The 144,179-nt window shown below is 36.2% G+C and overlaps 4 protein-coding genes and 1 pseudogene across 4 annotated transcripts; all 5 read left to right on the forward strand.

Moving 5' to 3' along the window:
- Positions 1-21,621: 21,621 nt before the first annotated feature.
- On the forward strand, positions 21,622-22,554 carry LOC100667884 (olfactory receptor 4C16-like). Its single transcript, XM_003412227.3, has one exon. The coding sequence runs from the start codon at positions 21,622-21,624 to the stop codon at positions 22,552-22,554; it is 933 nt and encodes a 310-aa protein (XP_003412275.2).
- An 11,670-nt stretch (positions 22,555-34,224) lies between these two features.
- LOC100668176 (olfactory receptor 4C16-like) lies at positions 34,225-35,001 on the forward strand. The gene has a single exon (XM_023550599.2). The coding sequence runs from the start codon at positions 34,225-34,227 to the stop codon at positions 34,999-35,001; it is 777 nt and encodes a 258-aa protein (XP_023406367.1).
- A 31,854-nt stretch (positions 35,002-66,855) lies between these two features.
- On the forward strand, positions 66,856-68,804 carry LOC100673584 (olfactory receptor 4A16-like; annotated as a pseudogene).
- Positions 68,805-93,703: 24,899 nt separating this feature from the next.
- LOC100673875 (olfactory receptor 4A5-like) lies at positions 93,704-95,000 on the forward strand. The gene has a single exon (XM_003412066.3). The coding sequence runs from the start codon at positions 94,014-94,016 to the stop codon at positions 94,998-95,000; it is 987 nt and encodes a 328-aa protein (XP_003412114.2). The 5' UTR covers positions 93,704-94,013.
- Positions 95,001-129,334: 34,334 nt separating this feature from the next.
- On the forward strand, positions 129,335-140,744 carry LOC100674158 (olfactory receptor 4A47-like). Its single transcript, XM_064289167.1, has 3 exons — positions 129,335-129,528; positions 129,564-129,949; positions 139,251-140,744. The coding sequence occupies exons 1-3, from the start codon at positions 129,335-129,337 to the stop codon at positions 139,655-139,657; spliced, it is 987 nt and encodes a 328-aa protein (XP_064145237.1). The 3' UTR covers positions 139,658-140,744.
- The last annotated feature ends 3,435 nt before the right edge of the window (positions 140,745-144,179 follow it).

The following is a 144,179-nucleotide window of genomic DNA, read 5'->3' on the forward strand; positions in this document are numbered from 1 at the left end:
TAATAAAAGTTAGTAGTTGTTCTGTTTTACTGATAAAGAAATATAAAAATTCAGCTTATTCCTAAATGAAGACCTTCAATTTAAAATTTAAGTATTACTCTCTAAATATCACAATTTTTTAAGAAAAAGAATACATTAATACTTCTTTTTTTTTTTTTACCCTTAATCTAAGATGAGAAAGAATAATATCTAGGGAAGGAAAGAGAGAAATGGCCTTGAGAACTAAGAAAAAAAGAGAGAGAAGAAGAAAATAAATGGAAAGAGAGTAGGAAACACACATACACACTCACAGGGGAGAGCTAGAGCTAAAGAGGAGAGAGAGAACACTGCAAGAGAAAAATATTGAAATGAAATTGGAAAAAAAAAATCAGACAATCTCCTAGTAACTATTTCCAGATACATTATCTACTTCTTTTTTGGAAACCTATGCATATTATTTTATTTACAAATTTTCATTTCTAAGATGGAGACCAACTGACTTACTTAAATTTTTCCTCTCAGAGTAAAAAGTAGATCAAGCAAAATAATTTGATCTCACTCCAGTTAGAACTTAAGTATGAACTGAAGTTCATGACTCAAATTCCAGAGAATAAACATTGCTAACAGAAAAAGCACACAGGTTTTGAGTGTGAATTACTGACATACTTTAAAAGCAAGAGATACAAACATATTAATATGTAATTAATTCAATTAAGATTCATCATAATTTGAAAGTGATTTCTATGCCACAATTCTATGCAACAATTAAGACCTAAGTATTAAGTACTCAATCAAAAGATAAAGTTGACCCTTAGAATTCAGTTTTTACAATTCGTCAAAAGTGGAAAGTTATATAAATAAAGACTCTAATCATTTCAAGTCTAACCCAAGATCTTATCCCACCTGAGATTCATTCACATAAAGCAACTTCTCCAGAGAGTCTAAGAACCAGGTGAAATGATTCCAGAGTATATTTTCTTACTGTGGAAGTAAGCTGCCCAAGATATAAGTGGAAAAACATCATCCGGTCATTAAATGCTAGTCAAATCTGTCAAACTAGGATTTCTATTGCTTTTAAAGAGAGATTTAAAGCAGAAGTTGTAGGTGTCTATGAGCCTAACGAAGAAGTATACATTCTGTTTTACCAAGGGACTTATTTATATCCTCTCCAATTAAGGTTTGCTGAAGAGGTAGCCAAGCAGAGAATTTACTGAATCGTTCCGGTCCCTTTTTGAATCCCAGTGGATTGTATATTGAGATCACAGTAGAAATTGTCTTTGTTCAGTTTCAAAGAAGATACATCATGGATACAATGTTTTCCTTTGGGTTAAAAGAGGCCAAAGGGCCTATCTGAACAGCTGTGACAAGGCACAGACTTACATCATTCAGCTGTAGCCTTCTGAGGCTATTTCCCCACTGACAGAAAGGCTAATCCCTAACCCAGTGAATTCCCATTCACCCACTTTAATAATAGGTGTGCTCAGGGGAAGAATATCACTAAGGTCAGGCCAACATGCAGAAACCTAGATCACAGTATTAACCATTTAGTCATTTGTTCATGCACTGTGATGTGTACCTCAAGTACAGAACGGCCACAGCTTGAAATAGTCAGAATATAGCAACAGGAAGGAACCTGAGGCCTATCCCACCTCTGGGTTCCATCTCCCACACAGAAGTGATATCTGTCCCTGGGAGGTCACTTTTATGGTCAGAAAATTTGTACTAAGGCAGAAAAAAATATTTATTTATTTTTTGAAATTTATTAAGAAGTGGCATTTTCAATTAATACCGTTTTACCATTTTTGGAGAAATGGGTTATAGTTTTCATTCTTTCTCCGCCCTATAAAATGATTTCATTTGCATTAACTTTTTTTTTAATCTTCAACACCCTCTCGGGTAATCAGAGTTAGGATGATTATCTCAATTTTCAGAATCCATTTTTTTTTTTTTTAATCCTCGTAGATTATCCACAGGCTTATTTTTGCTCCCAAATCATTTTTACTAATTGTCTGATATTAACTCATCAGATATGGGGTCTCAAGTTACCCTATGGTCACGAGAGCCATTTAGATATAGGTTAGAATCAACTTCTCTTGGTGGGGAAAGATGGGGAGAGAGTAATATGAGTCTCGATAGTCAATTCTTACAAATTCTAACTCAGTCGTTAAGTTAGTGGCTATTCAAATATGCATCTACTCCCTCTCTATTGCACTGTTGTTGTTAGGCACTGTTGACTCGGTTCTGCCTCACAGTGAACAGAAAGAAACACAGGTCAGTCCTGTATCATTCTCAAAGTGCTTTCTATATTTGAGCCCACTGTTGCAGCCACTGTGTCAGTCCAACTTATTGAAGGTCTTTCTCTTTTTTGCTGACCCTCTGCTTTACCAAGTATGGTGTTCTCCGGTGACTGGTCCCTCCTAATAACATGTCCTAAGTACATAAGACAAAGTCTCACCATCTCACTTCTAAGGAGCATTCTGGCTACACTTCGTCTGAGACAGGTTTGTTTGTTCTTCTGGAAGCCCATGGTGTTTTTAATATTCTTCACCAACATGATAATTTAAAGGCATCATTTCTTCTTTGGTCTTCCTTATTCATTTTCAAGCCCCATGATGCTATTCTGTTTTATTTCCTTTATCACATTTGTCATTATGTGAAATTATATCTTTCATTTAGCTTTAACTTGCTTTTTATTTATTTGCACCTAACTAGAATATAATCAGTAAAAAAAATTGACTTTTCTGTGTTTCTGGTTTTCAGTTTGAATCCCTGGGATGCACAAATGGTTAAGTGCTAGGCTACTAGTCGAAAGGTTGACTGTTTGAACCCGTCCAAGAGGCTCCTCAGAAGACAGATCCAGTGATCTGCTTGTGAAAGATCATAGCCTTGAAAACTGTATGGAACAGTTTTACTCTGTATATACAGGGTCAACATGAGTTGAAACTGACTTGACGACAACTAACAACAACAGGAGCGGTACAGTATGTAGAATTTGAAAGATAATAGACATTTGTTAAAAAAAAATAATAAATGCACATGCTGTTTTTGTCGATAGGTCCATGGAGTTGGTTCCAACTCATAGTGACCCTACGTACAACAAAGCGAAACACTGCCTGTGCCTGCATCGCCCTCACAATCATTGCTGTGCTTGAGCCCATTGCTGTAGCCACTGCGTCAGTCCATTTCACTGAGGCTCTTCCTCTTTTTTGCTGACACTCTACTTTACCAAGAATGATGTCCTTCTCCAGGGACTGATCCCTTCTGATAACATGTCCAAAGAAAGTGAGATGAAGTCTCTTCATCCTTGCTTCTAAGAAACATTCTGGCTGTACTTCTTCCAAGACAGATTTTTTCATTCTTTTGGCAGTCCGTGGTATATTCAGTATTCTTCGCCAACACCATAATTCAAAGTTGTCAATTCTTCTTTGATCTTCAACCTATTTGATCAAACAGTCCTTTTTCTTAATAACGTGATTAATATTCCAGAGTACATAATATGGGAAAAGTTACTTTGAAGAGCCAGTATTTATTCAAGGAAGCTATTCTCATACCATAACCCATTGCCGTTGAGTTGATTCCGGCTCATATCGGACAGAGGATATACTTAGCCAACCACTGGGCGTGACTTGAGTCTTAAAGTTTTCTATTGACCTGTGTGCCATATCATCTCAAATTTTACCATTTGCTATTTATTCTTTTGAGTTGATTGCTATTCTATCAATTGTACTTCTTTTCCAAAAATAAGTAATATATTTACTTTGGTGGAAATAAAATCGTTAAATTGTATTTTCCCTTTCACAAGAGGAAATAAGTGAAGATGGGTTACCTGCAAAGATGAGAGTCAACTGAAGTTTAATGGGAAGAAAACTTCCCAGATATGATACAGGAATAACCAAAGGTTACTTTTATAATATGATCCACGGTCATCCCTGCATTTTGTCATTTTAGAATCATGTAAAGGATCAAAATAGCATTGTGGAAAGAGTCCGGACACTGCCCCAAAGACTTGGCAATCCAGTTAACCTCAAATGGCCTCATTTTGCTCATAAGCCAAATGAAGTTAAACTGCCTGGGTGGAGCAAACAGTTAAGTGTTTAGCTGAAAGATTGGTGGTTTGAGTCCACTCAGAGCTGCCTCAGAAGAAAGGCCTGAGGACCTACTTCTGAAAGGTCATAGCGATTCGGAGCTGCTGTGGAGCGCCGTTCTGCTCGGACACACATGGGGCTGGAATGGACTCGACAGCAACTGGTTTTTTGTTTTTTTTAAGATGGGGTTAGTAATTACGTCATGATGTAAGAATTATTAGCTAAAGTTTGTAAAATATCTTCCCAAGTGTCTGGTTCATAGTTAACGTTCAACAAAATTTAGTTAATCCCCTCATTTAAATGACACCAAATTGGCATTTCTTAATTAAATATGAAGCTTAACCCATACTGTCAAGTAAGCGAGGCATATACTATCTTTCTTTTTTCCCCTTCCCTTTGGAATAATTTCTTTATAAAGTACAAGAAGTTATCTGACGCAGTTGTTACCCGTGAGTAGCTCCACGAGGTAAGTAGAAAGGGAAATGTGGTTCCTTAAGAGCATTCCCAAGCTATCAAGAATTTCCTCCTGAGGCTGTCAAATTGACTTACATTTTCTTCAAGAGTCTTGTCCTTTCCAGATTTGCTGTTGCCAGTTTATTTTCTTGTGTCTCATTCATAATTGTTTTAGCACCTCTTTACTGAGCTCTTGGTGTCTTTCACTCGGACTCCCATTTATTGGCTTTGATATTGTTCTTTAGATGTTCTTTTAATTCTGTTTCATGCCCTGGATTAAATGTGACATATTATCAGTACTGACCCTTGACTTGCCCTTGTCAATATTCCAAGTTCCTAGGCAGGATATGTCATCAGAAGATTAAAAGAGGCCCCGACCTTTTAATCTTTATCTGCTACAAAGTCTAATTGTCAGTAATAATTGGAACTTTTGTCATTTTTTAGTTCAGTTGCTGTTGTTGTCAGGTGCTGTCGAGTCAGTTCCAACTCATAGCAAGCCTATGCACAACAGAACGAAACACTGCCCAGTCCTGCGCCATGGTCACAATTATTGCTATTCTTGAGCCCACTGTTGCAGCCACTGTGTCAATCCATCTCGTTGAGGGTCTTCATTTTTTTTCCTGACCCTCTGCTTTACCAAAAATTATGTCCTTCTCCAGGGACCGATTCCTCCTGATAATATGTTGAAAGTATGCAAGATGTAATCTTGTCATCTTTGCTTCTAAAAAGCATTCTATTTGTACTTCCTCCAAGACAGATTTGTTCATTCTTTTGGCAGTCCATGGTATATTCAATATTCTTCACCAACACCACAATTCAAAGGCAGCAATTCTTCTTCAGTCTTCCTTATTCATTGTCCAGCATTCACATCAGGGGCATCTTAGTCCTCAAGGTGACATCTTTGCTTTGGAACACTTTATAGAGATCTCTTGCAGCCGATTTGCCCAAGGCAATGTGTATTTTGATGTCTTGACTGCTGCTTCCAGTAGTTCAATTAGGGACCATAATATTCTTAGATATCTAAGGGGAGATTTGAACACACAGTTAGGTGTATGTTAGTGTGGAGGTAGGTAGCATGGTCTGGAATACAGATATAAATTTTTGAGTATTCAGCATTTGAATAACCTTTAAGACTATGGGATTGGATGCATTTACTGAAGCAGTATGTATTGACAGAGGAAAAATTTAGGATCAATGACTGAGCCCTTGTGCACTCTACAGCCTTAAACAGTGAAGTAAAAAAGGCAGAATTCACAAAGCAGAATGAGGAGTGACATGTGAAGTAGAAGGAAAGCCAAGAAAATGTGCGATAACGGAAACCGAGTGAATAAAGTATATCAAGGAAGTAAAAGTGATCGGCTCTTTCCAATATTTCTGATAGATGTAGTAAAATGATGGTCAAGACCTGACCATGGGATTTAGCAAAGTGGAGGTCCTTGGCAATATTGACAAGAAAGCTTTGTTAAGGTGGAGCTGTGGGGAAAGTCTTCCGGGAGTTGGCTTAAGATGGACTGAATAGAAAGGAATTAGTAACAGAAAGTAAGAAAACCAGTTCAATGCATTTCACTAAGAAGAAGAAATAAATGGAAAAGTTGTTGGCAGAGAAGCAAGGTTAAGAGAATGGAACCTTTAAGATGGGGAAAATAAAGAGATGGCTTTATGGTGATGTTATGATGGGGTAGGGTACGACAGCTGCTAAGGAGGTAGTGGGGAGAAATATCGGACAATTACTGTTGAGTAGACAAGGAGAAATGTGCACAAGTAGGAGGTTTTGACTTCAGATAGTAGCAAGGATAGTTTACAGAAGAGCAGAGTTCTGTGGTAACAGGCAGGGAGGAAAAGTATGTGGTTACAGATGCTGGACAGTAGGCAGAGAGAATGGTGTGAGTTTGCAGAAATTCTCTGTTTTAAGTTTCCTCTGTGAAATAGAAAATATGATCACTGGTTGAGACTGAAGAAAAGGAAGGATGTACTGGGGTTTTGAAGAGAGAGGAAAAGGTGTGAAATAATCTTTTAGGCCAGAGGGAGAATAAATGGACTGATGGCATGTAGTATGATATATTGGTAGCATCAAGGGCCCATTAGACCTTCACACTCATGAGTCTAAAATGACACTCACAAGCTGTATCACAGCTTGGTTAAAAATTCTCACAATCCATTAACATTTTCTGAAGAAACAGGCAAATCTGCAAAATCCTCTAGTTGTAGATTACATTTTGAAGCAGCAGCATTTTGGCCTAATATTTGACTTGACCGCCACCTTGTGGGAAGAGAGTATAAAGATTAGGTTGGTTAGGTTACAGGGCTACAGAGATTACCATATACCATATACCAGGTTGTCCTAACCTGAGCAGGGATTAGGGTGGGTGGTTTGTTCCTGTACCTGTTTAGGAAATGGTTCTGAGTATTGATTTTTCTCTGAGTGTTTATTACTGTTGTTTTTTTAGCTGCTATCGAGTTGACCCTTCACTCATGGTGACCCCATGCATAACAGAACAAAACACTGCCAGGTCACGTGCCATTCCCATGATTGGTTTTGGGCCAGACAGAGGTGATCCACAGAGTCTTCACTGGCTGATTGCATAAATAGACAACCAGGACTTTGTTCCTGCACACTTACTACAGCACTGGCTTCATTTTCGTCCCATAGCAGTGCCAAATTTCCAATCATCTTGTTTTAAAATGTGTTATCAACTCCTATTGTAACAAGTTCTTGGCTTTTCCTTTCAGGTTTAGAGTCTGTGTCACTTTATTTTTATCTGAAAGTTCTGGAAGTGTGCTTCAGTTCCAAGTTCTGTTCATGGTCTGTTAATGTCACCCTTTTCAAACAAATTACAAACCATTTGAACCTGGTAGCAAGGCAGATGCCAAGGCTGTTGCTGCTGCTTCAGGAGCAGATCTCCAGAGCATCATCTCTTCCTGATTTTATCTCAAAGATTTGTTTCACACTCTTCCTATGATTAACAGGCTTCCTGCTCTTTATTGTACCTATAATTGTAAATGTGGTTCCAATCAGTTTTTATGGGACAGAATGTTAAATCACTCTTCTTAAACAGTTTCAGTTTTCACCTAGGGCATGTGACAGTTCCAGGACCATGGAGCTGGCTCCTTAGCCTCTGCTCTTTGAAGGATGATTTCCAATCTCAGAGGCCAGGACAGGCATCCAAGCTGATAGACATATATTCAAAGCAGAACTATTACAGTATAGATTTATTTCTTAAAATCAACTGTTTTTTTTTTCTAAAGATAAGGATGTTTTTTGATAAATTTCTGATATTTCTCATAGTCTTTGAGGCTTTTAAAATTAAAATAAACTCAGCCTGGCCTGGGGCTAGTTTATGGGGCCAGCGCATGTAACTTCCAGAGCATGTAGAAGGAGGAGTTGGGAATACACCATTGAGTGGACATTTAAATATATATTTTTAGTAATTGGTACATGGAAATAAGTTAATTCAGGTCATAAATTAAGTTTATATTAAGACAGCCAGTTGGTTTTGTTACCTTTGACAGCTGAGGCAGAAGTAGAAGTGGCCAAATATATATTCAGTGGCATTTGCTTCCATTCCTCAAACCAATAGACTCTGAGCTTAGAGTTTCCAAAGCCAATATCAAAATGACCACGAACAGACTGATGGTGACTTCAAATTCCACCAAGTCCACCCTAAACTGGGAGCACATTTCATTGAGGATTCCCATGACCTAGTGGGAGAAGCACTTATCTTCATGTGCCTAGAAGTGTGGTTCTGTACATGGTGTACCCCACAAAACTGATTCTAAATATCACCCATGATGGATTCACTTAATCCCATACCACTGATATGACAGCAGCCTCCTATATAGTCCAGTGTGCTAGCACCTTTCTTCTGATGCCAGAGAGCAAGAATAGAAATCTTGGCCATTGCTAGTTCTTCAGTCTCATTACAGTGGCTGGAAACCCTCGGTCAGTTTCTACTGTAGCATGCCCTGATGGGAAGTAATCCAAGGAGATAATTTTGGATACCATTTCAGTGGGTACCAGAACTGGTACCTAAAGGATCCACCATCCCCAAATGGCTCCATGAAGAGCTTATTTTTCTTCCCTCCAAATACTGTGCATTTTTAACTTGACCCAGTATTTGCTTCCTAACTTTTTTTTTTTCCCTTCTCTTCCTTCTTCGTACTTTATCCTGGAAAACTTTCTTCGATATCTCAGGGGAAGAGTTCATCCAGACCCCTTCCAGTGGTCATCATCCTCTACAAGCATCCAAATTGTCTCAGTTTCTTACAGCAGTTCTAACAGAAATAGCACAAGTGGGTGGCTTTAAAGAACAGGAATTTATTTTCTTACAGTTTAGGAGGCTAGAAGTCTGAACTCAGGTTATGGCTGTGAGGCAAGGTCCTTATATCTCAATTTCAGCCTCTAGTAGCCAGCAATCCTTTTAGTTCCTGGGCTTGTAGATTCAACTGCCTCTGTTGTCCAATAGCTTCTGTTTTCCCCCTGTGTCGGTATGTATCTCTGTGTCTGTGCTGCTCTTTATATAACTCGGAAGTGATTAGGTTTAGGACCCACCCTACACTGTATGGCCTGGACCACCCTACACTGGTATGACCTCAGATGGTTATCTGATTACATCATATTGGTTTGTATTTTGAATGGTGATTACATTAAGGAAAGTGATTACATTACATTACATGTGATTATATCTTATTAGATTACATGCACAGGTACAGGGGTTAGGGTCCTAATGCACATTTTGGGGGGTACAATTCAATCCATAACATAAATCAGACAAAAAGTAAAAATATTATTAAATAATATATTTCACTTATCTTAAGGGTGTTTTGTCCATGTTCATGTTCGTGTACCCACATGCATGCACAGTTAAATGTTACAGAGCACTGTTAGCCTTAACAGGTAATGTATTAATTAATCTGAAACAAGAAGAAATAGAAAAAAAAAAAAAAAAAGGATTTCCTTTGCTAGCAATGAGGTGCCAGTTAAAAAGGAAAAATGAAGGAAGGAAAATATTTGCAATTTCATTTTGCTGGCCCCTGAAATGATTTTCTGTCAGCTGTACTTATGACTCTCATGTTTGTATTCCGATTTTGGAGAAAAGGTTAGTATTATAATTATTGATATTATGGGAATGTCAATCTGGTTAATGTTTGATATTAGAAATAAATCCAAAGTGATAATAAAATAAAACATTTAAGGGTATATTCTAGTTACATCTAGAATCATCACCAATATTTGAAAATGAATATTCATATAGTGACAATAAATCAGAAGGCCATGAGTAATTTGTGATGCTATCATTATGTGGAAACCCTGGTGGCACGGTGGTTAAGTGCTACGGCTGCTAACCAAGAGGCCGGCAGTTCAAATCCAGGTGCTCCTTGGAAACTCTATGGGGCAGTTTTACTCTGTCCTATAGGGTCGCTATGAGTCAGAATCAACTTGAAGGCAATGGGTTTTATCATTATGTAGACTGGATATCATTGTAACCTACGTAGTCATATCTCTGAAGGTCAGAGGTGTCCAAAATGACACTGAAGTAGGCATTCAGCTCTTTGATCTTTCAAATGTGAAAGTCTAAGGTGATAAATGATGTTGACTGAATACCAAGACTGAAGCTGAACTTTAGAGCATTCCTATTAGAAATTTCTACAAGGAACTCAAGTTTGGTAAACAATTGTCTACAAATTTAAAACGTTACCTGAAGTCATATATAGATATATAGATAGAGATAGAGATGTAGATAGAGATGTAGATATAGATATATATGTACGCATACAATGAAAATTTCAAAGGAATCACAAGTCTCGAGTGCGAGGTTGAGCTCTGCCCATGCTCTGGATGACAGGAAGGGGAGAAGAGTGATCTCAGGAAGATGCTATGTGTGAAGGCGGAGAGTTGGCATGAACTCAGAGATGGGAAGAAAGGCCGGTGGCCTGAATCACAGTTCTTGACTGGTCAGGCCACTGGATATAGAAACATCACACACAGCAGCTGATGTAATGTCTTCAGAGAAACTTTTACTATGTTGGATAATGGGGAACCGCTAGTAGGAGTCATTTTCAGTAGCTCAATAGCAGGATTCAGCTCTGAAGTTCTCGCTAAGAAAGCGTAGCTGCTAGAAGTTATCGCTGGGGTGTTGATAAGTAACAGTGCCTGTTAGTGGGGAGACAGTTTTGGCACCAAACATTCTGAATAATTAAGGCATTGCATCAGCCTGGGAGACCAAGGGACCATTTGGGAAGAAGACATTGACCACAGTTTGCTGCGTGCCTCAGGGAGTGCACTTTTGTTTTCCTCCTGCTTCTTGTGCCAGATGCAATTCTAGGGAATCTGTAAGTAGGGCTGATGAAAAGAATACATCATTATCATTGCTTTAATTTAGCTCATGACCTCAGGAAATTACACCCCAGAGAAATACTTGGCATCTGCATATCAACATTTACAAACCAAGTAATAAATCGTATTGGGTGCAGTAGAATGCAGGTAAATCTCTTTGACCATGTAGTCTTTCTGAGCTTTTCACTTTAAGGAATTTCTTATAGGCTAAAGCACCTGCAGACAGAATCTTCCATTCAGAGGTCACAGGTCTACTTAAGATTCAAGGTCCTGGACATTCATCTATTTCTTGAGCTGTAGGAAATCAATGAAGGTGTTAAGATATATCTTACAACCATTTTCCAAACTGGGAACTTTCTCCTACTTGACTAGATTTTTGAGCCCAGGCTATATTCTAGGAATCAAACAACTGTGTTATATCATGCACAATTCTAAGATTTCTTCATTATCTTGCCTTTCCTGACCTCTAAACTCCTCTTTAATTATTTGCTTCAAAAAGTTCTCGAATAAAGTAGGTATGAATATAGGTATAATGGTAGATGAAAAAATCTCTGTAAGTATTCTTCTGACTAATAAAAAATAATCAAATACCCCAAAACCAACTTTTAAGACCATATATCTTAATAATATTTAATAAATAAGGAGAAATCTTTCTGCCATTTCTCTTTTACATAGGACACCACTCTAAGTGTTCTAGAAATTGTATTCTAAATACAACACAGACTAAGTGGCTAGGAACTGATATTTCTAGACAGGCATTAAAAATATATAAATTTAGGCTGTTTGTGGATTACAGATTATACATGTTCCTGATTAAAACAAAAGAATAGAGTATTTTGCTTAATCCTTTCCTCATAATGTGGAGGTTTTTAGGGATGTTCACAAATATTCAGTCTTATTTTTCTTTGACACATGGTTAGGTGACATTTCCTACGCTCCTTGGGAAAATGTATGATATTACCTTAGAAATTTGAATATTGGAACATCCTTAGTTCCTCAGAGGAAGATCAAGGTTCAGTTCCCAAAGGAAGGAAAATGGACTCTGATAAGGCATAAGCAATCAGAGCCCACTAAGACAGTTTGTGCAATTCATTTTTAACATCCTTGTAAAGCAGGCAGGAGGTATCTGGAAGCATGTTTAGATATTGTGCAGCAAGATAGCTGATATTCACCAAAGGATAAATGTGGCCATTTCTTATTGACACCATACTGCACACTGCTTCATAAAAGACATCATACTGTATTATGGAGGCAACCTGTCATTTTCAATGTTCCATTTGATACTGTCTCCCAGTAGTTTTTAATTGCTGTTAAGTCACATCAGTGAAAAGGGGTCCCAGAGGAGTACTTGTGTCCCACACCCTGACCTCACTTCTGTTTGCCATTCTTTTCAATTAGTGGTCTTAGTGTAAGTTCAGAGAGAATTTCTTCTACCGATTTCATTTACAATTACATAGGTAATTTTTCAGAAAAGGTAATAATAAGTTATTACTTATTTTTCATTTTTTTCATTTGCTTTATTCATTCAATTACTGAACAATTGATTATTAAATGCATGCTATAAACTATCATTTATTAAGTACATACTATATTAGATTTGGAAACCCTGGAGGCTTGGTAGTTAAGTTCTATGGCTGCTAACAAAAAGGTCAGCAGTTCAAATCCACCAGGCTCTCCTTGAAAACTCTATGGGGCAGTTCTCCTCTGTCCTATAGGGTCACTAGGATTCAGAATTCACTTGATGGCAATGGGTTGGTTGCTATTAGATATGGTAGCAAACAAGAGAGTCACGATCCCTATCTTCATCCCGCGCTTACAGTTCAGTTGTTGTCGTGCGCCATTGAGTCAGTTCCAACTCATAAAGATTGTATAGGGCAGAGTAGAACTGCTCCATAGGGTGTCCAAGGAGAGGCTGGTGGATTCAAACTGCCAACCTTTTGGTTAGCAGCCATGCTCTTAACCACTACACTACCAGGGCTCCTCTACAGTTCAGTAGAAACTACTAAGTTTGAGGAATAAAAGTGGAATTATTTCCTAGCTTCTAGTCCTTTCTCCTATTTTACATTTCTTTCCTACTTTACATTTCTTTAGTCACTGAACAGTTTAATCAAGGTTTGCATGTATATGGGTTTCAGACGCTAGTGCTCAGGTGGCCTACTTATGCAGAAAACTCACTCATTCCTTCCTAAAACTACACTGCTTTGGGTTCCATATCACTACTCTTTTATGATTTTGCTCATGATTCTTTGAACATGTTTCTTGAGTCCCTTCTGGGATTCTTCTTTATTTCTTCCAGTCTTTTAAATGTTAGTGTAACCCTACATTTTGTTGTTAGCCCACTTATCCAAACTTTCCACTTGTTTTCCTTGGGTGACCTCATCTACTCTCATGATTTCAACTATCATACACAAGTAAAGATTCCAAAATCTAGTTCTACAGTCCTGACTTGAATTTCATACTTAAAAAAAAAAAATACAAGTGTCTACTGAACATTTTCACATGCATATGCTATGGGTACCTGAATTTCAACCTATCTCCATTTTTTTACTGTTAATTCTAACTCCCCAACCTGACATACCATCACTTAACCATTAGCTACGTCTTTCATCATCAGCGCTTTCTAATACGCCCTGATTCCCAATTCAGGAGTGTATGGAAAATGAGTGGAAAGGAGACAAACCATGGAAGAAAATAGTCATTGGTATAGATTTCAATATTGAGTTTTCTAAATGTGCAACCTGGGCAAGCTATTTCTGTGAATTTCAGTTTTCTCTCACATAAAATGTCATTGCAAATACGTAACTCATGGAATAACAAAGTAAATTAAGCATATATGTATAATTTATGTAAAGGGATAAACACAGTGTCTAGTATATAAAAGGCTGTTGTTAGTTGCCATCTGCTCCGACTAATAGCAACCATATGCACAACAGAATGAAACGCTGCCTGGTCCTGCACCATCTTCATAATCATTGTTATGCTCAAGCACATTGTTGTGGCCACCATCCCAATCCATCTTGTTGAGCGTCTTCTTTTTTGCTGCCTTTCTACTTTACCAAGCATGATTTCCTTCTCCAGGGACTGATCACTCCTGATAACATGTCCAAAGTATGTGAGATGAAGTCTCCTCATCCTTGCTTCTAAGGAGCATTCTAGCTCTACTTCTTCCAAGGCAGATTTGTTCATTCTTTGGCGGTCCATGACATATCTAATATTCTTTGCGAACACCATAATTTAAAGGAGCCAATTCTTCTTAGGTCTTCCTTATTCATTGCCCAGCTTTCTCATGGCTATTAAGCAATTGAAAACACAGTGGCTTGGGTCAGGTGCACCCTAGCCTTCAAGGTGACATCTTTGCTTTTAACACTTTAAAGAGGTCTTTTGCATCAGATTTGCCCAATGCAATGCATTGTTTGATTTCTTGACTGCTCTTCCATGGGTGTTGATTGTGGATCCAAGTAAAATGAAATCCTTGACAACTTCAACCCTTTCTGCTTTTATCATGATGTTGCTTATTGGTCCAATTGTGAAAATTTTTGTTTTATGTTGAGGTATAATCCACACTGAAGGCTTTATTCTTCATCAGTAAGTGCTTCAAGTCCTCTTCATTTTCAGCAAGCAAGGTTGTATCATCTGCATATTGCATCTTGCTAATGAGTCATCCCTCTATCCTAATGCTGCTTTCCTCTTCATATAGCCGAAGTTCTCGGATTATTTGCTCAGCATACAGATTTAATAAGTATGGTGAAAGGGTACAACCCAGATGCACAACTTTCTTCACTTTAAACCACGCAGTATCCCCTTCTTCTGTTCGAGTGACTGCCTCTTGATCTATGCACAGGTTCCTCATGAGCAAAATTGAGTGTCCTAGAATTCCCACTATTCAATAAATATTTGATGAAGTAAAATTATTTCAGTAAAACAGTATTCTCGATTAAATGACTTTTTACTAAGGTGAATTAGTAGAACAAATGGAAAATAATTAGATAAATCTAAGGTATCTATTAGGTTGTGAATAATTATGTATAAATAACTATAATAACTATAACAATAACTATATAATAATTATAGCTATAGCTATGGTTATAACTATAACTATAGCTATAACTGTAACTAGTATAACTGTAAAACTATAACTATATATATATATATATATTTATATATATATACACCAATGAAAACCCAAACCTGTTGCCACCAAGTCCATTCCAACTCATAGTGACCTTACAGGACAGAGTAGAACTACCTCATAGTGTTTTCAAGGAGCAGCCAGTGGATTTGAACTGCCAACCTTTTGGTTAGCAGCTTGAGCTCTTAACCACTGTGCCACCAGGGCTCTCTCTCTCTATATATATATATATAGTTATTATATTTATATATAATTATCTCCTTAGACCCCTTGCTGTAACTCTGGTTCCTTGGTGGAGGATGTTTATAGCTCACAGCATAGAATCTCTGGTTTCAGAATGCCACAATGACTTCCTTAAATTCTCCTTACAAATAAATTGTAACAGCCAGACAAATCTATCTCCTAATGCATGAAGGGGAGCCCTGGTGGCCAGTGGTTAAGAGCTCAGCTGCTGACCAAAAGGTCCACAGTTCAAATCCACCAGCTGCTTCTTGGAAACCCTATGGGGCAGTTCTAGTCTGTTCAATAGTGTTGCTATGTGTTGGAATCAACTAGATGGCAATGGGTTTTACTGCAGTGAAGAGCAATTAGGGCACAGGGTGGAACAGGAATTCTTTTACCAATGATGTCATTTTTTTCTTTTCCCTGTTTTCTACACAACTTTCATCACCACTTGTCTTTTTTCTTTTATTCTCTGGTACCTTTGACCTGCCTGAGGCAACTAACAAACTTTTGTTTTTTTCTTTTTTTTCTGGTTTCTGAGTATGAGGTGGTTAATTTGCTCTTGTGGCTCAATGATTAAGCACTGGGCTGCTAATTCAAAGTTTGTTGGTTAGGATCCACCAATCACCCACTCTGTGGGAGAAAAGACCTAGCAATCTGCTCTCCTAAAGATTACAACCTTGGAAACCCTATGAGGGCAGTTCTACTCTGTCCTATAGGATCTCTGTGAATCAGAATCAACTGGATGGCACCCAACAACAACTTGCTATTCTTATAGGCTAAATAGATAAACAAAAAGTTAAGCCTAGTACAACACCTGAGATGTTTCTGACTAGCACAGGAAGGAAAACTTTAGGGAATAATACTTTCTAGAATGATAATAACTTACATCATTATGTCTTAAAATATTCCCTCTAGAATGCAGAGAGCTTTTCTTCCCCCAGTATTCTATGAGAATGGTTATTTAAAAAAGGGATAGACAGACTTGATAGTAACTTAAACAGTCTACTAACAGGTAAGTAAATGATTATTTCCATCTTTTTCAACTCAGAAAGACATCATTACAGAGTAATTCAGCAAGATATTCTAATAGACTTCCTTATGTTTTGTCACTATACTGCTGCCACATCCTCTGAGAAAAGAACAAGGAAAAAAATTAACAACTCAGTGTTTGTAAAAGTTTACCATTAACTTAGGAAACAAACAGAACGAAATATACATTTGGGTAAGACAATTTATCTTTTGAATTCAACAAATATTTCATGAGCATCTGGTATGTGAAAAGCCATCATTGCTGTGTGAGGGGAGATGGATGAAGCCCAGGGCTATTGCTTCTTGAGATGATAGAGCATATAAAAGTTCACAAACGCTTCTGTTGTAAGGTAGCAATGAAGCTGTAGCAAAGAGCTTCGAGTACTGGAAAGTTAGAAGAGGTTATGTCTGATGAGAAATTAGATAAAAAGTTAATGGACGTGATGACCTTGACATAGTTTCTGGAGAATGCCAGATTTTCCACCTCCAGGTGAGTACATTAAATAGAATATTGAATATCACAGTAGAGAATAATTACTCCTTGCATGTTTCCAAAATGAAAGAAAGAATATAATTTGCAGTTGACACTCTTCTGAGGTTTATTTTGAAAAGTTGAGGAATGACATCTCAGAGAAACTTCAGAGCAAATATGATGATAAGGAGGCTAAAAACTATATAATTACTTTGAAGAATAGTATGCCCTATATGTGGAAGAGTAGTTCCTGAAAATATTTTGGGTAAATATCATCCCTTTTACTCAATATTTGTCCCTATCCGACCTACTTCCTTTCTACACCTTGTTCCCATTGTGCCTCTGTAATACTCCTGCTTCTCTGATAAAATTCAGTAAGAGGAACAATCAAATATTAATGTTATTATGTTTGGGGCAACCAGACATTGGAAGCATAAACCAAAACCAAACCTACTGCCGTCAAGTTGATTCCGACTCATAGCGACCCTATAGGACAGAGTAGAACTGTCCCATGTGGTTTCCAAGGAGCACCTGGTAGATTTGAACGGCCGATATTTTGGTTAGCAGCTGTAGCTCTTAACCACTACCCTACTAGGGTTTCCAATGGAAGCATAGGTCATGTATATTGAATTTTATGGCAACCTTTGGTCCTCAAGTCAAAATGTTCCGAAGGTATCTCTTTACCAGATATCAGAAGTCAAGGGATTCACTTACATAGAGTGAGGAGCTCAAAAAGGTAGACTATACCTTCTCTTAAACTGGACTTTTGAGAGCCAAAGAATCATGGGACAACCTGCTAGCCTTCTCTCACACACATGGGCTGACATAAGTTAGAAGCAACTCATCGACATCTAACAACAAGGGTCAAGTATTCATATAAAAAAAAAAAATCCTTAAGGTTTCATCTTCATGGATGTCAGTGTCTTATATGGCAGTGTGGTGCAGTGTAAAGTGCATTATCTTCTACTACAGATTATAGAGCTGATTCACTAACCCATATAACTGTAACCCATTGTCATCGAGTCGATTTCAATTCATAGGGACAAGTTACTTAAAATCTATCTCTTTATCCCCCAGTTTAAAAAATTCGGAGTATATTTGTCTTTTTCCATACTACATATGATAGAAAGAAAGTCCCATTAAATGAATGGTGTGAATATATTTCATAATCAGAATTCTCATTGCCTTTGAGTCAATTTCAACTCATAGTGACCCTATAGGACAGAGTAGAACTGCCTATAGGGTTTCCAAGGCTGTAATCTTTACAGAAGCAGACTACTACATCTTTCTCCCAAGGAGCAGCTGGTGGGTTCCAACCACCGAACTTTTTGTTATCAGCCAAGTGTTTTAACCACTGCACCACCAGGGCTCCTTGTAATCAGAATAGCATTATAGTATTAGTAATTAGTAATATGTATTAGTACATTTTACGAGGTAGGGGATGTTCAGTTCAAAAGCATTTACTGAGCACCTACGTTGTATAAGGTGTTTGATTCGAAACAGTAGAAAATAAATTCTGAGAGTTCATAGTTTTCCAAGAATCTTATTTGAGGAAGGAAGCTAAAACAATTCCATACATATAAGTGTATTGTAAGTGAAAATATGTAAAATTATAAGAAATGTTATAAAGAAAGCTTGTAGAAAGTAGGAGAGAGAATTTCCTTCATCACAAGACAAGCATTGAAGGCTGCCTAAAGGAGGTTCCTCTGTAGTCGGGTCAAGAAATTTTGAAAAGGATGAAGCAGTTGGATAGCAAAAGGAGGAAAAGAAATAGCAAGATGGGTTTTGAGAACTTCATCCCTGTTCATTTCTAATCTCTGGCTTTTACATCATTTCTATTATGAAGCTCTCACCTGATACACTTACTAATCCTTACTCCCATGCTCCCGTTGCATGATGAATATATCCTTATTAGACACAGAATTCAATGAATATTTGTCAATTTGGGAACTATATTCATGCTTTTCTAGATCATAATATTTCGTAGATTAAAATTCCTTTGTTCAAAAAAAATATGTGTACTTGAGGTCATGTTTCTAAAGGATATTAACAAATATATGATTAAAGTAGTCTGGTTTGTCTGGAATATGAATGGGTAGAAATGAGCTTTAAGACTGCAGATCCCCAATACCTGTGGCTGTAATCCCATCTGTGAATGGGTTTTCTCTGATATGTTAATGAGACTGTATTAGTGTAGGGTGTGTTTTAAGTTAATTTCGTTTGATATATAAAAGAGATTAAACAAGCAAGTGGGCAAGGAGAGATCAGGGAAGATACATGCCATACAACATGAAGATCGCCAAGGAACCAAGACAAGGACCTTCCCCCAGAGCCCATAAGAGAATAAACTTCCTCTAGAGCTGGGACCTTGATTTCAAACTTCTAGCCTCCTAAGCATGAGAAAATAAATTTATTTTCTTTAAATCCACCTAGGTGTGGTATTTCTGTTATAGCAGCACTAAATAATTAAGACAGAACTCAAAATTATAAACAAGTTAATAAAAAGTATTTATGATTCATAATTTAACTTAAGGACTTCTGTTAAAATACATGTAGAAAATTAACTTGTTTCAGAAATGGGTAACCTAATGAGATTGATAATATACAAACCCAAAACACCACTCTCAAAGGAGTGACCAAAATCACAGACTATTGAAGATGAATGAGACTTTTCTATCATCTTACCTTCAACACCTACGGTGTTCTCAAATACAAATATTTTATGATGTATCATTCATTTAAAAACGAATAATGAAGAGAATGAACTTACCGTAATGGTTAAGATACCGAGAGTCAGGCTTCTTATAGTTTATCCTTGCCCAGAATCACATAGTCCAAAGAAAATTATGTTTTATTCTGGCCACTCCAAAGTGAGTAACTTTATCAGGAAATTTTGCAAAGGTAGGTTTTACTTTGGAGGAAGATAAGATTTATTTGAAAGCTGTTGAGGAAAAGAGAATTTACAATGGAAGAAGAAAGCTAGTCTACTTGACTAACCCAGTCTGGATTTTGGCCAACTCATAACTCTCTAGACAATGTATTGGAGGTACGGACGTGACTTGGGAAGAACACAATAAGATAATTCAGTCTTCTATATTATATTTAAATACATAATACGTATGTCTTTATCTGCATATGGCATCCCTTCTAAAGTCATAGTGATGAGAAAGATGCAAAAAAAAAAAAAGTTTTGTTCTTGAAAGTGAAGACTTTGATTATTTCTGTCTAAATTTGTAAAAGAAGTCTTCATTGAAAGATGTTATAATTCAAATTTCAATAATTATCATTAAATTTGTTAGGACAGAAAACAAATTTAATAAAAAGTCAGTTACTGATTATCCACAATTGCTCTTCTAACCACATTGCCCTCCCTTTTCTGCTTCTCTGCTCTGTTCTAGGAAGATGGGGTTTTCAACTACCAGGATAATACAAACTTTATAGGGAATTACAGTCACGCTTTGATACTGCAACAAACTGCCTGGTGTGTCTGGTAACAACCCCCACTCCTACTGCCCCAGATCTAAAATGCTTAAGCTAAAAACCAGAAGCATGAACTATTAAGCAATCATCACACCTCTTTAATTTGGAAATGTAAGCTCAGGGGCTTTAAGTGCTCTAAGAGGTGCTTTTCAGCTTTTCAGAGATTGGAGGAAGAAAAATAGAAATGGGAATATATGAGATATTACCAATTGTCAAAGAACTTTCATTTGTGCTTATAAGCAAATGTCAAGTACCAAACATCATTAAGGTGTTTGAAGGTAAAAAATAGATTATTTGGAAGTTAATGGAGCACTGGTGGCACAGTGGTTAAGAGCTCAGCTGCTAACCCAAAGGTCAGAAGTTTGAATCCACCAGCCACTCCTTGGAAACCCTACAGGGGCTGTTCTACTCTATTCTAAAGGGTCGCTAAGAGTGGGAATCGAATCAATGGCAATAGGTTTGGTTTTGGTTTAATAAGTATTATAGGACTACTATGAGTCAGAAGCAACTTGAATACAATGGGGTAAATGAATGTTTCTTACTCATTTTTTCAAGCTGGGATATCTGGGAAAGAGTGTTCAGTAAATAGCTGGGCCATATATATTTTTTGGTCCCTGAGAGGAGCAAACAGTTTGCACTTTACTGTGAACATAGAGGTTGGTAGTTCAAACCCACCCAGCACATCCATGGAAGAAAGGCCCGGTGATCTGTTTATGTAAAAATTATAGGCAAGAAAACGCTAGAGTAGTTCTACTCTGTGACACATGGGGTCTCCATGAGATGGAATTGAGTTGATGGCAACAATTTTTTTTTGGCTTATTGCATATTTATAAGTAATATACATTATATAAGAATGCATCGCTAATATGGAATGCCTACATCTATGTATAAATAAGACATTATAAGAATGGGAATAGTGTGTGACTTTATGTGCATAATATTAAACTCAAAAGAGAAGACAGATATATCCTAAATGCTGGGTGAGAAACAATCCAATCCATGGGCCCCAGGGTCTATCGAATAAAAAAAAAAAAATAAGTAAACAAGTTGGAACCATATATCCTGGTTTTGTATCCCTCAAGTAAAACAAATTAATAAGAGCAGAAACGTATTAAAGCTAACAAGAAGTTTCATTTAAAGAGTGATTTAAGAAAGTATCTTTTATAAGCTTATTTGAGATTTAAAATTGTCCTATGAAGAGGTCATTATAAATTGAGAGACAAAGAGGTGAAGTGACTCATTAAGAAAAAAGAGCTAGAATGTCCCTGATGAGGGATAGTTTTGCTCAAAGTATCTGTAACATTGCATAGCACCACAAATTAAATTGCTTAAAATATTTCACACTGTTGCATAACACCATACATTAATTCCTGTATCATTTATTTTTTTCAGATGAAACATTTCACTCCTGTACCTTCTCCTCATTCAGGAAATCATGCGGCTGAACAATACTGTGACTGAGTTCATTCTGCTTGGGTTGACACAAGATCTTGTTAAAAAGAAAATAGCATTTGCCTTTTTCTTCCTTTTCTATTTAGGAACATTGTTGGGTAATTTGTTGATTATCATCACCATCAAGACCAGCCGGGCACTTGAGAGTCCAATGTACTTCTTCCTTTTCTACTTATCCTTATCTGATACCTGCTTCTCTACCTCCATAGCCCCTAGAATGATTGTGGATGCCCTTCTGAAGAATAATACTATCTCTTTTAGTGAGTGCATGATCCAAGTCTTTTCATTCCATTTCTTTGGCTGCCTGGAGATCTTCGTCCTTATCCTCATGGCCGTTGACCGCTATGTGGCCATCTGTAAGCCCCTGCATTACATAAGCCTCATGAGCCGGCAAGTCTGCAGTGTGTTGGTAGCTATAGCCTGGGTAGGGGCCTGTGTGCATTCTTTAGTTCAGATTTTTCTGACCTTGAGTTTACCTTTCTGTGGTCCCAATGTGATTGATCACTATTTCTGTGACTTGCAACCCTTGTTGAAACTTGCCTGTGCAGACACCTATGTAATCAACCTACTACTGGTGTCCAATAGTGGGGCCATTTGCACAGTGAGTTTTGTAATGCTGATGTTCTCCTATGTTATAATCTTGCATTCTCTGAGAAACCACAGTGCTGAAGGGAGGAAAAAAGCCCTTTCCACTTGCATTTCCCATATCATTGTAGTCATTTTGTTCTTTGGTCCTTGTATATTTATATATACACGCCCAGCAACCACCTTCCCCATGGATAAGATGATAGCTGTGTTTTATACAATTGGAACACCTTTTGTTAACCCTCTGATTTATACACTGAGAAATTCTGAGGTTAAAAATGCCATGAGGAAGCTATGGAGCAAGAAACTGATCTCAGATGATCAAAGATGAATGAAAGTTACAAATGCTTCCTAATATCTTGAATTAGCCTAGAGGAATTCAACAGGAAATAGCATATTCTTATTTTGGATTTAATGCTTTCCTGTCTTTAGGAAAATAGGCAATATGAACACATACAGTGGTTAGTGTTGACTCAATTTCATGTTGAGGGAGAGACCACACCAGGTACAAACAGGTGTGTAAGGCCCATTGCCTTAGATTTTTCAGAATGGTGTCTCTGCCTCCATTGGATGCCTATAACCACTTGTAATTTTGATCTGGTGTTTTCTGTGTTCTTCATGTTGATTTGTGGTGTTGCTGGACTATTAAATAAAGGTTGGCGGTTGGACCCCAGCAAGCATTGCTACAGAGTACAGGGCCTGGTGATTCCACTTCTGTAAATATTACACCCAAAAAACCATATGGGAGTTGCCATGAGTTGGAATCACCTCAACGACAATGGATTTGTTTGCTGTTTTTATTGTGATTACAGTTAGGCTCTGTATTCTTAAATTCCCAAACTGGTAGCTTTTGTTTTCAAAACTGAATGTGATAATCCAGAGAAGGAATTTGGGGCTTTGAAACAGAAATACGTGCATCACAGATAGAAAATTTTAGTGAGTTCTCAATACAAATCAGAGAAGAGAATAAACTGAGTAGAGAGGGCCGAATGTTTATATGAAATGTATGTTTCTGCAATGGGGATAGTACCAACTTTTGTCACTACCCATCTGACAGCATAGTCTTTATTTACATGATCATTTAAATCCAATTTCAATTTCATTTCCTTTTGTCTTTTATCTGTACAGAAAATTTGACACGAATATTTTTGTTCACTTGAGACTTCTAAATTCTACTTTTGTACTAAATTATATTAAAGTTTTCAAATTTGTATCAATTTTATTGTACCAACTTTAGCATTTCTCTGGCTTGATAAAATGAACATCTATTTTTCTGTGTGGACATGGAAAGCTGTAGATTCCAAGAGGAACTATAGGGACATATATACATCACTTTTTTTTTTTTTAGAGCCTATGAATTTCAAGGTGAAATCTATCCCATGTAGTTTATCACTGATTAGAGAAGCTACAGTTTGATTCTCCTATTGAAAGTTTTTCATAGTAGCAGTTTCCAGTTGGAAGAGTTTTGGTGATGTCTTCTTCTATTTCAAGAAAAGGAAAAGAGAAAAAAGGAGTGTGTATCCAGTGTAGTTGTCTACCCAGAAACACACCATCTAATCTATCTCCTGGACATGTACTCAATATAGAGCCCCTGCTACCACTGTGACCAAGTCTCCTGCAGAAAGAAATTGTGCTCTAGATCAGAGTCAGAATTTTATAATAAAAATGGCAGAACTGCAAAGAAGACTGAAGGTTCAGCCTCAACATACTTCCTTTGTTGAAACCAGTGTCCTGATAGAAAAATAATGGGACTCTCAGAACTAAAACAGGGAAATGTTTGTGCAGAAGGGTGACAAACCTGAACCCCCAAATTATCTGGATCCTCTGAGCTGGTTCCCCCATGCAAGGGAACAAAAGTCTTCCGTGACTTGATTCTATGTGATTACATCACCTGATCCACTTGTTGTGCAATAATAATTGTTCTTTTCCAAAACCTCCTCCTATATCCCTTGTTACTTCTAAAACACTAACCAGGAGCAAGTCTCAGGAAAGGTAAAGAAGTGAAATACAACCCTCACTCTTTTAGAAATGATATACATGAGGTAATTACAGTACCTAGCTAATATGTATGAAGAGAAACGGGGAAACACTTTACTATGGCAGTTAATCTTTAAGGTGTTAGCATAGGAGGACAGAATATAAGTCTGGAGGTTGAAAATTTTTAACATGAAGGCACTCACCAATGATTTGCAATCTGATGTTTTGGCAAGGACATCTGGAGCTGACTTTTTAAAGTATATGCCTTAAGGTATTGTATTGTTTTTCTACTGCTGCTGTAACAAATTGCCACAAACATAGTGCTTAAAACACCCCAAATTTATTATCTTAAGTTCCCTAGGTTGAAAATAGGTCTCAATGGACTAAAATCAAGGTGTAAGTGTGGTTGCATTTCTTTTGGAGGCTCTAGGCTTTTCCAGAATCTAGAGGCCACCCTCAATGAGATGGATTGACACAATGGCTACAATAATGGGTTCAAACATAACATCAATTGTGACGATGTCGCAGGACTGGGCAGTGTTTCCTTCTGTTGTACATAGGGTCACTATGAATATGAACTGATTCGATGGCACCTAACAACAACAATAACTTATTATATAGTTCTCTACGCATTTACTAGTAAGTGTTCATCTCCTATGTGCTCCTCACCATGAAAAAATAGTGGAAGCAATTAGTTGTTTTACTTCTTGCATGTCATGATAAGATTACAGTTGGTATTTTGGAGATAATGAATCAGGTACTGAGTTTCAGTCAGACCTATTTAGTGATTAAAAATAATATGCTGATCATTATACTTTGTAAAATGATTTTAATCATAAGACCCTCATGTACTTGGGGGAAGCTAGAAAGTACCTCAGGATGCTGGGAGTACTAGTGTGTCCTCTTTTATGTTCTCTGAGTTTTTGCATGATTTTCCTCTTTTCTTTTATCTTACTTTTTTACTCTCTACTGTCTTTATGTTCTCTTTTTTCTCAAAATATCTGCTTGTATGTGCCTTTGGTTTTCAAGACAAAGGATCTCCTTCTATGCATTCTATAAGCTTTCCCCTCCTCCCTCCAACTTGTCAGGTTACCTAGTCAGAATTCCAGAGAGGGAATTTGAATAAGTTTGCTCTTATAATTGAGTAGAGTAGGCTAAATTTAAGTCATTGGTCATTTTATGGAGTATCTGCCCTAGGTCAGCATCTGTCCCTGGTACAAACCACTGTGATGAGAAGGGAGGAGGAAAAGGGTAATGGAACCCAAAATGTGACAAACCAGAACGTTTGTTTAACATTGACTCTTAACAGCCAAACATTCTAAAAATATTTCATTAGTTAATAAAAAAAATTCCCCACATGTTTGTCAGTTTGTGGTAATGTTGTAGCTTTCTTGTTGCTGTGAGGCTGGAAGCTATGCCACAGGTATTCAAATATGACTAGGGTCATGCTTGGTGGACAGGTTTCAGCTAAGGTTGTGGATAAAGGCAAACTTAAAAGGTCCTGGCAGCCTACTTCTGAAAAAAAGAATAGCCAATGAAACCTTATGAATAGCAGCAGAACGTTGTCTGATATTGTGCCAGAAAATTAGCTCTCAGGCTTGAATCCACTCAAAATATGGCTGGGGAAGAGCTGATACCTTAAAGGAGAGTACACCTTAATAACCTGGAGGAACTCAGACTTCCAGGACCTTCATTTGCTTATGTGGCACAACTCACAATGAGAAGAAACAGCTGCAATCATCCACTAATAATAGGAACATGAAATGTACGAAGTATGAATGGAGCACTTAAACGTGGATCCTAGTCATTAGTGAGCTGAAATGGACTGATATTGGCCATTTTGACACAGACAATCCTATGGCCTACTATGCCAGAACGACAAATTGAAGAGGAATGGCGTTGCATTCATCATCAAAAAGAACACTTCAAGATACATCCTGAAGTACGATGTTGTCAGTAATAGAATAAGATCCATATACACACAAGGGAGACCAGTTAATATAACTATTATTCGAATTTATGCACCTACCAATAATGTCTAAAATGAAGAAATTGAAGATTTTTACCAAGATCTGCAGTCTGAAATTGATCTAACATGCAATAAGGATGCATTGATAATTACTGGCAATTATAATGGGAAAGTTGGAAACAAAGGAGAAGGATCAGTAGTTGGAAAAAATGGCCTTGGTGACAGAAACGATGCCGGAGATCATATGATAGAATTTTGCAAGACCAATGACTTCTTCACTGCAAATGCATTTTTTTCACCAACATAAGGAGCAACTATACACGTGGACCTTGCAGTAATCAAATTGACTACATCTGTGGAAACAGACAATGGAAAAGCTCAATATCACCAGTCAGACCAATGCCAAGGGTTGGCTTTGGAACAGACCGTCAAGTGCTCATACTATAAGTTTAAGCTGAAGCTGAAGAAATTTAGAACAATTTCAAAAGAACCAATGTAAGACCTTGAGTATATTCCACTCGAATTTAGAGACTATCTCTAGAATAGATTTGAGGCATTAAACACTAATGACCAAAGACCAGATGAGTTGTAGCATGATATAAGAAAATCATACATGAAGAAATCAAGAGACCCTTAAAAAGAGAGGAAAAAAAGAAAAGACCAAAATGGATGTCAGAAGAGACTCTGAAACTTGTTTTTGAATGTGGTTAAAGAGAACAGGGGAAATGATGAAGTAAAAAAGTTGAAAAGAAGATTTCAAAGGAGAGAAGGAGAAGACAGAGTAAAATACCATGAAGACATGTGCAAAGACCTGGAGTTAGAAAACCAAAAGGGAAGAACATGCTCTGCATTTCTCAAGCTGAAAGATCTGAAGATAAAATTCAATTCTTGAGTTGCAATATTGAAGGATTCTATGGGCAAAATACTGAACAACACAAGAATCATCAAGATGAGATGGAAGAATACACAGAGTCCCTGTACTGAAAAGAGTTGGTCGACTTTCAAACATTTCATGAGGTAGCATATGATCAAGAACCAATAGTACTGAAGGAAAAAGTTAAAGCTACACTGAAAACATTGTGGAAAAACAAAGCACCAGGAATGAAGGAGTACCAATTGAGATGCTCAACAAATGGATGCAGCACTGGGAGTGCCCACTCATCTATGCCAAGGAAATTGGAAGAGAGCTACTTGGTAAAGAGACTGAAAGAAATCCATATTTATGCCTATTCCAAAGAAAGGTGATGCAAATGATTGCAGAAATTATAGAACAATATAATTAATATTAGCAAAACCCATTGCTTTCAAGCTAAATCTGACACATAGGGACCCAATAGGACAAGTGAGAACTGCCCCATGGGGTTTCCAAGGAGCGGCTGAAGGACTCAAGCTGCTGACCTTCAGTTAACAGCCTTAGCTCTTAACCACTGAGTGACTCACCCAAAAAACCACGCAAGTTAAATTTTGCTGAGGATCATTCAAAAGCAGTTGCAGCAGTACACGGACGTGGAACTGCCAGAAATTCAAGCCAAATTCAGAAGAGGACATGGAACGAGAAATATCATTGCTCATGTCAAATGGATCCTAGGTAAAGCAGAGTATACCGGAAAGAGGTTTACCTGTGTTTTATTAACTATGCAAAGGCATCCGATTCTGTGGATCATAGCCAATTATGGATAATATTACAAAGATTGGGAATTCCAGAACACTTAATTGTGCTCATGGGGAAATTGTACATCGAGCAAGAGGCAGTTGTTGGAACAGAAAAAAGGAATACTGCATGGTTTGAAGTCAGGAGAAATGTACGGTCAGGACTGTATCCTTTAACCATCCTTATTCAATCTGAATGCTGAGCAAAGTATCCTAGAAACTGGGCTATGTGAAGAAGAACAGGGCATCAGGTATAGAGAAAGACTCATTAACAACCTGCTCATTAGTTATGCAGGTGACACAACCTTGCTTGCTGAAAGTGAAGAGGACTTGAAGCACTTATTAAAAAAAAAAAAACTGATGAAGATCAAAGACTATAGCCTTCAGTATGAATTACACATTGACATCAGGAAAATGAAAATCCTCACAACTGGACCAAAAAGCAATATAATGATAAATGGAGAAAAGATTGAAGTCGTCAAGAATTTTGTTTTACTTGCATACACAAAGAACACCCATGGAAGCAGCAGTCAAGAAATCAAAAGACAGATTGCATTGTGCAAATCTACTGCAAAAAAACACTTTAAAGAGTTAAAAAGCAAAGCTGTCACTTTAAGGACTAAGGTATGCCTGATTAAACCATATTGTTTTCAATTGCCTCTAATGCAGGAGAAAGCTAGACGATGAAAAAGACTGAAGAAGACTTGATGCCTTTCAATTGTGGAGTTGGTCAAAATATTAAATATGCCATGGATGGCCAGAAGAATGAAAACATCATCTTGGAAGCAGCACAACCAGAATGCTCCTTTGAAAGGAAGGATGAAGAGACTTCATCTCACATACTTTGGATATGTTATCAGGAGGGACCAGTCCCTGGAGAAGTACATCATGTTTGGTAGAGTAGAGGGTCAGAGAAAAAGAGGACGCCCCTCAACAAGATGATTGACACCATGGTACAACAATCGGCTTAAACCTAACAAGATTGTGAGGATGGTGCAGGAGCGGGCAGTGTTTTGTTCTGCCGTACATGGGATCTCTATGAGTCAGATCTGACTTGAAGGCACCTAACAACAAATAACAAATAACAACAGCAATCAAAAAATTTACCTAGTCATGTCATGTTTGCTAAGCTCAATGTGTTCCCACTGAGTTTCAATATTCTTTTTCTAAAATCTTAACAATTTTCTCTATTGAGTTGATACCTCTCAGAATAGGGATCTTCTAGATCCAGATTTTAAAAAAAAAAAATTTATATTAACCCTCAGGATTGAGAAAAATAATTTGAAATTTTCCTTCCACCTTAAATATGCATATTTTTCCTAAAATAGGTGTTATTGTGCTGTGACATATATCATTCAATTTGTTGTAGTGAGCTGCTGCCCAGTGAGCCCCCACACACACTGGATGGAACGCTGCCTGGTCCTGTGCCATCCCCATGAGGGCTGACAGACTGTATCATTGCGACCCACAGGGTTCCACTGGCTGATTTTCAGAAGTAGATCACCAGGCCTTTCTTCCTAGTCCATATTAAGCTGAATGATTCCCTGACATCTGTTCAGTATCATAGCAATATACAAGCCTCCACTGAGAAATGAGCGGTGGCTCTGCATAGGTATGTTGGCCAGAAATCAAACCAGTATCTCCCACATGGAAGGTGAGAATTCTACTACTCAATCACGAATGTCTACCCTTACACCCACCAGGATGTCTATGATAAAAAAAAAAAAAAAGTGCATTTAATTTTTTGATCTTATTTGCATTAGAAAAGCAGAATATCTACAATAAAAATAAGTTATCGGCCTTGAATGTAAACAGGAAAAGACAATAAATTTAATGAGTGCTTTAGGGTTTATTCCCTGCACAGAATGAAATAAGGTTTTTTTTTTTTTTATTTCTTGGTCATTTGTCTTAAAACCTATGGTAATTATTTGAAATTATATATTTGGTGCAATTTAAAAGAATTTTAAAAAAGCACATTTAAAACTAAGAGAATAAAGAAGTTAAATAACAACAAACAGAGCTAATTTTTCCTAGTCTTGTCCAAGACCTACCATAGGGAATACCGGTGGGCTTGCACTCAGCTTCCTCAAGTGCCTTTAAATGCTGCTCCTAATGCTTTCAGCACAGCTTCTCCAGGAGTCCCTAGACCCCATGCACTTAGAGAACTGGCCCTCGCTGCTCACTGCTGTACTGAAGCAAGGAAAGCAAGAGCAAAATGCTCAGCTGCCTCTCACATTTTCCTGCAGTTTTGTAACATAGTTCTCATTCTCATTATGACTAAACAGTTTTTTGATATATTTATTTTAAATATAATTTCAACTCTAAACATCAAGTATGAAGATTATTCCACTGTTATTTTTTTCAAAGAGATGTATTTATTATTTTGATAGAGAATTGCTGTTTTTCCTGTATGCTGTCATGAGTTCAGAAACTCAAGGACATTCCTTCAAATATTGATTGGAATTGACAGATAACACGTACATGAGTTCCTTCCCTTTCTTTCCCTTCCATTCCCTTTCCTTTTCTTCTCTCCTCTTCTCATCTTTCCTTTCTTTTTTGGCATACCTGAATCCATTTAAAGCTGTCTCTTTGAATATCTGTAGAATCTACTCTTAAAACAATATTTTACCATGAACACACAGAAAATATAACTGATTTTTAAGTATATTTTATAATCTTTAGGTTCTAATTTTGGTCACAGTTTGGAATTTTTATTAGTTTACAAGTCAAAGTAAAGAGAACTGTTCTAATGGAAAACTGACCATGGGAATGCTGTCTTGAAATTCTGGCTCCTAACTTGGGGGCTGTTTGTTGCTGGGACAAGTGGATAAGGGAAACTGTGGAAGGCTTTTTACTCTACTTCAAATAGAAGAGCAACGCTAAAAAGCTCTGTATATTTGAAAACATTATCAAATGATTGAATATTAAAAGCAATAAGCAGAAAAATAATAATGACCAAAATATTAATTGATAATTTTGATTAATTAATAATCTATTTAGTAAAGTACTTGATTAATATAGATTGATTTTTAGTCGCTGGAAGATTTCACGAAGACTGTACTTCCTCATTTACGAATGAGGAAATAGATGCCAATAGAGCGATCATAATAGTACCTACATACCTACCTACCTACCTATGTGGTTGTTGTTGCTGTTAGGGTCCATGAAGCCTGTTCCTACTCATAACCACCCTATGTACAACAGAAGGATACACTGGTTTCTTTATCTCAAATATCTCCCTGTAGTGTAATAGGGGCCAGAAATGTACCTGGCTAGTTATATTTACATTTTATATGAACCTCAAATTCAAATAGTGAAAGTTCATGGAATGTAATGGGTAGAGAATAGCATCTGTATATACATTTACTAAAGAAATAGAGGAAACAACACAATAACTAAGAAAGAAAAAGTTATGTAAAATTTCACTGTTGGATTGTGGTTTTGTTTTATTTTGTGTAATTTCTTTCATCATATAATGCATTCTCCTTAAGCCATATTAAAATTAATAAATTTTTTAATAACTTTAGTTACAGAAGTTATAACATAGTCTCCCAATAGAGGAATCACAATGTTTATAAATCTAAAATTCCCTTTGGCCATTACGTCTTTTCTTCCCCAGAGGTAAAGATTTCCTTCTACATCTTTTTCAATGGATTTTTAAGCACACAGGTACACATAGAAACTGTCTAGCATTCTATATTTTTTTGTTTTAACATAAAACATACAACGATTATTTTTGTGCAATTTATTAATTTTTAAAGTCATCAATATATTTCAGTGACTTATCCATGTTAGTTGCTCGTATAGATGCAATATTTAAACTTCTGCCTAATTTTCAGTAGGAAGGACATATTTCACGTTATCTGCATACTAATAGCGTTAGGTATTTAAATCATTTCCAGTAAACCCAATTCTTAGCAAGGCTGCAACGTACAGCCTTTTGAATTTTTTTTAGGATAATTCACTAGATTTCATGCCGATTTCCTAAATCATCAGCAAAATATGATGTGGTCTGCTTTTTACAAAACTTAAGAGTATTTCATTTTTAATTGGTATTTCCCTGATTTTAATGAGATTGAGTATTTTTATATATGCTCGTTGGCCAGTTATAATGTTCGTGTGTGTATTGCTCATTCAAACACCTTGCTCTTTTGTAAAATTATGTGGTGATGGTTGTTGTATGTTCTTGAGTCAATTCTGACTCATAGCGGTCCTTTGTGCCTGAGTAGAACTGCTCCATTGGGTTTCTTAGACGAAATCTTTATGGGAGCAGGCCTTAAAGTCTTTTCTCTGCAGAGCTGTCGCGTGGGTTTGAAACACAAACCACTAGGTTAGCAGCCGAGGATTTAACCAATGCGCCTACAGGGCTCCTTAAAATTGGGTTACTAATCTTTATGTTTTTGATTTGTAGGAGTTATAAATATTTAATCCTATTCTACCACTTTTTAAAATTCTTTGTTCATAGTGAGTTTTGTTATATGGCAGTTTAATGTATTATACTTTTTCTTTATGAATTTGCTACCCTAAAATATAGTTATTCTTCTAATATTATTTTCTAGTTTGATCTGACACATTTGTATCTTCCACCAGTCTGGAATATACAGTTTTTTGAATAATGAAGTAGTTTTTTTTTTTTTTTTCAGATTGAGATTCAGATTCCTAACATCAGTTAGTGAAAGGTCCATTATTTCACGTTAATACGAAATGTCAACTTAAACATAGAAAATTTTTCCTGTATTTATACTTGTGTTTATTGACCATCGGATTCCACACCAGCCGCCTGGTGTGCCTGGTGATACCCCGACTCCTACTGCCCCGGATCTGAAATGTTTAAGCAAAAAACCTCTATTGTGAAGCATGAACTATCAAGCAATCATGTTCCCCTTGTGGTTTGGAAATATAAACTCAGGGACTTTGAGTGCTGTAAGAGGTGCTTTTCAGCTTTTCAGACACTGGAAGAAAAAAATAGAAATGGAGGTATTTGAGATGCTGTATTCCAAAAACCACTGCCATTGAGTCAATTCCAACTCATAGTGACCTTATAGGATAGAGGAGAACTGGCCCATAGGGTATCCAAGGCTGTAAGTCTTTATGGAAGCAGACTGCCTCAGCTTTCCCCTATGGAGTGGTTGGTAGGTTTGAAACACCAAACTTTTGGTTAGAAGAGGAGTCCTTTAACCATGTACCACCAAGGCATCTAGATATCTCATTACAAATTATCAGAGATTATTCATTTATGTTTATTACAATATGTCAAGTACTAAACATCATTCAGGTGTTTGAGGTAAAAGTAGATTATTTAGAAGGTAGTAAGTGTTTATAGGGTTGCTTTATGTTCAGAACTGGCTCCACAGCAATGGGCTAAATAAGTTTTTCTTTCTCCCTTTTTCAAGGTGGAATATCTGGAAATGAGTGTTCAGTAATTTTGGGGTCATATATTTTTTTGGTCCCCCGGTGGTGTAAATGGTTTGCACTCAACTAGTAACCTAAAGATACACGGTTCAAACCCACTCACCACCACCACAGGAGAAAATCCTAGTAATCTGTTTCTGTAAAAAATTACATCCAAAAAAGCCCTATGGAGCAGCCCTGCTCTGTAACACACGTGGTCTCCATGAGTAGAATCGACTTGTCAGCAATGATTTTGTTTGTTTATTGTATATTTATTAGTAATATACATTTATATAAGTATGCATCACTAATATGTAATACATAAATATATGTAGAAATAAGACATTATTTATGTGGACAGGATTAGTGTGTGACTTTATAACATTAAAATCAAGAAGAATGACAAATATCCCAAATGCAGCCTGAAAAAATGGCCATGCAAAACATGGGTCCCAAGGTGTATTGAATGTGAAAAAAAAATTAGGTAAATAATACATTGGAATCATATATCCCTAATTTTTACTAATCAAATAAATCAAATTAATAAGAGCAGGAACATGTCAAAGTTAACAAGGAGTTGCATTTTAAGAGTGATTTGGGAAAGTATCCTTCATAAGCTGATTTGAGATTTAAAATGACCCTATGAAGAGGTCATTAAAAATTGAGGAACAAAGAGGTGAAGTGACTCTTTAAGAAACAACAGCTAGAATGTCCCTGATGAGGGATATTTATTTTTGCTCAAAATATCACATAACATCACACAGTACCACAAATTAATTTGCTTAAAATATTTCACACTGTTGCATAGCACCATACATTAATTCCTGTATTTTTTGTTTTTTTTTTCAGATAAACCATTTCATACTTGTACCTTCTCCTCATTCACAAAATCATGCTGCTGAATAATAATGTGACTGAGTTCATTCTGCTTGGGCTGACACAAGATCCTGTTAAAAGGAAAATAGTGTTTATCTTTTTCTTGCTTTTCTACTTAGGGACGTTTTGGGTAACTCAATGATTACTGTTACCATCAAGACCAGCCAGGCACTTGAGAGTCCAATGTACTTCTTCCTTTTCTACTTATCTTTATCTGATACCTGCTTCTCTACTTCCATAGCCCCTAAAATGACTGTGGATGCCTTTCTGAAGAATAACAACATCTCTTTCAGTGAGTGCATGATCCAAGTCTTTTCATTTCATTTCTTTGGCTGCCTGGCAATCTTGATCCTTATTCTCATGTCCGTTGACCTCTATGTGACCATCTGTAAGCCCCTGCACTACATGAGCATCATGAACGAGCGGGTCTGCAGTGTGTCGGTAGCTATAGCCTGGGTAGAGGCCTGTGTGCATTCTTCAGTTCAGATTTTTCTGACTTTGAGTTTGCCTTTCTGTGGTCCCAATGTGACTGATCACTATTTTTGTGACTTGCAACCCCTGTTGAAACTTGCCTGTACAGACACCTATATGACCAATCTGCTACTGGTGTCCAATAGTGGGGCCATTTGTATAGTGAGTTTTGTAATGCTGATGTTCTCCTATGTTATCATTTTGTATTCTCTGAGAAACCACAGTGCTGAAGGAAGGAAAAAGGCTCTTTCCACCTGCATCTCCCATATCATTGTAGTCATTTTGTTCTTTGTTCCTTGTATATTTATATACACACGCCCCGCAACCACCTTCCCCATGGATAAAATGATAACTGTGTTTTATACATTTGGAACACCTTTGCTTAACCCTCTGATTTATACACTGAGAAATGCTGAGGTGAAAAATGCCATGAGGAAGCTATGAAGCAAGAAACAGATTTCAGAAGACCAAAGATAAATGGAAATTTCAAATACTTCTTCATAGTTTGCATTGACCTACCATAATTCAACGAAGCATATTATCTTCTTATTGTGGAAAAAGCGCTACTTCCTTCAGGAAAATGGGTAGTATAAACACACACACTGGTTAGTGTTGAGTCAATTTATGTAGAGGAAGAGACAAAAGCAGGTACAAACAGGTATGTCAGGCCAATTGCTTTTTATTTTTACTTTTGTCTCTCTACCTCTCTTGGATAACTAGAACCACTTGCAGTTTTGATCTGGTGTTTTTCTGTTCTTCTTCATGTTGATTTCTGGTGTCACTCCACCATTAATTTAAAGGTTTACCTTCAAATACACTCAATAGCACTACAGAAGAAAGGCCTGGTAATCACTTTCATAAAGAGAACAGCCAAAAAACCCTATGGAAAAATTCTCCTCAGTAACACATGAGGTTGACATGAGTAGTATCAACTTCGTGATTATGGATTTTGTTGTTGTTGCTGTTGGTTTGTTGTTTTTTATTATGATTTCAGTTAGCCATGCTCTTGGGAACAGGGACGCGCTTTCCTCAGCCACACTCTTGGGTTGGTTCTCATCCCCTAACTTGTTCAGGGTGTGACCCCTCCTGCAATCAGATTCTGGTACATACACTAATCACCCTGTCCCTCTAAGGCTGTAGGACAGAGCCTGTGCCACACACTTGATGATTAGCAACCTGGAAGCCTGAGCTGAATTCATACAAGAAAAGCGAATGCATTCCTAGTCTGATACACCTGATAACACCTCTAGCCAACTGGGGACAGGACATCAGAACTCCAAAGGCAAAAATAATCAAGCTAGCTCACTCAAGTAACCCATTTGGGTATATCAAAACAAAGCAAAGCAAGAACCTATGACACAGTAAGCAAGCATAAACTAATACAATAACTTACAGATGGCTCGGAGACAGCAGTCAATATCAAGTCACATAAAGAAACAGACCATGATCACCTCAACAAGCTCTCAAAGCAAAGAATCCAGGGATCTTCTAGGTGAAAAAGTATTCCTGGAACTACTAGATACAGAAAACAAAACATTAATATACAGAACCCTTCAAGACATCAGTAAGGAATTGAGGCAATATGCAGAGCAAGCCAAGGACACACAGATAAAGCAATTGAAGAAATAAGAGATTATTCAGGAACATAATGGAAAATTTAATAAACTAGAAAAATCCATGGACAGACACCAATCAGAAATTCGGGAAGATTAGCAATAAAATTACAGAATTAGACAACTCAATAGAAAGTCAGAGGAGCAGAATTGAGCAAGTAGAAGCCAGAATTTCTGAACTCGAAGATAAATAAATTGGCGTTAATACATTTGAAGAAAAATTAGATAAAAGAACTAAAAAAATGAAGGAATCGTAAGAATCATGTGGGACTCTATCAAGAGAAATAACCTAAGAGTGATTGCAGTACCAGAACAGGGAGGCATAACAGAAAATATAGAGAGAATTGTTGAAGATTTGTTGGCAGACAACCTCCCTTATAACATGAAAGATGAGAAGATATCTATCCAAGATGCTCATCAAACTCCACATAAGGTAGATCTTAAGAAAAAGTCACCAAGACATACTATAATCAAACTTGCCAAAACCAAAGATAAAGAGAGAATTATAAGAGCAGCTAACCCAACTAGGGATAGACAAAAAGTCACCTTTCAAGGAAGAACCAATAAGAATAAGCTCGGAGGCGGTGCCAAGATGGCAGAATAGACAGATGCTTCCAGCGAGCTCTCTTTACAACAAAGACCTGAAAAAACAAGTGAAACGAGTATATTTGTGACAAGCTGGGAGCTCTAAGAATCAAAGGCAAGCTTAGACAACAAACCGAGGGGTAGGGGAAGGAAGAGACCGTTCAGAAATGGACAGGAGTTACCAGAACTGAATCATGGTGAGCCCTTAGGCACCATTCCCGGAGCTGCCGTGGTGGTGGGATCAGGCTTGTCCTAGCATTTGGCCTCAGTTTCCTCAGGGAGAAGCAGCCAGCCACACAGCCCACTCACGGCTCTGGAACCTGAGGAGAATGGGACTCTCGGCAAAAGCTAAGTACTTGCATAAATTTTGCATGTCCCCCCACCCCCATGCTGGCTTCATCAGCTGAATCCCTTGGCCTAAGATAGACCCTGGTTTGCACCTAGAACCATCCTCCTGGCCTTGTGGAAGGAAAAAATTTGCAATTGGGGGGGAAAAGATAATTTGCTAGCTCTATTAACCGGGGGAGCTCAGGACAGAAGCGGCTCCTGTCCAGGCATAAACCATCCATGAACCTTGAGCACCTTTCCCTTCTGCATGGACCTGTGTGGGCCTACTTCAGGAGAATAGGCCCTTGCTGGCAAACTCCAACCATTTCAGGTGTGTGGTGGAGAGGTAGGTGTTTGATGTTAGACATTGCTTTGCCTATTAAAAAAGGTCCTCACCTACCCACATCAGGGACCTAAGGACTGGTAGCTCCACTCAAGTCACCTAGCCACCTGAGACAGGGGTCCAAAGATAACTGGTACCTCCCAGTCCTTACAACCAAAAACTTTGGGTGCCCATTGTCCCTCTGCAGAACCCACCCAGCAGCACGCTTTAGGGAATAGAGACGTGTTTTCCTAGAGACACTTGGGGGTTGGTTCTCAGCCCCCTGCTTTGTTCAAAGCGTGACACCCCCTGCTGCAATCAGATACCAGTATGTACACCTATTATCACTGCCCCTCTAAGACTGTAGGACAGAGTCTGTACCACACACTTCATGATCAGCTACCTGGAAACCTGGGAGCTGAATTCATATGAGAAAACTGAATGGACTCCTAGACTGACATACCTCATAAGAGATTTAGCCAGGTGGGGACAGGACACCAGAGCTGCAAAGGCGAAAATAATCAGGTTAGCTCACTCAAGCAACCCATAGGGGTATACCAAAACAAAACAAAGCAAGCAGCTATGACACAGTCAGCAAGCACAAACTAATACAATAACTTATAGATGGCTCAGACACAACAGTCAATATCAAGTCATATAAAGAAACAGACCACGATCACCTCAACAGGCTCTCAAAACAAAGAATCCAGGTATCTTCTAGATGAAAGTGCATTCCTGGAATTACCAGATGCAGAATACAAAAGTTTAATATACAGAACCCTTCAAGACATCAGGAAGGAAATGAGGCAATATGCAGAACAAGCCAAGGAACACACAGATAAAGCAACTGAAGAAATTAGAAAGATTATTCAGGAACATAATGAAAAGTTTAATAAGCTGGAAAAATCCATAGACAAACAGCAATCAGAAATTAACAATAAAATTACAGAATTAGATAACTCAATAGAAAGTCAGAGGAGCAGAACTGAGCAAGTAGAACCTAGAATTTCTGAACTCGAAGATAAAACACTTGGCACTGATATACTTCAAGAAAAATCAGATAAAAGAATTAAAAAAAAATGAAGAAACCTTTAGAATCATGTGGGACTCTGTCAAGAGAAATAACCTACTAGTGATTGGAGTATCAGAGCAGGGAGGGATAACAGAAAATACGGAGAAAATTGTTGAAGATTTGTTGGCAGAAAACTTCCCTGATTTGTGAAAGACGAGAAGATATCTATCCAAGATGCTCATCGAACTCCACATAAAGAAAGTCACCAAGACATATTATAATCAAACTTGCCAAAACCAAAGATAAAGAGAGAATTATAAAAGCCCAATCCAGAAAAACCCAGTGCCGTCGAGTCGATTCTGACTCATAGCAACCCTACAGGACAGAGTAGAACGGCCCCATAGAGTTCCAAGGAGCGCCTGGCAGATTCGAACTGCTGGCCCTATGGTTAGCAGCCATAGCACTTAACCACTATGCCACCAGGGTTTCCAATTATAAGAGCAGTGAGGGATAAACAAAAAGGCACTTACAAAGGAGAGCCAATAAGAATAAGCTCAGACTACTTGGCAGAAACCATGCAGGCAAGAAGGCAATGGGATGACATATTTAAAAAATTGAAAGAAAAAAAATACCCTGCCAAGAATCATATATCAGTCAAAACTGTCTCTTAAATATGAAGGTGAAATTAACACATTTCCAGATAAATACAAGTTGAGGAAATTCATAAAAACCAAACCAAAACTACAAGAAATACTAAAGGGAGTTCTTTTGTTAGAAAATCAATAATATCAGATATCAACCCAAGACTAGAACACTGGGCAGAGCAACCAGAAGTCAACCCAGACAGGGAATCCAAAAAAAAAAGCAAGATTATATAAAAAAAAAAATCCTAAAACGAGGTAAAACCGATGTTATTATATAAAAGAAGACAACATTAAAATAATAAAGACGGACTAAGAAATGTAACCATACACTTTCCATGTGGAGAGGAATATACAGTGCTACAAAGAAAAAAAAGTTAGTTTTAAATTTAGAAAAATAGGGGTAAATAATAAGGTGACCACAAAGGAGACAATCTATCCTACCTATCAAAACAAAATGCAAGGGAAAAATAGAGACTCAGCAGAAACAAAATCAACAGCAACAAATATGAGGAAAGGACAATATATAAAGAAAATCTACTCAGCACATAAAATCAAGTGGAAAAAAAAACTGTCAACAACACACAAAAAAGACATCAAAATGATAGCACTAAATTCGTACCTATCCATAATTACCCTGAAAGTAAATGGACTAAATGCACCAATAAAGAGACATAGAGTGGCAGAATGGATTAAAAAACAAGATCCATTTATATGCTGCCTACAAGAGACACACCTTAAGACTTAGAGACACAAACAAATTAACTCAGAGGATGGAAAAAAACATATCAAGCAAACAACAATCAAAAAAGAGCAGGAGTGGCAATATTAATTTCTGACAAAATAGACTTTAAAGTTAAATCCATCAGAAAGGATAAGGAAGGACACTATATAATGATTAAAGGGACAACGCACCAAGGTGATATAACCATACTAAATATTTATGCACCCAATGACAGGGCTGCAAGATACATAAAACAAACTCCATCGGCATTGGAAAGTGAGATAAACAGCTCCACAATAATAGGAGACTTCAAAACACCACTTTCGGTGAAGGACAGGACATCCAGAAAGAAGCTCAATAAAAACACGGAAGATCTAAATGGCACAATCAACCAACTTGACCTTGCAGACATAAGCAGAACACTCCACCCAACAGCAACCAACTATACTTTCTTTACTAGTGCACATGGAATATTCTCTAGAATAGATCACATATTAGGTCATAAAGCGAGCCTTAGCAGAATCCAAAACACTGAAATATTACAAAGCATCTTCTCTGACCATAAGGCCATGAAAGTGGAAATCACTAACAGGAAAGGCAGGAAAAAGAAATCAAACACTTGGAAACTGAACAATACCCTGCTCAAAAAAGACTGTATTATAGAAGACATTAAGGATGGAATAAAGAAATTCATAGAATGCAATGAGAATGAAAACACTTCCTATCAGAACCTTTGGGATACAGCAAAAGCGGTGCTCAGAGGCCAATTTATATCAATAAATGCACATATCCAAAAAGAAGAAATGGCCCAAATCAGAGAATTATCCCTACAACTTGAACAAATAGAAAGAGAGCAACAAAAGAAACCCCCAGACACCAGAAGAAAACAAATAATAAAAATTAGAGCTGAACTAAATGAAGTGGAAAAAAAAAAAAAACACAATTGAAAGAATTAACAGGACTAAAAGCTGGTTTTTTGAAAAAATCAACAAAATTGATAAACCACTGGCCAAACTAACAATAGAAAAACAGGAGAGGAAGCAAATAACCTGAATAAGAAATGAGATGGGCAATATTACAACAGGCCAAACTGAAATTAAAAGACTCTTACCAGATTACTATGAAAAAGTATAACAAATTTGGAAACCTAGAAGAAATGGATGATTTCCTAGAAACGCACTACCTACCTAAACTAACACAAACAGAGGTAGAACAACTAAATAGACCCATAACAAAAGAAGAGCTTGAAAAGGTAATCAAGAAACTCTAACAAAAAAAAGCCCTGGTCCAGACGGCTTCACTGCAGAGTTCTACCAAACTTTCAGAGACGAGTTAACACCACTACTACTAAAGGTATTTCAGAGCATAGAAAAGGATGGAATGCTACCAAATTCATTCTATGAAGCCACCGTATCCCTGATACCAAAACCAGGTAAAGACACCACAAGAAAAGAAAATTATAGACCTATATATCCCTCATGAATATAGATGCAAAAATCCTCAACAAAATTCTAGCTAATAGAATTCAACAACATATCAAAAAATAATTCACCATGACCAAGTGGGATTCATACCAGGTATGCAGGAATGGTTCAACATTAGAAAAACAATTAATGTAATCTACCACATAAATAAAACAAAAGACAAGAATCACATGATTTTATCAATTGATGCAGAAAAGGCATTTGACAAAGCTCAACACTCATTCATGATAAAAACTCTCAGCAAAATAGGAATAGAAGGAAAATTCCTCAACATAATAAAGGGCATTTATACAAAGCCAACACCCAGCATCACCCTAAATGGAGAGAGCCTGAAAGCACTCCCATTGAGATCGGGAACCTGACAAGGATGCCCTTTATCACCACTCTTATTCAACATTGTGCTGAAAGTCCTAGCCAGAACAATTAGGCTAGATAAAGAAATAAAGGGCATCCAGATTGGCAAGGAAGAAGTAAAAGTATCTCTATTCGCAGATGACATGATCTTGTACACAGAAAACCCTAAGGAATCCTCCAGAAAATTACTGAAATTAATAGTTCAGCAGAGTTTAGGGATACAACCTACAAAAATCAGTTGGATTCCTCTATACCAACAAAAAGAACATCGAAGAGGAAATCACCAACCCCCAAGAAGATAATACACTTAGAAATAAATTTTACCAGAGATGTAAAATACTTATACAAAGAAAACTACAGTACACTTCTGCAAGAAACCAAAAGAGACTTACAAAAGTGGAAGAATATACCTTGCTCGTGGATAGGAAGGCTTAACATTATAAAAATGTCTATTCTACCAAAAGCGAACTATACATTTAATGCAATTCCGATCCAAATCCCAATGACATTCTTTAAGGACATGGAGAAACAAATCACCAACTTCATGTGGAAGCGAAAGAGGCCCTGGATAAAAAAAGCATTGCTGAAAAACAAGAACAAAGTGAGAGGCCTTACTTTACCTGATTTTAGAACCTATTATACTGCCACAGTAGTCAAAACAGCCTGGAACTGGTACAGTAACAGATACATGGACCAGTGGAACAGAATTGATAATCCAGACATAAATCCATCTACATATGAGCAGTTGATATTTGACAAAGGCCACAAAACAGTTAAATGGGAAAAAGACAGTCTTTTTAACAAATAATACGAAAAGCTGGACTATATGAAGAAGAACAGGTCATCAGGATTGGAGGAAGACTCATTAACAACCTGTGTTATGCAGATGACACAACCTTGCTTGCTGAAAGTGAAGATGATCTGAAGCACTTACTAATGAAGATCAAAGACCACAGCCTTCAGTATGGATTACACCTCAACATAAAGAAAACCAAAATCCTCACAACTGGACCAATGAGCAACATCAGGATGAATGGAGAAAAGATTGAAGTTGACAATGAATTCATTTTACTTGGATCCACAATCAACAGCCATGGAAGCAGCAGTCAAGAGATCAAAAGACGCATTGCATTGGGCAAATCTTTTGCAAGGGAACTCTTCAAAGTGTTGAAGAGCAAAGACGTCACCCTGAAGACTAAGGTGGGCCTGACCCGAGCCATAGTATTTTCAATTACATCATATGCATGTGAAAGCTGGACAGTGAATAAGTTGACACTTTTGAATTGTGGTGTTGGCGAAGAATATTGAATACACCACGGACTGCCAAAAGAATGAACAAATCTGTCTTAGAAAAAGTGCAGCCAGAATGCTCCTTAGAGGCAAGGATGGCGAAACTGCGTCTTACATACTTTGGACATGTTGTCAGGAGGCATCAGTCCCTGGAGAAGGACATCATGCTTGGCAGAGTACAGGGTCAGTGGAAAAGAGGAAGACCCTCAACAAGGTGGATTTACACAGTGGCTACAACGATGAGATCAAGCATAACGATTGTAAGGATGGCGCAGGACTGGGCAGTGTTTCATTCTGTTGTGCATAGGGTCGCTATGAGTCAGAACCAACTCGATGGCACCTAACAACAACAACAAATGCTCATCCAAAGATTTCACCAAAAGAGTAAAAAGACTACCTACAGACTGGGAAAATGTTTTTAGCTATGACATTTCTGATCAGTGCCTGATCTCTAAAATCTACGTGATACTGCAAAAACTCAACTGGAAAAAGACAAATAACCCAACTAAAAAATGAGCAAAAGATATGAAAAGACGCTTCACTAAAGAAGACATTCAGGTAGCTAACAGATAAATGAGGAAATGTTCACGATCATTAGCCATTAGAGAAATGCAGAGCAAAGCTACAATGAGATTTCATCTCACTCCAACAAGGCTGGCATTAATTCAAAAAACAAAATAATAAATGTTGGAGAGGCTGTGGAGAGATTGGAACACTTATACACTGCTGGTGGGAATGTAAAATGGTACAACCACTTTGGAAATAGATTTGGTGCTTCCTTAAACAGCTGGAAATAGAACTACCATGCGATTCAGCAATCCAAACTGAAAGCTGTGGTCTTTGATCTTCATTAGTAAGTGCTTCAAATCCTCTTCACTTTCAGCAAACAAGGTTGTGTCATCTGCATAATGCAGGTTGTTAATGAGTCTTCCTCCAGTCCTGAGGCCCGTTCTTCTTCATATAGTCCAGCTTCTCAGATTATTTGCTCAGCATACAGATTGAATAGAGATGTTGAAAGAATACACCCTCACGCACACCTTTCCTGACTTTTAACCAACCAGTATCCCCTTGTTCTGTCCAAACAACCCCCTCTTGATCTATGTAAAGGTTCTTCATGAGCCCAATTAAGTATTCTGGAATTCCCATTCTTCCCAGTGTTATCCATAGTTTGTTATGATCCACACAGTTGAATGCCTTTGCATAGTCAATAAAACACAGGTAAACATCCTTCTGGTATTCTCTGCTTTCAAGAAGGATCCATCTGACATCAACAATATTTCTGGTTCCACATACTCTTCTGAAACCGGCCTGAATTTCTGGCTGTTCCCTGTGGATATACTGCTGCAGCCATTTTTGAATGATCTTCAGCAAAATTTTATTTGTGTGTGATATTAATGATATTGTTCTATAATTTCCACATTCAGTTGCACCACCTTTCTTGGGAATAGGCATAAATATGGATCTCTCCCAGTCACTTGGCCACGAAGCTGTATTCCATATTTCTTGGCATAGACGAGTGAGCACTTCCAGCGCTGCATCTGTTTGTTGAAACATCTCAATTGATATTCCATCAATTCCTGGAGCTTTGTTTTTCACCAGTGCCTTCAGAGCAGCTTGGACTTCTTCCTTCAGTACCATTGGTTCCTGATCATATGCCACCTCTTGAAATGGTTGAACATCGACTAATTCATTTTGGTATAATGACTCTGTGTATTCCTTCCATCTTCTTTTGAGGCTTCCCACATCATTTAATATTTTCCCCATGGAATCCTTCACTATTGCAACTCAAGGCTTGAATTTTTCCCTCAGTTCTTTCAGCTTGAGAAACATCAAGCTTGTTCTTCCCTTTTGGTTTTCCGTTTCCAGCTCTTTGCACATGTCATTATAATACTTTACATTGTCTTCTTGAGCCACCCTTTGAAATCTTCTGTTCAGTTCTTTTATTTCATCATTTGTTCCTTTTGCTTTAGCTGTTTGACCTAATACAAGGCATATAAAGTATACAAAACATTGTTAAGAATGCAGAGGAAAAGCTAGATAACTGGGAGCTCCTGAAAATCAAATACCTATGCTCATCCAAAGACTTCACCAAAAGAGTAAAAAGACTACCTACAGACTGGGAAAAAGTTTTTAGCTATGACATTTACAATCAGCGCCTGATCTCTAAAATCTACTTGATACAGCAAAAACTCAACTACAAAAAGAAAAATAACCCAATTTAAAAATGGGCAAAAGATATGAACAGAAACTTCACTAAAGAAGACATTCAGGTAGCTAACAGATACATGAGAAAATGCTTATGGTCATTAGCCATTAGAGAAATGCAAATCAAAACAAAAATGATATTTCATCTCACTGCAACATGGCTGGCGTTAATCCAAAAACACAAAATAATAAATGTTGGGGAGACTGTGGAGAGATTAGAACACTTATACACTGCTGGTGGGAATGTAAAATGGTACAACCACTTTGGAAATCGATTTGGCACTTCCTTAAAAAGCTGGAAATAGAACTACCATATGACCCAGCAATCCCACTTCTCGGAATATATTGTAGAGAAATAAGAGCCTTTATACAAACAGATATATGCACACTCATGTTTATTGCCACACTGTTTACAATAACAAAATTTTGGAATCAACCAAGGTGCCCATCAATGGATGAATGGATAAATAAATTATGGTGTATTCACACAATGGAATACAATGCATCTATTAAAAACAGTGAGGAATCGGTAAAACACTTCATAACATGGAGGAACCCGGAAGGCATTATGCAGAGTGAAATCAGTCAGTTGCAAAAGGACAAATATTGTATAAGACCACTATTATAAGAACTTGAGAAATAGTTTAAACTGAGAAGAACACATTCTTTTTTGGTTACGAGAAGGGGGAGGGAGGGAGGGTGGGAGAGGGGTATTCACTAATTAGATGGTAGATAAAAACTACTTTAGGTGACAGGAAAAACAACACACAATACAGGCGAGGTCAGCACAGCTGGATTAAACCAAAAGCAAAGAAGTTTCCTGAATAAACTGAATGCTTCGAAGGCCAGCGTTGCAGGGGCAGGGGTCTAGGGACCATGGTTTCAGGGGACATCTAAGTCAATTGGTGTAATAAAATCTATTAAGAAAACATTCTGCATCCCACTTTGAAGACTGGTGTCTGGGTCTTAAATGCTAGCTAGTGGCCATCTCAGATGCATCGATGAGTCTCAATCCACCTGGATGAAAGGAGAATGAAGAACACCAAAGACACAAGGTAATTACTAGCCCAAGAGACAGAAAAGGCCACATGAGCCAGAGACTACATCATCCTGAGACCAGAAGAAGTACAGGGTCCCCGGCTATAACCGATGAATGCCCTGACAGGGAATACAGCAGAGAACCCCTGAGGGAGCAGGAGAGCAGTGGGATGCAGACCCCAAATTCTCATAAGACCAGACTTAATGATCTGGCTGAGACTGGAAGGACCCCGGTGGCCACGGTCCCCAGACCTTCTGTTGGCCCAGGACAGGAATCTTTCCCGAAGCCAACTCTTCAGACATGGATTGGACTGGACAATGGGTTGGAGAGGGATGCTGGTGAGGAGTGAGCTTCTAGGATCAGGTGGACGCTTGAGACTATGTTTGCATCTCCTGCCTGGAGGGGAGATGAGATGGTAGAGGGGGTTAGAAGCTGGCAAAATGGACACAAAAAGAGAGAGTGGAGGGAGGCAGCGGGCTGTCTCAGGGGAGAGTAATTGGGAGTATGTAGCAAGGTGTATATAAATTTTTGTGTGAGAATCTGACTTGATTTGTAAAATTTCACTTAAAGCACAATAAAAATTAGAAAATAAATAAAAATAAAATTAAGCTCACAGGGTAATTTTGTTTTTCTGAGTACATACCAAAACAGGACTTAGAAAAAATTTTTTTTTCTTTTAAAAAGAGAAAAAACCAATTACTTTGGCAAATTTTGTATCATTCAAATTAATGAGAAAACAATTTGGCCGATACTTAGAACAAATTTTTAAGGGCAAAAGTATGGTTTTAAAATTTTACTGTTCATTATTCTATTAGCACAACAGCTACTTTGAAGCTCCACTATGCATTTTGTGCTTAAGATTACTTCTGCTCCTCTGTTCAGTGTCTGTGCGTTTGCAATTCTGCATATTTTAGTGGGACATGATGTTGTGTTTGGTTTGAGACACCATCAGTGAACAAGTTTGATAGAAGGGATGTGGTTGATGAAGAAAACTCATAAGAGTTCTTGATTAGAGGACAGATAGTACTCTTTCACTTTGGATTTGAAAATAATATTAATCTGAGTTATAAACATATTTATATTTTTCTCATTAGTTATTATGTGCATTTTTTGTGATTCTTAAAAGATTAGATAGAGCTTCGGATTTTATCTCCATGAAATTGAAGATATGGAAAGAAATGTGTTATTTTGCATAAGCAGCACTTTCCCTAAAAGTTGTATTAAACTTAAAGGCTTTTATTATGTAGAGACTTAGTAATGATTTGTTTGGTACAAACAAAATTTTGTTTTTTCAATTTTATGTTAAAAAAAAAAGTTTTCTCAGCCTACCGCACATCCAGGAACATCCCAAAATCAGAAAGCAGAAAGAATTTTCTCAGTGTAGTATGGAGCATTATCTATGCTTAGCAAGAGTTTGCTTTTCCAACTAAAAGATAGACTTTAGAACTTTTCTTATTTTTAAATTTTAGTGAGTAATTTTTCATGTATACCCAGCAACATATGCAATTATTTATAAATCTTGTAGTCTTTTACCTGGATTATCAATATCATTGAAACTACCTGATTGTACTTCTCTGATGCCATTTTTCCACATCTTCTCAAAATTAATCCCAATCCTAATTTTTTAATCATAGTTTAATTATGTCTGTATGTATCCTTAAAGTACATTGCTTAGATTTTGTTATTCCAGTAATTTCGTTATGGAATATTTGGTGTTGTCTATGTGTAGGACCATATCATCTGCAAATAGAGAGAGTTTTACCAATTCGTCTTCAATTTGGATGCCATTATTTCTTTTTCTTCTCTTATTGCTCTAGCTAGGACTTCCAGTACAATGTTAAATAGGAGTGGCGATAAAAAGCCTCCTTGTCTTGTTCATGTTCTCAGGGGGAATGCTTTCAGCCTCTCTCCATTGAGAATGATGTTGGCTTTTGGTTTTGCATAGATGCCCTTTATTATGTTGAGGAATTTCTCTACTATCCCTATTTTATTGAGAGTTTTTATCAGGAATAAGTATTGAGCTTTATCAAATGTCAGCTGTAACGTCATGTGGTTTTTTCTTTTGTTCTACTTATATGATGGATTACGTTGATTGATTTTCTAATGTTGAACCATACCTGGTATAAATCTTACATGGTAGTGGTGTATTACTTTTTTAATATGATGCTGAATACTTTTGGCTAGAATTTTGCTGTGCATTTTTGCTTTTATGGTCATGAGAGATATTTTATGTACTTTTATTTTTTAAGTTTGTGTGTTTTCCTGGCTTTAGTATCAGGGTTATACTGGCTTTATAGAATGAATTTGGGAGATTTCCTTCATTTCTATGCTTTGAAATAATTTGAATAGTACTGGTGTGATCTCTTCTCTGAATGTTTGGTAGAATTCTCCACTGAAGCCATCGAGGCCAGGGCTTTTTTTGTTGGGAGTTTTTATTTTTTATTTTTTTACCCCATTTAATCTCTTCTCTTGTTATTCATTTTTTATATTTTCTGTCTCAGTTTTTGTAAGTTTAGGTAGGTAGTGTGTTTCTAGAAATTTGTCCATTTCCTCTAGTTTCTCAAATTTGTTGGAGTACAATTTTTCATAGTATTCTATTGTGATCTTCTTTGTTTTAGTTAGGTCTATTGTAATGTCTCTTTTCTCATCTTATTTGTGTCATTTGCTTCCTCTCCTGTTTTTCTTCTGTCAGCTTGTACAATGCTTTGCTGGATTTTTTGACCTTTTCAAAGAATGAAGTTTTGGTGTTGTTGATTCTTTTTTCTTTTTTTCCCTGATATTTCATTTATTTCTGCTGTAATCTTTATTACTTCCTTTTTCCGGTTGCCCCTGACTTCTTTTTGCTGTTCTCTATTCGTTCAATTCATAGAGCTAACATTTTTATTTTTGTGTGCTCTTCTATTTTGATGTGTACATTTATTGCTATAAATTGACCTCTGAACACTGCCTTTGCTGTGTCTCAAAGGGTTCTATATGATATGTTTACATTCTCATTTGATTCTAGGAATTTTTTGATTCCCTCTTAGATTTCTTCTATTAGCCAGTGTTTTTTAAGGCAGATATTATTCAACCTTCATGTACTTGACTTTTTTCCATTGCTCTTTTCTTGTTGATTTCTACTTTTATGGTGTTGTGATTAGAGAGAATGTTTTGTATTATTTTAATGGTATGGATTTTTTTGAGGGTTGTTGTGTGCCTAAAATGTGGCCTATTTTGGAAAATGTTTCATGTGCATTGGAAAAAATGCACATTTTGCTGCTGCTTGGTGAAGTGTTCTGTATATGTCTATGAGGTAAAGTTGGGTGATCATGGCCTTTAGATCTTCTGTGTTTTTGCTGTGTTTCTTTCTAGATGTTCTGCCCACTATTGAGTGATGAGTTGAAGTCTACTACTATTATTGTGGAACTCAGCATTTCTCTTTTCTGTGCTTGTAGAGTTGGTTTTATGTATTTTGGAACCCTGTCATTGAGTGTATAGATATTTATTAAGGTTATGTGTTCTTGGTTGATTGTCATTTTGATCATTATATAATGCCCTCCTTTGTCTTTATGATCAATTTTGCTTTAAAGTCTATTTCATATGAGAGTAATATTGCTACACCTACTCTTTTTTGGTTACTCTTTGCTTGATATATATATTTTTTTCTTTTAATTTTTAGTATGGTTTTGACTTTGTGCCAGTGATATGTCTTTTGGAGACAGCATGTAGGTGAATTTTTTTTTAATCCATTCTGCCACTCTCTGTCTCTTTATGAGTGCATTTAAGCCATTAACATTCAGTGCGATTATCTATAGATACCCAACCCCAGCACTGTCGAGTCGATTCCGACTCATATCGACAGTATAAGACAGAGTAGAACTGCCCCATACAGTTTGCAAGGAGGGCCTGGCAGATTTGAACTGCTGACCCTTTAGTTAGCAGCCATAACACTTAACCACTATGCCACCAGGGTTTCATAGGTATGAGTTTCTTGCCGTCTTGTTGTGCTTTTCTTTTGTGGTACTGACGTTTTCGTTGTTCCTCTTACTTTCCTGTGCTGAGTTCCTTTTGTTTGTGGATTTTCTTTTCTTTTCTTTAATTATCATAGGTTCTGTTTTAATGAGTCTTTATGTGTTTCTTCTTTTTTATTAGCATGGTCAGGTTTGTTAACTTTCTTTGTGGTTTCTTTGAAATTTACCCTTAACTTCCTAAGTCTGAATCAGTCATTTGTTACTTGATATTGCCTTGAATTCCTTTCCATCTGAAAGTTCTATATCTATCCCATTTAGTCTCCATTTTTATTGTTTTGACATTGTCATCATTTACTAATAGGCATTCCTGTTTTCCTTTCTATGTCTTTAGCCTTGTTTTAATATTGAGAGTCCTATATCTACGTGGGTATCTGGCTGGTGCTGACCTATGTCCTACAGTCCGGTTGTTGTCTGATGTTGCTGGTTCTCTAACAGATAGCCTCCCTTTAACGTTTCTTGTAAGTTAGGTTTGGTTTTTTAGAATTCCCTTAATTTCTGTTTATCTGGATATGTACTAATTTTGCAATCACATTGTAGAGTTTGCAGGATATATTCTTGGTTGGCAGTTTTATCAGTTCAAGGTTTTATATATGTCATCCCATCACCTTCTTGCCTGAACTGTTTTTGCCAAGTCATCAGAGTTTAATCTTATCGTTCCTGTTTGTAAGTGACTTTTTGTTTTTCTAGTGCTGCTTTCAGGATTCTTTCTGTCTTTGGGTTTGGCAAGTGCGATTATGATATATTGTGGTTACATTCTTTTGGAGTCCACCCTATATGGGGTCCTTTGATCATATTGAATGGTCAGTTTTTCGTCTTTCATGATATTTTGAAAGTTTTCTGTCAGCAAATCTTCAACAATCTTCTCTGTCTTTTCCACTTTCTCCCCTGTTCTGAAACTCCAATCACGTGCAAATATTTGCTCGTTTCCCTTAAAATTCTTAATTTTTCTTCATTTTCTTCACTATTTTTTCCTCAAAGTGGTGTCCATATATTTGTCTTCAATGTTGCTGATTCTGTCTTCCATTGTTTCAAATATGCTTCTAAAGCCTTCTATAGAGTTGTCTATTTCTGAACTTTTGGCATCTTTCTGATTTCTAGTTGCCTTTTTTCACATAGTTTCTAATTGTTTATGTATAGTGATGTGTTGTTCTTGTATTATTTTCCTGAATTCTTCTTTATTTTTTTGTTTGTTTTCCTTGATTTTGGTTGTGTTTTTGTGGATTTCATCTGTTCTTTTTCCATGATTTAGTGTATTTTTTACCTTTTTTTTTTCCTGTGTTTTTCTTGATCCCTTTCCTAATGTCTTGGAGAGCTCTAAATATTAGTATTTTGAATCATCAGGTAGTTCCACTGTCTTTTCTTCTAACAGAAGTTTATCTGATTCTTTATTTTCCCCACTTGCTGGAGCCAGCTTGTCCTGCTGTCTCTGAGTCATTCAGTTCTTATTTTCTTTATTTATTGATTGTATATTTTTTATTTCATCCTATTTTTGTCTTTTCTTTTGATGTCAGTGTGGGTAGATTCTTGCACACCTTGTCTGGCGTGCAGGGCAGCAGCAGTCAGGGTGAGTCCACTTCTTTCTACACTGATTTGATGAGGTGGGTGAAGGTGGACTGTGTGGGTGCTATTTCCTTTGGATGTTGGTCCAGAGGTGTGGGAGCATTCACAGCTCCTCACCACATGCATGGGGGTGTCAGACAGGGTGTGGTACAAGATTACTTCCCACCATTCAGCAGTTAGTTGGGTAGTGGGAGAGGACATGCAATGCGAATCTGGGGTGGAGGTGGGCCTGAGTGTCAAGGATGCTCTAGCCTTGGCTTCTGGGTTGGGGCCCAAGCAAAAGGAGGTAAGTAGCATGTGGGGCAGAAGGGTGAGGTGTGGAAAACCTTGTATTTCTGGTTACCAAGTGTTCTATATCCTGTAGTGAGCTCTGTGAAGTTGCTTTCCCATCTTCCCTGTTTTGGGTCATTGCTGGCTGTGCTTCAAGATGGCAACAGTGTTCATATTCATTGACAGGGGACCTCCCTTCATGTCTTTCCTGGCTCTCTGTTTTCTGTCAATATCTTCTTTCATTCAGTATTTGACGTAGTTCCTTACCCCTTCATTTGATGGTAAAAGTTCCAGGATTGACGTTTGTATCTGTTTTACTTAATTTTGGGGGTCTTTGCTACAGGGAGATGGGATGGTGGTTCTGTCTATAGCATCATGTTGGCTGGATTCACATGGTTCGTTTTGTAATATGGATATCCAGTTGTTTAAATACCCATTCCTTATAAGTGTTTTTCTTCCCTATTGAATTTAATGAAACTTTTTGAATATATATGAGCATATACTGTGGTTTTATTTCTAGACTCTGTGGTCAATTTTGTTCCATTATTTGTCTAACTGAAGAAGTATAAGAGAGTATTAATTACATTTGTTTTGTAGTAAATTCTAAAATCATGTAGTGTTATTCTACCACTTTTATTTTCAAGATTATTTTAGCTGTAGGACCTTTTCATTTTAATATATATTTTACAATCTCTTTGCTCATTTCTACTGTTCCTATTAAGCATTGATGCATAACCAACTACCCTAAAACATGGTGGCTTAAAAAAAACATATTTTTTTTTGTATCTCTCATTTTTAGGGGGTTAGAAATTTAGGCAGACCTTGACTGATCGATTTTGCTCCATATGGCATGGAGTTAGTTCAGTGTTTGATATTCTGCTAATGGCCGTACTTTCAGTGGGACCAAGATGACTTCACTCAGATGAATGGTGCCCTGGCAGGAATGTCTTGAAGACTGGGTTCTGCTGGATCCCTCTTCTTCTCCATGTAGACCTATGTACAGAAGATTTCTCCAGCGAACTTGTTAGACTCCTAAAATGGCTACTCATGGCTCTCAGAGGGAGAAGGCAGAAACGGCCAGGCTAGGTAAGGTCTATCCCCCCAAATGGCTCAACATTCTGTCATATTCTAGTGATCAAATCAGCCACAGACTTGTCTAGATTGATAAGGGTGAAGAAATTGACACCATATCTTTGGGCTGTGTTAATACAACATGAAGAAAAGCATAGGATAGAAGATATTGTGTCCACCTTTAGAAATACAATTTATACCGGTTTACGTATGGTCACAATAACACACATACTCACACAGGCAAGGTACATTCATCCTCTTCATCAACATCTTGTCCCATCATGGCATCAGCTTGAAGTTCAGGGCCTCAATTTCTAAATCCATATCAGGTATGGATGAGGCTCCTTAGGTACAACTCATTTCATACAGCTCCTAAATTATTGTTTCCCTATATTTAAAGCTATATGAACTGGAGTCATTCTCTTTTCCACATACACAATATACAATGGCAGGGAATGCAAGATAACCAAAATACACACTACTTTTCAAAAGAGTGGAAAGTGAAAGTCTATGTTGCTTCCTGTAGTCAATGAAATTACATCAATTTATTTCAAACATTAAGCCTAGCTTTAATTCTTAAAATAAAGCCTACTTTGTCATGTTAGATTTTTAAAATATATGGCTGTATTTGAATTGCTAAATAATAGTTGAGACATTTTGAGGGTATGTTGATGATTTTTTACAAAATCTTGTAACATTCTTTTTCATCTTTGCTTAAGAGTTATGCTGTGTGTAGAAATCAGTTTGAAAGTATTTTAATTTTCTCTTGTTCCAAAAGTACTTTTTAAAGAAATGCTGAGTAGAATGCATTGATAAAGCTATATATGAATGGATTTTTTTTTGGTGGAGGGGAGAGTAGGGAAGATATGTCTTATTTAAAGTATTGATTAAGTTAACAGGTATTATGTTATTCTGATTTTTAATTTTGTGTGTGTCTGTTCCAAAAGTAGTGTTATCCAAAGGTTTCCTCCACTTCTCAGTTGGCAAAAATATTGGCATTACATTTGTTTATAATATCCTTTTATTATCCTTTTGGAATGTACAGAATCTGCAGCGATGGCCCATTTTTCTCTACCAAATCTGGCAGTTCGTTTTTTCTCTTATTTTTTAAATTCCTTTTACTAGACACATCCATTTCATTAGTCTTATCAAAAACCAACTCCTAGTTTTAAATATTTTCTCTATTTTTTAATTAATTTCTATAGAAATGATTTCTCTTTTATATTTACTGTTTCGATTCTACCATATACTCCAGGTTTATTTTGTTCTTTCTAGCTTCTTGAGATAGAAGCTAGTTGATTTTTTTTATAATCGTTCCTATTTTCTAATATTTGCAATTCAAGCTATACATTTCTTTCTAAGCACTATCTATGATGCATCTAATAAATTTTGGTATTTTTCATTATACTATTATACAGAATATTTTCTAGTTTTCATTGTGATTTCCTCTTTAATCCACAGCTTATTAAGAAGTGTCTTGTTTAATTTGTAAATAGTTGGGGAGTGTATAGTTTTTAATCAAATTTCCTAGTTGAATGTTATTATTATGAGACATATATCTGTAAGATATAAGTCCTCTGAAATGTATTGTAACTTGTTTTGTACTAGAATATTGCCTATTTTGGTGAATGTTCCATGATGACTTTGTGATAAATAGAATAGTCACACATTTCTTTTCTCTTTTCTATTGCCATACCATTACCTTACTTTTGTCTTTAATGGTTTAATATAAAACTTTAGATTCAGATAATCATTACCTAGCATTTTATTCTACAAAGTATAACTTGTCCTTTTGCAATTATTATAGGAATTTTGGGTTCAGTTTTATAATCAGATTTAATGTTAAGAGATAATTGTACACATATTCCACTTGCAGTATAAGTTGCTGTGAAGTTTTTTTTTATCATTTCCTTAAAATGAATTCCAAAATGGAATTTATATCTATAATTCTATTCCAATCTAAAAATGTTTATTTCTATAAATTTCTTCACCATGGAATATAGGAAATTGTCAATTTAAGCACACTTTCATGCATATTGGCTAATAAAATTGTATGAAATATTTTTAAAAATTGAAGCTAGGTGTTCTGACTTGTAAATAGACACACTTATGTGATTTTTTGACAATAGGGATTGATTACACAGGGAAGTCAGATAGTGGGGGAATCATCGATGTCTGTAATGAATTTCATTTCTGTAAAGACAAAGCAGCCTGAAGGAGAACTGGGACATGCCACAGAATCCTTCAGCATACATTTTGAAGTGTGATTAAGATGATTTGGGGGCTGTTAGTAACAAAGATCTAAAAGAACTGTGACATTAACAAGGTAGAGTTTTGATTTTTTGTCTTAAAAGAGATACAGAGTAGGTTGATTGAATTTAGTCCCAAATGCTTATGGACACTGAATTCTTCTACTCAGTAATTATTAACTCTTGGCTTCCATGTTATTTATTTATTTATTTTTAATTTCTTTATTTTGGAGAAAGTATACTGAGCCAAAGATACATCATTTTAACAATTTCTACATGTACAATTCAGTCACCCTGGTTAAATTTTTCAAATTGTGCTACCATTCTTGCTAGTTTCCTTTTCCACATTATTCCACCACAATTATCTTAAACAAACTGCCCTCTAAGTTTCCCATCCAATGTTTTGAGTCACCATTTGTAAATTTGATCTAACATAGATAATTCTTTAAAAGAGCACAATGCTCCAAGCAGAGGTAATTTACTAATGAAAATAATTTATTTTTTGGTTGACAGAAGACCTCAGGTGATATTTTTGGTTTAAGGTTTAAAGTTTAAAGATTATCTCCGGGAAAAAGTTTCTTGTGCTCACTCATATAAGTTGAGTTTTTCTACATCAACAGTGAACACGCTCAAAAGAAAACAAAGGAAAAAAAATTCCCTTTTAGGATAGCATCTAGAAGGATAAAATTCTTAGGAATAATTTTAGCAGAGAAGTGAAAGAATTCTACACAGAAAACTGTAAAAGAGTACTAAAAGAAATTAAAGATAACCTAAATAAATGGAAGGACGTTTCATGCTCATCGATTGGAAAACTCAATATTGTCAAGATGTCAATACTACCTAAAGCAATTAATAAACTCAAGGAAATCCCCCTCAAAATTCCAACAGCCTTCTCTACAGAAACGGAAAAAAATCAATTTCCAAATGTGTATGGAACTGCCAAGGGCTCCAAACAGCCTAAGCAACCTTGAAAAAACAACAGAAGAGGAGGACTCTCACCTCCCAATCTCTTGATTTCTATTCTTGTGGTGTGACCAAGGTCACAGGATGGCTGTTGGAGCTCTGGACAACTTGTCTGAGATCTAGAGAAACATCAAAGAGGAAGAGTAAAAGGGAGTTTGGGTTCTAGTTGAATCATCTCACTTCCTGCATGTCTCACTGAATGACTTAACTTGTATCTTATATAAATCTTATAGGCCACCTTAATTTTCAAAGGATGCTGGGAAATTTAATTTTTTTTATATCTGGGACTATTGCTTTCCCTGGATATATAAGGTCTAACACTAAGGTAAAGGGGGGGGTGGCAGAAATATAAAGAAGGCTATCAGAACTCTACAATTTCTACAAATTTTCTTTCTTTTTATGCCCATTTCCAAGTGATAGAATTTCCTCCTCCCACAGGAACAGAGTTCCTTGAAACTTTGTGTAAAAAGAAACAGTTGGTAATGTTTTCCTCAGAAAGCACTGTGTGATAAGACTTAGAATTCCTAGATTTTCAAGGTATTCCCTTAATTTTTTTTTTTTTTTAATGTTCAATATAGATTTTACCAATTTGCCTGTCTGTAACTCTTTCTGTGACTAACTTAAGACTCTTACTGCTAATGTGATATATTAGTTTTCTAGGGCTGCCATAACAAAATTCTGCAAAGTAGGTGGCTTTAAACAACAGAAAGTTAGTCTCAGTTCTGGATCCACAGGTTCGGCATCATGATGTCAACTGGGTTGATTACTTCTGAGGCTTTGATGGAGATCTGTTCTACTCCTCTCTCCTACCTTCTAGTAGTTCCAAGAAATCCTGAGTTGCTACAGCAGCATCACATGGCATCCTCCATCTGTCTCTCTTTGTCTCTGTGTGTCTTCTCTTTTATAAGAGCACCAGTGTGACCCACCCTACTCCAGTAAAATCTCATATTAATCTGATTGATAACATCTTCATAGATCCTATTTATAAACAGTCAAATTCACAAGTACAGGGCTTGGACTTCAACATATGTTTGTGAGGGACACAACTCAATCCATAAGAGGTGAGAACCCTGCTTTACATGCATTTGAATTAAGCTTTCAATGATTTGTTCTGAAATTAACTTTTTGGTCCAGTGGGAATAGTTCAGATGTCATCTGCAAAGATATAACTTAAAATTACACATTCAACAGGTTTGCCTATTTTGAAGGTCATAATTTAAAAAAGAGAATTGTTACACATCCAAATTCTTTCCATTCTGGAGTCTTCCCTTTGGATGGTTTGACCTCAGGTTATACTTTCGTGATTTTTCTCCCCTGAGTACCTGGTCCTGTAAATCCTGTTCTATGTGGGTAATTATTCTTGTAGCATCTCTGGAGATGCAGAACCTACTCTCAAAATTATGATTAAGGTCCCAATGAGTTTAATGATGGAAGAGTAACCCTTTGAGATGCATCACTGAAATGACTCAGCAATTTTTTTTGTATTTCAAATGTAAATAAAAGGTCCAAAGACTCTTAGGTCACCACAGAGAGTGCTTATCTATCTGAGTATTTACATGACTGTTTCAGGAACTGAGATGTTGGACTCAAAGTGTAACAAAATATGAAAATAAAATTATTCTCCATCCTTCATGTAAACCAAAGTTTAACTATGGAAGAAATCAGGCCAGTATAACAGATTGAGAATCAAAATGTTGCAAAGGCTATTTCACTTCTAAACCACAAAATGCAAAATATTCTTCTAAACTATTCACAGTTCTCTCTCCCACAAAATTTACTTTGTATTTATTTATTTTTAACATCATACCACTGAAATCCACTGCCATCCAGTCAGTTCCAGGGAGGCTGCATGTAACTTACGTCATCATGACTGGGCATGATGAGAAACATTTATTAGGATGCTTCCTATGATTTTTTTGAAAATATATTTTTAAGAGTTTCATTTCCTGGGAAAATATACATACTTTTTTGGTGTAGAATAATTCTGTTGAGTCTATGGATTTATGTTGCATGTGATGACTTATGCTGCAGCTAGTGCCAGAAATTTATTTTAGTTAATAGAAGATTCTCTCATGTCTCTTTCTTAAATAAATCTAATCCTTTTTCACAATTAATAGTGTTCATGCTGATTTCAGAATAATACATTTTGAAATATGACATAAAATTGCTTCACTCCACCCCATACAGATTAAAAAAAATATTAGAATTTTATATTTTTATTTTTGTATCTGCAAGATCTTTTAAATATGTAGTTTTCCATATATTGGTTAGCATGCTAAGGTTTAGAGAAAGAATGCTTCAGAATTCTAAATTAATCATAAGGAAGCTAAACATACAAAAAGAATGTGAACGAACAAGGCAGATAGGCAGAAAAATGATTCAACCTTGCTCTTTTTTTCCCAATTGGGAAATCATCTCCTCAAGTGGAGCAGCTTTGTTTGGTGTTGTATTTTCATAAAAATGATGCATTCATCTTCCAATGTCTTTTAAAATATCTGGTGAAGCCTTTCTTATATTTCAATATCCCATCTCTTTCTTGTTCATAGTGTTTCACAGTCTTCTGAAAGATCCTAAACAAAAAAAAAAAAAAAAACCTACCTGCTGCCAATTTTGACTCATAGTAAGCCCATAGGACAGGGTAGAATTGCCCCATAGGGTTTCCAAGGAGTGCCTCGTGAAATCAAACTGCCTACCTTTTGGTTAGCAGCTTTAGCTCTTAAACTCTATGCCACCAGGGTTTCCAAAAGGACCTAGACCCTGCTTTCACATGGAAAATTAGCAAAACCCATAATCAATGATCTTCAAGTATACGCTCCAGAATTCGACACTGGATTACTTTGCATGATTTCATTGTCAAAAAAGATACTGACCTTTCATGCTGTTTCCATTCTCACATCTCTTCTTACAGGAAAGCAGATTATTCAGTAGTAAAGTGATTGGAATGTATTGTTTTATGTCACAGAGGCCTCATTCATTACGTTTTAGTGAACGTATCTTTTTTGAATCAGGCTTAAAATATTATCTGCCTCTATTATAGTAGGAAACTTGTGGCCAAACACACTCGCGGTCCCTGCCTCCCCTATTCAGGCTTATTTTATGATGGCCTAATGTGATGATGTGATGATAGGGATTGGATCCATTTCACTGTAAAGCACACTGTATGCATGACTTTGTATCCTGGTATTTATCTCCAGTATTATTCCATGGCTATTTCTTATACCACCTCAGTCCTTCCTAACACTATTCGTCAAATGATACCAAACATTTGTTTGGTCTGAGTTAACATAACTACACCCTCCACTTTTCGTTATTCAGTCGATTTTCAAATTTGCATAGTTATATCAAGTGATGAGACAAAAATTCTAGTTAATTATCTATTTATGTTCACAATTTATAAGTTACCTGAAGATGGAAAAGTTAATTATTTTTGTGCTCTCTCTTTCTTGTGCAATGTGTGGGATATAGAATTCACCTCAGAAACTTTGTAAATTATTTATATTTTTGAATTCTGAATCTATTGGAATCAGAATTTTTAGTGATGAATTTTGATGAACTCTTCATGTATTAAATGTATGTACCAGTTTCCCTTGATATTTGCTACAAATGTTTATGTTACCATGTTTTTCATATTATGAGTGTTTTTATATACAGATGTTCTATTTAAAAATTCTTTTACTTTTTGAATTCTTCATTTACTTATACTTGGAGAATTCCATTCTCTTTCATTGACTTTATACATTTTAATCTTTTTTTTGTTTTGCTTTGTTTTGTAAGTAACTCTCTAAATAATTCTGTTTTCAACCCATCTAGAATTTATTTTTATTTGTGGTGAGAGAATATCTATACCTATTTTCTCCAAACTGGTAAAATATTCTGCCAGCATAGCCTATTAATTATTTTAAGTACAAATTTAACGTTTTTCCTGTTAATATGTTGTTTTATACATATTTAAAAGAATTAATCTTGTCTTCTACTTTTTTTTTGTTTATTTCTCTGCCACTAAAACACACCCTTTCAGTAATCAAATATTTTTAATGTTATTTATACCTGTTCCCCACCCCCCCCCAAAAGAAACCAAATCCATTGCCATCGAGTTTATTCTGACTCCTAGCTACTCTATAGGACAGAGCAGGACTGCTCCATAGAGTTTCCAAGGAGCAGCTGGTCGATTCAAAATACTGACTCTTGGGTTAGCAGCTGAGCTCCTTGAATACTACTCCACACCCTTCTATTTAAGAACTCTCTTTTGAAAGCAAAGAATTTTTTTTTTCATGAAGTTAGCATTGCATTCATATCACTAAGCAAATATCACTAAGCAACAGAAATGGAAATCTTGCCAGAGGTTTCATTTGTTCTGAAAATTATGCTTATGCATATGATATACTTCCCCTGAGCCACATCCTTGGTGATACATCGGTACATACAATTTTGTTTTTATTAAGGAGTTTTGTTATGCTGCTCAGTCTTTTAATGGATGACCCTCTGACATCAAGCATGATGTAAAGGGCACTCATGGTGTCATTTCCTTGTGTCCTTATGAAACCCAATGACCTTACACTAGTTGTCCTTCAAATAGCATGCATGTTACCTGTGTATCAGGGAATTTTTGATTCCCACCTCGTAGTGTTCATCACTGGGTGGCAGTATTAGGCTTCCGCCAGTGTCCCTGTGTGCAAATGTTCGTATAACAGACATTTCCAAAGTTATCTGAGCACTAGGATTATGGCTTTCTAATGCAAAAGCTGTACAAAGAAGAAGAATGGATACATCTGAATTGTGGTGTTAGCAAAGGATATTTAACATACTATGAACTGCCCAAAGATTGTAATGAATTAACTTACTCTGAGTATGACCATGTCTAAATTTTATCTCACAGAATTGTGATAGTATGCTAAGTCAATCCTTGAAGAGAAATGTAAATATATATTTCACTTCTTTCCACATATAACTATGCCTAACATTTCTCTGATTCTAAAAGTTCATTTGGAAGCAGAACAATATGGAAATTGCAGTTAAATTTTGAAAGAGTAATGAACTGTTGTTGATAATAAGACAGATTATAATGTAAAAATTAAAATCAAGTGATACTGCTCAAAAACACACTCAGACACAGAAACTAACCTAAATTCATATATGCAGTTAAGGTCAGGGTGTTTCAGTTAGGATGCTTTTGGTTGCAAATGACAGAAAACTCAACTAAAAACTTTTGAACTATAAATATCATTATTAATTGGTCATCGTAACTATAAACTTCAAGGTTATGGCAAGCTTCAGGGTTAGTTGATAAAGTGTATCAATTTTGTGTAAAGGAGCCATACACGCAAGTAAAATTTAGCTTACTCTAAGTTAATGTTCCAGTTTGAAGTCCTAGTCAAGATGAGTCTTGGTCCAACTGAGAGCAAAGTGATTAAGACACATCCTCTTGGATCAAGAGTTAAACCTTCATGTTATGACTATTTATGAAAGCAATTGATGATTGTGTTTGAGAAATAGATCTTTATGCCTCCAGCTGACCTAGATTCAGGCTTAGATCAACAACATCTACTCCAGCCCAGAACTGCAGAACTGTGATTATCTGCAGGTTCAAGAAATGGAAGGTAAATTTCAGTAACTTTCCTAGTGCCAATGATCTCTGCCCTCTGAGCCATAGGGTTTATTGGGTATAATCCCTCTAACAGTCAGAGTAAGGCCTTCCTTTGCTAAGAACATGGTTAGTCAAGAGAATGTGGGGCTTGTTCGCCCTTCATTTTGGGATAAATATTATCTACTTTATCTAAATATTTATTAGTATAAAACTCATAATTTATTATTCACTTTTAGAATTTTCTCTTCACGTTACAGACTTTTCTCATACTTGCTTGTCTGCTACTTTTTCTTGGCAAGACTCAAGCCTTTTTCCTCTAGGGATTGTCTAGGGAAGAAAACTGTCCAGGAGAGGTAACTTCATTTGAATTTCTTCCAAATATTTAACAAATTTATAATGAACTTGCATTGTCTTTCATTTAAAACAGTGATGATGTAAAAAGCCACACACTGTGTCTGCACATATAAATGGAAGAATTATTTCCTAAGAGAATGACCCAGAAGATTTCTAAAACTTCAAATTCCTGTCCAGGCAGGAGACTCTCTTTCGTTGGCATTTAATCCTGTAGATGGTTTCTTGTCATATTTTCTCTTGGTACGTATCTCTCATTGCTTGTAGGAATCTGAAAAGTCATAATTTTCTGGAGTGAGGTTGGAGAGATGTAGGGGCATTCTTCTAATGAGGAAAGAAATGGTCTTTAATATGCTTTTTGAATGACTGAATTGCTGAAATGTTCTGTTCCTATCTGTGAGAAGCTCTGTCATTGGTTTTTCCAGGAAGTTAAATCCCAGCCTTTACCTTGTTAAGTATAGAATTAATGAGGAGGGAGACATGAGTATGACCCTAAATCCTCAGTCAAGAACTTTTGTTTGCTTCATCATAAATGATCAAAAAAAGAAAAATTCAAATAACTAATTTCAGTGATTTTTCCTTTTTTCTTTTTTTGTGTCACTAAATAATAGGCTTTGCCAGGTTAATTTCCATTTTTTTTTTGCCCAGTTTTTACATAGTCATGCAAACATAGCATCTTCATTGTTCTTCTAGCACATTTTCCCAACAGGTGAGAACGTTCAACTTTTTCCTGTTACTTTTAAATGTCTTCGTGTTCCAGGCATCCACATATACACTTCTACAGCTATCTGAAAAAAAATGATATGATGGGCAGCTTGTGTGGAAGTGTGAAGAGTGCAACAACTTGGAACTATTTCTGGGCCCACTGATCAGAAGTACATTGCCGTGTGTTCTGTGACTTAAGATAAATACATGAGGTATCTACAATTACTCTCAATGAAAGAAGCCCTGATTTTTCAGGACTAAGGACAAGAACCAAGAGGTGAGATTTTGAAACATCTGACAGAAGGACACTCATTAAAAATTTTACATGATATACAGAAATAGAGCCAGTTTGCTAAAAATATTTCATTAGATTAATTCCTAATTGGTAAAATTAAACAAGAGAAACACAGAAATTAACCAGAACCTACACAGTCTATTTCGCTTTAGTATTTTATCAGATAGACGTTTACTGTCTGTTTGCCAGATAACAAAAGAAGCATGCTGTGCATTACAGGAAGTCAGTAAGTTTGTAACCTTGGCTCGTAGGATATGCGATATGTTAATAAAGATTTATAATTAATTTAGACGTATTTAAGTCAAAAAAAAAATTTTTTAATGTTTTTAGTGCCTTTGAGTCAAGTGGATTCTAACTCATAGCGACCCTGAAGGACAGAGTAGAGCTGCCCCATAGAGTTTCCAGGGAGCAGCTGGTGGATTCAAAGGGCCGACCTTTTGGGTAACAGCCATACCCTTAACCACTGCACCACCCAGGCTCTGTATTTGAACTAGAAAGTTTAAAACTGTGTATTATATCAAGTGTGTCAGGGTGTAAAAAAAAATGTTATGTCTGGAAGTTTGATATGTGCTCTTAAGTATGAATATTTTAAATTATGACAACAACCTTTATATACATATATATATACACGATACATACATATGTATATCTTTTTGTATATCTACAAAATTATGACAACCATAATGAGGTATACATATATATATACCTTTTTTTATTTATTCAAAAAGAAACTGGTAATGAGGAAGTACCTTGCCTACTGCCACTTAGACATATGAAACTGTAATTGTAATGTAATATAGAGGTTATTTTTGTTACTATGACATTTAAATTTCTATTTGTAAAAAGCCATGTTCTTATAAAAATTAAAAGATTTTTTTTTTCTAGAAAGGTGTAAACTTAGTGGTTTAAGTGGACAGCCTAGTAATTATTTTAGTCTTTATAGTATCAAATCTTTGAGGACTTAGACTATAGTGGATACTTTACATACTGGTTGTTTTACATGGAAATAATTTAGCTGGCCAATAGAATATTTATTTCAGTGAAATCCAGCAGTGATTATTAATAACATTAAGAGCACTAGGCCTTGCAAAAAAAAATTAGTTAAAAAGCAATTAGATATAAACTATCTTTACCATTATATTCTTCAACAGTTGTGCCTTTATTAATCTACAGCTTCAAAAATGATAGAACTCTTGAATCACCCAGACATATAGAGTGCTCATTACAGCTGGTTTCTAAAAGAAAGCTCAAATTTCTTCTGAACAGGTTCTTTCCCCTCAAGCAAATCAATAAAATGAAATCAGCTCGTCTACGTTTGAGGAGTAGTAATTCAGCAATTTTTTGTAAGAATGAATAACCCTAAAAATCGTGTTTCTATCTATATACGTCTGTTCTCTCTTATTTGAGTTTGTCTTTAACCATCAATGCTAGGGCCTCTGGGGGATCAATGTTCTTGTGTTTTTTTGGTTTTTTTTCATTTGAATTTTCTTTTCTTTTGCCTGTTTTCCTTCCTTTCCTTTCTCTTTCCTTCTCTCCTCTCCTCCCATCTTCTCTCTTCTGCTCTTCTTTTTTTTTCTGTTTTACTCTCATCTCCCTATTCCCCTTCCTTTCCTTTCCTTTTTTATTCTTTATTTTCTAGGATGGACTCTGTGTTTATTTGTAATGGTTTCCCAAGAAGCCTCCTAAGTTCAGGGTCTCAGAGGTTGACCTTCCAACACTCTTTCACTAGAAGAAGTCTTTCTGAAGATTTCTTAAGAAAGCTATCCTCACTTAACACATTAACATGCCCATTACCTGTGTATATTAATTTCTTAAATATAATTTCTCTGCTTCCTGATTTAATTCTTCATTTCTTTCATTTTCTACTGTTTAATTCTCCATCTGATGCATGGGTACAAGTTTTTCCTTTTTTTCTGCTTAACTTTTATCAATATACATACTGTGACAAACAGGTAGATATTATGACACATATTCAACAAAATAGATAATTCTTATAACGTACAGTTTTATTCTATGTCCAAAAATGTGTATCTCTGTGTTATAGATATATAATATTCTTTTTATAAGTAATATTCTTAATGTGAAAAAGATCCAGATGATTTGTTCTGATCAAATGTCTGTAAAGAAACATTCAAGAACAATAATAAAAAGCTATTGTTTATTGATTCTTTATCAGGATCCAGCAGCACTCTAGGCACTTTACATGTGAAAACACACACACACAAATTTCAGAGATACTTACGATTGGTTTCCCCATTTTACAAATTATGAAACTGACACACAAAGAGGTTTATGAAGTTGCACAAGGTCACAGATACAGCAAGCGGTGAAGGTGGAATTTAAACACAGACAGTGTTGCCCCAGAGTACGCATTATTCGTCACTGTGCTGTGCGCTCTTTCCAAGGGTGTCCTGGGCCTTAAACAAGCGCACATTGAGTGAGAAAGCTAACCGTTATTTCGTCACTGGAATCATCCAATTCCAACACTGACTAGCATTTTTTAAAGCAACATTGATGAGCTTGGAGATTGTTGTTTAGTTACAAATATATAAATAGAAATATCCAGCAGAATAAAATAAAATGGGATTTCACTGATAGTATCATAGACAGTTGGACTGGAAAGGATTCTAAGATCATCTAGTTCAATCCTTTATTTTCCAACGAGTAAACTGAGACAGATTTGAGACTAAATATAGAAAATAACTAAAACTCATACCTTCTTACACTGATTTTGGATTTTTACTTTGTGTGTGTTCCTTTTCGGAATCTGGATATTAAAGTTCTAATTCTGACCACTCTCAGTGCCTAAGAAGTATTATATATAAATCCCTCTTCATTGTCCTCTACCTCTCTTTACAGCATCTATTTTCTCCCCCATGGCTACCCAGCTCACATGCAATGGGTTTGAAAAATTCTGGCTGCTAAGGTACTATCTGTTAATTGATATGTGTCAGTTAACTTCAGTTCAAAAATGTTTGCTGAAAATATAGATCATATTGTAAGGGTACTCACCACAAATACTACCAACTCAAAGTACTGATTGTATTTCAGTAGAGTATAAAACTATGTTAAGAGTTGTGGGATAAGAAAAGGAAAATGGAAGGCATTACACACCCTCAAAAAGAGACAATCTATGTCCAAATAATTGCTACAGGTAATAAATCTACTAAAAATTTTTGTAGTTATCAGACACATTTCAAAGCCCAGCCCCTTCAAACTTAATGAGATTCATGAAGACTGAAAAACATCTGAGGCAGGAAGGACCAAATTTCTAATAGTTCAATATCATAATATTTAGTGAGATATTCATGAAGAGGGGTTATTTTTGGTGGTATGTAGATCATATAGTAAGGGACTCACCACAAATATTACCAACTCTGAGTACTGATTCTATGTCAGTTTATTTGTTTACAGTTTATCTTTGTCACTAGAGAATGTTTCTTGAAAGCAGAAATCCTTTCCCTCTTTGTCATTGCTGATCTCTGTGCCAAGAACTGTCATGTTTTATAAAAGGAGTATTAAATGAATGAAAGACTGTTGGACCTCTGACTTATCTTCTCTACAGAAGGTCCACTAAGATTTAGAAGTAGAGCCTCTTATTCATAGGCCCAATCCAGTCGTCTGGGAGGAAGTAGAATTGTTAATGGAAGACATACTGAGATCTTTGAAAGAGAAACTCAGTAGATATTTCTAAATTTTTATTATGAATAAGCCACTGTACAAGATTAATAGTGAAGAAGAGCTCCATGACCTAATGGACATATTTACAGTGGTCTTTATGATTTCATTACAGGCCTTGTTCTTCTGAGCTCTCATCTCTGAAGCAGGTCTTAAAAAATAGTAAATGGGATACAGTAACAATGTAACAGAATTTGTCCTCCTGGGACTCACTCAGGATCCTGACAGCTGAAAAGTATTACTTGTTATGTTTTTGTTCATCTACATTGTGACAGTGGTGGGCAACCTGCTCATTGTCATGACTGTTGTTGTCAGTCTCTCCTGAGATCCCCCAGGTACTTCTTCCTTGCCTATCTGTCACTCATGGATGCTGTTTATTCCACTGCCATTTCCCCCAAAAAGATTCTAGACTTACTCTGTGATAAAAAGACTACTTCCTTCCCGGCTTGCATGGGCCAGCTCTTCATAATGCACTTATCTGGTGGTGCCGAGGTCTTTCTTCTGGTGGCAATGGCCTATGATCGCTATGTGGCCATCTGTAAGCCACTGCATTACTTAACCATCATGAATTGACAGGTTTGCATTCTGTTGCTGGTGATGGCCTGGGTTGAGGGTTTTTTGCACTCTGTGGTTCAACTTCTCTTTGTGCACAGACTCCCCTTCTGTGGTCCCAATGTCATTGATCACTTCATGTGTGACATGTACCCATTATTGGAACTTGCTTGCTCTGAACCCTATTTTATAGGGCTCACTGTTATTGCCAATGGTGGAGCCATCTGTATGGTAATTTTTATCCTTCTACTAATCTCCTATGGGGCCATCCTAAAGTCCCTGAAGACTCACAGTCAGGAGGGAAGGCGCAAAGCCCTGTCTACCTGCAGCTCCCACATCACAGTGGTTGTCCTCTTCTTTGTTCCCTGTATTTTCATGTATGTTAGACCTGTTTCCAACTTTCCCATTGACAAATCTATGACTGTGGTTTATACAATTATTACTCCCATGTTGAATCCTCTGATATACACCTTGAGAAATTCTGAGATGAAAAATGCTATGGAAAAAACCTGGAGTGGATAGTTAACCACGTGTAGAATAAGAATTTGCGTCCACACTGAAAATATCATTGCTAATTCTAAAGCAAGAAATAGGCAATAAACTATCACAATAAACGATTAAGTCAATTCAGTGGATTCTCTAGGAATGCTTCTCTTTATTGATGCAAAGACATCCAAAATGTAGAATAAATTATCTCTGACATTAGAATGAGACTAACAGAGACATTCCAGAGGCTGGATAAAAGCCATAAGTATTTTTTCTGTTATAGTTAAAAATAAAACTAAGCTCACATTGTAATTTTATTTTTCTCAGAATATACTGAAACAGGACTTAGAAAAAAATTTTTTTTTTCCTTTTAAAAACAGAAAAAAACAAGTTACTTTCAAAAATTTTCTATCATTCCAATTAATGAGAAAACAATTTGGCCAATACTTAGAACAAATTTTTGAGGCCAAGGGTGTGGTTTTAAGATTTTACTGTTCATTATTGTATGAGCACAACAGCTTTTTTTAGCTCCACTGTGCATTTTGTGTTTAAGATTACTTCTGTTCCTCTGGGCAATGTCTACATATTTACAATTCTGCCTATTTTAGTGGGACATGAAATTGTGTTTGGTTTGAGACACCATCAGTGAGCAATTTTGTAGATGGGATGTCGTTGATGAAGAAAACTCAATCTAGTTCTTGATTAGAGGACAGATACTACTCTTTCACTTTGTATTTGAGAATAACATTAATCTATGTTATAAACATTTATGTTTTCCTCATTAGTTATTGTGTGCATTTTTTGTAATTCTTAAAATGTTAGATACAGCTTCTGATTCTATCTCCATGAAATTGAAGATATGGAAAGAAATGTGTGATTTTCCATAAGCAGCACGTTCCCTAAAAGTTGAATTAAAGTAAAATACTTTTTTACATAGAGACTTAGAAATTATTTGTTTTGGTAAAAACAGAATTTTGTTTTTCAATTTTATGTAAAAAAAAAAATAAGTTTTTCTCAGTCTACAGTCCATCCAGGAACATCCCAAAACCAGAAAGCAGAAAGAATTTTCTCAGTGTAATATGGAACATTATCTATGCTTAACAAGAGTTTACTTTTCTAACTAAAAGAAAGATTTTAGAACTTTTCTTATTTTTAAAGTTTTATGGAACATTATCTATGCTTAACAAGAGTTTACTTTTCTAACTAAAAGAAAGATTTTAGAACTTTTCTTATTTTTAAAGTTTAGTGTGTCATTTTTCATGTATATCTGGAATATTTGCAATTATTTATAAATCTTGTAGCCTCTTACCTAGAATATTATTGATATCGTTGAAACTACCTTATTGCACTTCTCTGATGCCATTTCTTCATCCCTCCTCAGAAGTAACCCCAATCCTAATTTTTAAATCATAGTTAAAAATAGTTTAACTATGTATGTGTGTATCCTTAAGGAATATTGTTTAGATTTTCTTATTCCAATAGTTTCCTTAAGGAATATTTGGTGTTGTCTGTGTGTAGGATCACATCATCTGTGAATAGGAATCGTTTTACCAATTCCTTTTCAATTTGGATGCCATTGTTTCTTTTTCTTGCCTTATTGCTCTAGCTAGGACTTCCAGCACAAGGTTAAATAGGAGTGGTGATAAGGGCCTCCTTGTCTTGTTTCTTTCTCAGGGGGAATGCTTTCAGCCTCTATCCATTGAGAATGATGCTGGCTTCTGGTTTTATATGATGTTCCTCAAATTTCTCTACTATTCCTATTTTATTGAGTGTTTTTTTTTTTTTTAATCAGGAATAAGTGTTGGGCTTTATCAAATGCCAGTTGCGTTATCATGTGTTTTTTTCTTTCGTTCTTTTTGTATGATGGATTATGTTGATTGATTTTCTAATGTTGAACCATCCTTGCATACCTAGTATGAATTCCACTTGGTAGTGTTGCATCACTTTTTTAATATGATGCTGATTTTTTTTTGGCTAGAATTTTGCTGAGCATTTTTGCATTTATATTCATGAGAGTTAAAATTTGGTCTGTACTTTTATTTTTTATATTTGTGTGTTTTCCTGGCTTTGGTACCAGGGTTTCACTGGCTTTATAGAATGAATTTGGGAGATTTCCTTCATTTCTTTGCCCTGAAATAGTTTGAATAGTACTGGTGTGAGCTCTTCTCAAATATTTGGTAGAATTCTTCAGTGAAGCCGTCGAGGCCAGGGCTTTTAATTGTTGGGAGTTTTTTTCTTTTTTAAACTCCATTCAATCTCTTCCTTTGTTATGCATTTTTCAGATTTACAATCTCAGTTTTTGTTCATTTAGGTAGGTAGTGTGTTTCTAGAAATTTATTTCCTCTAGTTTCTCGAATTTGTTGGAGTACTATTTTTCATAGTATTCTGTTATGATTGTCTTTATTTTAGCAAGGTTTGTTGTAATGTCTCCCTTCTCATCTTGTTTGGGCTATTTGTTTCCTCTCCTGTTTTTCTTTTGTTAGTTCGTCCAGTGGTTTGCTGAATTTTTTGTTCGTTTCAAACAACAGATCTTTGGTCTTGTTGATTCTATTTTTTTTTCCAGATATTTCATTTATTTCTGCTCTAATCTTTGTTACTTCCTTTCTTCTGCTAACTGTGGCCTCTTTTTGTTATTCTCTTTCTATTTGTTTTAGTCATACAGCTATCATTTTTATTTTAGTATGTTCTTCTATTTTGATGTTTCTATTTATTGCTATAAATTGACCTCTGAACACTGCCTTTGCTGTGTCTCAAAGGCTTTGATATGATATGTTTACATTTTTATTTAATGCTAGGAATTTTTTGATTCCCTATTTGATTTTCTTCTATTAGCCAGTGCTTTTTAAGCAAGATGTTATTCAGGTTTCATGTATTTAATTTTTTCCCTTGCTCTTCTTTTTGTTGATTTCTACTTTTATTATTATTTTGGATTGTATTGAGGGCATTTTTTGGCCTAAAATGTGGTCTATTCTGGAGAATGTTTCATGTGTGTTGTAAAAAAATATGCACTTTGCTGCTGTTTGGTGGAGGGTTCTATATATGTCCCTGAGGTCAAGTTGGGTGATCATGGCCTTTAGATCTTCTGTATTTTTGCTGTGTTTCTTTCTAGATGTTCTGTCTTTTATACAGTGGTATGTTGAAGTCTTCTACTATTATTGTGGAACTGAGTATTTCTCTTCTCCATGCTCTTAGAGTTTGTTTTATGTATTTTGGGACCCTGTCATTGAGCGTATAGATATTTGATTGTCATTTTAATCATTGTGTAATGTCCTCCCTTGTCTTTCTGTTCAATTTTGCCTTAAATTTTATTTTATCTGAGAGCAATATTGCCAGTCCTACTCTTTTTTGGTTACTGTTTGCTTGATATATTTTTTCCGTCTTTTAATTTTCAGTATATTATGTGTTTTTGTCAATGATATGTCTCTTGTAGGCAGCATATTGATGAATCTTTTTTTTAATTCATTCTGCCACTCTCTGTCTCGTTATGTGTGCATTTAAGCCATTTACATTCAGTGTAATTATTGATAGATGGGTATGAAGTTATTGCTGTCATACTGTGCTTTTCTTCTGTGGTGCTGACATTTTCTTTGTGCCTCTTACTTTCCCGTGCCAAGTTCCTTTTCTTTGGGGATTTTCTTTTCTTCTTTCGTTATTGTAGATTTTGTGTTTACTCTTTATTATTATTTTTTTTTTTTGGTCTCTTTTTTTTTTTATTTGGCTGGTTGAGTTTATTAAGTTTCTTTGTGGTTTCCTTGAAATTTACCCTTATCTTCCTTAGTCTGAATCAGTCATTTATTACTTGATATTGCTTTGAGTTCCTCTCCATCTGAAAGTTCTATACCTATCCATTTATTCTCCTTTTTATTGTTTTGACATTGTCATCATTTATTGACATTTCTGTTTTACTTTCTGAGTCTTTAGCTTTATTTTAGTATTGAGAGTTTTTACCTAGGTTGGTATCTGGCTGAAGCTTACCTATGTCCTAGACTCTGGTTGTTGTCTGATGTTGGTTCTCTAACAAGAGGTCTCCCGTTAATATTTCTTATAAGTTTGGTTTGGTTTTTTGGAATTCCATGAATTTCTTTTTATCTGATAAATACTAATTTTGCTGTTTTATTGGAGAGTTTTACAGGATATATTATTCTTGGCTGTCAATTTTATTAATTCAGGGTTTTATATATGTCATCCCATCGCTTTCTTGCCTGCATTATTTTTGCCAAGTAATCATAGTTTAATCTTGTTTTTACCCTTTGTAAGTGACTTTTTGTTTTTTCTAGAGCTGCTCTCAGGATTCTTTCTTTATCTTTGGCTTTGGCAAGTTTAGTTATGATATATCATGGTGACTTATTTTGGAGTCCATCCTATATGGGCTTCTTTGAGCTTACTGGATGATCACTTTTTCTTCTATCATGCTATTTTGGAAGTTTTCTGTCAGCACATCTTCAACAATCTTCTCCGTGTTTTCCACTTTCTCCCCCTGCTCTGGAACTCCAATCACATGCAAATTTTTCCTCTTGATTGTGCCCCACAAAATTCTTAATTTTTCTTCTTTATCTTCTCTAATTTTTCCTCAAAGTGGTATCCATATATTTGTCTTCAATATCGCTGATTCTGTCTTCCATTGTTTCAAATTTGCTTCTTAAGCCTTCTATTGAGTTGTCTATTTCTGAAATTTGCTATCTTTCTGATTTCTAGTTACCTTTTTTGCTTGATTTCTGATTATTTATTGTGATGTTTTATTCTTGTATGATTTTCCTGAATTCTTCCGTATTTTTGTCTGTTTTCCCTTTCTTAGGCTATGTTTTTGTTCATTCTATATTTTTTTCATGATTTTGTGTATTTCCTTCCTTGTGTTTTTTTCTGTATCTCTTTCCTAATGCTTTGGAGAGCTCTAAATATTACCATTTTGAATTATCAGGTAGTTACACTGCTTTTTCTTCTGCCAGAACTTCATCTGATTCGTTATTTTGGTCACTTGCTGGAGCCCTCTTTTCCTGCTGTCTCTGAGACATTAAGGTCTTTTTTTCTTTATTTATTGATTGTATATTTGTTTGTTTCATCCTGTTTTTCTCTTTTGTTTTGATATCAGGATGGGTAGGCTGGGCATGCTTGCGGCTGGCTTGTTGTGGGTACAATGGCTCTCACCACCTTGTCTGGTGGGCAGAGCAGCAGCAGTCAGGGCAAGTACACATCTTTCTACACTGATTTGGTGAGGTGGGTGTAGGTGGCCTGGGTGCATGCTGTTTGCCTTCCAATATTGGTCCAGAGGTGTGGGAGTATTCACAGCTCCTCACCAGATGGGTGGGGGGTTTCAAATGCAGTGTGGTCCAGGCTTACTTACCACCATTCAGCTGTTTGTCAATTGGTGGGAAGGCATGTGCAATGGGAGTCTGGGGTGGAGGTGTGCCTGAGTGTCAGGGATGCTATGGCCTTGGCAGCTGGGAGGGTGTCCAGATAAAGGGGAGGAAGTGGCATATGTGGCAGAAGGGTGAGGTGTGAAAAAGCTTGTTTTTCTGGTTATAAGGTGTTCTGTATCCTGTTGTGAGCTCCATGAAGTTCCTTCCTGTCTTCCCTGTCTGGGGTCATTGTTGGGTGTGCTTTAAGATGGTGACACTGTTCCATATTAGTTGACTGAGGACCTCTACTTCATGTCTCTTCTAGTTCTCTGTTTTCTGTCAATATCTTCTTTCATTCAGTATTTGACCTAATTCCTTATCCCTTCATTTGATGGTTAAAGATCCAGGATTGATGTTAGTATCTGTTTTACTTAGTTCTTTTGGGTCTTTGCTGCAGAGAGATGGCATGGTTCATCTGTCTAGGATGTAATATAGGCTGGATTCACATGATTCATTTTTTTAAATATGAATATCCACTTTTTTGAATACCCATTCCTTAAAAGTCTTTCTTGTCCCTAAAGAATTTAATGAAACTTTGTTGAAAATACACGAGCATGTATGTGTAGTTCTATTTCTAGACTCCATGTTTGATTTTGTTCAACTATTTGTCTAATTGTGTAACAGCATAAGAGAGTATTAATTTCCATTTGTTTTGTAGTCCGTGTAGACCTATGTAGATAAGGTTTCTCCAGCAAGCTTGTTAGACTCCTAAAATGGCTACTCATGACTTTCAGAGGGTGAAGGCAGAAGCTGCCGGCTAGGTAAGGGCTATCCCTCCAAATGGCCCAATGTTCTGTCATATTCTAGAGATCAAGGCAAACATATACTTGTCCAGATTGATAAGGGGGAAGAAATTGACACCATATCTTTGGGTGGTTGTAATGTAACGTGTAGAAAAGCATAAGATAGAAGAGTTGTGTCCACCTTTAGAAATACAATTTTTACCTGTTCACCTGAGGTCACAATAACACACATACTCACACAGGCGAGGGACACTCATCCTCTTCACCAACATCTTATCTCGTCATTGCATCAGCTTGAAGTTCAGGATCTCAATTTCTAAATCCATATCAGGTATGGATGTGGCTCCTAGCGTATGGTTCATTTCATATAGCTCCTAAATTATTGTTTTTCTATATTTAAAGATATATGAACTGGAGTCATGTTCTCTCTTTCACACACACAACATACAATGGGAGGGAATGCAAGATTATCAAAATAGACACTACACTTCAAAAGAGTGGCAAGCGAAAGACTATGGTGCTTTCTGTAGTCAGTTGAATTACATCTATTTCAAACATTAAAAAAAAAAAAAAAAAAAGCCGAGCTTTTATTCTTAAAATAAAACCTACTTGTTCATATTAGATTTTTTAAATATATGGCAGTATTTGAATTCCTAAATAATACTTGAGAAATGTCGAGGCTATATTGATTAATTTTTACAAAATCTCGTAACTCCTTTTTTCATCTTTGCTTAAGAGTTATGCTGTTACACAAAATGAGTTTTAAAGTATTTTAGTTTTTTTTTTTTGTCCCAAAGTATTTTTTGCTGAAATGGTGAGTAGAATTCATTGATAAAGCTATATGTGAATTGATTTTTTTTTGGGGGGGGAGGAGAAATTAAAGTGTCATTTATTTTAACAGGTATCATGTTATTATGTTTTTTAATTTTGTGTGTTTGTGTTCAGAAAGTTGTATTTTTCAAAGGTTTTGTCCACTTCTTCTCAGTTGGCAAAAATATTGGCATGTAATTCTTATTCTTTTATAATATCCTATTTATTTTTTTATGTGATTTTTGACAATAGGCATTGATTACACAGGGAAATTAGATAATGGGGAACCATCAATGTATGTAACAATTTTCATTTCTGTCAAGACTGAGCTGCCTGAAGGAGAACTGGGACATGCCCCAGAATCCTTCAGCATACATTTTGAAGTGTAATTAAGATGGTTTGTGGGCTGACTGTAACAAAGATCTAAAAGAACTGTGACCTTAACAAGGTAGAGTTTTGATTTTCTGTTTATAAAAGAAATACAGAGTAAGTTCACTGAATTTAGTCCCAAATGCTCATGGAGACTGAATTCTTCTACTCAGTAATTATTAACTCTTGACTTCCATTTTATTTTTTTTTTAATTTCTTTATTTTGGAGAATGTATACTGAGCCAAAAATACATCATTTTAATAATTTCTACATGTACATTTCAGTGACATTGGTTACATTATTCAAATTGTGCCACCATTTTGCTAGTTACCTTTCCACATTATTCTACCACCATTATCTTAAACTAACTGCTACCTAAGTTTCCCATCCAATGTTTTGAGTTGCCATTTCTAAATCTGATCTCACAAATATCATTCTTTAAAAGAGCAGAATGCTCAAAGCAGAGGTAATTTACTAATTAAAATAATCTATTTTTTAGTTCAAAGAAGACTTCAGGGGATAGTTTTGGTTTAAGATTTAAAACTTTAAGAGTGTTTCTGGGAAAAATTTTCTTGTGCTCATGCATATAATTTGAGTTTTTCTGCACCAGCAATGAACATACTAAAGAGCAAACAACGGAAAAAAAAAAACTCCCTTTTACAATATCCTCTAAAAGAATATAACCCCTAGGAATAATCTTAGAAAGACTTTTGTAAAGAAAGGTATAAAAGAGTACTAAAATTGATTAAAGATGACTTAAATAAATGGAAGGACATTTCATTTTCATGGATTGGAAGACTCAGTATTGTCAAGATGTCAATACTACCTAAAGCAATTTATAAATTCAAGGAAATCCACCCCCCAAAAAATTCCAACAGCCTTCTTTACAGAAATGGAAAAATCAATCCTCAAATGTGCATGGAACTGCCAAGGGCTCTTAATTGCTTAAGCAATCTTGAAAAGGAACAGAGTAGAAGGACTCCTACCCTCCAATCTCTTGACTTCCATTCTTGTGGTATGATTGTGATCACAGGATGGCTGTTGGAGCTCTGAACATTTTATCTGAGATCTAAAGAAACACCAAAGAGGAAGGGTAAAAGGGAGTTTGGTTTCCAGTTGAATCATCTCACTTCCTGTGTGTCTCACTTAATGACTTTAACTTGTATCTTATATGCCACATGAATTTTCAAAGAATGCTGCAAAATTTAATTTTTTTTTTTTTAAATCTGCTACTATTGAGTTCCCTGGAAATATAAGGTATAACACTAAGGTGGAGGGGATAGAAAATATAAAGAAGGCAACCAGAACTCTACAATTTCTACAAATTTTCATTCTCTTTATGACCATTTCCAAGTGATGGAATTTCCTCCCAACCACAGGGACAGAGTTCCTTGAAGCTTTTTGTAAAAAGAAACAGTTGGTAGTGTTTTCCTCAGAAAGGGCTGTGTGATAAGACTTGGACTTCCTAGATATTCAAGCTACTCCTTTAATTTTTTTATTCTTCCTTTTTTTCATGTTCAATACAGATTTTACCAATTTGCCTGTCTGAAAACTCTTTCCGTAAAAAACTCAAGACTCTTACTGCTAGTGTGAAATATTAGTTTCCTAGGGCTGCGATAAGAAAATTCTGCAAAGTAGGTGGCTTTAAACAACAGAAAGTTAGTCTCAGTTCTGGAGGCAGAGGTTCAGCATCAGGGTATCAACTGTGTTGATTCTTTCTGAGGCTTTAAAGGAAATCTGTTCTACTCCTCTCCTATGTCCTTATAAAAAAAAAATAGCTCCAGGAATTCCTGAGTTTCTACTGCAGCATCACATGGCATCCTTCATCTCTCTCTCTTTGTCTGTGTGTATCTTCTCTTTTATAAGATCACCAGTGTGACCCACTGTACTCCAATAAAATCTCGTATTAATCTAACCGATAACATCTTCATAGAACCTATTTACAAACAGAGTCACATTCATAAGTTTAGGGGTTTGGACTTCAACTTATGTTTGTGAGGGACACAATTCAATCTATAAGAGGTGAGAACCCTGCTTTATGTATATTTGAATTAAACTTTCAATGATTTGTCCTGAAATCAGTATTCTTGGTCCAGTGGGAGTGAGTTAAGATGTCATCTGATAGGTATAACTTAAAATTACACATTCGAAAGGTTTGCCTATTTTGGAGGTCAATGTTTAAAAAAGAGAATTTTTACATATTTAAATTCTCCCCAGTCTGGACCCTTCCCTTTGGATGATTTGACTTCAGGTTATACTTTTGTGATTTTTTTCCCCTGAAAACCTGGGTCTGTAAATCCTGTTTTACATGGGTGATTATTCTTGTACCATCTCTGGAGATGCAGACCCTACTCTACGAATTATGATTAAGGTCCCAATGAATTTAATGATGGAAGCATCACCCTTTGAGATGCATCAATTAAATGACTCCACAATATTTTTTGTACTTCAAATGTAAATAAAATGTCCAAAGGTTCTTATATTACTCCAGAGAGTGCTTTCCTATGTGAGTATTTACATGACTGGTTGTTTTAAGAATTGAAATGTTAGAGCCAAAGAAGAATGAAATATTAAGATAAAATTATTCTCCATCATTCATGCAAACCAAAGTTTAACTATGTTGTAAGAAGTCAGGCCAGTATAACAGATTATCAAAATGTTGTAAGGGCTACTTCACTTCTAAACCACAAAATGCAAACTGTTTATCTAAACTATTCACAGTTCTCTCTTCCACAAAATTTACTTTTTATTTATTTTTTTCACCACATAGGACTTATGTAACATTTGATTTTTTATACCAACTTGTGCCAGGATTGGGGTTTTTGACTCTCTTTGCTTATAATGAAGATTCAGAATTCTTTTGGTTAGAGGACATTTTTAAAAAAATAATTTTTATTGTGCTTTAAGTGAAAGTTACAAATCAAGTCAGTCTCTCACATATAAACTTATGTACACCTCACTACATACTCCCAATTACTCTCTGCCTAATGAGACAGCCCACTCTCTCCTTCCAGTCTCTCTTTTCATGATCTTTTGCCAGCTTCTAACCCCCTCTACCCTCCCATCTCCCCTAAAGACAGGAGATGCCAACATAGTCTCAAGTGTCCACCTGATGCAAGTAGCTCACTCCTCATCAACATCTCTCTCCAACCCATTGTCCAGTCCAATCTATGTCTGAAGAGTTGGCTTTGGGAATGGTTCCTGTCCTGGACCACGACCACCAGGGCCCTTCTAGTCTCAGTCAGACCATTAAGTCAGGTCTTTTTATGAGAATTTGGAGTCTGCATCCCACTGTTCTCCTGCTCCCTCAGGGGTTCTCTGTTGTGTTCCCTGTCAGGGCAGTCATCAATTGTGGCCAGGCACCATCTAGTTCTTCTGGTCTCAGGATGATGTAGTTGCTAGTTGATGCAGCCCTTTCTGTCTCTTGTGGTCGTAATTACCTTGTGTCCTTGCAGTTCTTCATTCTCCTTTGGTCCAGGTAGGTTGAGACTCATTGATGCATCTTAGATGGCCGCTTGCTAGCGTTTAAGACCCCAGACACCACTCTTCAAAGTGGGATGCAGAATGTTTTCTTAATAGATTTTATTATGCCAATTGACTTAGATGTCCCCTGAAACCATGGTCCCCAAACCCCTGCCCCTGCTTCGCTGACCTTCGAAGCATTCAGTTTATTCAGGAAACTTCTTTGCTTTTGGTTTTGTCCAGTTGTGCTGACCTGCCCTGTATTAAGTGTTGTCCTTCCCTTCATCTAAAGTAATTCTTATCTACTAATTAGTAAATATCCATTTCCCACCTTCCCTCCCTCCCCACTCTTGTAACCACAAAAGAATGTGTTCTTATCAGTTTAAACCATTTCTCAAGATCTTATAATAGTGGTCTTATACAATATTTGTCCTTTTGCAACGGACTGATTTCACTCAGCATAATGCCTTCTAAAAAAAAAAAAAAAAAACTAGGTTCCTCCATATTATGAAATGTTTCACAGATTACTCACTATTCTTTATTGTTGCATAGTATTCCATTGTGTGAATATACCATAATTTATTTATCTATTCATCCATTGATGGGCACCTTGGTTGCTTCCATATTTTTGCTATGGTGAACAGTGCTGCAATAAACATGGGTGTGCATATATCTGTTAGTGTAAAGGCTCTTATTTCTCTAGGATATATTCCGAGGAGTAGGATTGCCAGATCGTATGGTAATTCTATTTCTAGCTTTTTAAGTAAATGCCAGATTGATTTCCAAAGTGGTTGTACCATTTTACATTCCCACCAGCAGTGTATAAGTGTTCCAATCTCCCCAAAGCCTCTCCAACATTTATTCTTTAGTGTTTTTTGGATTAATGCCAGCCTTTTTGGAGTGAGATGGAATCTCATTATAGTTTTCATTTGCATTTCTCTAAAGGCTAGTAATAGACAATTTCCTCATGTATCTGTTACCCACCTGGATGTCTTCTTTAGTGAAGTGCCTGTTCATATCCTTTGCCCAATTTTTAATTGGGTTGTTTGTCTTTTTGTGGTTGAGTTTTAGCAGAATCATGTAGATTTTAGAGATCAGGCGCTGGTCGGAGATGTCATAGCTGAAAATTTTTTCCCAGTCTGTAGGTGGTCTTTTTACTCCTTTAGTGAAGTCTTTAGATGAAGATAGGTGTTTGATTTTTAGGAGCTCCCTGTGTTCTGACTTCTCTTTGGTATTTTTAGTAATGTTTTGTATTCTCTTTATGTCTTTTATTAGGGCTCCTAAAGTTGTCCCTATTTTTTCTTCCATGATCTTTATTGTTTTAGACTTTCGATCTTTGGTCCATTTGGAGTTAGTTTTTGTGCATAGTGTGAGGTATGTGTCCTGTTTCATTTTTTTGCAAATGGATATCCAGTTCTGCCAGGACCATTTGTTAAAAAGACTATCTTTTCCCCAATTAACTGACACTGGGCCTTTGTCAAATATCAGCTGCTCGTATGTGGATGGATTTTATCTAGATTCTCAATTCTGTTCCATTGGTCTATATGTCTGTTGTTGTACCAGTACCAGGCTGTTTTGACTACTGTGGCTGTATAATATGTTCTGAAATCAGGTAGAGCGAGGCTTCCCACTTTGTTCTTCTTTTTCAGTAATGCTTTACTTATCCAGGGCTTCTTTCCCCTCTATATGAAGTTGGTGATTTCTTTCTCCAACACATTAAAAAATGTCATTGCAATTTGGATTGGAATTGCATTAAATGTATAGATAGCTTTAGGTAGAATAGACATTTTTATAATGTTAAGTCTTCCTATCCATGAGCAAGGTATGTTTTCCCACTTATGTAGGTCCCTTTTGGTTTCTTGCAGTAGTACCTTGAAGTTTTCTTTGTATAGGTCTTTTACATCTTTGGTAAGATTTATTCCTAAGTATTTTAACTTCTTAGAGGCTACCGTGAATGGTATTGATTTGGTGATTTCCTCTTCGATGTTCTTTTTGTTGATGTAGAGGAATCCAACTGATTTTTGCATGTTTATCTTGTTACCTGATACTCTGCTGAACTCTTCTGTTAGTTTCAGTAGTTTTCTGGAGGATACCTTAGGGTTTTCTGTGTATAAGATCACGTCGTCTGCAAACAGATAATTTTACTTCTTCCTTGCCAATCTGGATGCCCTTTATTTCTTTATCCAGCCTAACTGCTCTGGCTAGGACCTCCAACACAATGTTAAATAAGAGCAGTGATAAAGGGCATCCTCTTCTGGTTCCTGTTCTCAAGGGAAATGCTTTCAGGGTCTCTCCATTTTGGATGATGTTGGCTGTTGGCTTTGTATAAATGCCCTTTATTATGTTGAGGAATTTTCCTTCAATTCCTATTTTGCTGAGAGTTTTTATCATGAATGGGTGTCAGACTTTGTCGAATGCTTTTTCTGCATCAATTGATAAGATCATGTGGTTTTTGTCTTTTGTTTTATCTATATGGTGGATTACATTAATTGTTTTTCTAATATTGAACCAACCTTGCATAAAAAAAAAAAAAACATACCTGGTATAAATCCCACTTGGCCATGGTGGATTATTTTTTTGATATGTTGTTGAATTCCATTGGCTAGAATTTTGTTGAGGATTTTCACATCTATGTTCATGAGAGGTATAGGTCTGTAATTTTCTTTTTTTTTTTGTGGTGTCTTTAGCTTGTTTTTGTATCAGGGATATGCTGGCTTCATAGAATGAGCTAGGGAGTATTCTGTCCTTTTTTCTGCTTTGAAACACTTTTAGTAGTAGTGGTGTTAACTCTTCTCTTAACGTTCCCTGGAGTTCTGCAGTGAAGCTCTCCGGACCAGGGCTTTTTTTTTTTTTGGGAGTTTTTTGATTACCTTTTCAATCCCTTCTTTCATTATGGGTTTATTTAGTTGTTCTACTTCTGTTTGTGTTAGTTTAGATAGGTAGTGTGTTTCTAGGAATTCATCCATTTTTTCTAGGCTTTCAAATTTCTTAGAGTACAATTTTTCCTAGTAATCTGATATGATTGTTTTAATTTCAGTTGGGTCTGTTGTGATATAGCCCATCTCGTTTCTTATTTGGGTTATTTGTTTCCTTTCCTGCATTTCTTTACTCAGTCTGGCCAATGGTTTGTCAATTTTGTTATTTTTTTCAAAGAACCAGCTTTTGGCTTTGTTGATTCTTTCAATTGTCTCTCGGTTTTCTAACTCATTTAATTCTGCTCTAATTTTTATCATTTGTTTTCTTCTGGTGCCTGACAGATTCTTTTGTTGCTCTCTTTCTATTTGTTCAAGTTGTAGGGACAGTTCTCTGATTTTGGCTCTTTCTTCTTTATGTATGTGTGCATTTATTGAAATAAATTGACCTTTGAACACTGATTTCACTGTGTTCCAGAGGTTTTGATAGGAAGTGTCTTCGGTCTCATTGCATTCTGTGAATTTCTTTATTCCTAGAGGACATTTTTAATATTTGTATTAGACGTCCCAATAATTTAAAAGGTAAGAATTTTATGAAAGGTTGAGGCAGACTTCCTGAAGCATGGAAAGTTTGACCACAGAGAAACATTTCTAGTTCAGGTGATGCTACGTGTACGATCTTATTGTCTGTGTTCACAGAGATGGCAACAGTGTATGAAGCTGTTATCTTTCAAGACATGGGTGAAGGAACAACAATCCAGAACTTGGACTGAATGACTGTTTCATTATGCAGGAAACTCAAGAAATGTTTTTACACATAAGAGTCTTCACTAGGGTTTGTATTATGCAAGAGTACATTGGTAGTGTGATTTGGAAAGTCATAGTCTTTTAAAAGTTCTTCTGGGTGATTCCGATAACCACCCATGTTAGAGAACCTTTGTGGTCGATAAAAAATATGGGCATTGATTTAATTTTGTAATATCCTTTTGGATATTTTCATAATGTAAAGATCTAGAGTACATTTACCTCCTGTAACATCAATATTCTTAGAAACTAGTTTAAAGGGTAAGTATGTGGAGGTTGTTTTAGTGGACAGAGAATTGCAAATCTCATATAGGATCAACAGAAGTGCTCTGTAATCTGTTAATAATTAGAGTATAATGTAAATCTTTAAACCTTGAATGAGTGACTTTCAAGGACCTAAGATGATACTTATGAAAGCAGGTTATTACTTCAATTCACAGAAGTGATAGGTTGGGTAAGAAAAGGACTGAAATTGTTCAGTAGACTTACCAAATAGAAGGTGTTTTTATAAAGAAGAGCACAGAATTGGGTTGCGTGCTTGAAATAGATATGGAGTAGCTGGATTAATATTTTAAACAATGGAGATAGAACACTGTAGAAAAATAGAGAGGAAAATTTTTACTGCAGGAAATGGAGGAGACAATTACAGGGAGACTATTTTAAGAGTGATAAAGAGATGGGGTCTAGTGCACACACAGAAGATTTGGTCATAGAAACAGAAAATTCATGCATTGTGAAGAAGAGGTCCAGCCGAATTATGACGTCAGATGTTGAAGCAAATGTCAATAGGGATTTCAAGAGTAACTGGATATCATTACTAGGATTATTTTAAGAGAAACCAGGGTTGGTTAATATTGAAGATATTTATGATATAGTTTGTGTGTATGTGTGTGCCATCTTCTTTTTCATTTTATCGTTGGAATCTCTTCTCTCATCTTTTTCACTCCTGCACACACATCACCAGCAAAAAAGTAAACTGTTTACAACAAAAATTGTATCTTTCCGTGTTTTATTCATGCTCATAAATTTTTATTTTGTTTTATAATAGTATTGTTCATAATTTTATGCTTATTTCTTTGTTGCTCAACAGTACCTTGTCAGCAACAATTTTTAAAATTGTGAAAATGTCCATGGGGATTTCAGTTATTAGTTAAAAAGTTTCTGCCATTAGTAGAATGCCGGGAAAAAAAATCTCATTTATTAACACGAGAGTGAATATAAAGTAAATCTTCCTTTATTTTTATATTAAAACCTTATTCTATTTAGATTTTATTTTTATAAATAGTATTAATTATATATACACAATTTTATTTTCTACCAGATGTGACAAGTTAGTGTGGTAACCCTAGTTATTTCATAATCTTCTCTTTTCCCCTAAGTTTCTAATTACTTGTTTGTCTTTCATTATTTGATAAGATTACTGAAGTTATAGACCATATTTTAATCAACCTTATATTCCTAAAATATCGTACAGGGTTGAAACATAATAAGTCATAATTCCTATTTGTTGAATGAATAAATAAATTATCTGGAGATTTCATAAAGTCACTAGTTGCCATTATATTTACACGTAAATTTGTCCTGAACTCTGAAATAAGGACACACAGAAGAACATATGGAACAATGGAACAATGTAACTGAGTTTGTCCTCTTAGGGCTCACTCAGAGTTTCCAGGGTCAGAAAATATTTTTTGGTGTGTTCTTGCTCATCTGCATTGTGACAACGGTGGGAAACCTAATTTTTGGTGTGACTGTTGTGGTCAGCCCAACACTGGATACCCCTATGTACTTCTTTCTTAATTACTTATCATTAATGGATGCTGTTTATTTACTACAGCTACCCAAAATAAGATTATAGACTTACTCTATGAGAAGAAAACCATTTCTTTTCAAGGTTGCCTGACCCAGCTTATTGCAGAACACTTATTTGGTGGTTCTGAGATTTTACTTCTGGTGGTCATGGCCTATGATCGATACTTGTCTATCTGTAGACCCCTGCATTATATGATGATCATGAACCAACAGGTGTGTGTTCTGCTGCTGCTGGTGACCTGGGTTGGAGGTTTTGTGCATGCTATAGCTCACCTTCTCTTTGTTTACCACCTTCCCTTCTCTGGTCCCTATGTCATTGACCACTTCTGTTGTGACATGTACCTCTTATTAAAACTTGCCTGCACTAATACTTAAGTCAGTAGTCTAACTGTGATTGTCAATGATGGGGCCATATGTGTGGTCATTTTTATGCTGTTACTCATCTCCTATGGAGTCATTATGCAGTCCCTGAAGAACCTTAATCAGGAAGGAATGCACAAAGCCTTATCCACGTGGTGGTCCTCTTTGTCCCTTGTATTTTTCTGTATGTGAAACCTCTTTTCACCTTACAAAAAACTGATAAATTCTTGACTGTGTTTTGCACTGTTTTCACCCCTATGTTGAATCTCTTAATCTATACTCTGAAAAATGCAGAGATGAAAAATGCCATGAAGAAGCTTTGGACCAGAAAAAGAAAATGAGGTGACAGGCAAATGCATCACTTACTTTCAATAAAGAACTGTCCCTTCCAGGAAAACATAACCATAGAAAACACTGAATTCCTTTGCCATCCTGTTGATTATAGGGAAGTTGTATGTACTTATTTAATCGTGGTAAATATTTCCTCATGTCATCATGATTGTGCCGGTTGAAAAACATATATTGGGATATCTGCAGCTATAAATTTTGTTGAAAATATATTTTTAAGATTTTCTTTTCCTTAGAAAATATACATACTTTTTTGGTGTAGAATAGTTCTGTTGAGTCTATAGATTTATGTTGTATGTGATGACTTATGCTACAGCTAATGCCATAAATTTATTGTAGTTGATAGAAGATTCTCTAATTTCTCTTTCTTAAATTAATCTAATCCTTTTTTCACAATTAATAGTGCTCATTGCCAATTTCTGAAAAATACTTTTTGAAATATAAAAATCTTTCCCTTCACCCCATACACAGATAGCTCCTGTTACTTAGAAGCTTATATATTTATTTTTGTATCTGCAAAATATATGAAATATGTAGTTGCACTTATATTGGCTAGCATGTTAAGGTTTCTGAGAAAGAATGCTTCAGAATTCTAAATTAATCATAAGGAGGCTAAACATACAAAAAAAATGTGAATGAACAAGACAGGTAGGCTGAAAAATGACTCAATCTTGCTTCTTTTCCCAGTTGGTTAATCATCTCCTCATGTGGAGCAGCTTTGTTCGGTGTTATATTTTCATAAAGATGATGTATTCATCTTCCAAGGTCATTTAAAATATCTGATGAAGACTTTGTTGTTTTTCAATATCTCATCTCCTTCTTGCTCATAGTGTTTCATGGTCTTGTAAAAGGTCTTCAACCAAAAAAAAAAAGCAAACGTGTTGCCAATTTTGACTTATAGTGACCCTATAGGACAGAGTAGAATTGCCCAATAGCATTTCCAAGGAGTGCCTGGTGGAATTAAACTGCTGACCTTTTGGTTAGCAGCTGTAGCTCTTAACCACTATGCCACCACTGTTTCCAAAGGGACTCATGCCCTGCCTTTTACATGGAAAACTAGCAAAATCCATAATCAATGAACTTCAAATATACAGTCCAGATCTTGACACTGGGTTATCTTGCATCATGTCATTGTCAAGAAAGATGCTGACCATTCATGCTGTTTCCATTCTCACATCTCTTCTTAGGGGAATAAAGACTATTTGGTAATAAAGACATCGGAATGTATTGTTTCATTTGACAGAGGCCTCATTCATTACACCTTTGTGAACATTTCTCTTTGGACTCAGGCTTAAAATATTATCTGGCCCTGTGATAATAGGAAACTTGTGGTCAAAGGCACTCCTGGTCACTGCCTCCCCTGTTTAGTGTTATTTCATGAGGGCTAATGTGTTGGGGTGTTGGGTCCATTACACTGGTAAAGCATTCTGTATGCTTGACTTTGTATCCTGGTATTTATCTACAGTATTATTACACTGCTAAAAAAAAAGTTTCTTTTTTCTATTTTTTACACCATCTCAACCCTTCCTGAGCATAACACTATTCATCAAATAATATTAAACATTTGGTTGTTCTGAGTTAGTATAACTAAACACTCTCCTTTTGGCTATTTAATCAATTTTCAAATTTGTATAGTTATATCAAGTGATGAGATAAAAATTCTAGTTAATTGGCTATTTATGTTCACTGATTTATAGGTTACCTGAAGGCAGATAATTATTTTTGTGCTCTCTGTTTCTTGCACAATGTCTGGGATAAAGAATTCACCCCAAAAACTTTGTAAATTATTTGTATTCTTGAATTCTGAATCTATTGGAGTTAGAATTTTTACTGAGGAATTTTGATGAACTTTTTATATATTAAATATATGTAGCACTTTTTGATATTCGCTATAAATGTTTACTTACCATGTTTTTCATATTATAATTATGGGGTTTTTTTATACACAAATATTATATTTAAGAATTCTTTTACTTTTTGATTTCTTCATTTACATATACTTGGAGAATTCCATTCCCTCTCATTGACTTTATACACTTTAACCTTTTTTTTCTGTTCTGTAAATAACTTTTGAAATAATTCTGCTTTCAACCATCTAGAATTTATCTTCATTTGTGGTGAAGGAACCTAAACCTGTTTTCTCCAAATGAGTAAAATATTCTGACATCGTAGTTTATTAATTATTTTCAGTATTAACTTAAATTTTTTTCTGTTAATATGTAATTTTATACATCTAAAAGTGTCAACCTTTTTTTCTTTTGGCTTATTTCTCTGGCACTAACACACACTATTTCAGTAATCACATATTTTTAACATTATTTATACCTGGTCAAAAAAAAAAAAAAAGAAAGAAGCCAAATCTGTTACCATCAAGTCTATTCTGATTCATAGTCATCCAAGGAGCAGCTGGTGAATACAAAGTGCTGACTTTTTAGTTAGCAGCAAAACTCTTTAACCACTAAGCCACACCCTTCTATTAGAAAACTCTCTTTGGAAAACAAAGAATTTTGTTTTTCTTTCAGGAGGTGAACGTTGCATCATTCATATCACTCAACAACAGAAATGGAAATCTTGCCAGAGGTTCCATTTTGTTCTGAAAATTATACCTAAATGATAGACTTCCCCTGAGCCACATTCTTTGCCGTTTATCTGTATGTAGTATTTTTTTTTATTAAAGTGTTTTGTTATGCTGTTCAGTCTTTTAGTGAATGACCCTCTGACATCACCCATGAACTAAAGGACACTCATGATGTGATCTTCTTGTGTCTCTATGAAAGCCCAATGACCTTCCACTAGTAGTCTTTCAAATAGCATGCATCTTGTCACTGTATCAGAGAATTTGTGAATCCCACCTCTTAGTGTTCATCACTGGGTGGCAGTATTCGGCTTCTGCCAGTGTCACCATCTGCATATATTTATATTCTAGACATTTCCAAAATTATGTGAGCACTAGAATTATGGCTTTCTAATGAAAAGCTGAACAAAGAAAAAGAAGACAAAAGAATTGATACATCTGAATTGTGGTGTTAGCAAAGGATATTTAACATATTATGGACTGCCTGAAGATTGTACTGAATTAACATACTTTGAATATGATCATGTCTAATTTTTTATCTCACAGAACTGTGACAGTATGCTAAGTCAATCCCTGAAGAAAAATGTAAATATATATTCACCTCTTTTCACAAATAACATTTCAGTAATTCTAAAAGTTCATTTGGAAGCAGAACAATATGGAAATTACATCTAAATTTTGAAAAAGCAATGAGCTGTTGTTGATAATATGACAGAGTCTAATGTTGTAAAAATTAAAATCAAGTGATACTGCTCAGAAAACACACTCATAAATGTAACCTAACCTAAATTTAGTGTGTTTCAGATAGGATGCTTCTGGTTACAAATGACAGAAAACTCAAAGAAAACTTTTTTGAAATATAAAGATATTTATCAATTGGCCATCATATCCATAAACCTCAAGGTTATGACAAGGTTCAGGGTGAGTTGATAAAGTATATCAATTTTGTGTAAAGGAGCCATGCATACAAGTAAAATTTCAGCTTATGCAAAGTTAAGTAACAGTTTGAAGTCTTAGTCAAGTTGAGTCTTGGTCCAAATGAAAACAAAGTGATTATGTTAAGAGACATCCTCCTGGATCAGGAGTTAAATCTTCAAGTTGTGACTATTCCTGAAAGCAATTGTTGACTGTGTTTGAGAAATAGATCTTTAAGGTTCCAGCTGACCTAGATTCAGGCTTAGATCAACAACATTTGCTCTAATCCAGAAGTGCGGAACTGTGATTATCTGCCGTTTCAAGAAATGGACAGTAAATTTCAAAAAGTTACCTAGACCCAATGTTCTCTGCCTCTGAGCCATAGGGGTTTTTGGTATTAGACCCTCTAATAGTCAGAGTAAGGCCTTCCTCTGCTAGGAATATGGTTAGGCAAGAGAATCTGGGGCTTGTTCTTCCTTCGTTTTGGAATAAATATTATTTACTTTATCTAAAGACTTACTAACATAAAACTCATAGTTTATTATTCACTTTATATTAAAATTTTCCCTTCACATCACAGACTTTTCCAATCACTTGGTCGTCTGCTACTTTTTCTTGGCAAGACCCAAGTCTTTTTCTTCGCAAGACCCAAGTCTTTTTCTTCGCAAGACCCAAGTCTTCTTCTTCTAGGGATGTCTAGGGGAGAAAAGTGTCCACGAGCGGTAATTTCATTTGACTTCGTTCCAAATATTCTAACAAACTAATTTACAAGGAACTTGAATTATCTTTCATTTAAAACAGTGATGCTGTAAAAAGCCACACACTACCTCTGCACATATAAATGGAATAATTATTTCCTGACAGAATGACCCAAGAGATTACTTAAAACTCAAATTCCTGTCCAGGCTGGAGACACTCTCTCTAACTGGCATCTAATCCTGTAGATGTTCTCTTGTTATATTTTCCATTGATACCTACCTCCCATTGCTTGTAGGAATTTATGGAAGGTCACGATTTTCTAGGGTGTGGCTAGAGAGATATAGAGGCATTCTTCTAATGAAGAAAGAAATGGTCTTTGGATACGGTTTTTGAATGACTGAATTGCTGAAAAGTTCTGCTTCTATTTGTGAGAAGCTCTGTCACTGGCATTTCCGGGAAGTTAAATCTCAGCCTTTGCCTTGTTAGGTACAGATTTAATGACTAGGGATATGAGTGTTACTCTAAAACCTCAGTCAAAATAAAGTAATTTTTGCTTGCTTTATCAAAATTAATTAAAAAGAGAAAATTTCAATAAACTAAATTGAGTGATTTTTTCCTTTTTTTTTTTTGTGTGTCACTAAATAACAGTCTTGGCCAGATTAATTTCCATTAATTTGCTCAGTTTCTATAGTCATGCACACACAGCATCTTCATTGTTCTTTCCGCACATTTTCCCAACAGGTGAGAACGTTTGACCGTTTATTATTATTTTTAAATATCTTTGTGTTCCAGTTACCCACATACACACTTCTACAGTTACCTGAAAAGAAATGATACGATGGGCAGCTTCTGTGAAAGTATGAAAAGTGTAACCACTTGGAACTATTTCTAGATCCACTGATCACCCACACGTTGTCATGTGTTCTGTGATTGCAGATAAATGCATGTGGTATCACAGTTACTCTCAAGGAAAGAAGCCCTGATTTTCAGGACCAAGGACAAGAACCAAGAGGTGAGTTTTTGAGACATCTGACAGAGGATACTTATTAAAAATTTACATGATATATTGAAATAGAGCTAATTTCTTAAATACATTTCATTTATATTAATTTTGAGTTTGTAAAATTAAGCAAGAGAAACACAGAAATAAACGAGAACATCCACAGTCTATTCTGCTTTAGTATTTTATCCTGATAGACGTTTACTGTCCTTTTACCAGGTGGCAAAAGAAGCACGTTATGCATTACAAGTAAGTCAATAGGTTTGTCATCTTGGTTCATAGGATATGTGATATGTTAATAATGATTTATAATTAATTTAGGTATATTGGAACTAAAAAAAAAATCCAAACCCATTGCTGTCGAGTCAAGTGGATTCCAACTCATAGGGACCCTGTAAGACAGGGTAGAACTGCCCCATTGGGTTTCCAGGGAGCAGCTGGTGGATTCAAACTGCTGACTTTTTGGTTAGCAGCCCTTTTCTTCACCACTGCACCACCAAGGCTCCGTGTTTGAACTAGAAAATTTTAAACTGTGTATTATATCAAGTGTGTAAAAGTGTAAAGAAAAAATGCCTGTTATGCCTGGAAATGTGATATGTGCTTTTAAGTGTGAATATTTTAAAATTATGACAACTTCATACTGTATATCCTTTTTGTGTGTATACAAAATTATGACAATAACCATATTTATATATATATCTTTTATATATATACAAAAAGAAAGCAACGATCATGAAGTACCTTGCCTACTGTCACTTAGAGAGACTTATAAAACTGTAATTGTAATGTACTATAGAGGTTATTTTTGTTACTATGGTATTTTAATTTCTCTTTGTGAAAAGCCATGTTCTTATAAAAATAAGTTAAGGGATCTTTTTTTCTATAAAGGTGTAAACTTAGTGGTTTAAGTTGAAAGCTTAGTAATTATTTTAGTTTGTATTATATCAAATATTTGAGGACTGAAACTATAGTGGATACCTTACATACTGATTGATTTACATGGAAATAATTTAGCTGGCCAATAGAATATTTATTTCAGTCCAATCCAGCAGTGATTATTACTAAGATTAAGGGCACCAGACCTTGCAGAAAATAAGTAGTTAAAAAATAATTAGATATAAACTATCTTTACTTTTATATTCTCCAACAGCTGTGCCTTTATTAATCTACAGCTTCAAAAAATGATAGAACTCCTGAATCACTTGGACATACAGAGTGCTCATTTCATCTGGTTTCTAAAAGAAAGCTCAGAATTCTTCTGCACATGTTCTTTCCCCTCAACCAAATCAATACAAATGAAATCAGCTTGTCTACATTTGAGGTTTAGTAATTCAGTGATTTTCTGTAACAATGAATAATCCTAAAGATTGTGTTTGAATCTACATATGTACTATTCTCTCTTGGGTTTCTCTTTAACTATAAGTGCTAGGGACTCTGAAGATTCAATGTTCTTCTTTTTTTTTTTTTTTTTTTGCTTTGGATTTTCTTTTCTTTTTCTTCTTTTCCTTCCTTTCCTTTGTCTTTCCTCTGTCCTCCACTCTTCTCCTCCCATCATCTCTCTTGTCCTCTTGTCTTTTTTTCTTTTCATCTCTTCTCCCCTTTCCCCTTCTTGTGCTTTCATTTCCTTTTCTTTTTTATTCTTTATTTTCTAGGATGGGCTCTGTGTTTATTTCTAATGGCTTCCCAAGAAGCCTCCTGAGTAAGTTCAGAAAGCCTCAGAGGTTGGCCTTTCAGCTCTCTTTCACTAAAAGAAATCATTCTGAAGATTTCTTAAGAATGCTATCTCCACTTAACACATTAATATCCCTATTACTTGTGTATATTAATTTCTTAAATATAATTTCTCTGCTTCCTGATTTGATTCTTCTTTTCTTTCATTTTCTACTCTTTAGGCCTCCATCTGATGCATGGGTACAAGTTTTTCCTTTTTTTCTGCTTAACTTCCACCAATATACACACCGTGACAGGTCGATATTACCACACATATACAATAAAATAGATAATTCTTATAATGTACAATTTATCCTGTGTCCAAAATTGTGCGTTTGTGAGTTATAAGCATATAATATTCTTTTTATAAGTAATATACTTATTGCTAATGTGACAAAGATGCAGGTGATTTGTTCTGATCAAAAGTCCATAGAGAAACATTCAAGAACAATAATAAAAAGCTATTATTTATTGATTCTTTATCAGGATCCAAGGAGTGCTCTAGGCACTTTACATGTAAACAAACACACACAAAAACTTCAGAGATAGGTACGATTGGTTTCCGCATTCACAAATTAAGAAACTGAGGCACAAAAAGGTTTATTAAGTTGCTCAGGGTCACCGGGATATTAATTGGTGAAGGGGAAATTCCTACACAGACAGTGTTGCTCTGTAGTGCGCATTAGTCATCACTGTGTTGTGCTCTCTCCTCAGGGAAGCCCTGGGCTGTACAAAGGCGCACACTGAGTGAGAAACCTTACCCAATATTTGGTCACAGTAATGATCCAATTCCAACACTGGCTAACATTTTTAAAGTAACATTGACGAGTTTGGAGATTGTTGTTTAATTCCAAATATACAAATAGAAGTACCCAGCAGAATAAAATAAGATGGGCTTTCACTGATAGTATCATAGACAGTTGGTCTAGGAAGGATTCTAAGATCATCTTGTTTAAACCCTTTATTTTCCAATGAGTAAACTGAGATAGACTTGTGACTAAATTTAGAAAATGACTAAAGCTCATACTTTCTTACACTGTTTGGGCTTTTCCTTTGAGTATGTTCCTTTTGGGAATCTTGTCATTGAAATTCTTAATTGTGTCCACTCTCAGTGCCTAAGAAGCATTATACACAAAACCCTGTTCCATTGTCCTCTACCTCTCTTTACAGTTTCTATTTTCTCCCACATCACTGCCCAGCTTACCCCCAACTGGTCTGAAAATACTAGCTGTTAATGTTCTAGGTGGTAACTGTTATGTGTCAGTTAACTTTAGTTCAAAATGTTTGCTTAAAATACAGATCATATTGTAAGGGTACTCACCACAAATACTACCAACTCAAAGTGCTGACTGTATGTCAGTAGAGTATAGAATTGTGTTGAGTTGTGGGGCAGGCAAAGAGAAAATGGGAAGCATTATGGATCAAAAAGAAAAGTAAATCGATGCCCAAATAATTGCTACAGGGAATAATGTGCAATAAATTTTATAGTGATCGGATACATTTCGAAGTCCAGCCTCTTCAAATTTAGTGAGAGATTCATAAAGACTGAACAACCTTTGAGACAGAAAGGCCCAAACTGCTAATAGTGGAATATCATAATATTTAGTGAGATATTCCTAAAGAGGGGTTATTTTTGGTGCTATATAGATCAATCATATTGTAAAGGGACTCACAACAAAGATCACCAACTCTAAGTACTAATTCTATGTCAATTTATTAATTTAGGGTTTACCTTCACCACCAGAGAATAAGTTTCTTGAGAGCAGGAAATCCTTTTCCCTCTTTGTCATGCAGACCTCTGTACCAAGTACTGTCACGTTTTTAAAAAGGAGCACTAAATGAATGAAAGACTTTTGGGCCTCTGACTTATCTATAGAAGATCCACTAAGATTTAGAGATAGAGCTTGTTACTTTGTAGGCCCAATCCAGGCATTTGAGAAGAAGTAGAATTGTTAAAAAAAAAAAAATTAAGGGTAGGCATATTTGGATCTTTGGAAGAGAATCTCAGTAGACATTTGTCAATGTTTGTTAAGTATAAGCCACTGTAGAAGATAAATAGTGAAGAAGTGCTCCATGACCTAATGGACATACTCATAATTGTCTTCATGATTTCATTACAGGTTTGTTCTCCTGAGCTCTCATCTCTGAAACAGGTCTTACAGAAGAGTAAATGGGACACAGAAACAATGTGACAGAATTTGTCCTCTTGGGACTCACTCAGGATCCTGAGGTCCAAAAAGTGTTATTTGTCATGTTTTTGCTCATCTATATGGTGACAATGGTGGGAAACGTGCTCATTGTCATGATCATTATTGTCAGCCCCTCCCTGGACTCCCCCATGTACTTTTTCCTTGCCTATCTGTCACTCATGGATGCTGTTTATTCTACTGCCATTTCTCCCAAAATGATTCTAGACTTACTCTGTGATAAAAAGACTATTTCCTTCTCAGCTTGCATGGGCCAGCTCTTTATAGAACACTTATTTGGTGGTGCTGAGGTCTTTCTTCTGGTGGCAATGGCCTTTGACCGCTATGTGGCCATCTGTAAGCCACTATATTACTTGACCATCATGAATCGACAGGTTTGCATTCTGTTGCTGGTGGTGGCCTGCGTTGGAGGATTTTTGCACTCTGTGGTTCAACTTCTCTTTGTGTACAGCCTCCCCTTCTGTGGCCCCAATGTCATTGATCACTTCGGCTGTGACATGTACCCGTTATTGGAACTTGCTTGCACCGACACCTATTTTATAGGCCTCACTGTTGTTGCCAATGGTGGAGCCATCTGTATGGTAATTTTTATCCTTCTACTAATCTCCTGTGGGGTCATCCTAAACTCCCTGAAGACTCACAGTCAGGAAGGGAGGCGCAAAGCGCTGGTTACCTGCAGCTCCCACATCACAGTGGTTGTCCTCTTTTTTGTCCCCTGTATTTTCTTGTATGTTAGACCTGTTTCCAACTTTCCCATTGACAAATCCATGACTGTGCTGTATACAGTTATCACTCCCATGTTGAATCCTCTGATATACACCTTGAGAAATTCTGAGATGAAAAAGGCTATGGAAAAAATCTTAAGTAAAAAGTTAACTACAGGTAGCGTAAAAATGTGTGCCCACACTGAAAATACCGTTGCTAATTCTAAAGCAGGAAATAGGCAATAAATGGTCACAAAGAAAGATTATGTCAATTCAATGGATTCTCTATGAATACTTCACTTTATTAATGTAAAAAAAAAAAAAGACATCCAAAATGTAGAATAAATTACTCTTTGAGGTTAGAATTAAACTGATAGAGTCATTCTGGCAGCTGGATAAAGGGCATACATATTTTTAATGTTATAAATAAAAATAGGACGCTGAGCCAAGATGGCAGAATAGACAGACAGTTCCAGAGAGCCCTCTTTACAACAAAGACCAGAAAAAGAAAGTGAAACGACTATATTTGTGACAAGCTGGGAGCCCTGACCTTCAAAGCCGAGCTTAGAAAATGAACTGAGGGGCAGGGGGAGGAAGAGACTGTTCAGAGGCAGAGAAGGACCATTCCCAGAGGGTTATCAGCAGGATGGTGCTAGCGTTCGGCCTTAGTTTCCGCAGGAGAAGCAGCCAGCCACACAGGCTACTCACACCTCCAGAACCTGAGAAGAATGGCACTCCCAGCAAAAATTAAGTACTTTTGTATCTTTTACTGTGCCCCCACACCCCCAAGCCAGCTTCAGCAGCGGAATTCCGTGGGCCTTAGATAGGACCTATTGAGCACCTAGAGCCATCCTCCCAGCCTTGGAGAAGGAAGAAATTTGCAATTGGGAGAAAACATATTTTGCTAGCTCCACTAACTGGGGGAGCTCAGAACAGAAGTGGTTCCTGTCCAGGCATAAATGGTCTGTGGACTGTGAGCAGTTTTCCCTTCTGCATTGACATGTGTGGGTCTATTTTGGGAGAATAGGCCCTTGTTGGCAGGCTCCAAACATTTCAGCTGTGTGGTGGAGAGGTGAGTGATGTTTGACATTGCTTTGCCTATTAAACAAGGCCCTCGCCTACCCACATCAGGGACCTAAGGACTCGTAGCTCCACTCAGGTCACCCAGCCACCCATGACAGGGGTCCAAGGATAACTGATACCTCTCAGTCCTTACAACCAAAAATTTGGGTGCCCATGTTCCATCTTTAGAACCCACCCACTGCACACTCTAGGGAACAGGGATGCACTTTCCTCAGAGACACTCGTGGGTTGGTTCTCAGCCCCTTACCTTGCTCAGAGTGTGACCCCCTGCTGCAATCAGATTGTGGTACATACACTAATCACCCTGCCCCTCTAAGGCTGTAGGACAGAGCCTGTACCACACACTTGATGATCAGCTACCTGGAAACCTGAACTGAATTCATACAAGAAAAACTAATACATTTCTAGACGGATACACCTGATAATAGTTCTAGCCATCTGGGGACAGGACATCAGAACTCCAAAGGCAAAAATAATCAAGCTAGCTCACTCAAGCAACCCATTTGGGTATATTAAAACAAAACAAAGCAAAAACCTACGACACAGTAAGCAAGCATAAACTAATACAACAACTTATAGATGGCTCGGAGACAGCAGTCATTATCGAGTCACATAAAGAAACAGACCATGATCACCTCAACAAGCTCTTAAAGCAAAGAATCCAGAGATCTTCTAGATGAAAGTGTATTCCTGGAATTACCAGAGACAGAAAACAAAACATTAATATACAGAACCCTTCAAGACATCAGTAAGGAATTGAGGCAATATGCAGAGCAAGCCAAGGAACACACAGATAAAGCAATTGAAGAAACAAGAGAGATTATTTAGGAACATAATGAAAAATGTAATAAACTGGAAAAATCCATGGACAGACACCAATCAGAAATTCAGAAGATTAACAATAAAATTACAGAATTAGACAACTCAATAGAAAGTCAGAGGAGCAGAAGTGAGCAAGTAGAAGCCAGAATTTCTGAACTCAAAGATAAATAAATTGGCGTTAATATATTTGAAAAAAAATTAGATAAAAGAACTAAAAAAATGAAGAAATCTTAAGAATCATGTGGGACTCTATCAAGAGAAATAACCTACGAGTGACTGGAGTACCAGAATAAAGAGGCATAACAGAAAATACAGAGAGAAATTGTGAAAGATGAGAAGATATCTATCCAAGATGCTCATCAAACTCCACATAAGGTAGATCTTAAGAGAAAGTCACCAAGACATACTATAATCAAACTTGCCAAAACCAAAGATAAAGAGAGAATTATAAGAGCAGCTAACCCAACTAGGGATAGACAAAAAGTCACCTTTCAAAGAAGAACCAATAAGAATAAGCTCAGAGGTGGTGCCAAGATGGCAGAATAGACAGATGCTTCCAGTGAGCTCTCTTTAAAACAAAGACCCCAAAAAACAAGTGAAATGAGTATATCGTGACAAGATGGGAGCCCTGAGCATCAAAGGCAAACTTAGACAACAAACTGAGGGGCAGGGGAACGAAGAGACCATTCAGAAGTGGAGAGGAGTTACCAGACCTGAATCGCGGTGAGCCGTCAGGCACCATTCCCGGAGCTGCCGCGGTGGTGACGGCAGGCTGGTCCTAGTGTTTGGCTGCAGTTTCCTCAGAGAGAAGCAGCCAGCCACACAGCCCACTCACACCTCCGGAACCTGAACAGAAGGGTGCTCTGGGCAAAAGCTAAGTACTTGCGTATATTTTGCCATGCCCCCCCACCCCCAAGCTGGCTTCATTGGCTGAATCCCTGGGCCTAAGATAGACCCTGGTGAGCACCTAGAGCCATCCTCCCAGGCTTGGGGAAGGAAAAAATTTGCAATTGGGGGGGGAAAAGATAATTTGCTAGCTCCATTAACTGGGGGAGCTCAGGACAGAAGTGGTTCCTGTCCAGGCATAAACCGCCCATGGACCTTGAGCACCTTTCCCTTCTGCATGGACCTGTGTGGGCCTACTTCAGGAGAATAGGCCCTTGTTGGCAAACTCCAACCATTTCAGGTGTACGGTGGAGAGGTGGGTGTTTGACGTTTGACATTGCTTTGCCTATTAAACAAGGCCCTCATCTAACCACATCAGAGACCTAAGGACTGATAGCTCCACTCAAGTCACCTTGCACGCATGACAGGGGTCCAAAGATAACTGGTACTTCCCAGTCCTTACAACCAAAAACTTTGGATGCCCATGGTCTCTCTGCAGAACCCACCCAGCAGCACGCTCTAGGGAACAGAGATGTGTTTTCCTCAGAGACACTTGGGGGTCAGTTCTCAACCCCTGCTTTGTTCAGAGGGTGAACCCCTGATGCAATCAGGTACTGGTATTTATGCCTATAACCTCTGTCCCTCTAAGACTGTAGGACAGAGTCTGTACCACACATTTGATGATCAGCTACCTAGAAACTGGAGCTGAATTCATACAAGAAAACTGAATGGACTCCTAGACTGAAATATCTCATAACAGATCTAGCAAGCTGGGGACAGGACACCAGAGCTCCAAAAGTGAAAATAATCAAACTAGCTCACCTAAGCAAGTGAAACTAGTATATTGTGACAAGCTGGGAGCCCTGAGCATCAAAGGCAACCTTAGATGACAAACTGAGGGGCAGGGGACAACAGTCAATATCAAGTCACATAAAGAAAAAGACCTTGATCACTTCAACAAGCTCTCAAAACAAAGAATCCAGGTATCTTCTAGATGAAAGTGCATTCCTGGAATTACCAGATGCAGAATACAAAAGTTTAATATACAGAACCCTTCAAGACATCAGGAAGGATATGAGGCAATATGCAGAACAAGCCAAGGAACACACAGATAAAGCAACTGAAGAAATTAGAAAGATTATTCAGGAACATAATGAAAAGTTTAATAAGCTGGAAAAATCCATAGACAAACACCGATCAGAAATTCAGAAGATTAACAATAAAATTACAGAATTAGATAACTAAGTAGAAAGTCAGAGGAGCAGAATTGAGCAAGTAGAAGCCAGAATTTCTGAACTCATAGATAAATCACTTGGCACTGATATATTTGAAGAAAAATCACATAAAAGAACTTAAAAAAAATGAAGAAACCTTAAGAATCATGTGGGACTCTATCAAGAGAAATAACCTACTAGTGATTGGAGTACCAGAACAGGGAGGGATAACAGAAAATACAGAGAAAATTGTTGAAGATTTGTTGGCAGAAAACTTCCCTAATATTGTGAAAGATGAGAAGGTATCTGTCCAAGATGCTCATCAAGCTCCACATAAAGAAAGTTACCAAGACATATTATAATCAAACTTGCCAAAACCAAAGATAAAGAGAGAATTATAAGAGCGCAACCCAGAAAAACCCAGTGCCGTAGAGCCGATTCCGACTCATAACAACCCTATAGGACAGAGTAGAACTGCCCCATAGAGTTTCCAAGGAGCACCTGGAGGATTCGAACTACTGACCCTCTGGTTAGCGGCTGTAGCACTTAACCACTATGCCACCAGGGTTTCCAATTATAAAAGCAGTGAGGGATAATCAAAAAGTCACTTACAAAAGAGAGCCAATAAGAATAAGCTCGGACTACTTGGCAGAAACCATGCAGGCAAGAAGGCAATGGGATGACATATTTAAAAAATTGAAGGAAAAAAAAATTGCCTGCCAAGAATTATATATCCAGCAAAACTGTCTCTTATATATGAAGGTGAAATTAACACATTTCCAGATAAACACAAGTTGAGGGAATTCGTAAAAAAAAAAAAAAAAAAAAACTAAAAGAAATACTAAAGGGAGTTCTTTGGTTAGAAAATCAATGATATCAGAGATCAACCCAAGACTAGAACACTGGGCAGAGCAACCAGAAGTCAACCCAGACAGGGAAATCCAAAAAAAACAAAGCAAGATTATATATATAAAAAAAATCCCAAAACAGGGTAAAAGCGATGTTATTATATAAAAGAAGACAACATTAAAATAATAAAGACGGACTAAGAAATGTAATCATACACATTCCAAATGGAGAGGAAGATACAGCGATACAAAGAAAAAAAGTTACTTTTAAATTTAGAAAAATAGGGGTAAATAATAAGTTAACCACAAAGGAGACAAACTATCCTACTCATCAAAACAAAATACAAGGGAAAAATAGAGACCCAGCAGAAACAAAATCAACAACAACAAATATGAGGAAAAACAATATATAAAGAAAATCTACTCAGCACATAGAATCAAGTGGGAAAAAGAACTGTCAACAACACACAAAAAATACATCAAAATGATAGCACTAAATTCATAAAAAAAAAAAATCATACCTGTCCATAATTACCCTGAATATAAATGGACTAAATGCACCAATAAATAGACAGAGAGTGGCAGAATGGATTGAAAAACAAGATCTGTCTTTATGCTGCCTACAAGAGATACACCTTAAGACTTAGAGACACAAACGAACTAAAACTCAAAGGATGGAAAAAAATATATCAAGCAAGTAACAATGAAAAAAGAGCAGGAGTGGCAATATTAATTTCTGACAAAATAAAGTTTAAAGTTAAATCCATCAGAAATGATAAGGAAGGACACTATTGATTAAAGGGACCACGCATCAAGAAGATATAACCAGGAGGTGGGGCCAAGATGGCGGACTAGGTGGGCGCTACCGCGGATCCCTCTTGCAACAAAGACTCGGAAAAACAAGTGAATCGATCACGTATATAACAATCTACAAACTCTGAACAACAAACACAGACTTAGAGACGGAGAACGAACAAATACGGGCCGACAGCGATCGTTTTCAGAACTAAGAGCCAGCATACCAGGCAGGTGACCTTCGGAGCCCGGGCTGGGGCAGAGCCCAGGGGGGCAGACGGCACAGAAAAGGGGCCCAGCCCTACCCCCCCGAACCCATCCCAGGAGGAAGTCTAGCTGGTTGGCACGGGCGGCGTAGTGGCGCAGCTGGTGGGAGAAACACCTGGGAGGCAGTGACTGATCTTGGAGCGGGGAGAGCAGCATCCCAGCCGGGGAGCCGTCCCGCCGGGAGTTTGGCGGGAGGCGGGCGAGGAGCGAGCGTGGGGATCACCTATATTTCCCTAAAGCGACCGCGGGAGGGGCGCCCAGACGTTCGTGAGGGCCATGTCCACCCAGTTAGCGCGAGCAGTGCGGCGCACCGGAGGGAGAAATCCCCGGGAGGAAGTGACTGGTCTTGGAGCAGGGAGAGCAGCGTCCCAGCCGGGGAGCAGTCCCGCTGGGATCTTGGCGAGAGCGGGCGGGGTGTGAGCGCATTCCCCTGAATAGACCCCAGGGGTGGGCCCAGCTATTCGTGAGGGCCACGCCCACTCAGTTCGCACGAGCGGTGCGGCGCACCTGAGGGAGAAATCCCCGGGAGGAAGTGACAGATCTTGGAGTGGGAAGAGTAGTGTCCCAGCCGGGGAGCCGTCCTGCCGGGATTCTGGCGGACGGGGGCGGAGCGTGAACGCGGGGATCAGCTCTATATTCTGTGGTGCTACACGCCTAGCTCTCTGATCCCTCCCCCACCCTCCCCAGGTGGCTCCATTAACATCCGAATACCCTGAGCCAGAAGGAGAATTCAGATAGGGATCTGACTGCATTTTTTTTAGCTGATTACCTGGAAAATCTAGTTCCCCAGTGATGGCTAGGAGACAGCAGCCCAGAAACAGACCATGACAGCTTCTCCAACCCCCCAAACAAAAGAATCAAAATCTTTCCAAAAATGAAGATACAATCCTGGAATTATCAGATACAGAATATAAAAAACTAATTTACAGAATGCTTCAAGATATTACAAATGAAATTAGGATAACTGCAGAAAAAGCCAAGGAACACACTGATAAAACTGTTGAAGAACTCAAAAAGGTTATTCAAGAACATAGTGGAAAAATTAATAAGTTGCAAGAATCCATAGAGAGACAGCATGTAGAAATCCAAAAGATTAACAATAAAATTACAGAATTAGACAATGCAATAGAAAGTCAGAGGAGCAGACTCGAACAATTAGAATGTAGACTGGGACTTCTGGAGGACCAGGGAATCAACTCCAACATAGCTGAAAAAAAAATCAGATAAAAGAATTTAAAAAAATGAAGAAACCCTAAGAATCATGTGGGACTCTATCAAGAAGGATAACTTGCGAGTGATTGGAGTCCCAGAACAGGGAGGGGGGACAGAAAACACAGAGAAAATAGTTGAAGAACTCCTGACACAAAACTTCCCTGACATCATGAAAGACGAAAGGATATCTATCCAAGATGCTCATCGAACCCCATTTAAGATTGATCCAAAAAGAAAAACACCAAGACATATTATCATCAAAATTGCCAAAACGAAAGACAAACAGAAAATTTTAAAAGCAGCCAGGGAGAAAAGAAAGGTTTCCTTCAAGGGAGAATCAATAAGAATAAGTTCAGACTACTCAGCAGAAACCACGCAAGCAAGAAGGGAATGGGACGACGTATACAGAGCACTGAAGGAGAAAAACTGCCAACCAAGGATCATATATCCAGCAAAACTCTTTCTGAAATATGAAGGAGAAATTAAGATATTTACAGATAAACACAAGTTTAGAGAATTTGCAAAAACTAAACCAAGACTGCAAGAAATGCTTAAGGAGATTGTTTGGCCTGATGACCAATAATATCAGGTACCAGCACAATACAAAGTCACAAAACAGAACGTCCTGATATCAACGCAACTCAAATAGGGAAAGCAGAAAAACAAAGTAAGATTAATTCTAAAAAATAAATAAATAAACAAAATAATACACATAACAGGAAATCATGGAAATCAATAGATAAATGATCACAATAATCAAAAAGAGGGACTAAATATAGGAGGCATTGAACTGCCAGATGGAGAGTGATACAAGGCGATCTAGAACGATACAAGTTAGGTTTTTACTTAGAAAAATAGGGGTAAATAATAAGGTAACCACAAAAAGGAATATCAATTCCATAACTCAAGAAAAACGTAACGACTCAACAAACATAAAGTTAAACGTTATGAAAATGAGGATCTCACAATCTACTAAGAAAAACGCCTCAGCACAAAAAAGGATGTGGAAAAATGAAAAGGCCAACAACACACATGAAAAGGCATCAAAATGACAGCACTAAAAACTTATTTATCTATAATTACGCTGAATGTAAATGGACTAAATGCACCAATAAAGAGACAGAGAGTCACGGACTGGATAAAGAAACACGATCCATCTATATGCTGCCTACAAGAGACACACCTTAGACTTAGAGACACAAACAAACTAAAACTCAAAGGATGGAAAAAAATATATCAAGCAAATAATAAGCAAAAAAGAAGAGGAGTAGCAATATTAATTTCTGACAAAATAGACTTTAGACTTAAATCCGCCACAAAGGATAAAGAAGGACACTATATAATGATAAAAGGGACAATTGATCAGGAAGATATAACCATATTAAATATTTACGCACCCAATGACAGGGCTGCAAGATACATAAATCAAATTTTAACAGAATCGAAAAGCGAGATAGACACCTCCACATTTATAGTAGGGGACTTCAACACACCACTTTCGGAGAAGGACAGGACTTCCAGTAAAAGCTCAATAGAGACACAGAAGACCTACTTACAACAATCAACCAACTTGACCTCATTGACTTATACAGAACTCTCCACCCAACTGCTGCAAAATATACTTTTTTTTCTAGTGCACATGGAACATTCTCTAGAATAGACCACATATTAGGTCATAAAACAAACCTTTGCAGAGTCCAAAACATCGATATATTACAAAGCATCTTCTCAGACCACAAGGCAATGAAGCTAGAAATCAATAACAGAAAAACTAGGGAAAAGAAATCAAATACTTGGAAAATGAACAATACCCTCCTGAAAAAAGACTGGGTTATAGAAGACATCAAGGAGGGAATAAGGAAATTCTTAGAAAGCAACGAGAATGAAAATACTTCCTATCAAAACCACTGGGACACAGCAAAAGCAGTGCTCAGAGGCCAATTTATATCGATAAATGCACACATACAAAAAGAAGAAAGAGCCAAAAGCAGAGAACTGTCCCTACAACTTGAATAGAAAGTGAGCAACAAAAGAATCCATCAGGCACCCGAAGAAAACAAATAATAAAAATTAGAGCTGAACTAAATGAATTAGAGAACAGAAAGACAATTGAAAGAATTAACAAAGCCAAAAGCTGGTTCTTTGAAAAAATTAACAAAATTGATAAACCATTGGCTAGACTGACTAAAGAAATACAGGAAAGGAAACAAATAACCCGAATAAGAAACGAGAAGGACCACATCACAACAGAACCAAAGGAAATTAAAAGAATCATTTCAGATTACTACGAAAAATTGTACTCTAACAAATTTGCAAACCTAGAAGAAATGGATGAATTCCTGGAGAAACACTACCTACCTAAACTAACACATTCAGAAGTAGAACAACTAAATAGACCCATAACAAAAAAAAGAGATTGAAACAGTAATCAAAAAACTTCCAACAAAAAAAAGCCCTGGCCCGGATGGCTTCACTGCAGAATTCTACCAAACTTTCAGAGAAGAGTTAACACCACTACTTCTGAAGGTATTTCAAAGCATAGAAAATGACGGAATACTACCCAACTCATTCTATGAAGCCACCATCTCCCTGATACCAAAACCAGGTAAAGACATCACAAAAAAAGAAAATTATAGACCTATATCCCTCATGAACACAGAAGCAAAAATCCTCAACAAAATTCTAGCCAATAGAATCCAAAAACACATCAAAAAAATAATTCACCCTGATCAAGTGGGATTTATACCAGGTATGCAAGGCTGGTTTAATATCAGAAAAACCATTAATGTAATCCATCACATAAATAAAACAAAAGATAAAAACCACATGATCTTATCAATAGATGCAGAAAAGGCATTTGACAAAGTTCAACACCCATTTATGATAAAAACTCTTACCAAAATAGGAATTGAAGGAAAATTCCTCAACATAATAAAGGGCATCTATGCAAAGCCAACAGCCAATATCACTCTAAATGGAGAGAACCTGAGAGCGTTTCCCTTGAGAACGGGAACCAGACAAGGATGCCCTTTATCGCCACCACTCTTATTCAACATTGTACTTGAAGTCCTAGCCAGGGCAATTAGGCTAGACAAAGAAATAAAGGGTATCCAGATTGGCAAGGAGGAAGTAAAGCTATCACTATTTGCAGATGACATGATCGTATACATGGAAAACCCTAAGGAATCCTCCAGAAAACTACTGAAACTAATAGAAGAGTTTGGCAGAGTCTCAGGTTATAAAATAAACATACAAAAATCACTTGGATTCCTCTACATCAAGAAAAAGAACACCAAAGAGGAAATAACCAAATCAATACCATTCACAGTAGCCCCCAAGAAGATAAAATACTTAGGAATAAATCTTACCAAGGATGTAAAAGACCTATACAAAGAAAACTATAAAACTCTGCTACAAGAAATTCAAAAGGACATACTTAAGTGGAAGAACATACCCTGATCATGGATAGGAAGACTTAACATAGTAAAAATGTCTGTTCTACCAAAAGCCATCTATACATATAACGCACTTCCAATCCAAATACCAATGTCATATTTTAAGGGGATAGAGAAACAAATCACTAATTTCATATGGAAGGGAAAGAAGCCCCAGATAAGCAAAGCATTACTGAAAAAGAAGAAGAAAGTGGGAGACCTCACTCTACCTGATTTCAGAACCTATTATACAGCTACAGTAGTCAAAACATCCTGGTACTGGTACAACAACAGGCACATAGACCAATGGAACAGAATTGAGAACCCAGATATAAATCCATCCATGTATGAGCAGCTGATATTTGACAAAGGACCAGTGTCAGTCAATTGCGGAAATGATAGTCTTTTTAACAAATGGTGCTGGCATAACTGGATATCCATTTGCAAAAGAATGAAACAGGACCATGCACAAAAACTAACTCCAAGTGGATCAAAGACTTAAACATAAAGACTGAAACGATAAAGATCATGGAAGAAAAAATAGGGACAACCCTAGGAGCCCTAATACAGGGCATAAACAGAATACAAAACACTACCAGAAATGATGAAGAGAAACCCGATAACTGGGAGCTCCTAAAAATCAAACACCTATGCTCATCTAAAGACTTCACCAAAAGAGTAAAAAGACCACCTACACACTGGGAAAGAATATTCAGCTATGACATCTCCGACCAGCGCCTGATCTCTAAAATCTACATGATTCTGTCAAAACTCAACCACAAAAAGACAAGCAACCCAATCAAGAAGTGGGCAAAGGATATGAACACACATTTCACTAAAGAAGATATTCAGGCAGCCAACAGATACATGAGAAAATGATCATTAGCCATTAGAGAAATGCAAATTAAAACTACGATGAGATTCCATCTCACACCAGCTAGACTGGCATTAATCCAAAAAACACAAAATAATAAATGTTGGAGAGGCTGCGGAGAGATTGGAACTCTCATACACTGCTGGTGGGATTGTAAAATGGTACAACCACTTTGGAAATCCATCTGGCGTTATCTTAAACAGTTAGAAATAGAACTACCATACAACCCAGAAATCCCACTCCTCGGAATATACCCTAGAGATACAAGAGCCTTCACACAAACAGACATATGCACACCCATGTTTATTGCAGCTCTGTTTACAATAGCAAAAAGCTGGAAGCAACCAAGATGTCCGTCAACGGATGAATGGGTAAATAAATTGTGGTATATTCACACAATGGAATACTACGCATCGATAAAGAACAGTGACGAATCTCTGAAACATTTCATAACATGGAGGAATCTGGAAGGCATTATGCTGAGCGAAATGAGTCAGAGACAAAAGGACAAATATTGTATAAGACCACTATTATAAGATCTTGAGAAATAGAAAAAACGGAGAAGAACACATACTTTTGTGGTTACAAAGGGGGGAGGGAGGGAGGGAGGGAGAGGGTTTTTTATTGATCAATCAGTAGATAAGAACTGCTTTGGGTGAAGGGAAAGACAAAACAAAATACAAGGAAGGTCAGCCTAATTGGACTGGACTAAAAGCAAAGAGTTTTCTGGGATAAAATGAAAGCTTCAAAGGTCAGTGGAGCAGGGGCTGGGGTCTGGGGAACATGGTTTGAGGAGACTTCTAAGTCAACGGGCAAAATAATTCTATTATGAAAACATTCTGCATCCCACTTTGAATTGTGGCGCCTGGGGTCCTAAATGCCAACAAGCGGCCATCTAAGATACATCAACTGGTCTCAACCCACCTGGAGCAAAGGCAAAGGAAGAACACCAAGGCCACACGACAACTAAGAACCCAAGAGACAGAAAGGGCCACATGAACCAGAGACCTACATTATCCTGAGACCAGAAGAACTAGTTGGTGCCCGGCCACAATCGATGTCTGCCCTGCTAGGGAGCACAACAGACAACTACTGAGGGAGCAGGAGGCCAATGGGATACAGACCCCAAATTCTCATAAAAACACCGTACCTAATGATATGAATGCGACTAGAGGAATCCCAGAGACAATGCTCCCCAGAACTTCTGATGCCACAGGACAGGAACCATCCCCAAAGACAACTCATCAGGCATGAAAAGGACTGGTCAGTGGGGGGGAGAGAGATGCTGATGAAGAGTGAGCCAATTAAATTAGGTGGACACTGGAGAGTGTGTTGGCAGCTCTTGACTGGAGGGGGGATGGGAAGATAGAGAGAGAGGGAAGATGGCAAAATTGGCATGAAACGAGAGACTGAAAGGGCTGACTCAATAGGGGGAGAGCAAGTGGGAGAAGGGAGTATGATGTATGTAAACCTACCTGTGACAGACTGATTGGAATGGTAAATGTTCACTTGAAGCTTAATAAAAATTAATTAAAAAAAAAAGAAGATATAACCATATTAAATATTTATGCACCCAATGACAGTGCTGCAAGATACATAAAACAAACCCTATCGGCATTGGAAAGTGAGATAGACAGCTCTACAATAATAGTAGGAGACTTCAACACGCCACTTTTGGTGAAGGACAGGACATCCAGAAAGAAACTCAAAAAAGACATGGAAGATCTAAATGTCACAATCAACCAACTTGACCTTGTAGACATATGTGGAACACTCCACCCAACAGCAAACAACTATACTTTCTTTTCTCGTGCCCATGGAATATTCTCTAGAATAGACCACATATTAGGTCATAAAGCAAGCCTTAGCAGAATCTAAAATATTGAAATATTACAAAGCATCTTCTCTGACCATAAGGCCATAAAAGTGGCTATCACTAGCAGGAAAAGCAGGAAAAAGAAATCAAACACTTGGAAACTGAACAATACCCTGTTCAAAAAAGACTGGATTATAGAAGACATTAAGGATGGAATAAAGAAATTCATAGAATCCAATAAGAATGAAAACACTTCCTATCAGAACCTATGGGACACAGCAAAAGCGGTGCTCAAAGGGCAATTTATATCACTAAATGCACACATCCAAAAAGAAGAAAGGGCTCAAATCAGAGAATTATCCCTGCAACCTGAACAAATAGAAAGAGAGCAACAAAAGAAACCCCCAGACACCAGAAGAAAACAAATAATAAAAATCAGAGCTGAAGTAAATGAAATAGCAAACAGAAAAACAATTGAAAGAATTAACAAGACCAAAGCTGGTTTTTTGGAAAAAAATCAACAAAACTGATAAATCACTGGCCAAACTGACAAAACAAAAACAGGAGAGGAAGAAAATAACCTGAATAAGAAATGAGATGGGCAATATTACAACAGGCCCAACTGAAATTAAAAGAATTTTATGAGATTACTATGAAAAACTATACTCAACAAATTTGAAAACCTAGAAGAAATGGATGATTTCCTAGAAACACACTACCTCCTAAACTAACACAAACGTGTAGAACAACTAAATAGACCCATAACAAAAGAAGAGATTGAAAAGGTAATCAAAAAACTCCTAACAAAAAGAAGCCCTGGTCCGGTCGGCTTCACTGCAGAGTTCTACCAAACTTTCAAAGAGTTAACACCACTACTACTAAAGGTATTTCAAAGCATAGAAAAGGTCGGAATACTACCAAACTCATTCTATGAAGCCACCATATCCCTGATAGCAAAACCAGGTAAAGATACTGCAAGAAAAGAAAATTGTAGACCTATATCCCTCATGAATATGGATGAAAAAATCCTCAACAAAATTCTAGCTAATAGAATTCAACAGCATATCAGAAAAATAATTCACCATGACCAAGTGGGATTCATACCAGGTATACAGGAATGGTTTAATATTAGAAAAACAGTTAAGGTAATCACCACATAAATAAAACAAAAGACAAGAATCACATGATTTTATCAATTGATGCAGAAAAGGCATTTGACAAAGTTCAACACTTATTCGTTATAAAAACTCTCAGCAAAATAGGAATAGAAGGAAAATTCCTCAACATAATACAGGGCATTTATACAAAGCCAACAGCCAACATCACCCTAAATGGAGAGAACCTGAAAGCACTCCCAGTGAAATCGGGAACCTGACAAGGATGCCCTTTATCACCACTCTTATTCAACATTGTGCTGGAAGTCCTACCCAGAGCAATTAGGCTAGATAAAGAAATAAAGGCCATGCAGATTGGCAAGGAAGAAGTAAAAGTATCTCTAATTGCAGATGACATGATCTTATACACAGAAAACCCTCAGGAATCCTCCAGAAAACTACTGAAATTAATAGAAGAGCTGAGCAGTGTATCGGAATACAACATACAAAAATCACTTGGATTCCTCTACACCAACAAAAAGAACATCGAAGAGGAAATCACCAAATCAATGCCAATTACAGTAACCCCCAAGAAGATAAAATACTTAGGAATAAATTTTACCAGAGATGTAAAATACTTATACAAAGAAAACTACAGTACACTTCTGCAAGAAACCAAAAGAGACTTAAGTTGAAGAATATACCTTGCTCCTGGATACGAAGACCTAACATTATAAAAATGTCTATTCTGCCAAGAGCGATCTATACATTTAATGCAATTCCCATCCAAATCCCAATGACTTTCTTTAAGGAGATGGAGAAACAAATCACCAACTTCATGTGGAAGGGAAAGAGGCCCTGGATAAATAAGGCATTACTGAAAAACAAGAACAGAGTGGGAGGCCTTACTTTACCTGATTTTAGAACCTACTATACCGTCACAGTAGTCAAAACTGCCTGGTACTGGTACAGCAACAGATACATGGACCAATGGAACAGAATTGGGAATCCAGACATAAATCCATCCACATATGAGCAGCTGATATTTGACAAAGGCCACAAAACAGTTAAATGGGGAAAAGACAGTCTTTTTAACAAATGGTACTGGCATAACTGGATATCCATCTGCAAAAAAATGCAAGTTCAAGCTGAAACTGAAGAAAATCAGAGCAAGTCCTCGAGAGCCAAAATATAACCTTGAATATATCCCACCTGAATGTAGAGACCATCTGAAGAGTAGATTTGATGCATTGAACACTAGTGACCAAAGACCAGAGAAGTTGTGGAATGACATCAAGGACATTATCCATGAAGAAAGCAAGAGGTCACTTAAAAGACAGGAAAGAGAGAAAAGGCCAAGATGGATGTCAGAGGAGACTCTGAAACTTGCTCTTGAGCGTCGAGCAGCTAAAGCAAAAGGATAAATAGATGAAGTAAAAGAACTGAACAGAAGATTTCAAAGGGCCTCTCGAGAAGACAAAGTAAAGTATTATAATGACATGTGCAAAGAGCTGGAAATGGACAACCAAAAGGGAAGAACACACTCGGCGTTTCTCAAGCTGAAAGAACTGAAGAAAAAATTCAAGACTTGAGTTGCAATAGTGAAGAATTCCATGGGGAAAATATTAAACGACCCAGGAAGCATCAAAAGAAGATGGAAGGAATAAACAGAGTCATTATATTCGATATTCAACCATTTAAAGAGGTGGCATGTGATCAGTAACCGATGGTACTGAAGGAAGAAGTCCAAGCAGCTCTGAAGGCATTGGTGAAAAACAAGGCTCCAGGAATTCATGGAATATCAATTGAGATGTCTCAACAAACAGATGCAGTGCTGGAGGTGCTCACTCGTCTATGCCAAGAAATATGGAAGACAGCTTCCCAGCCAACTGTCTGGAAGAGATCTATATTTATGCCTATTCCCAAGAAAGGTGATCAAACCGAATGTGGAAATTATAGAACAATATCACACGCAAGCAAAATTTTGTTGAAGATCATTCAAAAACGGCTGCAGCAATATATCGACAGGGAACTGCCAGAAATTCAGGCCAGTTTCAGAAGAGGACGTGGAACCAGGGATATCATTGCTGATGTCAGATGGATCCTGGCTGAAAGCAGAGAATACCAGAAGGATGTCTACCTATGTTTTATTGACTATGCAAAGGCATTCGACTGTGTGGATCATAACAAACTATGGATAACATTGCGAAGAGTGGGAATTCCAGAACACTTAGTTGTGCTCCTGAGGAACTTTTCCATAGATCAAGAGGGGGTTGTTCGGAAAGAACAAGGGGATACTGATTGGTTTAAAGTCAGGAAAGGTGTGCGTCAGGGTTGTATTCTTTCACCATACCTTTTTAATCTGTATGCTGAGCAGATAACCGGAGAAGCTGGACTCTATGAAGAACGGGGCATCAGGATTGGAGGAAGACTCATTAACAACCTGCGTTATACAGATGACACAACCTTGCTTGCTGAAAGTGAAGATGATCTGAAGCACTTACTAATGAAGATCAAAGAACACAGCCTTCAATATGGATTCCAACTCAAGATAAAGAAAACCAAAATCCTCACAAGTGGACCAATGAGCAACATCATGATAAATGGAGAAAAGATTGAAGTTGTCTATGAATTCATGTTACTTGGATCCACAATCAACAGCCATGGAAGCAGCAGTCAAGAAATCAAAAGCTGCATTGCATTGGGCAAATCTGCTGCAAAGGAACTCTTCAAAGTGTTGAAGAGCAAAGATATCACCCTGAAGACTAAGGTGCGCCTGACCCAAGCCATGGTATTTTCAATCACATCATATGCATGTGAAAGCTGGACAGTAAATAAGGAAGACCGAGGAAGAGTTGACGCTTTTGAATTGTGGTGTTGGCGAAGAATATTGAATATACCATGGACTGCCAAAAGAACGAACAAATCTGTCTTAGAAGTGCGGCCATAATGCTCTTTAGAGGCAAGGATGGTGAAACTGCATCTTAGATACTTTGGACATGTTGTTAGGAGGGATCAGTCCCTGGAGAAGGGCTTCATGCTTGGCAGAGTACAGGGTCAGCGGAACAGTAAGACCCTCAACAACGTGGGTTGACACAGTGGCTACAACAATGAGCTCAAGCATAACAACGATTGTAAGATTGGCGCAGGACCAGGCAGTGTTTCATTCTGTTGTGCATAGGGTCGCTATGAGTCACAACCGACTCGACGGTACCTAACAACAACAACAAATCCTCACCTGATCTCTAAAATCTACGTGATACTGCAAAAACTCAACTGTAAAAAGACAAATAACCGATTAAATAATGGGCAAAAGGTATGAATAGACACTTCACTAAAGAAGACATTCAGGTAGCTAACAGATACATGAGGAAATGTTTATGATCATTAGCCACTACAGAAATGCATATCAAAACTACAATGAGATTTCATCTCACTCCAACAAGGCTGGCATTAATCCAAAAAACACAAAATAATAAATGTTGGGGAGGCTGTGCAGAGATTGGAACACTTCTACACTGCTGGTGGGAATGTCAAACGGTGCAACCACTTTGGAAATCTATTTGGTGCTTCCTTAAACAGCTGGAAATAGAACTACCATACGATTCAGCAATCCAAACTGAAGGCTGTGGTCTTCGATCTTCATCAGTAAGTGCTTCAAATCCTCTTCACTTTCAGAAAGCAAGGTTGTGTCATCTGCATAACGCAGGTTGTTAATGAGTCTTCCTCCAATCCTGAGGCCTGTTCTTCTTCATATAGTCCAGCTTTTCGGATTATTTGCTCAGCATATAGATTGAATAGATATGGTGAAAGAATACAACCCTGACGCACACCTTTCCTGACTTTAAAGCAATCAGTATCCCCTTGTTCTGTCCGAACAAACCCCTCTTCATCTATGTAATGGTTCCTCATGAGCACAGTTAAGTGTTCTGGAATTCCCATTCTTCGCAGTGTTATCCATAGTCTGTTATGATCCACACAGTTGAATGCCTTTGCATAGTCAATAAAACACAGGTAAACATCCTTCTGGTATTCTCTGCTTTCAGCCAGGATCCATCTGACATCAGCAATGACATTTCTTGTTCCACATGCTCTTCTTAAACCAGTCGGAATTTCTGGCTGTTCCCTGTGGATATACTGCTGCAGCCGTTTTTGAATGATCTTCTGCAAAATTTTACTTGCGTGCAATATTAATGATATTGTTCTATAATTTCCCCATTCGATAGGATCACCTTTCTTGTGAACAGGCATAAAGATGGATCTCTTCCAGTCAGTTGGCCAGGTAGCTGTCTTTCAGATTTCTTGGCATAGACGAGTGAACACCTCCAGCGCTGCATCTGTTTGTTGAAACATCTCATTTGATATTCCATCAATTCCTGGAGCCTTGTTTTTCGCCCATGCCTTCAGAACAGCTTGGACTTTTTCCTTCAGTACCATTGGTTACTGATCACATGCCACCTCTTGAAATGGTTGAACATCAACTAATTCATTTTGGTATAATGACTCTGTGTGTTGCTTCCATCTTCTTTTGATGTTTCCTGCATCGTTTAATATTTTCCCCATGGAATCCTTCACTATTGCAACTCGCAGCTTGAATTTTTTCTTCAGTTCTTTCAGCTTGAGAAACACCAAGCTTGTTCTTCCCTTTTGTTTTTCCATCTCCAGCTCTTTGCACAAGTCATTATAATACTTTACTTTGTCTTCTTGAGAAGCCCTTTGAAATCTTCTGTTCAGTTCTTTTACTTCATCATTTCTTCCTTTTGCTTTACCTGCTCGACCTTAGGAGCCCTAATACAAGGCATAAACAGTATGCAAAACTTTGTTAAGAATGCAGAGGAAAAGCTAGATAACTGGGAGCTCCTGAAAATCGAACACCTATGCTCATCCAAAGACTTCACCAAAAGAGTAAAAAGACTACCTACAGACTGGGAAAAAGTTTTTAGCTATGACGTTTTCAATCAGAGCCTGATTTCTAATATCTACATAATACTGCAAAAACTCAACTACAAAAAGAAAAATAACCCAATTAAAGAATGAACAAAAGGTATTAACAGACACTTCACTAAAGAAGATATTCGGGTAGCTAACAGATACAAGAGGAAATGCACATGGTCATTAGCCATTAGAGAAATGCAAATCAAAGCTACAGTGATACTTCCTCTCACTCCAACAAGGCTGTCATTAATCCAAGAAACACAAAATAATCAATGTTGGGGAGGCTGTGGACAGATTGGAACACTTATATACTGCTGGTGGGAATGTAAAATTGTACAACCATTTTGGAAATCAATTTTGCACTTCCTTAAAAAGCTAGAAATAGAACTACCGTACAATCCAGCAATTCCACTCCTCGGAATATACTGTAGAGAAATAAGAGCCTTTATACGAACAGATATGCACACCCATGTTTATCGCAACACTGTTTACAATAGCAAAATGTTGGAATCAACCAAGGTGCCCATCAATGGATGAATGGATGAATAAATTATGGTATAGTCACACAATGGAATACTGTGCATTGAATAAGAACGGTGAAGAATCTGTGAAACATTCCATAAGATGGAGGATCCTGGAAGGCATTATGCTGAGTGAAATTAGTCAGTTGCAAAAGGACAAATATTGTATAAGACCACTATTATCAGACCTTGAGAAATAGTTTAACCTGAAAAGAAAACATTCTTTTGTGGTTACTAGAGGTGGGTGGGAGAGGGATATTCACTAAGTAGATAGTAGATATGAACTACTTTAGGTGACAGGAAAGACAACACACAATACAGGCAAGGTCAGCACAGCTGGATTAAAACAAAAGCAAAGAAGTTCCCTGAATAAACTGAATGCTTCGAAGGCCAGAGTAGCAGGGGCAGGGGCCTGGGGACCATGGTTTCAGGGGACATCTAAGTCAATTGGGGTAATAAAATGTATCGAGAAAACATTCTGCATCCCACTTTGAAAACAGGTATCTGGGTATTAAATGCGACCATGTGGCCATCTCAGATGCATCGATGAGTCTCAATCCACCTGGATCAAAGGAGAATGAAGAACACCAAAGACACAAGGTAATTACTAGCCCAAGAGACAGAAAGGGCCACATGAACCAGAGACTACATCATCCTAAGACCAGAAGAACTAAATGGTCCCTGGCTATAACCGATGACTGCCCTGACAGGGAACACAACAGAGAACCCCTGAGGGAGTAGGAGAGCAGTGGGATGCAGACCCCAAATTCTCATAAAAAGACCAGACTTAATGGTCTGACTGAGACTAGAAGGACCGCAGTGGTCATGGTCCCCAGACTTTCTGTTGGCCCAGGACAGGAATCTTTCCCGAAGCCAACTCTTCAGACATGGATTGAACGGGACAATGGGTTGGAGAGGGATGTTGGTGAGGAGTGAGCTTCTTGGATCAGGCGGACACTTGAGACTATGTTTGCATCTCCTGCCTGGAGGGAAGATGAGATGGTAGAGGGGGGTAGAAGCTGGCAAAATGGACACAAAAAGAGAGAGTGGAGGGAGGGAGCAGGCTGTCTCAGGAGAAGAGTAACTGGGAGTATGTAGCAAGGTGTATATAATTTTTTTGTGTGAGAAACTGACTTGATTTGTAAAATTTCACTTAAAGCACAATAAAAATTAGAAAATAAATAAAAACAAAACTAAGCTCACAGGGTAATTTTGTTTTTCTGAGTACATACCAAAACAGGACTTTCTTTTAAAAAGAGAAAAAACAAATTACTTTGGAAAATTTTGTATCGTTCAAATTAATGAGAAAACAATTTGACCAATACTTAGAACAAATTTCTGAGGGCAAAAGTATGGTTTTAAAATTTTACCGTTCATTATTCTATGAGCATGACAGGTACTTTAAAGCTCCACTATGTATTTTGTGCTTAAGATTACTTCTGTTCCTCTGTTCAGCGTCTGTGCATTTGCAATTCTGCATATTTTAGTGGGACATGATGTTGTGTTTGGTCTGAGACACCATCAGTGAACAAGTTTGAGAGATGGGATGTGGTTGATGAAGAAAACTCATAAGAGTTCTTGATTAGAGGACAGATAGTACTCTTTCACTTTAGATTTGAAAATAATATTAATCTGAGTTATAAACATATTTATATTTTTCCTCATTAGTTATTATGTGCATTTTTTGTGATTCTTAAAAGATTAGATAGAGCTTCGGATTTTATCTCCATGAAATTGAAGATATGGAAAGAAATGTGTTATTTTGCATAAGCAGCACTTTCCCTAAAAGTTGTGGTAAACTCAAAGGCTTTTTTTATGTAGAGACTTAGTAATGATTTGTTTGGTACAAACAAAATTTTGTTTTTTCAATTTTATGTTAAAAACAAAAAGTTTTCTCAGCCTACCGCGCATCCAGGAACATCCCAAAATCAGAAAGCAGAAAGAATTTTCTCAGTGTAGTATGGAGCATTATCTATGCTTAGCAAGAGTTTGCTTTTCCAACTAAAAGATAGACTTTAGAACTTTTCTTATTTTTAAATTTTAGTGAGTAATTTTTCATGTATACCCAGCAACATATGCAATTATTTATAAATCTTGTAGTCTTTTACCTAGATTATCAATATCATTGAAACTACCTGATTGTACTTCTCTGATGTCATTTTTCCACATCTTCTCAGAATTAATTCCAATCCTAATTTTTTAATCATAGTTAAAAATAGTTTAATTATGTCTGTATGTATCCTTAAAGTATATTGTTTAGATTTTCTTATGCCAGTAGTTTCGTTATGGAATATTTGGTGTCGTCTATGTGTAGGATCATATCATCTGCAAATAGAGAGAGTTTTACGAATTCGTTTTCAATTTGGATGCCAGTATTTCTTTTTCTTCTCTTATTGCTCTAGTTAGGACTTCCAATGTTAAATATGAGTGGTGGTAAAAGGCCTCCTTGTCTTGTTCATGTTCTCAGCGGGAATGCTTTCACCCTCTCTCCATTGAGAATGATGTTGGCTTTTGGTTTTGCATAGATGCCCTTTATTATGTTGAGGAATTTCTCTACTATCCCTATTTTATTGTTAGTTTTTATCAGGAATAAGAATTGGGCTTTATCAAATGTCAACTGTGTTATCATGTGATTTTTTCTTTTGTTTTATTTATATGATGGATTACATTGATTGATTTTCTAATGTTGAACCATCCTTCCATACCTGGTATGAATCTCACTTGGTAGTGGTGTATTACCTTTTTAATGTGATGCTGAATACTTTTGGCTAGAATTTTGCTGTGCATTTTTGCTTTTATGTTCAAGGGAGATATTGGTCTGTATTTTTATTTTTTAAATTTGTGTGTTTTCCTGGCTTTAGTATCAGGGTTATACTGGCTTTATAGAATGAATTTGGGAGATTTTCTTCATTTCTATGCTTTGAAATAATTTGAATAGCACGGGTGTGAGCTCTTCTCTGAATGTTTGGTAGAATTCTCCACTGAAGCCATCAAAGCCAGGGCTTTTTTTGTTGGGAGTTTTTATTTTTTTACCCCATTCAATCTCTTCTCTTGTTATGCATTTTTCAGATTTTCTATCTCAGTTTTTATAAGTTTAGGTAGGTAGTGTGCTTCTAGAAATTTGCCCATTTCCTCTAGTTTCTCAAATTTGTTGGAGTACAATTTTTCATGGTATTCTATTGTGATCTTCTTTGTTTTAGTTAGGTCTATTGTAATGTCTCTTTTCTCATCTTATTTGTGTCATTTGTTTCCTCTTCTGTTTTTCTTTCGTCAGCTTGTTCAATGCTTTGCCGGATTTTTTGACCTTTCAAAGAATGAAGTTTTGGTCTTGCTGATTCTTTCTTTCTTTCTTTCTTTCTTTCTTTCTTTCTTTCTTTCTTTCTTTCTTTCTTTCTTTCTTTCTTTCTTTCTTTCTTTCTTTCTTTCTTTCTTTCTTTCTTTCTTTCTTTCTTTCTTTCTTTCTTTCTTTCTTTCTTTCTTTCTTTCTTTCTTTCTTTCTTTCTTTCTTTCTTTCTTTCTTTCTTTCTTTCTTTCTTTCTTTCTTTCTTTCTTTCTTTCTTTCTTTCTTTCTTTCTTTCTTTCTTTCTTTCTTTCTTTCTTTCTTTCTTTCTTTCTTTCTTTCTTTCTTTCTTTCTTTCTTTCTTTCTTTCTTTTCTTTCTTTCTTTCTTTCTTTTTTTTTCCCCCTGATATTTCATTTATTTCTGCTGTAATCTTTATTACTTCCTTTTTTCTATTGCCTCTGGCCTCTTTTTGCTATTCTCTTTCGATTTATTCAAGTCATAGGGCTAACATTTTTATTTTTGTGTGTTCTTCTATTTTGATGTGTGCATTTATTGCTATAAATTGATCTCTGAACACTGCGTTTGCTGTGTCCCAAAGGGTTCGATATAGGTTTACCTTCTCATTTGATTCTAGGAATTTTTTGATTCCCTCTTAGATTTCTTCTATTACCCAGTGGTTTTTAAGCCATATGTTATTCAGTCTTCATGTATTTGATTTTTTTCCCTTGTTCTTTTCTTGTCATTTTCTACTTTTATGGTGTTATGATTAGAGAGAATGTTTTGTATTATTTTAATGGTTTGGATTTTATTGAGGGTTGTTCTGTGCCTAAAATGTGGTCTATTCTGGAGAATGTTTCATGTGCATTGGAAAAAACCGCACACTTTGCTGCTGCTTGATGGACTGTTCTGTATATGTCTATGAGGTAAAGCTGGGTGATCATGGCTTTTGGATCTTCTGTATTTTTGCTGTGTTTCTTTCTAGGTGTTCTGCCCACTATCGAGTGATGTGTTGAAGTCTACTAGTATTATTATGGAGCTGAGCATTTCTCTTTTCTGTGCTCGTAGAGCTGGTTTTACGTATTTTGGAACCCTGTCATTGAGTGTATAAATATTTATTAAGGTTATGTGTTCTTGGTTGATTGTCTTTTTAATCATTATATAATGCCATCCCTTGTCTTTATGAACAATTTTGCTGTAAAGTCTATTTTATAAGAGAGTAATATTGCTACACCTACTCTTTTTTGGTTACTGTTTGCTTGATATATTTTTCTTTCTTTTAATTTTTAGTATGTTTATGACTTTGTGTCAATGATATGTCTTTTGTAGACAGCATATAAGCTAATTTTTTAAAATCCATTCTGCCACTCTCTGTCTCTTTATGGGTGCATTTAAGCCATTAACAGTCAGTGTGATTAACGATAGATACCCAACCCCAGTGCTGTCAAGTCGATTCCGACTCTTATCAACAATATAAGACAGAGTAGAACTGCCCCATAGAGTTTGCAAGGAAGGCCTGGCAGATTTGAACTGCTGACCCTTTAGTTAGCAGCTGTAGCACTTAACCACTATGCCACCAGGGTTTCATAGGTATGAGTTTATTGCCGTCACGTTGTGCTTTTCTTTTGTGATGCTGTGATACTGATGTTTTCTTTGTTCCTCTTGCTTTCCTGTGCTGAGTTCCTTTTGTTTGTGGATTTTCTTTTCTTATCATAGGTTTTGTTTTAATGAGTCTTTATGTGTTTCTTCTTTTTTTATTCGCATGGTTAGGTTTGTTAACTTTCTTTGTGGTTTCCTTGAAATTTATCCTTAAATTCCTAAGTCTGAATCAGTCATTTATTACTTGATATTGCCTTTCATCTGAAAGTTCTATGTCTATCCCATTTATTCTCCATTTTTATTGTTTCAACGTTGTCATCATTTACTAATAGACATTCCTATTTTCCTTTCCATGTCTGTAGCCTTGTTTTAATACTGAGAATCCTTAACCTACGTTGGTATCTGGCTGGTGCTGACCTATGTCCTAGACTCCGGTTGTTGTCTGATGTTGCTGGTTCTCTAACAGATAGTCTCCCTTTAATATTTCTTGTAAGTTTGGTTTGGTTTTTTAGAATTCTGTTAATTTCTGTTTAACTGGATATGTACTAATTTTGCAATCATATTGTAGAGTTTGCAGCATATATTCTTGGTTGGCAGTTTTATCAATTCAAGGTTTTATATATGTCATCCCATCACCTTCTTGCCTGCACTTTTTTTGCCAAGTCATCAGAATTTAATCTTATTTTTCCCATTTGTAAGTGACTTTTTGTTTTTCTAATGCTGCTTTCAGGATTCTTTCTGTCTTTGGTTTTGGCAAGTGTGATTATGACATATTGTGGTTACATGCTTTTGGAGTCCATCCTATACTGGGTCCTTTGAGCATATTGGATGGTCAGTTTTTCATCTTTCCTGCTATTTTGGAAGTTTTCTGTCAGCAAATCTTCAACAATCTTCTCTGTGTTTTCAACTTTCTCCCCTGTTCTGAATCTCCAATCACATGCACATATTTGCTCTTGATTGTGTCCCATATAATTCTTAATTTTTCTTCATTTTCTTCTCTATTTTTTCCTCAAAGCTATGTCCATATATTTGTCTTCAATGTTGGTGATTCTGTCTTCCATTGTTTCAAATATGCTTCTAAAGCCTTCTATAAAGTTGTCTATTTCTAACTTTTGTTATCTTTCTGATTTCTAGTTGCCTTTCTTTGCATAATTTCTAATTGTTTATTTATTTTGATGTGTTGTTCTTGTATGATTTTTCTGAATTCTTCTATATTTTTGTGCTTGTTTTCCTTGATTTTGGTTATGTTTTTGTGGGTTTCATCTTTTTTTTTTGATTATTTTATGTATTTTTACTTTTTTTTCTGTGTTTTTCTTGATCTCTTTCCTAATGTCTTGGAGAGCTCTAAATATTAGTATTTTGAATTATCAGGTAGTTCCACTGCCTTTTCTTCTTCCAGAAGTTTATCTGAGTCTTTATTTTGCTCACTTGCTGGAGCCATCTTGTCCTGCTGTCTCCAAGTCATTAAGGTCTTATTTTCTTTATTTATTGATTGTATATTTTTTCTTTCATCCTATTTTTATATTTTATTTTGATGTCAGTGTGGGTAGGCTCTTTCACACCTTGTCTGGTGTGCAGGGCAGCAGCAGGCAGTGTGAGTCCACTTCTTTCTACACTGATTTGATAAGGTGGGTGAAGGTGGACTGTGTGGATGCGATTTCCTTCTGATGTTGGTCCAGAGATGTGGGAGAATTCACAGCTCCTCACCACATGGATGGGGGTGTCAAACAGGGTGTAGTACAAGATTACTTCCCACCATTCAGCAATTGGTCGAGTAGTGGGAGAGGACATGCTATGTGAGTCTGGTGTGGAGGTGTGCCTGAGTGTCAAGGATGCTCTAGCCTTGGCATCTGGGTTGGGGCCCAAGTAAAGGGAGGTAAGTGGCATATGGGGCAGAAGGGTGAGGTGTGGAAAAGCTTGTATTTCTTGTTTCCAAGTGCTCTATATCCTGTTGTGAGCTCCATGAAGTTGCTTTCCCATCTTCCCTGCTTTGGGTCATTGCTGGCTGTGCTTCAAGATGGCACCAGTGTTCATATTTATTGACAGGGGACCTCCCTTCATGTCTTTCCTGGCTCTCTGTTTTCTGTCAATATCTTCTTTCATTCAGTATTTGACGTAGTTCCTTATCCCTTCATTTGATGGAAAAAAGTTCCAGGATTGATGTTTGTATTTGTTTTACTTAGTTTTTTGGGCCTTTGCTACAGAGAGATGGAATGGTCATTCTGTCTAGAGCATCATGTTGGCTGGATTCACATGATTCATTTTGTAATATGGGTATTGTTCAAATACCCATTCCTTATAAGCCTTTTTCATCCCTATTGAATTTAATGAAACTTTTTGAATATATATGAGCATATACTGTGGTTCTATTTCTAGACTCTGTGGTCAATTTTGTTCAACTCTTTGTCTAACTGTGCAGAAGCATAACAGAGTATTAATTACCTTTTTTTATAGTAAATTCTAAAATCATGAAATGTTATTCTACCACTTTTATTTTCAAGATTATTTTAGCTGTAGGACCTTTTCATTTTAATGTACACTTTAAAATCTCTTTGCTTATTTCAACTGTTTCAGTTATGCATTGATGCATAACCAACTACCGTAAAACTTGGTGGCTTAAAAGAACATTTTTTTTTTTTTATATCTCACATTTTTAGCATGTTAGAAATTTAGGCAGAACTTGACTGATCAATTTTGCTCCATACAGCATGGACTTAGTTCAGCATTTGATATGCTGCTGATGGCCTTAATTACAGTGGGACCAAGGTGACTTCACCAATTTGAATGATGTCCTGGCAGGAATGTCTTAAAGACTGGTCTCTGCTGGATCCCTCTTCTTCTCCATGTAGACCTATGTAGAGAAGATTTCTCCAGCAAGCTTGTTAGACTCCTAAAATGGCTACTCATTGCTCTCAGAGGGAGAAGGCAGAAGCTGCCAGGCTAGGTAAGGGCTATTCCCCCAAATTGCTCAACATTCTGTCATGTTCTAGTGATCAAGCCAGCCACAGACTTGTCCAGATTGACAAGGGTGAAGGAATTGACTCCATATCTTTGGGCAGCATTAATATAACACGAAGAAAAGCATAGGATAGAAGATATTGTGTCCACCTTTAGAAATACTATTTATACTGGTTTACCTATGGTCACAATAACACAAATACTCACACAGGCAAGGTACATTCATCTTTTTCATCAACATATTATCCCATCATGGCATCAGCTTGAAGTTCAGGACTTCAATCTCTAAATCCATATCAGGTATGGGTGAGGCTCCTTTGGTACAGTTCATTTCATACAGCCCGTAAATTATGGTTTCTCTATATTTAAAGATATATGAACTGGAGTAATGTTCTCTCTTCCACTCACACAACGTACAATGGGAGGAATGCAAGATAACCGAAATAGACACTACTTTTCAAAAGAGTGGAAAGCGAAAGGCTATGTTGCTTCCCATAGTCAATGAAATTACATCAATTTATTTCAAACATTAAGCCTAGCTTTAATTCTTAAAATAAAACCTACTTTGTCATGTTAGATTTTTAAAATATATGGCTGTATTTGAATTGCTAAAAAATAGTTGAGACATTTTGAGGCTATGTTGATAAATTTTTACAAAATCTTGTAACTCTCTTATTCATCTTTGCTTAAGAGTTATGCTGTGTGTAGAAAATTAGTTTGAAAGTATTTTTATTTTCTCTTGTTCCAAAAGTATTTTTTAATGAAATGCTGAGTAGAATGCATTGATAAAGCTATATATGAATGGATTTTTTGGGGGTGGGGGGTGGGGAAGAATTGTCTTATTTAAATTATCGATTAATTTAACAGGTGTTATGTTATTCTGATTTTTAATTTTGTGTTTGTGTGTCCCAAAAGTTGCATTACTCAAAGGTTTCCTCCACTTCTCAGTTGGCAATAATATTGGCATACATTAGTTTATAATATCCTTTTATTATCCTTTTGGAATATACAGAATGTGCAGCGATGGCCCATTTTTCTCTACCAAATCTGGCAGTTTGTTTTTCCTCTTATTTTTTAAATTCCTATTGCTAGATGCTTATCCATTTTATTAGTCTTGTCAAAAACCAACTCCTAGTTTTATATATTTTCTCTATTTTTTAATTAATTTCTATAGTAGTGATTTCTCTTTTATATTTACTGTTTCGATTCTACCATATTCTCCAGGTTTATTTTGCTCTTTCTAGCTTCTTGAGATAGAAGCTGGTTGATTTTTTTAATAATTTTTCCTATTTTCTAATATTTGCAATTCAAGCTATCCATTTCTTTCTAAATGCTATCGACAATGTATCTAATAAATTTTAGTATTTTTTCATTATACTACTGTATAAAATGTTTTCTAGTTTTCATTGTGATTTCTTCTTTAATCCACAGCTTATTAAGAAGTGTGTTGTTTAATTTGTAAATAATTGGGGAGTGTATATTTTTAAATCAAATTTTCTAGTTGAATGTTATTACTATCAGACATATATCTGTATGATATAAGTCCTCTGAAATGTATTGTAACTTGTTCTGAACTAGAATATTGTCTATTTTGGTGAATGTTCCATGAGGACTTTGTGATAAATAAAATAGTCACACATTTCCTTTCTCTTTTCTATTGCCATACAATCACCTTACTTTTGTCTTTAATGGTTTAATATAAAGATTTAGGTTCAGATAATCATTACCCAGCATTTTATTCTACAAAGTATATCTTCTCATTTTAGAATTATTATAGGAACTTTGGGTTCAGTTTTATCATCAGATTTAATGTTAAAAGATAATTGTATACATATTCTTCTTGCAGTATAAGTTGCTGTGAAGTTTTTTTATCATTTCCTTAAAATGAATTCCAAAATGAAATTTATATCTATATAATTAGATTCCAATCTAAAAATATTCATTTCTATAAATTTCTTCACCGTGGAATATAGGAAATTGTCAATTTAAGGACACCTTCATGGACACTGGCTAACAAAATTGTATGAAATATTAAAAAAAATTGAAGCTAGGTGTTTTGACTAAATAGACACACTCATGTGATTTTTGACAATAGGGATTGATTACACAGGGAAATTAGATAGTGGGGGAACCACCGATGTATGTAGTGAATTTCATTGCTGTAAAGACAAAGCAACCTGAAGGAGAACTGGGACATGCCACAGAATCCTTCAGCATACATTTTGAAGTGTAATTAAGATGATTTGGGGGCTGCTAGTAACAAAGATCTAAAAGAACTGTGACATTAACAAGGTAGAGTTTTGATTTTTTGTCTTAAAGGAAATGCAGAGTAGGTTGATTGAATTTAGTCCCAAATGCTTATTATGAACACTGAATTCTTCTACTCAGTAATTATTAACTCCTGACTTCCATGTTATTTATTTTTTTTAATTTCTTTCTTTTGAATAAAGTATACTGAGCCAAAGATACATCATTTTAACAATTTCTACATGTACATTTCAGTGACCCTCGTTACATTCTTCAACTTGTGCTACCATTCTTGCTGGTTTCCTTTTCCACATTATTCCACCACAATTGTCTTAAACTAACTGCTGTCTAAGTTTCCCATCCAATGTTTTGATTAACCATTTGTAAATTTGATCTAACATAGGTAATTCTTTAAAAGAGCACAATGCTCCAAACAGAGGTAATTTACTGATTAAAGTAATCTATTTTTTGGTTCAAAAAAGACCTCAGGCTATATTTTTGGTTTAAAGTTTGAAGATTATCTCCGGGAAAAAAGTCTCTTGTGCTCACTCATATAAGTTGAGTTTTTCTGCATCAGCAATGACCATGCTCAAAAGGAAACAAAGAAAAAAAAAATCCCTTTTATGATAGATTCTAAAAGGATAAAATTCTTAGGAATAATTTTAGCAGGGAAGTGAAAGGCTTCTACACAGAGAACTGTAAAAGAAATTAAAGATAGCCTAAATAAATGGGATAACCTTTCATGCTCATGGATTGGAAGACTCAATATTGTCAAAATGTCAATACTACCTAAAGCAATTAATAGATTCAAGGAAATCCTCCTCAAAATTTCAACAGCCTTCTCTACAGAAATGGAAAAAAATCAATTCCCAAATGTGTGTGGAACTGCCAAGGGCTCCAAACAGCCTAAGCAACCTTGAAAAAACAACAGAAGAGGAGGACTCTCACCTCCCAATCTCTTGATTTCTATTCTTGTGGTAAGACCAAGATCACAGGATGGAAGTTGGAGCTCTGGACAACTTGTCTGAGATCCAGACGAACATCAAGGAGGAAGGGTAAAAGGGAGTTTGGGTTCCAGTTGAATCATCTCACTTCCTGCATGTCTTACTTAATGACTTAACTTATATCTTATAGGCCACCTTAATTTTCAAAGGATGCCGGGAAATTTAATTTTTTAAATCTGGGGCTAACACTTTCCCTGGAAATATAAGGTCTAGCACTAAGGTAAAGGGGGGTAGGAGGGGGAATATAAGAAGGCTACCAGAACTCTATAATGTCTACAAATTTTCTTTCTTTTTATGCCCGTTTCCAAGCGATGAATTTCCTCCTCCCACAGGAACAGAGTTCCTTGAAACTTCGCGTAAAAAGAAACAGTTGGTAATGTTTTCCTCAGAAAGCACTGTGTGATAAGACTTAGAATTCCTAGATTTTCAAGGTATTCCTTTAAATGTTTTATACTTCTTTTTTTCTTACTGTTCAATATAGATTTTACCAATTTGCCTGTCTGTAACTCTTTCTGTGACAAACTCAAGACTCTTACTGCTAGTGTGATATATTAGTTTCCTAGGGCTGCCATAACAAAATTCTGCAAAGTAGGTGGCTTTAAACAACAGAAAGTTAGTCTCAGTTCTGGATCCACAGGTTCAGCATCAGGGTGTCAACTTTGTTGATTCCTTCTGAGGCTTTGATGGAGATCTGTTCTACTCTTCTCTCCTACCTTCTAGTAGCTCCAAGAAATCCTGAGTTGCTACAGCAGCATCACATGGCATCCTCCATCTGTCTCTCTTTGTCTCTGTGTGTCTCCTCTTTTATAAGAGCACCAGTGTGACCCACCCTACTCCAGTAAAATCTCATATTAATCTAATTGATAACATCTTCATAGGTCCTATTTATAAACAGTCAAATTCACAAGTACGGGGCTTGGACTTCAACATATGTTTGTGAGGGACACAACTCAATCCATAAGAGGTGAGAACTCTGCTTTACATGCATTTGAATTAAGCCTTCAATGATTTGTTCTGAAATTAACTTCTTGGTCCAGTGGGAGTAGATCAGATGTCATCTGCAAAGGTATAGCTTAAAATTACACATTCAACAGGTTTACCTATTTTGAAGGTCATAATTTAAAAAAGAGAATTGTTACATACTCAAATTCTTTCCATTCTGGACTCTTCCCTTTGGATGGTTTGACCTCAGGTTATACTTTCGTGATTTTTCTCCCCTGAGTACCTGGTCCTGTAAATCCTGTTCTATGTGGGTAATTATTCTTGTAGCATCTCTGGAGGTGCAGAACCTACTCTCAAAATTATGATTAAGGTCCCAGTGAGTTTAATGATGGAAGAGTAACCCTTTGAGATGCATCACTGAAATGACTCAGCAATATTTTTTGTATTTCAAATGTAAATAAAAGGTCCAAAGACCTTTATGTCACCACAGAGAGTGCTTATCTATCTGAGTTTTTCCATGACTGTTCAGGAACAGAGATGTCAGACTCAAAGTGTAACAAAATATGAAAATAAAATTATTCTCCATCCTTCAGGTAAACCAAAGTTTAACTATGGAAGAAATCAGGCCAGTATAACAGATTGAGAATCAAAATGTTGTAAAGGCTATTTCACTTCTAAACCACAAAATGCAAAATATTTTTCTAAACTATTCACAGTTCTCTCTCCCACAAAATTTACTTTCTATTTATTTATTTTTAACCTCATACCACTTATTTAACATTTGATTTTTTTAGGACAAATTAGGCAAGCATTGGGTTTTTTGACTCTCTTTGTTTATAACGAGGATTCAGACTTCTTTTGGTTAGAGGACATTTCTGATATTTGCATTAGGAGTCCCAATAATTTAAAAAGTAACAATTTTATGAAAGATTGAGAGGAGACAGACTTCCTGAAGCATGGAAAGTTTGGATAGAGAGGAACATTTCTAGTCCAGCTGATGGTGCATGTACAGTCTTACTGTCTATGTCCACAGAGATGTCATCAGTGTATGAGGCTGTTATCCTTTAGGACAAGGGAGAAGGCACCACAATCCAGAACTTGGACTGAATGACTGTTTCATTATGCAGGTAACCCAGGAAGTATCTTGACACATAAGAGTCTTCACTGAGGTTTATGTCATGCCAGAGTACATTGGTAGTGTGACTTGGAAAGTCATAGTCTTTTAAAAGTTCTCCTGAGTGATTCTGATAATCGGCCGTATTAGAGAACCTTTGTGGTCAATAAAAATATGGGGATTGACTTAATTCTGTGTTACTTGTTTGGGTATGTTCATACTGTAAAGATCTAGAGTATATTTACCTCCTCTAACATCAATACTCTTAGAAACTAAGTTCAAGGTAAGTATTTGGGGGTTATTTTAATGGACAGAGATTTGTAAATCTCATAAGGGATCAATGGAAGTTCTCGGTAATCTGTTAATAATTAGAGTATGATGTAAATCTGTAAACTTTGAATGAGTGACTTTCAAGGACCCAAGATAATACTTACCCAAGCAGGTAATTACTTCAATTCATAGGAGTGAAAAGTTGGGTAAGAAGAGGACTGAAATTGATCAGTAGACTTAGCAGATAGAAGGTGTTTTTATGAAGAAGAACAGAGAATTGGGTTGCTTGCTTTAAAAAAGATGTGGAGTAGAAGCCTTAATAATTTAAACAATGAGGATACTATACTGTATAAATATAGTGAGAAAAATTGTTACTGTAGGAAATGAAGGAGACAATTACAGGAGGAAGAGTGACAAAAATGATGGGATCTAGTGCACACACAGAGGTTTTAGCAGAAACAGAAAATCCATGTACTGTGAAGAGGTCCAGCAGAATTATTATGTCAGATAGGGAAGTAAATGTCAACAGAGATTTTAAAAGTAACTAGATATCATTACTAGGACTATTCTAAGAGATAGCAGGCTGGCTAATATTGATGGTATTTATGACATAGTTTTGTGTGAGTGTGTGTGTGTGTGTGTGTGTGATCTTTTTCTTCTTTTCCTTGGGATCTCTTCTCTCATCTCTTTCAGTCCTGCACACACATCACCAGTAAAAAAGTCAACTGTTTACAACAAAAATTGAATCTTTCCATGTTTTATTCATGCTCATATAATTATTTCTGTTTTATAATGGTATTATACATACTTTTATGCTTATTTCTATGTTCCTCAGCAGTACTTTGTCAGTACCAGTTTTTGAAATTGTGAAATATGACCATTGGGGATTTCAGTTATTAGTTAAAAAGATTCTACCACTCCTAGAATGTAGAAAATGAGCGCATTTACTAACATGAAATTGAGTATTAAGTAAATCTTCCTTTGTTTTTATATTAAAGCTTTATTCTACTTATATTTTATTTTTATAAATAGCATTAACCATATAAAACCCACTATATATAATTTTATTTTCTACCAGATGTGACAAGTTAGTGTGGTAGCCCTATTTATTTTATAATCTACTCCTTTCCCCTATGTTTCTAATTACGTTTTTGTCTTTCGTTATTTGATAAGATCACTGAGGTTATGGGCCATATTTTAATTAGCCTTGTATTCTTAAAATATTGTACAGAGCTGAAACATAATAAATCATAATGCCTATTATGAATGAATAAACAGATTTTCTGGGTATTTCATAGAGTCACTAGTCATTATAATTTTATGTAAATATGTCCTGAACTCTGAAATAAGGACACATAGAAGAACATATGGAACAAAGGAAAAATGTGACTGAGTTTGTCCTCTTGGGGCTCACTCAGAGTCTCCAGGGTCAGAAAATATTATTTGTTGTGTTCTTGCTCATCTATATTGTGACAATAGTGGGCCACCTACTTATTGGCATGACTGTAGTGGTCAGCCCAACTTTGGATACCCCTGTGTACTCCTTTCTTGGGCACTTAACATGAAAAAAAAATTTTTTTTTTTTTTTTTTTTTTTTTTTATGGATGCTGTTTATTCTACTGCAGTTACTCCAAACCTGATTATAGACTTACACTATGAGAAGAAAACAATTTTTTTCCAAGCTTGCCTGACCCAGCTTTTTGCAGAACACTTATTTGGTGGTTTTGAGGTTTTACTTCTGATGGTCATGACCTATGACCGCTATGTGGCTATCTGCAAACCCTTGCATTCTATGACCATCATGAACCAGCGGGTGTGCGTTCTGCTGCTGCTGGTGACCTGGGTTGGAGGGTTTCTGCATGTTATACTTCATCTTCTCTTTGTTTACAATCTTCCCTTCTGTGGTCCCCATGTCATTGACCACTTTTGCTGTGACATGTGCCCCTTATTAAAACTTGCCTGCACTGACATCTATGCCATTGGTCTCACTGTGATTGTCAATGATGGGGCAATACGTGTGGTCATTTTTATGCTGTTACTCATCTCCTATGGAGTCATTCTTCATCCCTGAGGAACCTTAGTCAGGAAGGGAGGCACCAAGCCTTATCTGCATGTGGCTCCCACATTACCGTGGTGGTCCTCTTCTTTGTCCCTTGTATTTTTCTGTATATGAAACCTCCTTCACCTTAACAATTGAAAAATTCTTGAGTGTGTTTTGCACTGTTTCCACCCCTATGTTGAATCCCTTAATCTGTACTCTGAGAAATGCAGAGCTGAAAAATGCCATGAAAAAGCTTGGGACCAGAAAAAGAAAATGAGGTCTTAGACAAATGCACCACCTACTTTCGAGAGAAAACTGTCCCTACCAGGAAAACAAAACAAAACACTGAAATCCACTGCCATCCAGTGAATTCCAGGGAGGCTGCATGTAATTATTTAATTGTAGTAAATATTTCCTCACGTCATCATGACTGGGCATGATGAGAAACATTTATTAGGATGCTTCCAATGATTTTTTGAAAATATATTTTTAAGAGTTTCATTTCCTTGGGAAAATATACATACTTTTTTGGTGTAGAATAATTCTGTTGAGTCTATAGATTTATGTTGCATGTGATGACTTATGCTGCAGCTAGTGCCAGAAATTTATTTTAGTTAATAGAAGTTTCTCTCATGTCTCTTTCTTAAATAAATCTAATCCTTTTTCACAACTAATAGTGTTCACGGCTGATTTCAGAATAATACATATTTGAAATATGACATAAAATTATGTTTCACTCCACCCCATACAGAGATACCTCACATTATATTAGAATTTTATATTTTTATTTTTGTATCTGTAAGATCTTTTAAATGTGTAGTTTTCCATATATTGGTTAGCATGTTAAGGTTTATAGAAAAAATGCTTCAGAATTCTAAATTAATCATAAGGAGGCTAAACATACAAAAGGAATGTGAATGAACAAGGCAGATAGGCAGAAAAATGACTCAACCTTACTCTTCTTTTCCCAATTGGGAAATCATCTCCTCAAGTGGAGCAGCTTTGTTTGGTATTATATTTTCATAAAGATGATGCATTCATCTTCCAATATCTTTTAAAATATCTGATGAAGCCTTTCTTATTTTTCAATATCCCATCTCCTTCTTGCTCGTAGTATTTCATGGTCTTCTAAAAGATCCTAAACCAAAAAAAATAAAAACCTACCTATTGCCAATTTTGACTCATAGTAAGCCCATAGGATAGGGTAGAATTGCCCCATAGGGTTTCCAGGAGTACCTCGGGGAATCAAACTGCCTACCTTTTGGTTAGCAGCTTTAGCTCTTAAACTCTATGCCACCAGGGTTTCCAAAAGGACCTAGACCCTGCCTTTCACATGGAAAATTAGCAAAACCCATAATCGATGATCTTCAAATATACACTCCAGAATTCAGCACTGGATTACTTTGCATGATTTCATTGTCTAGAAAGATACTGACCATTCATGCTGTTTCCATTCTCACATCTCTTCTTACAGGAAAGCAGATTATTTGGTAATAAAGAGATTGGAATATATTGTTTTATTTGACAGAGGCCTCATTCATTACATTTTAGTGAACATATCTTATTTGAATCAGGCTTAAAATATTATCTGCCCCTGTGATAGTAGGAAACTTGTGGTCAAAGACGCTCGTGGTCCCTGCCTCCCCTATGTAGGCCTATTTTATGATGGTTTAATGCGATGATAGGGATTGGACCCAATTCACAGTAAAGCACACTGTATGCATGAATTTGTATCCTGGTATTTATCTCCAGTATTATTCCATGCCTATTTCTTATACCACCTCAACCCTTCCTAACAATATTCATCAAATAATATCAAACATTTGTTTGGTCTGAGTTAACATAACTACATCCTCCACTTTTGGTTATTCAGTCGATTTTCAAATTTGCATAGTTATATCAAGTGATGAGATAAAAATCTAGTTAATTACCTATTTATGTTCACAATTTATAAGTTACCTGAAGATGGAAAAGTTAATTATTTTTGTGCTCTCTCTTTCTTGTGCAATGTGTGGGATATAGAATTCATGCCAGAAACTTTGTAAATTATTTATATTTTTGAATTCTCAATCTATTGGAATCAGAATTTTTAGTGATGAATTTTGATGGACTCCTCATGTATTAAATACATGTACCGGTTTTCCTTAATATTTGCTACAAATGTTTATCTTACCATGTTTTTCATATTATGAGTGTTTTTATATACAGATGTTCTAAATAAAAATTCTGTTAATTTTTGAATTCTTCATTTACTTATACTTGGAGAATTCCATTCTTTTTCATTGCCTTTATACATTTAAATCTTTTTTTGTTTTGCTTTGTTTTGTAAATAACTTTTCAAATAATTCTGTTTTCAACCCATCTAGAATTTATTTTTATTTGTGGAAAAAGAATATCTATACCTACTTTCTTCAAATTGCTAAAATATTCTGCCAGCATAGCTTATTAATTAAGTACAAATTTAATTTTTTTCTGTTAATATGTTGTTTTATACATCTTTAAAAGAATTAACCTTGTCTTCTACTGTTTTTTTTTTTTTTTTTGGTTTATTTCTCTGCCACTAAAATGCACCCTTTCAGTAATTAAATATTTTTAATGTTATTTATACCTGCTCTCCCCAAAAAAGAAACCAAATCCATTGCCATCGAGTTTATTCTGACTCCTAGCCACTCTATAGGACAGAGCAGAACTGCTCCATAGAGTTTCCAAGGAGCAGCTGGTGGACTCAAAATACCAACTCTTGGGTTAGCGGCTGAGCTCTTTGACTACTATGCCACACCCATCTATTTAAGAACTCTCTTTTGAAAGCAAAGAATTTTGTTTTTCTTTCAGGAAGTTAGCATTGCATTCATATCACTAAGCAACAGAAATGGAAATCTTGCCAGAGGTTTCATTTGTTCTGAAAATTACACTTATGAATATGATATACTTCCCCTCAGCCACATCCCTGGACATACATCTGTACGTACAATTTTGTTTTAATTAAGGAGTTTTGTTATGCTGCTCAGTCTTTTAGTGAATGGCCCTCTGACATCAAGCATGACGTAAAGGGCGCTCATGGTGTTATTTCCTTGTGTCCTCATGAAACGCAATGCCCTTACACTAGCTGTCTTTCAAATAGCATGCATGTTACCAGTGTATCAGGGAATTTCTAATTCCCGCCTCCTAGTGTTCATCACTGGGTGACAGTATTAGACTTCCGCCAGTCTCTCCATGTGCAAATGTTCATGTAACAGACATTTCCAAAGTTATCTGAGCACTAGGATTATGGCTTTCTAATGCAAAAGCTGTACAAAGAAAAAGAAGAATGGATACATCTGAATTGTGGTGTTAGCAGAGGATATTTAACATACTATGAACTGCCCGAAGGTTGTAATGAATTAACTTACTCTGAGTATGACCATGTCTAAATTTTATCTCACAGAATTGTGACAGTATGCTAAGTCAATCCTTGAGGAAAAATGTAAATATATATTTCACTTCTTTCCACATATAACTATGCCTAACATTTCTCTGATTCTAAAAGTTCATTTGGAAGCAGAACAATATGGAAATTGCATTTAAATTTTGAAAGAGTAATGAACTGTTGTTGATAATAAGACAGATTATAATGTAAAAATTAAAATCAAGTGATACTGCTCAAAAACACACTCATAGACATAAACTAACGTAAATTCACATATGCATTGAAAGTCAGGGTGTTTCAGTTAGGGTGCTTTTGGTTGCAAATGACAGAAAACTCAACTAAAAACTTTTTCAACTATAAATGTTCTTATTAATTGGTCATCATAACTATAAACTTCAAGGTTATGGCAAGCCTCAGGGTTAGTTGATAAAGTGTATCAATTTTGTGTAAAGGAGCCATACACGCAAGTAAAATTTAGCTTACTCTAAGTTAATGTTCCAGTTTGAAGTCCTAGTCAAGATGAGTCTTGGTCCAACTGAGAGTAAAGTGATTAAGACACATCCTCTTGGATCAAGAGTTAAATCTTCATGTTATGACTATTCATGAAAGCAATTGCCGATTGTGTTTGAGAAATAGATCATTATGCCTCCAGCTGACCTAGATTCAGGCTTAGATCAACAACATCTACTCCAACCCAGAACTGCAGAACTGTGATTATCTGTCTGTTCAAGAAATGGAAGGTAAATTTCAGTAACTTTCCTAGTGCCAATGATCTCTGCCTCTGAACCATAGGGTTTATTGGGTATAATCCCTCTAACAGTCAGAGTAAGGCCTTCCTTTGCTAGGAACATGGTTAGTCAAGAGAATCTGGGACTTGTTCTCCCTTCATTGTGGAATAAATATTATCTACTTTATCTAAAGATTTATTGATATAAAACTCATAATTTATCATTCACTTTTAAAATTTTCTCTTCACATTACAGACTTTTCTCATACTTGCTTGTCTGCTACTTTTTTTGGCAAGACTCAAACCTTTTTCCTCTAGGGATTGTCTAGGGAAGAAAACTGTCCAGGAGAGGTAACTTCATTTGAATTTCTTCCAAATATTTAACAAACAAATTTATAATGAACTTGCATTGTCTTTCATTTAAAACAGTGATGATGTAAAAAGCCACACACTGTGTCTGCACATATAAATGGAAGAATTATTTCCTAAGAGAATGACCCAGAAGATTTCTAAAAATTCAAATTCCTGTCCAGGCTGAAGACTCTCTTTCATTGGCATTTAGTCCTGTAGATGGTTTCTTGTCATATTTTCTCTTGATGCATATCTCTCATTGCTTGTAGGAATCTGGAAAGTCATGATTTTCTGGAGTGAGGTTGGAGAGATGTAGGGGCATTCTTCTAATGAGAAAAGAAATGGTCTTTGGATATGCTTTTTGAATGACTGAATTGCTGAAAAGTTCTCCTCCTATCTGTGAGAAGCTCTGTCATTGGCTTTTCCAAGAAGTTAAATCCCAGCCTTTACCTTGTTAGGTACAGAATTAATGACTAAGGGCATGAGTATGACCCTAAATCCTCAGTCAAAGTAAAGTAATTTTTGGGTTTTTTTTTCATCATAATTGATTAAAAAAAGAAAAATTCAAATAACTAATTTCAGTGATTTTTCCTTTTTTCTTTTTTCGTGTCACTAAATAACAGGCTTTACCAGGTTAATTTCCATTATTTTGCCCAGTTTTTACATAGTCCTGCAAACATAGCATCTTCATTGTTTTTCCAGCACATTTTCCCAACAGGTGAGAACATTCAACTTTTTGCTGTTACTTTTAAATGTCTTCGTGTTCCAGGCATCCACATATATACTTCCAGAGTTATCTGAAAAAATATATATATATATGATGGGCAGCTTGTGTGGAAGTGTGAAGAGTGTAACCACTTGGAACTATTTCTGGGCCCACTGATCAGACGCACATTGCCATGTGCTCTGTGATTTCAGATAAATACATGAGGTATCTTCAATTATTCTCAATGAAAGAAGCCCTGATTTTCAGGACTAAGGACAAGAACCAAGAGGTGAGTTTTTGAAACATCTGACAGAGGACACTCATTAAAAATTTTATATGATATATAGAAATAGAGCTAGTTTCTTAAAAATATTTCTTTAGGTTTATTGCTAATTTGTAAAATTAAGCAAGAGAAACACAGAAATTAACCAGAACCTACACAGTCTATTTTGCTTTAGTATTTTATCAGATAGACGTTTACTGTCCGTTTGCCAGATAACAAAAGAGGCATGCTGTGCATTACAAGGAAGTGAACAGGTTTGTAATCTTGGTTCATAGGATATGTGATATGTTAATAAAGATTTATAATTAATTTAGATGTATTCAAGCTAAATCCAAAAACCAAACCCATTGCTGTTAAGTGGATTCTAACTCATAGCGACCCTGAAGGACAGAGTAGAGCTGCCCCATAGAATTTCCAGGGAGCAGCTGGTGGATTCAAATGGCCGACCTTTTGGGTAACAGCCATACCTTTAACCACTGCACCACCAAGGCTCTGTATTGGAACTAGAAAATTTTAAACTATGTATTATATCAAGTGTGTCAGGGTGTAAAAAAAAAGTTATGTCTGGAAGTTTGATATGTGCTCTTAAGTATGAATATTTTAAATTATGACAACAACCTTTATATATATATATACAGATACATACATATGTATATCTTTTTGTATATATAAAAAATTATGACAACTGTAATGAGGTATACATATATATACCTTTTTTTATTTATTCAAAATGATACTGGTAATGAGGAAGTACCTTGCCTACTGCCACTTAGACATACCCAGTAATCCAGTGCCATCAAATCGATTCAACATATGAAACAGTAATTGTAATGTAATATAGAGGTTATTTTTGTTACTATGACATTTTAATTTCTATTTGTAAAAAGCCATGTTCTTATAAAAATTAATTAAATGTTTTTTTTCTAGAAAGGTGTAAACTTAGTGGTTTAAGTTGACAGACTAGTAATTATTTTAGTCTTTATAGTATCAAATCTTTGAGGACTTAGACTATAGTGGATACTTTACATACTGGTTGTTTTACATGGAAATAATTTAGCTGGCCAATAGAATATATATTTCAGTGAAATCCAGCAGTGATTATTAATAACATTAAGGGCACTAGGCCTTGCAGAAAATAAGTGGTTAAAATACAATTAGATATAAACTATCTTTACCATTACATTCTTCAACAGCTGTGCCTTTATTAATCTACAGCTTCAAAAATGATAGAACTCTTGAATCACCCAGACATATAGAGTGCTCTTTACACCTGGTTTCTGAAAGAAAGCTCAAAGTTCTTCTGAACAGGTTCTTTCCCCTCAAGCAAATCAATAAAATGATATCAGCTTGTCTACATTTGAGGAGTAGTAATTCAGCAATTTTTTGCAAGAATGAATAACCCTAAAGATCATGTTTCTCTATATATATGTCTATTCTCTCTTATTTGAGTTTGTCTTTAACCATAAATGCTAGGGCCTGTGGGGGATCAACGTTCTTGTTTTGTTTTTTCCTTTGAATTTTCTTTTCTTTTTCCTGTTTTCTTTCCTTTCCTGTCTCTTTCCTTCTCTCCTCTCTTCCCGTCTTCTCTCCTCTGCTCTTCTTTTTTTTTTTGTTTGTTTTACTCTCGTCTCCTTATTCCCCTTCCTTTCCTTTCCTTTTTTATTCTTTATTTTCTAGGATGGGCTCTGTGTTTATTTGTAATGGTTTCCCAAGAAGCCTCCTAAGTTCGGGGTCTCAGAGATTGACATTACAGCACTCTTTCAGTACAAGAAGTCTTTCTGGAGATTTCTTAAGAAAGCTATCCTCATTTAACACATTAACATCCCCATTACCTGTGTATATTAATTTCTTAAATATAATTTCTCTGCTTCTTGATTTAATTCTTCTTTTCTTTCATTTTCTACTGTTTAGGTCTCCATCTGATGCGTGGGTACAAGTTTTTCCTTTTTTTTCTGGTTAACTTTTATCAATATACATACCGTGACAGGTAGATATTATGACACATATTCAACAAAATAGATAATTCTCATAACGTACAGTTTTATTCTATGTCCAAAAATGTGTATCTCTGAGTTATAGATATATAATATTCTTTTTATAAGTAATATACTCATTCCTAATGTGAAAAAGATCCAGATGATTTGTTCTGATCAAATGTCCATAGAGAAACATTCAAGAACAATAATAAAAAGCTATTGTTTATTGATTCTTCATCAGAATCCAGCAGCACTCTAAGCACTTTACATGTAAAAACACACACACACAAATTTCATAATTTTACAAATTATGAAACTGAGGCACAAAGAGGTTTATGAAGTTGCACAAGGTCACAGAGACAGTAAGCGGTGAAGGTGGAATTCAAACACAGACAGCGTCGCCCCAGAGTACGCATTATTCATCACTGTGCTGTGCGCTCTTTCCAAGGGTGTCCAGGGTCTTAAACAGGTGCACGCTGAGTGAGAAAGCTAACCATTATTTCATCACTGTAATGATCCAATTCCAACACTGGCTAGCATTTTTTAAAGTAACATTGATGAGCTTGGAGATAGTTCTTTAGTTACAAATATGTAAATAGAAACATCCAGCAGAATAAAATAAGATGGGGTTTCACTGATAGTGTAATAGACAGTTGGACTAGAAAGGATTCTAAGATCATCTCGTTTGAATCTTTATTTTTCAATGAGTAAATTCAGACAGATTTGAGACTAAATGTAGAAATTAACTAAAACTCATACCTTCTTACACTGAGTTTGGATTTTTCTTTTGTGTATGTTCCTTTTCGGAATGTGGAGATTGAAGTTCTGATTCTGACCACTCTCAGTGCTTAAGAAGTATTATATATAAAGCCCTCTTCTGTTGTCCTCTACCTCTCTTTACAGCCTCTATTTTCTCCCCCATGGCTACCCAGCTCACCTGCAATGGATTTGAAGAATGCTGGCTGCTAAGGTACTAGTTGTTAATTGCTATGTGTCAGTTAACTTCAGTTCAAAAATATTTGCTGAAAATATAGATCATATTGTAAGGGTACTCACCACAAATACTACCAACTCAAAGTGCTGACTGTATTTCAGTAGATTATAGAAGTATATTAGGAGTAGTGGGATAAGCAAAGAGAAAATGGAAGGCATTACAGACCCTTAAAAAGAGACAATCTATGTCCAAATAATTGCTACAGGTAGGAATGCACTAAAAATTTTTGTAGTTATCTGACACATTTCAAAGTCCAACCCCTTCAAGTTGAATGAGAGATTCATAAAGACTGAAAAACATTTGAGGCAGAAAATACCAAATTTCTAACAGTGGAATATCATAACATTTCGTGAGATATTCATGAAGAGGGGTTATTTTTGGTGGTGTGTAGATCATATTGTAAGGGACTCACCACAAATATTACCAACTCTGAGTACTGATTCTATGTCAGTTTATTTGTTTACAGTTTATCTTTGCCACTAGAGAATGTTTCTTGAAAGCAGAAAAGCTTTCCCTCTTTGTGATTGCTGACCTCTGTGCCAAGAACTGTCATGTTTTATAAAAGGAGTATTAAATGAATGAAAGACTGTTGGACCTCTGACTTATCTTCTCTATAGAAGGTCCACTAAGATTTAAAGGTAGAATCTCTTATTCATAGGCCCAATCCAGTCATCTGAGAGGAAGTAGAATTGTTAAGGGAAGACATACTGGGATCTTTGAAAGAGAAACTCAGTAGATATTTCTAAATGTTTATTGTACCCATTATTGGAACTTGCTTGCTCTGAAACCTATTTTATAGGGCTCACTGTTGTTGCCAATGATGGAGCCATCTGTATGGTAATTTTTATCCTTCTACTAATCTCCTATGGGGCCATCCTAAAGTCCCTGAAGACTCACAGTCAGGAGGGAAGGCGCAAAGCCCTGTCTACCTGCAGCTCCCACATCACAGTGGTTGTCCTCTTCTTTGTTCCCTGTATTTTCATGTATGTTAGGCCTGTTTCCAACTTTCCCATTGACAAATCTATGACTGTGGTTTATACAATTATTACTCCCATGTTGAATCCTCTGATATACACTTTGAGAAACTCTGAGATGAAAAATGCTATGGAAAAAACCTGGAGTGGAAAGTTAACCACGTGTAGAATAAGAATTTGCGTCCACACTGAAAATATCATTGCTAATTCTAAAGCAAGAAATAGGCAATAAAAGATCACAATGAATGATTAAGTCAATTCAATGGATTCTCTAGGAATGCTTCTCTTTATTGATGCAAAGACATCCAAAATGTAGAACAAATTATCTTTGACATTAGAATGAAACTAATAGAGACATTCTAGAGGTGGGAAAAAATCCATAAGTATTTTTCCTGTTATAATTAAAAGTAAAACTAAGCTTAACATTGTAATTTTATTTTTCTCTGAATATACTGAAACAGGGCTTAGAAAAAAAATTATTTCCTTTTAAGAATAGAAAAACACAAGTTAGTTTCAAAAATTTTCTATCATTCAAATTAATGAGAAAACAATTTGCCCAATGCTTAGAACAAATTTTTGAGGCCAAGGGTGTGGTTTTAAAATTTTATGGTTCATTATTGTATGAGCACAACAGCTTTTTTTAGCTCCACTGTGCATTTTGTGTTTAAGATTACTTCTGTTCCTCTGGGCAATGTCTACATATTTACAATTCTGCCTATTTTAGTGGGACATGAAATTGTGTTTGGTTTGAGACACCATCAGTGAGCAATTTTGTAGATGGGATGTCGTTGATGAGGAAAACTCATTCTAGTTCTTGATTAGCGGACAGATACTACTCTTTCACTTTGTATTTGAGAATAACATTAATCTAGGTTATAAACATCTATGTTCTCATTAGTTATTATGTGCATTTTTTGTAATTCTTAAAATATTGGATAGAACTTCTGATTTTATCTGCATGAAATTGAAGATATGGAAAGAAATGTGTTATTTTCCATAAGCAGCATGTTCCCTAAAAGTTGTATTAAACTAAAATACTTTTTTACATAGAGACTTAGAAATGATTTGTTTTGGTAAAAACAAAATTTTGTTTTTCAATTTTATGTAAAAAAAAAAGTAAGTTTTTCTCAGTTTACAGTCCATCCAGGAACATCCCAAAACCAGAAAGCAGAAAGAATTTTCTCAGTGTAATATGGAACATTATCTATGCTTAACAAGAGTTTATTTTCTAACTAAAAGAAAGATTTTAGAACTTTTCTTATTTTTAAATTTTAGTGTGTCATTTTTCATGTCTATCTGGCAACATGCTATTATTTATAAATCTCATAGCCTCTTACCTAGAATATTACTGATATCATTGAAACTACCTGATTGTACTCCTCTGATGCCATTTCTTCACCCCTCCTCAGAAGTAACCCCAATCCTAATTTTTAAATCATAGTTAAAAATAGTTTAACTATGTATGTGTGTATCCTTAAAGAATACTGTTTAGGTTTTCTTATTCCAGTAGTTTCCTTTAGGAATATTTGGTGTTGTCTGTGTGTAGGATCATATCATCTGTGAATAGGAATCATTTTACCAATTCCTTTTCAATTTGGGTGCCATTATTTCTTTTTCTTGCCTTATTGCTCTAGCTAGGACTTCCAGCACAAGGTTAAATAGGAGTGGTGATAAGGGCCTCCATGTCTTGTTTGTGTTCTCAGGGCGAATGCTTTCAGCCTCTATCCATTGAGAATGATGCTGGCTTCTGGTTTTATATAGATGTTCCTCAAATTTCTCTACTATTCCCATTTTACTGAGGGTTTTTTATCAGGAATATGTGTTGGGCTTTATCAAATGCCAGTTGCGTTACCATGAGATTTTTTTCTTTCGTTCTTTTTGTATGATGGATTATGTTGATTGATTTTCTAATGTTGAACCATCCTTGTATACCTAGTATGAATCCCACTTGGTAGTGTTTATTACTTTTTTAATATGATGCTGAATTTTATTGGCTAGAATTTTGCTGAGCATTTTTGCTTTTATGTTCATGAGAGATAAAATTTCGTCTGTACTTTTATTTTTTATATTTGTGTGTTTTCCTGGCTTTGGTACCAGGGTTTTACTGGCTTTATAGAATGAATTTGGGAGATTTCCTTCATTTCTTTGCTCTGAAACAGTTTGAATAGTACTGGTGTGAGCTCTTCTGGAATATTTGGTAGAATTCTTCAGTGAAGCCATCCAGGCCAGGGCTTTTAATTGTTGGGAGTTTTTCTTTCTTTCTTTCTTTTTTTTTTTTTTAACCCCATTCAATCTCTTCTCTTGTTATGCATTTTTCAGATATTCTATCTTAGTTTTTGTCAGTTTAGGTAGGTAGTGTGTTTCTAGAAATTCATCTATTTCCTCTGGTTTCTCGAATTTGTTGGAGTACTATTTTTCATAGTATTCTTTTATGATCTTTGTTTTAGCAAGGTTTGTTGTAATGTCTCTCTTCTCATCTTTTTTGGGTTATTTGTTTCCTCTCCTGTTTTTCTTTTGTTAGCTTGTCCAGTGGTTTGCTGAATTTTTTGATCGTTTCAAACAACAAAGTTTTGGTCTTGTTGATTCTTTCTGGTTTGTTTCCCCCCCGCCCCTCAGATATTTCATTTATTTCTGCTCTAATCTTTGTTACTTCCTTTCTTCTGTTGACTGTGGCCTCTTTTTGTTATTCTCATACAGCTATCATTTTTATTTTGGTGTGTTTTTCTATTTTGATGTTTGCATTTATTGCTATAAATTGACCTCTGAACACTGTCTTTGCTGTGTCTCAAAGGCTTTGATATGATATGTTTACATTCTCATTTGATGCTAGGAATTTTTTGATCTCCTCTTTGATTTCTTGTATTAGTGCTTTTTAAGCAAGGTGTTATTCAGGTTTCAAGTATTTAATTTTTTCCCTTGCTCTTCTTTTTGTTGACTTCTACTTTCATGGTGTTGTGATTAGACAGAATGTTTTGTATTATTTTAATATTTTGGATTTTATCGAGGGCATTTTTTGGCCTAAAATGTCTATTCTGGAGAATGTTTCATGTGTGTTGTAAAAAATATTCACTTTGCTGCTGTTTCGTGGAGTGTTCTATATATGTCTCCGAGATTAAGTTGGGTGATCATGGCCTTTAGATCTTCTGTATTTTTGCTGTGTTTCTTTCTAGATGTTCTGTCTTTTATACAGTGGTATGTTGAAGTCTTCCACTCTTATTGTGGAACTGAGTATTTCTCTTCTCCATGCTCTTAGAGTTGGTTTTATGTATTTTGAAACCCTGTCATTGAGTGTATAGATATTTGATTGTCATTTTAATCATTGTATAATGTCCTCCCTTGTCTTTCTGTTCCATTTTGCCTTAAATTTTACCTGAGAGTAATATTGCCAGTCCTACTCTTTTTTGGTTACTGTTTGCTTGATATATTTTTTCTGTCTTTTAATTTTCAGTATATTTATGTGTTTTTGTCAATGATATGTCTCTTGTAGGCAGCATATTGATGAATCTTTTTTTTTTAAATTTATTCTGCCACTCTCTGTCTCTTTATGTGTGCATTTAGCTATTTATATTCAGTGTAATTATTGATAGATGGGTATGAAGTTATTGCTGTCATACTGTGCTTTTCTTCTGTGGTGCTGACGTTTTCTTTGTGCCTCTTACTTTCACTTGCCAAGTTCCTTTTGTTTGTGGATTTTCTCTTCTTCTTTCATTACGGTAGATTTTGTGTTTACTCTTTATTATTTTTTTGTTTTTTTATTTGGCTGGTTCGGTTTATTAAGTTTCTTTGTGGTTTCCTTGAAATTTACTCTTATCTTCCTTAGTCTGAATTAGTTGTTTATTACTTGATATTGCTTTGAGTTCCTCTCCATCTGAAAGTTCTGTACCTAGCCATTTATTCTCCTTTTTATTGTTTTGACATTGTCATCATTTATTGATTGACATTTCAGTTTTACTTTCTGAGTCTTTAGCTTTTTTTTAGTATTGAGAGTTTTTACCTAGGTTGGTATCTGGCTGATGCTTACCTATGTCCTAGACTCCTGTTTTTATCTAATGTTGGCTCTCTAACAAAAGTTCTCCCTTTAATGTTTCTTGTAAGTTTGTTTTGGTTTTTTAGAATAACATGAATTTCTTTTTATCCGGATAAGTATTAATTTTGTTATTTTATTGGAGAGTTTTGCAGGATATATTATTCTTGGCTGTCAATTTTATTAATTCAGAGTTTTATATATGTCGTCCCATCAATTTCTTGCCTGCATTATTTTTGCCAAGTAATCATAGTTTAATCTTATTTTTCCAGTTTTTAAGCAACTTTTTGTTTTTTCTAGAGCTGCTTTCAGGATTCTTTCTTTATCTTTGGTTTTGGCAAGTGTAGTTATGATATATAATGGTGACTTCTTTTGGAGTCCATCCTATATGAACTTCTTTGAGCTTACTGGATGATCACTTTTTCTTCTATCATGCAATCTTGTAAGTTTACTGTCAGCACATCTTCAACAATCTTCTGTTTGTTCTCCACTTTCTCCCCCTGTTCTGGAACTCCAATAAGGTGTGAATTTTTCCTCTTGATTGTGTCCCACATAATTCTTAATTTTTCTTCTTTGTCTTGTCTAATTTTTCCTCAAAGTGGTATTCATATATGTCTTCAATATCACTGATTCTGTCATCCATTGTTTCAAATTTGCTTCTTAAGCTTTCTATTGAGTTGTCTATTTCTGAAATTTTGTTATCTTTCTGATTTCTAGTTGCCTTTTTCTC

The sequence above is a fragment of the Loxodonta africana genome, chromosome 7 (assembly GCF_030014295.1).
Source record: "Loxodonta africana isolate mLoxAfr1 chromosome 7, mLoxAfr1.hap2, whole genome shotgun sequence".
Classification (NCBI taxonomy): domain Eukaryota; kingdom Metazoa; phylum Chordata; class Mammalia; order Proboscidea; family Elephantidae; genus Loxodonta; species Loxodonta africana.

Coding starts and splice junctions, on each gene's coding strand:
- LOC100668176 (XM_023550599.2), top strand. CDS start 34,225: ATGATTACTGTTACCATCAAGACCAGCCAGGCACTTGAGAGTCCAATG.
- LOC100667884 (XM_003412227.3), top strand. CDS start 21,622: ATGCGGCTGAACAATACTGTGACTGAGTTCATTCTGCTTGGGTTGACA.
- LOC100673875 (XM_003412066.3), top strand. CDS start 94,014: ATGGGACACAGAAACAATGTGACAGAATTTGTCCTCTTGGGACTCACT.
- LOC100674158 (XM_064289167.1), top strand. CDS start 129,335: ATGGAACAAAGGAAAAATGTGACTGAGTTTGTCCTCTTGGGGCTCACT. Junction 129,529..129,563: donor TCCTTTCTTGGGCACTTAAC/ATGAAAAAAAAA, acceptor TTTTTTTTTTTT/TTTTATGGATGCTGTTTATT. Junction 129,950..139,250: donor CACTGACATCTATGCCATTG/GTCTCACTGTGA, acceptor CCTATTTTATAG/GGCTCACTGTTGTTGCCAAT.